Consider the following 126,333-nt stretch of genomic DNA (forward strand, 5'->3'; position numbering starts at 1 on the left):
CCCTTTGACTGTAATCTTCCACTACCTACCCAAATTTTATAAAATGGCCCCACCCTTACCTTCCTTTGCTGACTCTCTTTTCGGACTCAGTCCGCCTGCACCCAGGTGAAATAACCTTGTTGCTCACACAAAGCCTGTTTGGTGGTCTCTTCACATGGACACAAGTGAAAGCTAGTTTGATGGTAAAACAGTATTTTATTGTAATTTTATTCACATCTTTTGATTACCAGTTACAATACTACATTTGTTTGTTTTTTCTCTTCTGCCAACAACTTGTTCATGTCCTTTGCTGAGTTTTCCATTTTTCATCCACATTAATGAAATTATTTTGTCTTATGAAGTCTCCATTGAAACAATAAAATATTCATGAGAATTCATTTTATTGGATTTAAATATTTTATTTAAAGAAATATTCTTAAGGCTGCAGTTTATTGATAAGAAAAATATAAAGCATACATGTTTATAGATTATGTATTGACATTATAGTATATAGATTCTCCAAATAACATAATTAATTTTGTAGTGCTACTAGTGGAATGCATTCTGCAGAAACATGGCTTTACCTTCAAATCTGAGCACAATACCCTTACATCAAAAATGAAGGATAATAAAAGCACAACTTTGATTCATTTAAATTTTGGTAGACCACATCTGATTTGTTGAAGAGTAAATTCGTTTATTTACCTCTTCAAGGAAGTCATTATTTTTTGCATCTCTTTCTGTGCCTCTTTATCCTATAAAGAAAATACAAATACATAATGAAATTTCATGCATTCATCTTGATACTCTAGTATGCTGAAACAGACTTACATTGACTTGAGGAGATTCCCCAACATGAGAACTTTAAGGTTCATGAAGGTACGTGCAATCACCAAATACTTTCCCTAATTCAGGACATTGACAGTGTTTTATTATTTTTTAAAATAATTTTCCTTTTTTTCATTGTAACAAGTTGCTTTTCTCTTAGTGAGTGTTTTACACAGCATTAATCCTCACATGTCCTGGAGTGTCGCTCTATGAGTAAAGGGTTTATCAGGTTTATTTCATTGAATTCCTTCTCCAGCATGAAGTATCTAGTATTTTCCCAACAGGTTTCTTCCTCCTGGAAAAAACTCACCACTTTCTTTCCTGTTTTACTCTTAAGTTTTTTCTGCATATCAAGGCTTGAGCTTTGCCTGAAGGGTGTAGGGTTTAGCCCTGTGGGAGCTCTCTGGTATCTAAAAGATGGCATCTTTCAGATAGATGGAAACTTGAGTGACACCACCTATAAAGGTTAGGGCTGAGGTTGAAGGCTGTTCCAAAAGCTGTACATTTATAGGGTTTCTCTCCATGTGCATTGACTCATTATGACTAACATGAGATCATTAAATGAAGGCTTTCCCACATAGATCATATTCATATGGCTTCTCTCCAGTGTTAATTCACGGTGTTGTTTAAAGGATAAATGGTCACTGAAGGCATTTCCACACTGACTACAGACAAAGAGTTCTTTGGTATGAATAAAAGTTAACTCTCTGGATGAGGTGTTTCCTACATTCATTACATTTATGGAGTTTCCCTCCAGTGTGAGCTAACACATGCTGAGTCAATGTCGAGCTGTGACAACTTCCTCATACTCATTATATTCCAAGGGCTCCTCTCCACTGTGACATCTCTGCTACTGAGGACATAACAGGCTGTTAGAGCCTTGCTCAAATACCTTCATTTATTCATTTATTTTCCCACATATGAATCTGATGCCGAGCATTCAGTATAGTCTCTAGTTAACGTCTTCCACGTTGGTTACACTCATATGGTGTGTTACTCTCCTTTGCGTACAGAAGTTTTCTCCTTTGTAGCAGGTCAGCTGCATAGCTATATGATTAATTTTAAGGTTTTCATTATGTTTCAAGCACTTAATATATTGGCTATATTTATGCAATTGCCCTCTTATAAGAACTCAGGTTATGGTTTGGAGCTCAGGTTATTCCTTTTCTCCCAAATTTGAACTATCCACACCTTTGAGCTGAGATAGCATACTTTCTCTAGCCTCAAATTAAAGTCATGTGATTGTGCTGCATTCCTAATTTGGCCCTCCCCAGGCCAATTCTGCCGTGGAGGAACAGAGTTCACCCTTACGAATCTCAGTATTGACATGTTGTTAGAATGCTCCTTCCTGTAGATATTCTACACGGAAGTTCTGTCTTTGTTTTTAAGACTTTCTTGCCTGGATGCTGGTTTTGAGGATTTTCTCCAGAATCACATCTCTGTGCAGCTTCCTCTGAGATGGGTCTAGCAGAGTCTACTCTTTCTGAGTAAAATCCAAAGCCATATCCTTAAAGGTCAACATTTCCTTTTCTTCTTTTTTTTTTTTTGAGACGGAGTCTCGCTCTGTTGCCAGGCTGGAGTGCAGTGGCGCAATCTCCGCCTACTGCAACCTCCGCCTTCCGAGTTCAAGTGATTACCCTGCCTCAGCCTCCCGAGTAGCTGGGGCTACAGGCACGTGCTACCATGCCCAGCTAGTTTTTGTATTTTTAGTAGAGACGGGGTTTCACCATGTTGGCCAGGATGGTCTCGATCTCTTGACCTAATGATCTGCACGCCTCTGCCTCCCAAAGTGCTGGGATTATAGCTGTGAGCCACCACGCCCAGCCGAGGGTCAACAATTCCTATCGTACTGTCAAGAACTCAGTCACCACCTGTCTTTCTCTGTAATCTCATTCAGGGGCCATCTGAGCACTAAGCCAGAAAGGCAGAACCCAGACAGATAGAAACTTGAGACTACGATGATACTGGGGTTGGGGTTACCACATTCGGGAGCTCAGAGCTTCTTTCTAACTTTCTAGAAAAAGCCAGGAGCCTGTATTTTTAATGAGCCCTCTACTGTCCAAGCAAGTCTTAAATATTTAAACAACTGGGTTTAAATTCTAATTTCCTTAGATTATATAGCAAAACCTCAGGATGACCTTTCCTGGCCCATGGCCCAAGTTGCAGTACCAGTTTTATTTTCTCATAAATCTCTGTGCTTTTATTTCCAAAACACTCATCAAATTTTATTGCTATGACTTTTTCAGTGCCTGCCTTTCCCACTGGACCACAGAATTCATGATGGCAGAGGTATCTGTTTTTTTCTCTTTGTATTGCAAGCCTCTAGTAGAGTACACCTCTATAATTGTAAAATGACTGAATAAAGATAATCTCTCTCTTTCACCCAAACACACATATTCAAAAATATAGATTTATTTCATCTGATAGTGTTGGAAAAATATGGTTTAGAAAACTACATCAATGCTCTCTGCTAAAGACTGGATAAATAAGAGAGAGACTTATTTACATTAAATTGTCATTATTCTCCTAGCATTTGGGTAATGATTATCACACACCAACTTCATGAGACTGGGTACTGGTTAAGAACAGCTAGTCCCAAACTGATGCTGTATCATCAATTATTTTAAGAAAATAAATAAATAAAAGGGTTCTAAGAAACTTCTTTAGAGTGTTTTCAAGATCAATTTAAATAATACAACCAAGACCATTACATATATTGCAAAATCTTAAGAAATAATACATTTTAAATGCAAATGACAAGAAGGTAAGAGTCAAAAGAGTAGAAATAGCGGGTTGTAAACAGATTTTCTACAAATCATGAAAATGTCTGTTTAGACAGTGGGTAAAGTCTGTCTATACTATCTATACTGTAATAGCCTTATTAATTTTTTTTTGAGACGGAGTTTCACTCTTGTTGCCCTGGCTGGAGTGCAATGGCACGATCTCAGCTCACCACAACCTCTGCCTCCCAGGTTCAAGAGATTCTCCTGCCTCAGCCTCCCTAGTAGCTGGGATTATAGGCATATGCCACCACGCCCGACTAATTTTGTGTTTTTTTTTTTAGTAAAGATGGGGTTTCTCCATGTTGGTCAGGCTGGTCTCAAACTCCCAACCTCAGGTGATCCGCCCGCCTTTGCCGCCCAAAGTGCTGGGATTACAGGCGTGAGCCACGACGCCCGGCTGGCTTATTAATTTTTTAAAAAGTACTAGGAATAATTCTCCAGGCACGGATAGCACAGATGAGTTAATTTACAAGAAATAAGTTTCAACCAGAAAGAAATGGGCAAACAAGAATTTCTAGCAAATGAGACAACATTACAGGATTTTGACAAGAGACCCATTTATTACCCTGAGCTGTAGCATTTCTATAACAGGAAGGCAGAGTGAATGGATACAAATTCTGTTTTATAACTTATCCAGAAAACCAATGTTTTCAAGATATAATAATCAAATATGATATCTTAATTAAGAAAGAGCATTTAAAGCAGAATTAGGATTTTGTTACTAAGAGCAGTTACCAATGAGAGTTATGCTTCTCAACTCATAAAACAGGTTGGAAATACAGCTCAAAACTTTAATCAACAGGCCATTTCAAAGACAACTATACCACTTGCTAAATATAACGTGCTCTTAACTTTTAGCACTCCCAGAGTACACTTCTTTTTGTGGTTTGTTTCTGGTAACATTGGATTTACTAGTCTATGAGTCTGTTTGTCTCAGAAAGGTGATTAATGCCATTTCAAAATGTTTCAGCAATTTTAAAATATGGGTTTTTCTTTACCAGTTTAGCACCTCTTATCATAAAACATTACATAGTGCTTTTTATATTTGAGCTTTCTCAGTAGGCTCCACGTTGATGAACTTTAATACTGCCTCCAGGCAAACAACTTTCAGGTTGCCAGTGAAGTCATTATTTCATTCAGCAATCATTCTCACACTGTCTTAGACACAGAAATCCCTTTTTTAAAAAAGAAATGTTTCTCAGGATCTGAGATTACTTTCCTAGGGTCAAGAAAAGTCCATATGAATAATAAAAATACTGTAGTTTCAAATTCTGGGAATGTAAAGCTGCTTACACCTTTGAATCTGGGCTCTAGAGACCAAGCGACTGACACTCCCAATATCAAGTAGCAGTGTGATGAGCTGAGAGTTCCCTAATAGGGGACAGAAGACATGTCCACAAATGACTATAATGCAAGGAAGAAGCTATAAATGCCACAAGAAAGAAACAAACATCTTATGAAATTTCACATGAGAGAGTAAACTGATGGCTAGGTTGTCCTCTTGTAACTAGTGGCATTGCTAGACATTTTGGAATAAACTTGGTTAGCAAAATCACTAATGGGGTATATTTCAATCTGAAAAAACTTTATAGAGATAGAGGGGTATTACATATAACTCACTTCATCCTATTTTATCATGGAAAAAGAAATGGAAATATACCTTACATACCTTTACTACTTGGAAAAAAATTGCTAAGAATACAAATGGAGACATCACTGAGGAAAAAAATGCAATGTGAGAAATATTTGCTCATACTATTTTGCTTATTACAGAAATACTTCCAATGTCTAGCCTTCTTACATTCATTACGAGTCCTCTTTATTATTACTATTGACACTATTATTTTTATTTGTACGATATTAATGCCTTGGTTCTTTCTATCAACACTTACTGAGTGCTTATTATATGCTAGGCAGTTACACAGGATTAGGGGTACAGTGATGAATGAGACAAACCTGGTTGTTACTTTCATGGAACAATCACATTAATAATGACATAATAACTGTGTGAAATGATAGCAAGGAAAAGTATAGAGGCTTTCTTGCCAGCAGGCGTCAAGGAAGTCTTTCCTGAAGAAACAGCATCCATGGTGAGGCCTGGAGGATAGGAAGGAATAAAGCTAGTGGAAGGAGCGGAGGGTGGGTAGGAGTGTTTCAGGAAGTGGGAACAGTATGTTCTAAGGGTGAAGGGCAGGCTGGGTGGTGCAGAGGAGAGGGGAGCCGGGAACATAGGAAGCTTGAGAGATTGGTAGGAGCTGGGTCAGAGCCTTGAAAGACATGCTAAAAATTCTGACCCTCATCCTAGCAGCAAAGGGTTTTGAGCAGGGAAGTGACATGTTGACGTTTACATTTAATCTGTTGCTTGGGCTGCTACTGGGAGTCAAGAATGGCCTGGCGGGAGGCAAGGAAGCTGTGAGGAGAATGACTGGGAGGCTGGTACAATCTGTGGTCCGGGGGAAAGTGGGCACATTCCTTTCGCTCCAGGCAAACCGAGCTTTGCTTTCTCACTTTTGTGCCTCTGTTCATGACCTGCAATATACTTGCCCACAACTCCATATTATACAGATCTTTCAAAGTCTACCTCTGATGCCACCTGGCCTCTTCTAGGTAAAAATAATTTCTCCCTTTTGAAAATCTCCATAACTGATGATTTGTACTTCTCTTAGTACCTTATGCTTTCTGCTTCGAGCTATAGTTATTTGGACACACATCATATATTCCCTTCTAGGCTATAGGCTCCTAGAAGGCAACAGGTGTGTCTTATTTGTTTATAGTTCAGATCACAATAAATATTGGAACTTGTATTGCTCCAACACAGAAAAAGAGGAGGGTTTTTTTTACTGAGGCATTTATTTTCTGTTAATGATTTAGAGGATGATGTTTGGTGGTATGAGAAAAGGAGGAAAATATGTACCTATTTTTTTGTTGTTTTTCCCACAACACCAGTCAACAGCTCACAGGAGCAGACTGAGTTGTTAACCCTGTGGAATGCTTGAAACTTAAAGCATACCCAGAATCCTGACTTACTGAATCAAAGGGCAAGAGACAGGGCAATAGTTTATTTTTCATTAATGGCCAGTGTCCAAAAACCAAGAACATGTTATTACATATTTTTCATCTTTGTCATGGCCTTGGATAGCCACACCTGCTGTAAATTGAGGACTGAGGATGGCAACCCATGGTCACTCCCCTTACTCTAGGCTGGGCCACCTGTCTAGCTTGTTTGCTGCCTACATAGTTAATCCCCAGCTCCCCGGAATTATGCTGTGCCCCCTCCTTCCCAGTGAAGGAATTATGCTTGCTTCACTTCCTGCTGTCTTACATCTAACAAGCATCAGGATGTTTTAACTGGTAGGGGCCTCCTGGTGACAGGTTATCTTACAGAGATACAGCAAATATTAAAACTTCATAGTACATGTAAAATCCAAGTCAAAGGTTTTAGTATGAAAGAAAACTCTGGGGTGGAGCCAAGATGGCTGAATAGCAAGAGCTCCAGTCTACAGCTCCCAGCGTGAGTGATGCAGAAGATGGGTGATTTCTGCATTTCCAACTGAGGTACCGGGTGCATCTCACTGGGGAGTGTCAGAAAGCGGGTGCACGACAGTGGCTGCAGTGCACTGAGCATGAGCCGAAGCTGGGCAAGACATCGCCTCACCTGGGAAGTGCAAAGGGTAAGGGAATTCCCTTTCCTAGTCAAAGAAAGGGGTGACAAACGGCACCTGGAAGATCGGGTCACTCCCACCCTAATAATGCGCTTTTCCAATGGTCTTAGCAAGTGGCACACCAGGAGATTATATCCCGCTCCTGGCTCGGAGGGTCCTATGCCCATGGAGCCTTGCTCATTGCTAGCACAGCAGTCTGAGATCAAACTGCAAGGCAGCAGCAAGGCTGGGAGAGGGGAGCGAGCCATTGCCGAGACTTGAGTAGGTAAACAAAGCAGCCAGGAAGCTCCAATTAGGTGGAGCCCACCACAGCTCAAGGAGGCCTGCCTGCCTCTGTAGACTCCACCTCTGGGGACAGGGCTCAGCCAAACAAAAGGCAGCAGAATCCTCTGCAGACTTAAATGTCCCTGTCTGACAGCATTGAAGAGAGTAGTGGTTCTCCCAGCACGCAGCTGGAGATCTGAGAATGGACAGACTGCCTCCTCAAGTGGGTCCCTGACCCCTGAGTAGACTAACTGGGAGGCACCACCCAGCAGGGGCAGACTGACACCTCAGATGCCCGGGTACTCCTCTGAGACAAAACTTCCAGAGGAACGATCAGGCAGCAACATTTGCTGCTCACAAATATCCACTGTTCTGCAGCCTCTGCTGCTGATACCCAGGCAAACAGGGTCTGGAGTGGACCTCCAGCAAACTCCAACAGACCTGCAGCTGAGGGTCCTGACTGTTAGAAGGAAAACTAACAAACAGAAAGGACATCCACACCAAAACCCCATTTGTACGTCACCATCATCAAAGACAAAAGGTAGAAAAAAACCACAAAGATGGGGAAAAAACAGAGCAGAAAAACTGGAAACTCTAAAAATCAGAGCGCCTCTCCTCCTCCAAAGGAATGCAGCTCCTCACCAGCAACGGAACAAAGCTGGACGGAGAATGACTCTGACAAGTTGAGAGAAGAAGGCTTCAGACGATCAAACTACTCTGAGCTAAAGGAGGAAGTTCCAACCCATGGCAAAGAAGTTAAAAACCTTGAAAAAAAATTAGATGAATGGCTAACTAGAATAATCAATGCAGAGAAGTCCTTAAAGGACCTGATGGAGCTGAAAACCAAGGCACGAGAACTACGTGACAAATGCACAAGCCTCAGTAGCCGATTTGATCAACTGGAAGAAAGGGTATCAGTGATGGAAAATCAAATGAATGAAATGAAGTGAGAGGAGAAGTGTAGAGAAAAAAGAATAAAAAGAAACGAACAAAGCCTCCAAGAAATGTGGGACTATGTGAAAAGACCAAATCTACGTCTGATTGGTGTACCTGAAAGTGATGTGACGGGGAGAATGGAACCAAGTTGGAAAACACTCTGCAGGATATCATCCAGGAGAACTTCCCCAATCTAGCAAAGCAGGCCAACATTCAAATTCAGGAAATACAGAGAACACCAAAAAGATACTCCTTGAGAAGACTAACTCCAAGACATGTAATTGTCAGATTCACCAAAGTTGAAATGAAGGAAAAAATGTTAAGGGCAGCCAGAGAGAAAGGACGGGTTACCCATAAAAGGAAGCCCATCAGACTAACAGCTGATCTCTCAGCAGAAACTCTACAAGCCAGAAGAGAGTGGGGGCCAATATTCCACATTCTTAAAGAAAGAATTTTCAACCCAGAATTTCATATCCAGCCAAACTAAGCTTCATAAATGAAGGAGAAATAAAATCCCTTACAGACGAGCAAATGCTGAGAGATTTTGTCACCACCAGGCCTGCCCTAAAAGAGCTCCTGAAGGAAGCACTAAACATGGAAAGGAACAACCGGTACCTGCCACTGCAAAAACATGCCAAATTGTAAAGACCATCGAGGCTAGGAAGAAACTGCATCAGCTAATGAGCGAAATAACCAGCTAACATCATAATGACAGGATCAAATTCACACGTAACAATATTAACTTTAAATGTAAATGGGCTAAATGCTCCAACTAAAAGACACAGACTGGCCAATTGGATAAACAGTCAAGACTCAACAGTGTGCTGTATTCAGGAAACCCATCTCACGTGCAGAGACACACATAGGCTCAAAATAAAGGGATGGAGGAAGATCTACCAAGCAAATGGAAAACAAAAAAAGGCAGGGGTTGCAATCCCAGTCTCTGAGAAAACAGACTTTAAACCAACAAAGATCAAAAGAGACAAAGAAGGCCATTATATAATGGTAAAGGGATCAATTCAACAAGAAGAACTAACTATCCTAAATATATATATACCCAATACAGGAGCACCCAGATTCATAAAGCAAGTCCTTAGTGACCTACAAAGAGACTTAGACTCCCACACAGTAATAATGGGAGACTTTAACACCCCACTGTCAACATTAGACAGATCAACGAGACAGAAAGTTAACAAGGATACCCAGGAATTGAACTCAGCTCTGCACCAAACAGACCTAATAGACATCTACAGAACTCTCCACCCCATATCAACAGAATATACATTCTTCTTAGCACCACACCACACTTATTCCAAAATTGACCACACAGTTGGAAGTAAAGCACTCCTCGGCAAATGTAAAAGAACAGAAATTATAACAAACTGTCTCTCAGACTACAGTGCAATCAAACTAGAACTCAGGATTAAGAAACTCACTCAAAACCCCTCAAATACAAGGAAACTGAACAACCTGCTCCTGAGCGACTACTGGGTACATAATGAAATGAAGGCAGAAATAAAGATGTTCTTTGAAACCAATGAGAACAAAGATACAACATATCAGAATCTCTGGGACACATTTGAAGCAGTGTGTAGAGGGAAATTTATAGCACTAAATGCCCACCAGAGAAAGCAGGAAAGATCTAAGATTGACACCCTAACATCACAATTAAAAGAACTAGAGAAGCAAGAGTAAACACATTCAAAAGCTAGCAGAAGGCAAGAAATAACTAAGATCAGAGCAGAACTGAAGGAAACAGAGACATAAAAAACCCTTCAAAAAATCAATGAATCCAGGAGCTGGTTTTTTGAAAAGATCAACAAAATTGATAGACCGCTAGGAAGACTAATAAAGAAGAAAAGATAGAAGAATCAAATAGACGCAATAAAAAATGATAAAGGGGATATCAACACCGATTCCACAGAAATACAAACTACCATCAGAGAATACTATAAACACCTCTACGCAAATAAACTAGAAAATCTGGAAGACATGGATAAATTCCTCGACACTTACACCCTCCCAAGACTAAACCAGGAAGAAGTTGAATCTCTTAATAGACCAATAACAGGCTCTGAAATCGAGGCAATAATTAATAGCTTACCAACCAAAAAAAGTCCAGGACCAGATGGATTCACAGCCAAATTCTACCAGAGGTACAAGGAGGAGCTGGTACCATTCCTTCTGAAACTATTCCAATCAACAGAAAAAGAGGGAATCCTCCCTAACTCATTTTATGAGGCCAGCATCATCCTCATACCAAAGCCTGGCAGAGATACAACAAAAAAAGAGAATTTTAGACCAATATCCCTCATGAACATCGATGCAAAAATCCTCAATAAAATACTGGCAAACCAAATCCAGCAGCACATCAAAAAGCTTATCCACCACAATCAAGTGGGCTTCATCCCTGGGATGCAAGGCTGGTTCAACATACGTAGATCAATAAATGTAATCCAGCATATAAACAGAACCAAGGACAAAAAACATATGATTATCTCAATAGATGCAGAAAAGGCCTTTGACAAAATTCAACAACACTTCATGCTAAAAACTCTTAATAAATTAGGTATTGATGGGATGTATCTCAAAATAATAAGAGCTATCTATGACAAACCCACAGCCAGTATCGTACGGAATGGGCAAAAACTGGAAGCATTCCCTTTGAAAACTGGCACAAGACAGGGATGCCCTCTCTCACCACTCCTATTCAACATAGTGTTGGAAGTTCTGGCCAGGGCAATCAGGCAGGAGAAGGAAATAAAGGGTATTCAATTAGGAAAAGAGGAAGTCAAATTGTCCCTGTTTGCAGATGACATGATTGTATATCTAGAAAATCCCATCATCTCAGCCCAAAATCTCCTTAAGCTGATAGGCAACTTCAGCAAAGTCTCAGGATACAAAATCAATGTGCAAAAATCACAAGCATTCTTATACACCAATAACAGACAAACAGAGAGCCAAATCATGAGTGAACTCCCATTCACAATTGCTTCAAAGAGAATAAAATACCTAGGAATTCAACTTACAAGGGACGTGAAGGACCTCTTCGAGGAGAACTACAAACCACTGCTCAATGAAATAAAAGAGGATACAAACAAATGGAAGAACATTCCATGCTCATGGGTAGGAAGAATCAATATCGTGAAAATGGCCATACTGCCCAAGGTAATTTATAGATTCAATGCCATCCCCATCAAGCTACCAATGACTTTCTTCACAGAATTGGAAGAAACTACCTTAAAGTTCATATGGAACCAAAAAAGAGCCCACATTGCCAAGTCAATCCTAAGCCAAAAGAACAAAGCTGGAGGCATCATGCTACCAGACTTCAAGCTATACTACAAGGCTACAGTCACCAAAACAGCATGGTACTGGTACCAAAACAGAGATATAGACCAATGGAACAGAACAGAGCCCTCAGAAATAATGCTGCATATCTACAACCCTCTGATCTTTGACAAACCCGACAAAAACAAGAAATGGGGAAACGATCCCCTACTTAATAAATGGTGCTGGGAAAACTGGCTAACCATATGTAGAAAGCTGAAACTGGATCCCTTCCTTACACCTTATAAAAATTAATTCAAGATGGATTAAAGACTTACATGTTAGACCTAAAACCATAAAAACCCTAGGAGAAAACTTAGGCACTACCATTCAGGACATAGGCATGGGCAAGGACTTCATGTCTAAAACACCAAAAGCAATGGCAACAAAAGCCAAAATTGACAAATGGGATCTAATTAAACTAAAGAGCTTCTGCACAGCAAAAGAACCTACCAACAGAGTGAACCGGCAACCTACAGAATGGGAGAAAATTTTTGCAATCTACTCATCTGACAAAGGGCTAATATCCAGAATCTACAATGAACTCAAACAAATTTACAAGAAAAAAACAACCCCATCAAAAAGTGGGCAAAGGATATGAACAGATACTTCTCAAAAGAAGACATTTATGCAGCCAAAAGACACATGAAAAAATGCTCATCATCACTGGCCATCAGAGAAATGCAAATCAAAACCACAATGAGACACCATCTCACACCAGTTAGAATGACGATCATTAAAAAGTCAGGAAACAACAGGTGCTGGAGAGGATGTGGAGAAATAGGAACACTTTTACACTGTTGGTGGGACTGTAAACTAGTTCAACCATTGTGGAAGTCAGTGTGGCGATTCCTCAGGGATCTAGAACTAGAAATACCATTTGACCCAGCCATCCCGTTACTGGGTATATACCCAAAGGATTATAAATCATGCTGCTACAAAGACACATGCACACGGATGTTTACTGTGGCACTATTCACAATAGCAAAGACTTGGAACCAAGCCAAATGTCCAAAAATGATAGACTGGATTAATAAAATGTGGCACATATACACCATGGAATACTATGCAGCCATAAAAAATGATGAGTTCATGTCCTTTGTAGGGACATGGATGAAGCTGGAAACCATCATTCTCAGCAAACTATTGCAAGGACAAAAAACCAAACACCACATGTTGTCACTCATAGGTGGGAATTGAACAATCAGAACACATGGATGCAGGAACGGGAACATCACACACCGGGGCCTGTTGTGGGGTGGGGGGAGTGGGGAGGGATAGCATTAGGAGATATATATACCTAATGTTAAATGACGAGTTAATGGGTGCAGCACACCAACATGGCACATATATACATATGTAACAAGCCTGCATGTTGTGCACATGTACCCTAAAACTTAAAGTATAATAAAAAAAAAAGAAAGAAAACTCCATCATAGAAGGAGAGAGTAGAAGGGTGGCTGTCAGGGGCTGGAAGGGTGGGAGAAATGGGGAGATATTGGTCTAGGGTACACAGTTTCAGTTACGCAGGATGAATAGGTTCTGGAGATTTAAAGGACAGCAATGTGACTGTAGTTAATAATACTGTATTGTATATTTGAAATTTGCTAAGAGAGTGGATCTCAAATGTTCTCAACAATAAAAAAAGTAACTGTGAGGCGATGAATGTGTTAATTAGCTTGATTGTGGTAGTCATTTCATAATGTATATGTCTATCAAAACATCATGCTGTATACATATAGTTTTTGTTTGTCAATTATACTTCAATAAAGGTAGAATAAAAATAAATACATAAAATTGAATAGAGAAAACTACAAATGTATCTAAGCGAGTTATTCCTATTTTGAGCTCGAATAGTACTAACAAGACAACAGCACTCACTGTCACTTTCTGGACTTACCTCTTTGGTAACAGTAGGAAGCAATAATGCCAAATTACAGAACTTCAAAGCATTCTGGTTTTCCTCAAGATCAGTATAACACTGGAAATGAGAAATAACCACTATTAAACATAATCCGTTTTTATGTGATAGGTTCAAAGTGATCTTAAAGCAGAACAGTGGTCTTCATTACCTTTGCTAAGTACATGTAATTGGGATTAGAATAACCAGGGCATAGTTCTTCAGCCTGATTTGAGAGAAAAACATGAGAGAATAACAGGGCAATATTAAAAAAACAGTAACCACAAGTGAAGAGAATATATTTAAATAAATCAAATATTATGAACCAAACTGCCCTAAGAATTTAGGTTGGTTGTTTCACATTGAATCACTTGATCAGTTTAAGTATCTTTTGGGTGGAAACATAGCCTTTGCATTTAGCCATTAAAATAAAATTGATTACCATGGTCATAAAGCTTACAAAGCAATGAGATACTTTATGGTTTTCAGATTTCTTTACATAATCATTTTCCTCAGTCTTCTTTCTCTATCCTTTTCAAGAACAAAAACAACTGGTGATATTCCTAGGACAAGTCCTATATATTTGTCTGTCTGTCTGTCTGTCTGCCTATCTATCTATCTATCTATCTATCTATCTATCTATCTATCTATCTATCTATCTATCTATCTATCAGGTCTTGCTCTGTTGCCCAGGCTGGAGTGCAGTGGCGCGATCTCGGCTCACTGCAACCTCCGCCTCCCAGGTTCAGGCGATTCTCCTGCCTCGGCCTCCAGAGTAGCTGGGATTACAGGTACCTGCCACCATGCCTGGCTAATTTTTGTATTTTTAATAGAGATGGGATTTCACCATATTGTCCAGGCTTGTCTCAAACTCCTGACCTCAGGTGATCCACCCTCCTCGACCTCCCAAAGTGCTGGGATTACAGGCATGAGCCACCACTCCCAGCCTCACTATCTATTTAGAAAATAAGAGTAGAGCATGACTGGTACCCCATGGCAAGCATCTTCCACTAGATTAATATTTGATTTCTTGTGATTTCAACATATTCCACAGGAGTTAAATAATATCTGAAGTCCATCAAATCATGGACTTTTAAAGGAAAGACAGATCCTTGAAACATCCAGTTCAGGCAGTAGACATGAGTAGGTATTATAAAGGTACTTTTCTCCTATCTACTGATCTTTTATGTACTAGTTCCTTTATCTCTGGGAAATAAGAATTCTTTCAGGTATGGTATTGTCACTAGACAGCTCTTCTTAGAACCTAAGTCAGTCTTGCTTCAGAGTCAGCTTTTGCTGTTTTGAAGGCCCAGGCAAGCAAGCTTACAACCTGGAGTCTCCACCCTAGAGGGGGGTAGAACACAAGAGAAGAGGATACTTTTAAAAATTTACAAAAATATCCTTGTTTCACAAGATATGAACAATTCAGACATTTCCAAAATTAAAAAGTGAAAGTTTCTCCTTCCCAGTTTTATTCTCAACTTCAGGCTCATGCCCCAGAGGTAACCACTATCAGCCGTTTGACATGTATCCTACCAGACTCTTTGCCAAGTATAGGCAAATAAAAAAACAGATATTTGGCTTTTGAAAACAAAACAAAATGGAACCATTTTACATATATATAATTTACAGATATATAATTCTTGTCAATTTACCTCAGTAAAGCTAGAAAAACACAAATACATAAAACTGAATAAATGTGCACATTGATAGAAAATCTACATATTGGCCCCAGACTTTTCTTCCCATATTACAAACACATTTTCATGTTAGATAGATATACTTCATCATTTTTAATAGGTGTATTTCATATTCTGCATGAATCATAATGAAAGGAAGCATTCTCCATTGGACATCTTGATTTATTCTCCGTTTTCATTATTACTACTAATAACCAATTAACATACTTTTTCCCATATGCTTGTGTACATGTGTGTTTATGCCTGTAAGGGAGATTCCCAGAAGTTGAATTGCTGAGTCAAAATAATATATATATTTTTAAAGATAGATACTAATGAAGATAAATCCAAATCAGGGTGCTAAGAAGTGGTCCAACACCTTATAAGGGCACATCCCTTGTAAAAGACATTTTATTCTGTACAGAATCCAAAAGATAAGGGTTCTAGAAGAAGGAGGACAAAAATCTCCTACTAGGGTAGGGAGCCAGACTCGGTATAAATCTTTAAGACCAGGTAGGTTAACAGTGTCTGGGCGTGGAATGAAACCTGCTGGAGAGACAGCAAAGCTACCAACAAATTAAAGGAAGTTGTCAATTTCAATCAAGCCAGAGCCTTGACCATCCTACAGTGACATCCATGGATTCTGGTTCTTCTGCTTCTTCTCTCTTAATCAATGGATTCTGGTTTTCCTGCTTCTTCTCTCTTATCCATGGATTCTGGTTCTCCTGTTTCTCTCTTGTCTAATCATTTCCATTTCAAGTCTTCTAGTTTGGTAAGTGCATTTCTTGAGCCATTCTAATAAGAGGGACTTAAGACTGAACTTTATTCAATTATACCTTCTTCTATGCCTGGTAGATGCCTCAGCTCTGTCCGAATCCCATATTGGGGATAACTTGCCCCAATGTATGCATGTAAACAGCTTATTTCTTTAATGCTGGCATTCTAATTCTGCATATATAGCTTAACACCTATGTTTAGTTAACTAAAGTGATTATAAATCAGAACATCTCTTTTTGTTCTCATGGTTTAAAAATCTGAAGCCCAACAGAACACAGACAGGCAACTAACAACACTGAATTCCTAAGGTAAAACAGATTCTGACCTTTCACAAAAGGACTTGGATGAATTACAAGGAGGGTAGCATTACTCAAATGCTAATGTTTCAATGTAATGTTCCAATGATGAGGCAGTTTCTAGAAAGGCCCTTAGAACACTCTTTATCATAACACCTGGCAAAGAATATTATACATATTTAATTTGTCTTGGCTATCCAAGTTCCCTGAAGGTAGGAACTTTGTTGGTCATTTCTGTGTTCCCAGTATTTGATGCCATGTTTGGCACTAGTTATGTGCTTAATAAACACTGTTGAATAAATTAGCTCTTCTTTAAAACATCTTATAAGCTCAAGCAGCAGCCTTATACCATATCAGGACACAGCCAAGAGTTCTGCAGCTGGGGAAGCCACTAGTACAGACTCAGGGATCATATGACTGCAAACAATAAGTGCAATCAGGGTAGCCTGTCTCCCAACATTGCCACACCTGTCATTTACTACACACACCCATCCTCTGATCCAGTGGTTTCCAGCCATGCCAGCAGCTGCCATTGGAATCAATAGTTTTATGATCTTTAAAAACACTGATCAACATTTAAAAGCACATACCATATGATGCAACAATTCCACCCCTAGGTGCTTATCCAAGAGAAATAAAATATGTCAATACCAAACTTGCATTTGAATGTTCACAGAAGCTTTATTCAAAATAGCATCAAACCAGAAACAACTCAAATGTCTATCAGTAAGTTAACACATAAACAAATCATGGTATATCCATATAATGGAATATTACTTAGCAATGAAAAGGAGCTGCTGATACACTCAATCAAATGAATGAATCTCAAAACAGTATGCTGAGTAAAAGCCAGATATACACAAAAGTACATGTTGTATGATTCCATTTATATTAAATTTTAGAATGGGCAAAACTAATTTATAGTGATAGAAAGCAGATCAGTGGTTACTTGGGGCAGGAGATGGGGGAAATTGACAGCAAAGAGGCAAAGGTAACTCTCTAGGATGATGAAAATGCTATCTTGAAATGGTGGTGGTTACAGTGGTGGTTACATAGGTATATAAGTTTGTCAAACTTCACTGAACTGTACACTTAAAATGGGTACAATTTATTGCTTATAAACTATACTTCAAGATACCCAGAGGTTCTGAAACAATGAGTCTGGGTCATGGCCTGGGCTGCCATTTTGTAAGGTGCCTCAGATGACTGCAATGCACAGCCAAGGTTGAGAACCACTGCCCTAGGGAATCATGCCAGAATTTTGGATGAGGTGGGAAGCATGCTATAGTTTGAAAGAATTTCCCCAGGGGATTCACAGATGACTCCTACAGGTGTCTAAACCACCTCCCTAGATGCTTTGAGGCTGTGGACGACCAATTTTCCCCTGCTATAATAGCAAAACAATAGTAGCTAACATTGATTTTTAGTTAGAACATTTAACATGTTAGACCCTGGGCTAAGAATATAAAATATATTATTTTCTGTAACCTTCACAAAAACTGTACAAAGTAGGTATTATTATGGCCATTTCACAGATGAAGAATTTGAGAGTGGGAGAACTAAGGAAATGTGTGTCCAGGTCATTCAGACAGGAAAGGCTCAGGTCTCAACTTCACTTGTCAACTCTAAACTTAGTGTTCTCAACCTCTACGGGATCCAGCTGGATGGCTCTAGAGAAACATTCCTGGCCCCTGTGAACGCTCTTTGGAGGGGTGGATTCGGGGCAGTCTGGGTACCAACAACACGGCCTCCTGTGTTGTAGGACCCGGGGGTTGCAGACTCTCCTGGGTGTGGGAGCCAGGGTCTGTGCTGTTCCCCTTTCATCTCCTCCACTTCCCAGATTTCTTAGTTCCACCACAGCCTTAGTTAGCCTCAGCACTCCAGACCCCTCAGTCCTCTCAGCTGTTCTAGTAAATATGGCAAGAAGCATTCCTGATGCCTCCTCTCTTTTCTTTGACAAACAACATGGAAGGCATTTTGAGACTAAAGTCTAAGTAATGACCTAATGCAGGGCTCCCCAAGATGGTTTGCTGAGGTGTTTAAATTTTAATGAAATTAAAAATCTGTGAGTTTTTGCTGAGGACTTACTGGGTGCTAGGCACACTCTAAGCAATTTACTTGTAAGAATGTAGATAATCCTTACAACACCACTATGAGGTAAGTACTAGTATCTCCATGTTACTGATGAAATTGAGAGAGAGGTTAAGCAATTTGCCTAGTGTTAATCAGCTGGTAAGTGGTAGAGCTGAGATTTAACCAGGTAGTCTGGTTCCGAAATTTGCATTCTTTACCTCAGCATTATTGTGCTACTTACCACTTTTGATTTCATCTGTGTATTATTTCAGGCACATTAGCAACTCAAGAACTTTTCTACAGTGTTCTGAAAACCTGCTCCTCAATTATAACTTTGATATTATGAGGAAATGAGTTTTGAGTACAGATAACATTTTTGCTAGTTAATGTGGCATCTTTTATATAAATATTTTATCTTAAATAGATCATAATCTACATTCTTATACAATTTAAAATGAGGCAACTAATTTTCAGTGGTAGGAAAAGGGTGAAGAAATGGGAGTGATACAGTCTTAGCCTTCACTTATATTTAAATCAAATATTTGATTGTCATTGTGTGAAATGCAACAAATTAAGTTCCTGAGGTATTGACTCCCTTTTTATAAAACAAAAAAAGGGATCACATTACATAAAAAATAAGAAATGTACAGCCCGTTTCTTTTTTATTTTTTGAACTCTTTTCTGCTGGGCTTGTGCTTGATTTCAGGACACTTATTTTTTCACTTGAGGCAGCCACTGGCCATTGGGGGTGAGAGATAGAAAGTGAGAAGAAACCTAGACTACATGATCTACAAATTCCCTCTCAGTTCTACAAAATTGCTCCCTGAAATACAGCACAAATATTAGCATGTACAAGACATTTATTATTATTATTTTTGAGATAAGGTCATGCTCTTTTGGTCAGGCTGGAGTGCAGTGGTGTGATCATGGCTCACTGCAGCCTTGAACTACTGGGCTCAAGTGATTCTCCTGCCTCAGTCTCCTGAGTAGCTGGGACTGTTGTTATGCCACCATGCCCAGCAAATTTTTTTACTTTTTTGTAGAGATGGCATGTTGCTATGTTGCCCAGGCTGGTCTCAAACTCCTGGCCTCAAGCAATCCTCCTACCTCGGCCTTCCAAAGTGTTGGGATTACAGAGGTGAGCCACTGCATGCAGCCTTGTCTGTATTTTTGTAAACTTGAAGTAGGTAGGTTGGGAAGGAAAACACATTTAGTAACTATAAAATTTTGAAACTGGTTCCAGAGAAAGGTAAAGGGATTATTACACCCACAGGAAGTTGATTATATGGGTGGCTATATTATACATTTACATGTGAGCTCACACACACATATATTACTGCTTAGAGTTGTATAGTACAGCGATTATACATTTTAAGACAGGATTGAGAATACTGATTTGGTCTGATACCCCAAGAATCTTCCAGAGAAATGTCTGCAACTTTAGGAGTTAGCTTTTAAAATAACTCTTCCTTTAGCACTTTTATTTCCTTAAGATTAAACTGGTTCTATGTTAGGCTAATCAGGAGTACTGGGACTAAGTTTAACCATCAGGGTGTGACTGTTTCTGCACATGCTCAAGTGACTCAGAGAGCTGTTCTTGGACTTAGCAGTAAGAGCTGTCAAACCTAAATCTTCATTTAGGCTGCTGGGTTATTTTTAAAAAGTAGTTTGTAATTCCTAGAACCTAGGGCATAACTAGCTGTTCTAAGGAGTTTAGACTTAAAACATATTAATAACTTGCATTATGAAGGGCTTAAAACAGAACATGCCAAAACTAGGATTCAAACTGAGGCTCCACATGCAGAAAAGATTTCCTTGACAACGGCAGCAGGGATTGGTGCAGATGGTAATCAGTCTGACACTAAAATAATGGATACACAAAATGTACCTTAAGGAAATTGTGTAAAGCTTCTTGTACAGTTGAAGATGGTATTTTTCCAAACAGAGTAGCAGCCATTTTTTTCTCAATCCAGCTCAGTTTTGAGACCTGCAAATACACAACAACATCACTCTTAGAAAGTTGTTCACCTTTTGAATGGATTATCTCTCCCCAGTTAGACGTGTGTGTGTTATGTGTATATACGTGTGTGTGTATAGATATAACATATACAAATGAAAATATATATCCATAAATAATATATATTAGAGATACCACCCTCATGGTATTCATGTTAATATTTTACCTTCCTTTTTCACAATTCTAAGGAACCATGGGGTCCAGAAGCACTGGTTTCAAAACCAACTTGAAATACTCTGGATAAGAAAATTTGTGTCAAATCAGAGGAAAAAGGGGTGGGGTGGGAAATAATGCTGATCCCGTTTGTTCATCTGATTCTGGATTCTGAGGTGACTACGGTGTATCTCTTCGTACAGCACACAGGGGCTACAAGACTCCACCTTTGCTCTCCTCCTGCCTACTCCATGCTGCCAACTGGTCTCCTGACCCAGAGGTAGCATCTCAGATATGTAAATAGAATAGGGATCCTCAAGCCAGAAGGAGCAGGGAATGGGGACCCACTATACATATTTACAATCCCGAAGATTTTTTAAAAAATCAATAACCACCAAAACTAAATTTCATATTACCACTGATTTTTTTGCTTTCTTCTAAAAAGTTTTCCTCTTTCCCCAAATATAAATATTAGATGTTCATTCTAAAAGATTAAACTGGCTCAAAAATGAACACTTAAAAGGGTATTGACCCAGTTGATGCTTGTCCAACCCCATAAATTATCTTCCTTCTCAGTCCCATCACCTAGATTCCTTGGTAGCCAATATCCTCTTTTTTTTTTTTTTTTTGGCAATGTCTCCCCTTGTTGCTCAGGCTGGATCATACCGCACAGCGGCACGATCATGGCTCACTGCAGCCTCGACCTCCTGGGCTCAACAATCCTCCCACTTCAGACTCCTGAATAGTTGGAACTACAGGTGTGCATCACATGCTCAATTAATTTTGTAAATTTTTTGTAGAGACAGGGTGTTCCTATATTGTCCAGGCTGGTCCTGAACTCCTGGGCTCAAGAGATCCTCCCGCCTCAGACTCTCAAAGTGCTAGGATTACAGGCATAAGCCACCTTGCCCAGTCCATTATCCTCTAATTAAAAAATTATTTCCTTATTTTTTGACATAATTTTTCTTATTGGTATGCTTATTTTTGCTTCGCTTTGAACTTTGTAAAAAATAATATATTGCTTATTTCCTTATATGACTTGCTTTTTCACTTAATGGTATGATTCTAAGATTTCATCCAGGATAATGAGTATGACTGAAGTTCAGTCATTTAAATAACTGAAATATTTCATCATTTCAACAGTGGAGCACATTTGTGAGTCTCTGTAGGGTAGGCACGATCACATGGCAGGCAAACAGTCAAATTTAAAACATACTACTCAATGGTTCCCAAGGCAGTCATGCTGATTTATGTTTCCACAGCAATGTAATAATTCCCGCTGCTCCATACATATCCTTGAAACACCTCATACTGAGATTTTACAATTTTTATAAAAAGAGTAGGAATAAAATGGCATCTACTTGGGGTTTTCATTATCATTTCTATAATTTTGTTTTTTAAATTTTTAGTTTAATTGCATTATGATCAGAAAAACTGCATGACATCAGTTCTTTGAAATGTATTCAGACTTGTTTCACAGCCTCATATATGGTCCATTTTAGCACACATTCTGCATATGCTTGAAAAGATGTCTATTCTCCAATGGTTAGCCACATGGCTTCATATTTATTAGATCAAGCTTATTAAATGTGAGGCTCCAATGTTTTACAAACTAATACTTTTTTGTTTTCTTGTTCCATTAATTACTAAAAGGGGTGGGTGAAAATACCAGTATATGGTTGATCTGTACATTTATCCTTATAATTTGGTCAATTTTTATTTTATAGTTCTGAGGCTGTTATTAGAAGCACACTAGTTTATAAACACTTTCCTTGTGAATTAAACTTACTATATAGTTACCCTCTTTATCTCTAGATATACTTTTGCCTTAAAATTTATGAGTGTGTGTGTGTAGTAGTAGTAGTATTAGTATTAGTAGTAGTAGTATTAGTAGTAGTAGTAGTAGTAGTCATCCCCTCTTCTTCATGGGGTATATTCCAGGACCCCCAACAGATGCCTGAAACCATATATATGTTTTAGCTTGATTATTATTTATTTGGTTACTATTTGATATAACTTTTCCACATGTTTACTTTCTATGTTTCTCGGTCACTAGGTATTTTTTAAATTAGCTTTACTGAGGTATAATCTATATAAAATAAAATTTCCTCCATTAGAAGTGTACAGTTCAGCGAGTTTTGACAAATGCATACAATCCTGTAACTGCCACAACCAATATATAGTACATTTTCATCATCCTAAAAAGTCCTCTCATACCCCTTTGCTGTCAATCTCCTTAACCTGCTCCTAGCCCTACACAAATACTGATCTGACTATAATTTGCCTTTTCTAGAGTTTCATATCAATGCAATTAGGTAGTCTTCTGTGAGTTTTCTCGGCATAATGCTTTGAAGAGTCATGCATGTTCTTATGCTGCTAAGGCTGCTATAAAAATTCATATGCTAGTCTTTGTGTGAGCATATATTTTTATTTCTCTTGGTGAATACTTAGGAATTGATAATATATTTATTATTCACATATTCCCATTGAAACATATGAGTTTCAATTGCTCTATATCCTCGCTGGTACTTGGTATTGTCATCTTTTAAATTTTAGCCCTTTTAAAAAGTGAATATATAGCGGTCTTTCTCTGTGGTTTTAATTTGCATTTTTCTAATGACTACTGATGATCAGTATCTTTTCATATGCTTGCTTACCACTCACAGACTTTCTTTTGTTAAGTAATTGAAATGTGATCTGGAAAACAGTCAAACATATGTGGAAACACTTCTAGTTTTCATCTTTTCAATTTAATTTTATGGCTATAATTGGTGTTGGACAACATGCTGTAATTAGCATAGGTAATGTTATAAAGACTGCCTGACATCATGGAGGAAGAGAAAAGCTCTGTTAAGTCCTTCTGAAATTTCTAGCTTGTCCTGTTACATGGCCATAACAGTTTATTTTCAGAAAGCAGCACTGAATTTTGCTCATGCTGCTCATCTATCTGATGCCAATTCCTCTTATTTTAAAAAACACATTATAGCTACATATTTAATATTCTGTATCCCACATTTCCAAAATCTGAAGTCTTTTTAGGTCCACTGCTGGTTTTTTGTTTTGTTTTCTGCTGACTGTCATTACTGTTGGCTTGTTTCCTTGTATAGTCTATAATTTTTGACTGTGAACTCATCACTGTTGGGGCACTTTCTGTGAAAGTTTGACAAAGCCTATCTAAAGGTACCTTCCTCTACAGAGGATTAGCATGTGCCTTTGCCATTTCTCTATGGCATGAAGATCAGAGTCCATTTTGAATTAAAATTTCTTTCTTGAGTTTTTAAGTCTAGACAGGTAATGTACATTGAAGCTCCAGACACTTGTGAGGTTGGGTAAATGGCTTTTAAATCTTAGGAGCATTTCCTCCTTTCAACTCTATCTTGCCAATTGTTAAGGCTGAAAATGAATTTTCACTGCTATAAGCTTGTGCTGAATAAATTTTATTTAAGTTCATCTCCCCCCCACCCCCCACCAGGCATTGTACTTTTTGAGTCCTAGATATATTGTGGCAGTCTTCAAGCTGCTCTCTGCTCTGCTCAGGTCTGTAGTCCCCCAATCCCAACAAAGGTCTACAGACTAAGCTTTAGGTTACCAGCCTTGGTAAATGCCTCCGACTATCAGGTGGTTTCAAGGCTGGCTTAGCAGTACTTAGAACTGGTATTCTTGCTTTGTTACTGGCCTTTGGCTGTTCCCCTTATTATTATTATTTTTTTTTCTGTAGGTTCTTCCATTGACCTGATTAGAAACAGACATACACACTTCAAACTAACACACACCTTAAGATATTGTGTGGCCAGAAAATTTTGAGTTCTCTAGTCTGCATATGCTGGAAACATTCTTTACACATTTGCTCATACTTGCTTTATTACCTTGGCGGAAGCTGAATCCCCCTGGTGGAAAGAGTTCCGACTTCCTCTTCCACAATTCATATTCATTATCTATACTTATAATTTATAGGCAGTAGAGCTTACTAGTTAAGAGCAAAGATTTTAGAAGTAAACTGCCTGGGCCAGGTGTGGTGGTTCATGCCTGTAATCCCAGCACTTTGGGAGGCCGAGGCAGGTGGATCATTTGAGGCCAGGAGTGTGAGACCAGCCTGGCCAACATGGCGAAACTCCATCTCTACTAAAAATAAAAATAAAATAAAAAAATAGCCGATCGTGGTGGCACACGCATGTAATCCCAGCTACTCGGGAGGCTGAGTCAAGAGAATCACTTGAACCCAGAAGGTGGAGGCTGCAGTGAGCCGAGATCATGCCACTGCACTCCAGCCTGGGTGACAAGAGCGAGACTTGGTCAAAGAAAAGAAAAGAAAAAAAAAAACAAACAAACTGCTTGTGTTTGAATCCTGTTCTCCTGCTTATTAGCTGAGTGATCCTGGGCAAATTATTAACCTTATTAACCTTATAGGGTTTTTGAAAAAGTGAGTGAGCTACAATATATGTTTACAGTCACATAAAACGCTTACAAGAGCCAAGTACACGTTAGCCATTATTACTACTGCTTTTTATTCTTTGTTTTTTTTCTACTTTTTCTCTAGTTTTAGTGAATCAATCATTTAAGAAACAAATACTTGTAGAAGCAGCTTATTTTAAGTGCCAAAAAACTGAGCTAGATGCTGAAAAAAAATTACCAAGAAGTATAAAATGTGCACTTTCCTTGAAGAACTTTCAGATAACTTGGGATCAACAGAAAATAAACAGTAAGTAAAACATGTGAGTTGTTGGGAGGTAATACAAACTTAGCAAATTAACAGTGTACTCAACGTTGCAATATTTCAGAGAATGAAGGCATCATTGTGTATTTTACAACATTAAGTAGGTTATAAAAATTTGAGTGTTGTAATCATTCTATTATTTGACTTTGCCATCTTACAACCAGGAAAAAAAGAGAAAAACAGATGATATACCTTTACTCCTTTTTCCTTAACAAAATGTAAGTTTTCTTCGTACGTAACACAATATAAAGAGCATAAATTTTGGAATTAAATGTGAATTTCAATGCTGCCTCTTTCATTGACTAGTTAAATGGGACTTTGGGAAGGTTCTTAACATCATGAAGACTCAGATTTTTAATCTTTAAAACTGGTATAATAATAACTGCTTCACAGCACTGTTTTAAGGATGAAATGCAGCAAGAAATATAAAGGACAGAATGCATATTTGGCATAGAGTAGGTGTTCAATAAAAGCAAACTTCCTTCTTCACCTCTAATTCTCTTTCAGCTGCAATGAAGAAGTTATCTCTTTGCCTACCCCAATTTTATCATTCAAAAATGGCATTGTCCTTTCACGATAATTTTTTTCACATATTCTTAAGATACATTTTCACATTCTGTAATTTTCTATAAACTAATAGTGTCATTTAAGACACGGACCAGCTGCTTTTATTTGAGCTATATATGTCGCGTATCCCTTCCAAATTAAGTTCCTTACAAGCAAGGAGTGTTTTATTCATCCCTGGCCAGTTAGCACATAATTTGTGCTCAGTATACACTACTGGATGAAAAAAAGCCCTCTCACAGAACCGTGAATAGTGTACCTAGACACAGGGTGTGTGTGGATGGTTGATCCCAAACTGAGACAGCCACAAAGGGAGGGAATGTGACTACTGCAAAAAGAAATGAAAAAGCAGGAAAGAAAAAGATCACATATATATAAAATGTGGCATATAACATACAAATATATATAAATTACAAGTTTATAAATTATAAAATACATAGATTATAGCTTTTAAAATTATAATGTATAAATTATAAATTCAGATACAATTTTAACATATATATTATACATTAAAATAAAATTTTATTGCTATTATAATTCTCCCTAAAGTAGGCACTGGGTAAAAATAAAACAATAAGTCATTGAAAATTTATCCTATAATCATAGTATATTCAAATAAAGTTTATAAAGAAAGGCATTCAACTTACAGTATAGCAGTATCTCCCTTTGAGGTAATATAGAAAGGGTTCCTCTGGTAAAAGTTTGATTGCTATATCTAGATGTTCCTGAAAGAAGCATCCAAAGGAAAATCATCTCCCAAGTTTCAGATATTATTGACTGGAACTACACCAAAGCCTAGTAACTCAAAAGTGGTTTTAAAATATTGTCTCAGTCCTCCCCATCCCTATCATTAATACAATGAAATCTTATCAATAACTAAATTACCAAAAATGATTGCTTACAACCAGAACCAGAACTGTGACTAGGATTTAATAAAGCTATGTGTAATTTAAAGCCAAAATACTGTTATAAAAATTGAAAACACCAAAGTCATATGTTTGCCTACCCATGACTTGACTAGTGAATAGTTACTGATTCTGAGGTGAGCTTACAAATATCAAATGACGTGGAATAGGGGATAATGGCAGAAAAAATAGCAGAGTTAGATGGGGGGAGAAACCTATTCCTTTGGCATTATCAAATGGTTATAGGGGAGCTGGAAAATAGGGAAGAACCGTTTATTCATCTCTGTAATTATTGATGTTGAGGGGTTATGTATTGAGCTATGGATGCAAATAATACATTTTGTGTGTGTGTGTATTACTTACTTTATTTGTCTATCATGGCAAACTTAAATCCTACATTGGATCCTACTTTTCCTCCACCAAATCAATATGCAGAGATTGTTAACTACTTAGTGCTGGTCACACTTAGGATGTTATTGAGCTTATGACCAAAAGGCCTTTTTTTTTTTTGAGATGGAGTCTCATTCTATTGTCCAGGCTGGAGTGCAGTGGCATGATCATGGCTCACTGCAACCTCTACCTCCCTGGTTCAAGCGATTCTCCTGCTTCAGCCTCCCAAGTAGCTGGGATTACAGGCCTGCCACCATGCCTGGCTAATTTTTGTATTTTTAGTAGAGATGGGGTTTCACCATGTTGGCCAGGCTGGTCTCGAACTCCTGGCCTCAAGCAATCTGCCCGCCTCAGCCTCCCAAAGTGCTGCGATTACAGGTGTGAGCCACCACACCCGGCCGGCTAATTCTTAATATTTGAAAAAGTGATACTCATCTACTCCGTGACTTCTTTCAGAATCTGGACTAATAATAATCTTTTTTTCTTTTTTTTTTTTTTTTTGAGACAGAGTCTCACTCTGTCACCCAGGCTGGAGTGCAGTGGCGTGACCGTGGCTCACTGCAAGCTCCGCCCCCCAGGTTCATGCCATTCTCCTGCCTCAGCCTCCTGAGTAGCTGGGACTATAGGCGCCCGCCACCACTAATTTTTTTTGTGTGTATTTTTAGTAGAGATGGGGCTTCACAGTGTTCGCCAGGATGGTCTCAATCTCCTGACCTCATGATCCACCCACCTTGGCCTCCCAAAGTGCTGGGATTACAGGCGTGAGCCACTGTGCCGGCCAACTAATAATAATCTTTAATCACCCAAGTAATTTAATTCTTTTTGTCACAGTACTATTTAAAGAGTATAATTTCATTTTCTAACGTTTAAACAAAAAAGCAAATTCCCAGAGCTTAATCTGTTGAATAATCTGGTTTATACCTGTTGATGGAACATATGGCTACATTAAAACATTTTTATTATTAATAAATACCCTTCCATAAGTCTGGATCTGAAAAGAAATATGAAAAAAAAAAGAAATACCTTGAAGAGGTGCCCATAGTTGATTTTGTTTTGTAAACCCTCAAACTCAGATACATAGCCACACAAAACTGCATACCTGAAAAGGACAAAAACAGACAAAAACAGTGGCCATTGTGTAAATTTTTAACAAAATGCCACCAAAACATAACATTAAAAGAAACTCTAAAGCATTCATTCATATTTAACAAGAGTATTCATATAAATATAAGGGCCCTAACAATAATAAATACTTGACATTAACATGAGGCCAGTTTTCTCATCTATAACTGGGGATACTAACAATATTTACATGTATATTGTGAGGGTAAAATAAGCCAAAACAGGTAGTGTGATTAGAACAGTGCCCAGGACATAAGGACTTTCAATAAATGTTACCTGCCACTATCATCATCATCAATATTAAAGTCATGAAGAAACTCTCAGAAAAAGGCTAATCACATTAAGCATTAAATTAGAAAAAATATTGTCAACAGATTTATAACATTAAAAATACTGTTAAAGTCAACTTAAAAAATTCATTCCCTCTTTTAAAAACTTACAATTTCATGAGCTCCTTTAATATCAATAAATATGCAAATAAATACCACGATTAAAACAAACTCAAAGGTAATTTTAGAGTATGCTTTTTCAAAAAATTTCCCCTTCTCCTTCAACCCTTCCTGGAAACACTTCACTGCTAGAATAGTGCATCCCATGGGTCATTTATTTGTTTCCACTGAGAATACAAAAATTTACACAAATATTTGACTTTAAGTTGCATGCAATATTTGTTCAGCAATTTGCTTATTTACTGGAAAAATTGAAGATATGTTGCTTTTCACATTCAGAGTGTTTCTACCTGTACAAAAATCTTTGAAGTATTTCAGAGTGTTTTTGTCTAAGGTAAAATATCCATTTACTTAAATATTTCGAGTAGGTGTTAATTTTTACTTGCATTGTCATAGTAACTAAGATGAAAAATGTAACTTTGGATGTTATTTATCTCAGCCATTTCTATGAATATCCATAACTTCCAAGTACAAAAAAACAGTGAACAATTTTAATTTGGAACAGTAAGACCATTCCTAGACACAAACGATAACTTAATTCATATCACATATGGACAACCAATAAAATGGCCACTTTTCAGTTATGACCTTTTTGATCTCTGTTTTCAGTTTCTGTATAATCAACAGAATCTGCTATAGTAAAAGCAAGGAGGAGGACCATATCAACCTATTAAAAACAACCTCAGAACTTAACTAGAATAGGATACACTACTACTCACGAGTTCTAAAATCAGACTGAATTTCATGTACCTCTCTAGATCCACAATAAATCTTTCCAGAGATTTCAAATTCAAGAAAAGCAGATTAACAGAAAGTGACTCTCAAACTGCTTTATAAAAACTGTTATTGTTGCCTCAGGCCTATGTTCTTTTATTTAAAAAATTAATAAACTATGTTTTGGAGCACTTTTAGGTTCACAGCAAAACTGAGCAGAAAGTATGGGGGATTCCCATATATCTCCTATCCTAGCCCCTACATTATAGCCCCCACTATTATTTATTTATTTAGAGATGAAGACATGCTCTATCGCCCAGTCTGGAGTGCAGTGGTGCAATCTTGGCTCACTGCAACCTCTGCCTCCCAGGTTCAAGCGATTCTCATGCTTCAGCTTCCTGAGTAGCTGGGACTACAGGCACGTGCCACCATGCCTGGCTAATTTTTGTATTTTTAGTAGAGATGGGATTTCACCATGTTGGCCAGGCTGGTCTCGAACCCCTGACCTCAGGTGATCTGCCCACCTCGACCTCCCAAAGCGCTGGAATTACAGGCAAGAGCCACTGTGCCTGGCCAACTTCCCCCACTATTAACATCCCACTTCACATTGGTACATTTGTTAAAACTGATGAAACTACACTGACACATCAGTATCATCCAAAGTCCGTAGTTTACAATATGGTTTGTACTTGGTGTTTAATATTCTATGGGTTTTGACAAATGTATAATGACATGTGTATACTGTTGTAATATGTTACATAAAAGTTTTACTTCCTATAAAAATCCTCTGTGTTCTGCTTATTCATCCCGCCCTCCCCGCAACCCCTGGCAACCACTGATCCTTTTACTGTCTCCATAGTTTGGTCTTTCCCAGGATGTCATATAGTTGGAACCATATAGTATATTGCCTTTTCAGATTGCCTTCTTTTACTTAGTAATATGTATTTAAGGTTCCTCCACGTCTTTTCATGGCCTTGATAGCTCATTTCTGTTTAGCCCTGAGTAATATTTCATTGAATGGATATACCATAGTTTTATTCATTCGCCTGTTGAATATTTGTTAAGCGTTTCTCATAGAGATCTTGTACATACTTTGTTCATTTTCATCTATATATTTCAATATTTTTGGTGCTAATGTAAATAGTATTATGTTTTTAATTTCAAACTCCACTTCTTCATTGCTGGTATAGAGGAAACTGATTGACTTTTGTACCTTAACCTTGTATCTAGCAACCTGGCTATAATTGCTTAATCCCAAGAGATTTTTTTTTTTAGATTTTTTACAAAGACAATCATATCATTGTCTTTGCAAACAATTTTATTTCTTCCCTCCCAATCTGCATACCTTTTATTTTCTTTTCTTGTTATATGGCATTAGCTAGAACTTTCAGTATAATGTTGAAAAGCCGTGGTAAGAGGGAACATCCTTACCTTGCTCCTGATCTTAGTTTCTCAATGGTGGGAAAGCAAGTTTCTCACCATTAAGTATAATGTTAGCTGTATGTTTCCTGTAAATGTTCTTTATCAAGTTGAGAAAAATTGATAAAATTTTCCTCAACTTGATAAAGTTTGCTGAGAGTTTGCTAGTTTGCTGAGAGTTTCTTTCTTTGCACTATCAATCAGTGTTAGATTTTGTCAAATGCTTTTTCTGTGTCTGTTAATCATGTAATTTTTTTCTGCTTTGGTGTGTTAATGTGGTGGATTATAGTAATTGATTTTCAAATGTTGAACTGGTCTTGCATACCAGGAATAAATCTCACTTGGTTATATAATTCTTTTCACACATTGTCAGATTCAATCTGCTAATATTTTATTGAAGATTTTTGCTTCTATGTTCATGAGAGATACTGGTCTACTACAGTTTCCTTCCAGTGTCTGATGTTGGTATTAGGGTAATGCTACACTCAAACAATGAGTTAGGAAGTGTACCCTCTACTTCTATCTTATGTAATTGGTATAATTTTCTCCTTAAATATTTGGTAGAATTTACCAATGACCCCGTCTGGTCCTGATGCTTTCTGTTTTGGAAAATTATAAATTATTTATTCCATTTCTTCAATAGAAGTAGGCCTATTCAAATTATCTACTCACCATGTTATTTTGAAATGGCCTCTGCCATTCTGTTCAATGATTCCTCTCAACGAGTTCCAGTTTGGGGAACAATTCTAATCTTTCCAAATTCAATATGACTACCTCCCCAAACTCTCTATTTTTGTCATGGGCATTATCATTTTCCAAATTATTTGGACTTAAAACTTTAGGCCACTTTCTATTTAAATATACTTTTAGAACAGCTTTGAATTTACAAAAAAATTCTCATAGTACAGACAATTCCCTTACATGCCACACCTAGTTTTCCCTATTGTTAACATCTTACATTACTACAGTACATTTGTCAAAACTGTACCAATATTGATATACAATATTGATACAAAATTGTCACAATGAACCAATATTAATACACTATTAACTAAAATCTATATTTTATTCAAATATCTATCATATTTCCCTATTATCCTTAGTCATTTTTGACATCTTTCTCTCCATCCTTCCTTTCATATTTATTTCTATTAATTCATAACTTGTTAGGTATCTTTTTCAACATGTTAAAATCTTTTGAGTTACTGTTGTCATCCATCATATACCCTGTTACTTCTAATTTTGTGTTCTCTGTAACTTTTACAAGCATACTTTGTATATCTTCACCCATCAACAAAATTGCTGAACACACTGGGGACCCAGATACAGACCTGGCCCTAGAATCACCCCCAGATTGACAGTGATCTGTTGCATAACTGAGCCTCAAACCATTGAGTCAGCATGGGTTAGCTGACTCAAAGCTTGACCACATTTCTACATCTTGTCCAAAAAATGTTATGAGTGAACTTGCCTCAGTGCTTTACTTCAATCCAGGTATACTGATTTCCCTACTCTACTAGCAAAATAAATAAATAAATAAATAACAGATCATTTCACCTTTTTAGAAAAATCTGTCTTGGTTCTCTTTCAGCATACACACTTATCTAGAGATGCACAAAACAACCCATCTAACTGTGCTGGAATGAAAAGCATAGATGCTATGTTCACTGGTCTATAGTGGTAGAATCTATCTTCTGCTATTTTCTGCAAATCAGAACTACTTATGGATATCTCTAGGCTTTTATTTTGCTCTCTCAACATATTCTCTCCAAGTTACTCTGAGTCAAGGGAAAAAAACCCCATGATTTATAAATACCATTATATGAAATATGTACATTTTCCCTTTTAAATAATCTGCCCCTAGAGTTACATTTTTCTTATTTTTTTGGAATCTGCTTCTTTAAAGTTTAAAATATTATCTATAATTTTATGTATCATAAATTCAAAGGTACCTGGTCACTTTCTCCCAAAGGGTCATTACTTCTTTTCTTTCAATCAATTCTACCTATGTTTGTGTGTGTATCTGATTTTTTAATACTGTTCATTTAAAATACATAATTTTATTTTTTTTTCTCAAATACTCAGGCTGATGGAAATTCTGAAAAAAGTTAATCCACAACATGGTATATTACCTCCATCTAGAGGTCATTCTAACTACATACGTTTTGACAAGAACACTGTATTTTTCTTTGCATTGATAGTGAATATATCCTTAATCACTGACTATCATCCTGTTTCAACAACTACTAAAACAACTCCATTAATTTCCCTGCAGTATTACTCATTCAGCACCAATGCTGTTTATACTATGAAAAAGCAGAGGCAGCATACTGTTAACAGAAAAATGACTAGGCATATAAGAATACAAAACTGGGTTCTAGTTTCTGTTTTTCCACTTGTTGTATTGCTCTGATTACTAATCAACACACACATTCATGCGTGCATGCACACATACACACAGTACCTTGCTTACCCCATCTATAAAGTGAAAACAAGCTGCTCTGTGAATCACATGTTCTAAGACATGTGGATATAATTTGCAAAGGGTAGAGCACAACCAATATGTAAGACATTACTTATAATTAAGGTCTGGCTTATTTGGCCAACAAACTGCAAATCCATTGGTCACTTTATTCTCATTCTCTTGATTCCAGGAGTATTAAATATTTTTTGTCAGTAGAACAAAAACAACTGAATCTTATAGAAAGCATATACAGCCTTAAAGTTACAAAGTCATTTCATTTTAGAAAAGACAGAGATAAAACTAAGTCATTAGAATGATCTGTATTTTTCAATCATTCCCAAATCATACTAACCCTTTTTGAAATTTATTCTTAAAGATTACATCTTTTGTTTCAAACTGAAGGTTTGTAAACTACCATATAATACTGTAAACAATGGGTCTGCAAACTCTTGCAGTAGGGCCAGATAGTAAACATTTTAGACTTTGGGGCCAGTCTTTTGCAACTACTCTGCTGCTGTGCAAAAATGCCTGTGTGTGGCTGTGATCCAATAAAACTTTATTTACAAAAACAGGCAGTCAAATTCATCTGCAGGCTATAGTTTGTCATTCATGCTGAATGAATGAGAATATGTCTTATTATCATACTAATAAATTCAGTCTTAATTCAGTTTTAACATAATTAAAGAGAGTCCAGCAGAATAAGATTTCAACATTTTATTATAATTAATTATAAAATCAGGCCACCTAAATTTCACCCATTGCTTCTCAAGTCAAAGTTGAAATTTCTTTTTTCATCCCCTCAAACATCTACTATTTAATTTAAGGAGGACTTTTGCATTCAGTGGGATATAGTATAAGAATTAAGATTAAATTGACATTTAAATTTCTCAAATCTTAATCAACTGATTAATTTTATTTTTTTAATTCAAAACTGATACTGAATAAGAAATTAGGTGAAACACAATTGAATCACTACTCTGTGTTTTGATAAGATTTAATACTGGGGTTAAATGCTATGATTATAAACAAGACAAGGCATTTAGTTCTCAACAAAAAGTAAAAGAAGATGAACAAAGGAGATGTAACCAGATTAGCGGAAGACAGACTGGGAAACCCAGAGTTCAGCATCATCTATGCTCACAAGATACATTTCAAGGTACTTAATGAAGCCCTCAGAGAAAATTCAAATTCAACATTGCTCCTCTATGAAAATTTGGAAAGCCACACTGATAAATAACCTCAAATTGACGATTTACACCAAATGCACATTTTTAATGTGATTCTTCATGGGTACAGATGCATGTGGGAGAGAAGGAAGAGGACAGAGGATGGGAAAGGAAGAGAGAAAGAAGAGAAGGAAGAGGAGGGGAGGGAACAGAGGAGTGAGAGGTAAGAGACAGGAAGAGTAGGGGAGGAGGAGGAGGAGTTGAGAGTTAAAAGTAGGACTTCGGTTTCTTTCTGCATCCTAATTAGGCTAACCAGTTCCCAAATACCTCCATTATCAAAGGCGATGAAGAGAGAGAGTAGGGCTTGATCACCACAAATTCATTACAGTTACTACTAAACGTAGAAGAACAGAAGTACTTTAACATATATGTTAATTTACTAGTGTTATTATGTAAATTAGATTATCTAGGTAAACCTGGCTAATATAAATAATAGCCAAGACCCTCTGTTCTAGGGAAATGATCTTAAGTCTGTACCAAATTGTTACCTGAAAAATTACCTTTTTCCCTAGAATTTTGGCAGAGGCACCAAGAGTACAAAACAATACTTTATCTATTAGGTACTCCAATCCCTAAAGCAAGATTCTCTACTATCCATCCACGACACACTAAGAAATTATTCACAGGTTCTGCCAGATTTAGCCCTTCACTCTTCAGGCTACGTAAGATAAGGCAAATAATTCACCAGAGGGAGGAAGAGACTGGGAGTGAGGATTTCTACAGGGTTAGGGTGCTGTGGGTTCTGCCTTCCACCCTCTCATGACAGACGGCAGGGGCTAGGCTTGCATCTCATCTAAAGCTATGTGAGGGCAGCATCAAAAAGTCTATTCATATTTTGGCATGTGTCCCTTTGAGTTCGGACAAATAAAATGTTACCGGATTCCTCCCCAGGGAATTTTAAGTGAGAGTTTGTGAGTGGGGCTCCCCCTGCTGGTGGCAGAGTGAAAAAAGAGGTCTACTTTGAGGAAATGGTTTGTACTTCAGATTTTGGTGGGGTAAAAATGAGTCTTCTGTGGGACAAATGTGGACCTGTGGAAAGGGAGTCATTTTAAGAGAGATTTTGCCTAAGAGTGCCCCTACATCATAGGGATGGGAAATAAAGTAACCGCAAAGAAGGGTGGATTTCTGGAAACTTAGGGCTGAAGAAAGGGTCATACATTTATTATTGTATCTTCCCACTATTTGGGGCACCTGTATTGCTGGAGAGAAAAAGAAACCAAGAGAAAAAGAAAACAAATGTAAAAATGCAACTACAAGAAAAAGGAAGAATAATAATTAAAAACAATATATTCCTTATTGTGTTTTATAATTTATAATTTATATTTATAAAATAATGTTTACATAAACATACAAAGGGTCCAAACACAACACAATTAAGAATGATTTTTTGCTCTAAGGATATTTACCTATACCAATCTAACTAATTAAATTCTCTTTGTTTGAACTTTTAATATCATAAATGGCTTTTCCTTGATCTGTGGAATTTGTATATTACGATGCATCAATGCATAAGAAATGGTTGATGTGCTTTTCTACATTTCATTTAGAAACATGCTATCATTTTAGTATTTGTGTTCAAGCAAAATGTTATACTGAACTAGATTTAATTATAACGTATCATCTTCAAAGCCAGTAGACTTGGTAGATTCATTCAATAATTTTTCAATAAAAGTTTCCCTTAAATATATTTCAAGGATGCATAATAAAAATATGTGAATAAACAGAATAAGAACAGTTACTGTGCTACTATATATATTTTTCAGTGAATGTGACTGACAGATTAAACGTATAAGTCAATAGTATTTTGAAAAATCCATTTAATTTATAAAGAGGCAGGTTAGAATTTAAAAGACTGCATAAATCCTATACACTTACCACAGATGACAATGTCCATTCATGGGTGCTCTATTAATAGCTCTTTCACTTAAAGTTTTTCCTGAAAGATAAAAGTACTTACACTTAGTACCTTCATGTGAGTTGGTAGGAGGTGGATTATTGAATAACTCATGGTTCACAAAGTATGGTCCCAAGACCAGAAGCATCAGCATCACATGGCAACTTTGTTTAAGAACTTTTCAGCCACATTGGAGATCTACTCCATCACACACTGTGGGATTGGGGCCCAATAATCTGTGGTTTAATGAGCCTCCAATGATTCTGATGTATGCTAAGGTTTGACACCCACTAGACTAAGCAACTTAACCAAGTGCAAGAAACGTCATTTAATTACTGCTCACAAAGCGTAATAGAAATTTTTTGTATTCCATTCAAACAACATTTACTGAGTACCTACTATGTGCCATACTGTGTGAGTGTCTGGGAATAAAATGTAAAATAAGACAGAGTCCTTGACCTCCAAGAGCTCACCGTTCAGTATGCTGCAGGCATATAAACAAGTAAGTTACATGCAAGAAAAAAAAAAGACCAAGGTGAAAAAGAGGGCACAGCAGAGTGGGTAACTCTAACTCTGCCTGAAGGAGTAAGGGAAGGCTTCCCTGAGAAGTTCTTGCCTAATCATTCACAATAATGAACAGGTTCAGTGACATAAATAATTCCCCCAAATTATTTTACTTAGTTTTAGAGGAATTTTTAACCATGTAATAATTAATTTGGGGCTGGACCTGGTGGCTCACACCTGTAATCCTAGCACTTTGGGAGGCCGAGGCAGGTGGATCACCTGAGGTCAGGAATTCGAGACCAATCTGGCCAACATGGCGAAACCCTGTCTCTACTAAAAACACAAAAATTAGCTGGGCGTGGTGGTGCATGCCTGTAATCCCAGCTACTCAGGAGGCTGAGGCAGGAGAATCACTTGATCCCAGGAGGCGGAGGTTGCAGCGTGCTGAGATTGCGCCATTGCACTCCAGCCTGGGGGACAGAGCGAGACTCTGTCTCAAATAAAAAAAAAACAAAAATAATAATAATTTGGATAGAGGTTTGTTTATGGCTTGGAAAATCTAAATACCTGCAAATAAAACAGAACTGTGTTCTGAGAATCTTTCTCAAAAGGGGCCCTTTTGTTTTATAACTTCTTTTCTCCCTGATCCATTATTATTATCTTGAAGAGACTATCCAAGGATATGCAAAATGCTTTTCTAAATAAGTGGTTGGGATAATCTTTATAAATAAAAATATTTTATTCTAAAACCACAGTTCTATTTGTTAATTTATTAAGGTGGCATTCTACAGTTCTATCCATTAAGATAAATATTCTGTGTAGAAATCGACATAAATTGGAAACAATTAAAAAGTGAAGAATTTTAATAATAAACTGCAGTGTGAACAAATATTAAAGAAATTAGCAATTTTAAATGAATGATTAAAAACATGCTTTTTAATGTAAAAACATTAAAAACTAAATCAATTTTTTAGCTACATTACCAAATGAATAAAACTTTCAGCGTACTACCAGAAGCCTGAAATAGAGGTGATTCCATCACTCCAAGAATATAAAAAGACGCCGGGTAGTACACAAACTAGATTCATAGCCTCACTTATGCAGTCAGAATAAAAGTAAAGCTATTTCCTTTAGAGAACTGTATTTTGTGATCTTTATGATGCATTCATATCGATTACTTAATTAGGTAAGTTAGAAAAATGTTTCTTTAAATAAAGATTCATATCATAATACTTCAGAAACATACTGCAAAATGATATACTCACTTTGAGTTTTATCAAAGAATTTTGTACTCTCCAGTGATCAAATCTGTACTAAGCATAACAACCTTAAACATGCTATTATGAGAAGAAATCGTCTGCACTTCCTCCCTCATGCTGAATCCCAACGTTCTTCCACGGCTGGTCTGAGCCCCTGCCTTGCTCTCAGTTCCAGTATACTTGGTCATTACCATTACTAAGCACTTACTCCTTATACACTGAATATGATTGGCTGTCCCTTTATTATCTTTTCCATAGAATAGGTTCCGTAGTATTGTGCAGCCTTCATCTTATTTATGCCTCTCCTTCTCTCCCTCCTCCCCTTCCCTCCACCCTTCGTGTTCACACTGTTCCTTGACAAAATAATTTTGAATAAATATTTCTTAAATGGATAAATTAAAGGAATTCTTTTACTTTTATTTCAATATCTGAATGAACACATCTGAGGCTTTTTCTACTCCTTTTTCTTTGGCACTATAAACTCTTCTCTTTTGGATATATCCTATTTCAATCCTATGCTTCATTTTAGCCCCTGAATTCCCTTCAACCTATTTCTTTACGAATTTCACCATCTAAGACATTAACTCAGTTAAACTCCCATTCCATTTAAGAATAGAGATCCAGAGCGATTTTACCTATGGCAAACTGTAACTTCCATAAGAAAGACTTCCCTCCATCAACCTCCATCCTCTGCCATCATATTCTCCTTTCTGCTACATATGCTCGCAAACAGCCTGTTCTCTATCTATCTATCTATCTATCTATCTATCTATCTATCTATCTATCTATCTATCTATCTATCTATCTGAGACAGGGTCTTGCTCTGTTACCCACTCTGCAGTGCAGTGGTGAGATCATGGCTCACTGTGGCTTTGATCTCTTGGACTCAAACGATCCTCCCACCTCGGTCGTGTTATTTTTAGTAGAGACAAGGTCTCCCTATGTTGCCCAGGCTGGTCTCGGGCTTCTGAGCTCAAGCTATCTGCCCGCCTTGGCCTCCCAAAGTGCTGGGATTACAGGCATGAGCCACTACATCCAGCCTCTGTACTCTTCTTTAATAAGAGCTTATTTCCATTCGTTTTTGTATATGTATGATTATTTGACTAGTGCTGCCTCCCCTACAAAGCCATAAGCTCCCCTGTAGCCTGAAAACATGTCTATTTTGCTATCCTATTCCTACCTTAGTACATAATACCCAGGGTAGGGCAGGTACTTATGAAAAAAATGTATTTACCTTTCCCTCTCCCTCCCCCTCCCCCTCTTCCCTTTGCACGGTCTCCCTCTGATGCCACGCCCAGGCTAGACTGTACTGCCGCCATCTCGACTCACTGTAACCTCCCTGCCTGATTCTCCTGCCTCAGCCTGCCAAGTGCCTGGGATTGCAGGCACGCACCACCACGCCTGACTGGTTTTCGTATTTTTTGGTGGAGACGGGGTTTCGCCGTGTTGGCCGGGCTGGTCTCCAGCTCCTGATCATGAGTGATCTGCCAGCCTCGGCCTCCCGAAGTGCCGGGATTGTAGATGGAGTCTCACTCACTCAGTGCTCAATGTTGCCCAGGCTGGAATGCAGTGGCGTGATCTCGGCTCACTACAACCTCCACTTCCCAGCCGCCTGCCTTGGCCTCCCAAAGTGCCAAGATTGCAGCCTCTGCCCGGCCGCCACCCCGTCTAGGAAGTGAGGAGCGTCTCTGCCTGGCCACCCATCATCTGGGATGTGAGGAGCCCCTCTGCCCGGCCGCCCAGTCTGGGAAGTGAGGAGCGCCTCTTCCCGGCCGTCATCCCATCTAGGAAGCGAGGAGCGTCTCTGCCCCGCCGCCCATCGTCTGGGATGTGGGGAGCGCCTCTGCCCCGCCGCCCCATCTGAGATGTGAAGAGCGCCTCTGCCCGGCCGCGACCCCATCTGGGAACTGAGGAGCGTCTCTGCCCTGCCGGCACCCCGTCTGGGAGGTGAGGTCTCTGACCGGCCACCCCGTCTGAGAAGTGAGGAGCCCCTCCGCCCAGCAGCCGCCCCGTCTGGGAAGTGAGGAGCGTCTCCGCCCGGCAGCCGCCCCGTCCGGGAGGTGGGGGCAGCCCCCGCCCGGCCAGCCGCCCCATCTGGGAGGTGGGGGGCGCCTCTGCCCGGCCGCCCCGTCTGGGAAGTGAGGAGCCCCTCTGCCCGGCCACCACCCCGTCTGGGAGGTGTACCCAACAGCTCATTGAGAACGGGCCATGATGACGATGGCGGTTTTGTCGAATAGAAAAGGGGGAAATGTGGGGAAAAGAAAGAGAGATCAGATTGTTACTGTGTTTGTGTAGAAAGAAGTAGACATAGGAGACTCCATTTTGTTCTGTACTAAAAAATTCTTCTGCCTTGGGATGCTGTTAATCTATAACCTTACCCCCAACCCTGTGCTCTCTGAAACATATGCTGTGTCCACTAAGGGTTAAATGGATTAAGGGCGGTGCAAGATGTGCTTTGTTAAACAGATGCTTGAAGGCAGCATGCTCGCTAAGAGTCATCACCACTCCCTAATCTGAAGTACCCAGGGACACAAACACTGCAGAAGGCGGCAGGGCCCTCTGCCTAGGAAAACCAGAGACCTCTGTTCACATGTTTATCTGCTGACCTTCCCTCCACTATTGTCCTGTGACCCTGCCAAACCCCCCTCTCCGAGAAACACCCAAGAATGATCAATAAATACTAAAAAAATTTAAAAAAAAAACAAAAAAATGTATTTAATATTGATGAATGTTGGAACAGTTTACATAGATATACTTGGATTTTCTCAGTAGATATGAAAATAAATCCCCTTGTTCTCCTTGGTTAAGTTTTTATTTATGTTGAAATTAATACATCTCTTCTCTAGAATTCTGTTTCGTATATGGTCTGCAAACTGGAATGCTACAGAAAAACTCCACAAAGCTGATGATGAATATGCAAACAAGAGGGGGAAGCCCTCTCATCCTCCTCCCACTGGGGGAAACTAAAGCACAGAGGTCATTCAGCAAATGAATCTCCAAGTGGAAAAATATAATTACAAGGAGTTTGGTAAAACTTTCTACTTGGAAATAAAAATTACAGAGAACTAGACTGGGAAGAAATCTTTCTTGCTGTGTCTTCCTCTTGCTATCTTTTCTAGAAGAAAAGCCTGGAAATGAGAAGCCTTCGGAATAAATGAAGAATTCAAAAGATTTTGATGTCAAAGTACTATGCTGACATTCAGAGAGATGGCAGGTAGGGGCTTTTGCAAGGACACATTTTGACATCCAGTAAGAGTCAAGGTGAGGTATAAAAATAACAATTTGATATTCTATCTATTTAGTTGTTCTTGTTGTGATGAAAAATTTCAAAAACTTATAAAAAAGTATAGATGTCACAATAATGAACCAACATATAATCATCATTCAGCTTAGACAATTATCAAACAGAGTTTTTAACAAGGTTAATCTTGTTTCATCAAGATACATTGGGAAAAAACATTAAAGTCTGCGAGTTTATTCTTTGTAGTCCCTAGAGTTCTACATTACAGGAAGCAAGATGTGTTACTTTAACTGTGGTTGACAACTGCTGAAGACACTTGTCCTCTGCCTGTTATTGTTTCTCAAACACTGCCACTACATTTCTTGTCTAAGTTTTATAAAGTTAAAAGATGAAATTTAAGTTTTTTTCAGTTACCTATTCTAATATATTCAAATATTTCTGAAGAACATATACTTTAGCCCTAAAATGCCTTTCTGTTCTAAGAGTGTACATTTTTTTGTACCATAATATATTAAAATAGATTAAACATACTGGTTTTAGCTAAGATAATTTAGCTTTAGTTAACATTCACTAGTGATTTACTATAGATCTTTTTTTTAATTACACTTTAAGTTCTTGCATACATGTGCAAAACATGCAGGTCATAGGTATACATGTGCCACGGTGGTTTTCTGCACCCATCAACCTGACATCTACATTAGGTATTTCTCCTAATGCTATCCCTCCCCTAGCCTCCCACCCCCAGACAGGCCCTGTTGTGTGATGTTCCCCTCCCTGTGTCCATGGATTCTCATTGTTCAACTCCCACTTATGAGTGAGAACATGCAGTGTTTGGTTTTCTGTTCTTGTGTTAGTTTGCTGAGAATGATGGTTTCCAGCTTCATCCATGTCCCTGCAAAGGACATGAACTCATCCTTTTTTACGGCTGCATGATTTACTATAGATCTTAATTGCTACTTGAGAATAATCTTTACAAAATGCTTACCAATATTAGCATAATGTTTCTTTTCTTGTGTGTTTGTAGATAGTTCATACATGTCTCCATAAGCACGAGCAAATCGCCACATAAACTCTATTTCATCTCTAAACTGAAAAGAAAAGATGGAGTTGCCTGTTAAATTAACTTGGTAACTTGTCTATTCTATTCTTGTTTTCTACTGCAACTTTTTAAAAACTTAGGCAGGTAAACTGGTATTTATAGATTATTGAATCTATGTATATGCATATTTCGTGTGAAACATTTTTAATCCAAATACTCATGGCTAAGAAATATGACCTAATGTAGTGTTACATTTGGATCTTAAAACCAATTAACATTATCCAGACACTAGCTCCATCTATGCAGAGAAGAGATTTGATAGGCACCAAAATCTAGAAATTCTTCCTGAGCTGTGGCATCCTTTTCTTCTTTTCCTTTCCAAGTTATCTATTATCAATATAATGAGCATCTCAGTTAATATCTGTAAATTGAAAATGCATATACTCAAAAGAGCAGTCACTTTTTTTACTCAAATTACCTAAATATAATCCTGGAGAGCTATCAAGTTTTAGACAATGTGTTTAGAGTTGCTAAACCCTCAGACAAATAGAGATTTATTTCTCCATGGGACACTGCAAACTCTTTTAATTTTTAATTTAATTTAATTTAATTTAATTTTTTAGTGGTGGTGGTAAGAGCTCTGGACAGGCTTTTCTTATTCAGACCCAACACTAAACACTGCAAAATTAACAAATGACCATTGGTAGAAATAGCTTTAAATACCCATATCTGTCTCAAAATATTTGTTAAATATATAAATTAGTAAAAAAAAAAATCAAATAAAAGTAAGTCTGCATAATTATAGCTCTGGTTCTCATTTTTATGACCTTAGAGTCTAATAAACTTTTACATTTACTTTTTTAAAATTTTATGCATCTTAAATAAAAAATAAAATAAATTTTAACAAATTTTAGTCATTTTATAGAGAAATTTTACATCAATCATCAAAATGTGGGAACCATGACACAATTATTATAGTTATAACTGAAAGAGATGGCAGATTAAATTAAAAAATGAAACTATACGAAGTGCTATTGTTATGTCTCTTACCTTTTCTTTGTGGTCACGAAGTAGTTCAAAACTCTCCGACTTGCCAGACTCACTCATACGTAAATGATCTACCTTCTGAAGAAGGACATCTAAATTTAATTCCTCTACATGTGTGTTAAATGCCTTAGGGACTGGAAAACTCTGTTCTTCTGTGTCAGTATTAGCTGTAATATACCTAAAATCGCAGAAATAATCATCAACTCCTTTGAAAGTTAAGTATAATAGCCAGAGCATTCCTTTTAAAATGCAAGTCAAATCATGCCCCTCTTATGCTTGAAACTCTGCAGTGGCACGTGCTTTCACTCAGAAAAAGCTCCAGTCCTAACAGAAGTCTACAAGTCCCTGCGCAATTTGCCCCCGATCTCGTTACCTCTTTGATCTCATTTCCTACTACTCTTCTTATTCAAATACACACAGGTCACCTAGCTGCTCCTTCAATATTCTAATCACGTGCCTACCTCGGAACCTCCACTTGTTGTTCCCTTTAATGAAATGCCGTTTCCTTAGACAGCCACATAACTCACGCCCTCACCTCCTTCAAGTCTCTGCTCCAATTTCATTTTCTCAATGTGGCCCATCCAGATCACTCTAATACCTCAATCCCCACATTCCCTTCATCTCTAACCTCCCTCATAATGCTTTTTTCTTTTCCCATAGCATGTATTACCTTCTAACATACTGTATAATTTACTAATCTACTACATGTGCTGTTTGTCAGTATCCTCCCCAGGAGAATGCAAGCTCCCTGATGGTAGGTTCATTAACTGATGTATCAAGTGCCTAGAACAGCACTATTCACTGAATTTGCTGAATGGATGATACAGTTGTAGGAACTCAGCAGGCACTCAAAACTGTGTGTGTAAACTCACACAAACACATATTTATAGTTCAAGATGATCTAAGTTTAAACTTTAACTTGGTTTTTAAAAATTAATACTATTGCCTACATTTCATTTTTGCCAGCAAACAATACAAACAACTTATTTTTATTAATTCAGACTCTGCCTGTTCTAAAAAGGTTTTAAGGAGGTATACAAGGATATATAACATATAAGAGAATAAATTAGAAATAGTGAAAAAAGACAAAGGCCAAATGTGAATGAAGTCAATATAAAAAACACACAAATTTTAGATAGCTATACTTTTGCTACAAAGGACACAAATGTTCTTCATTTGCTAGCAGCCAATGCAATCAGCTTCACAACTTGTAGCTCCCATTAGATAGAAACAAACAAAAATACTAACAAAGCAAGTTCTTAAATTTCTTTCATATGCCTTATAAAGAAGACACTGTACGAACTGATCTCCCACTTCTTCAATAACATTCTTTACTAACGGAAACTCTACTCTTCCAATTGCTCAAACCAAAAAACTTGGAATCATCCTTGATGCTTTTTTCTTTCTCTTAAGCAATACCCAGTCTGTTAGCAAATCCTGTTGGTTCTATCGTCAAAATACATCCAGAATCTAGCCACTTCTCCCCACCTCTCCCCACTACCACCTTGGTCTAAGCCTCCATCATCTCATCTGGATTACTGCAATGACCCCTTATCACACCTCTTTGCTTTAGTCCTTCACCCTTATATTCTATTCTCAACAGAGTAGCAAGAATAACTCAGATCACGTCACTCCTTTGCTCAAAACCCTCCATCAGATGTCCAAGTCAGAGTGAAAACCTAAGTCCTTTCAGGGATCTACAAGGCCTAACATAATCTGGCCAATACCTCTGGTCTTATCTTCTATCACTTTCCTGCTTGCTCACAGCATTCCAGAAACTCTAACTTCCTTGATATTCCTTGAACATATCAGTCATGTTCCTGCTTTAAACCCTTTGTATTTTTTCTTTCTTCTGCCTGGTATGTTCTTCTCCAGATATTCATATAATTTCTTTGCATATTTCATATCTTTGTTCAAATGTAATCTTCTTATTATTGCAGATGTTATGATTATTTACATAAAAACAAAAATTCTACAAATTATGATTAATAGGAGAGTATAGCAAATTGGCTGAATAATATTAACATATGAAAGTCAGTTTAATTTCCACATATCAGCAAAAAACTACAAACATAATTAAATAAAATATTCAATTTGCAGTGACCTCAGAGAATATCAAATGGCTAGGAATAAATCTAACAAAAGATACGTGGAAATTCAATGGAGAAAATTATAAAAGCATATTAAAAGATGTTTATAAAATGACCTAAATTCATGGAGAAATATATCACGTTCATGGTTTAGAAGACCCAATATCATAAATATGTGAATTCTTTCCAGGTTATTCTATAGATTCAATGCAATTCAAACTTTATAAGCCTAATAGGAATTTTCGTAGAATTAAATAAGATGATTCTAAAAGTTATATGAAAAAGCAAAGAGCCCAGGACAGCCAAAGCACTCTTAAAGGGAGCAAGGAGAGAAGACTTACCCCACCAGATATTAGGACCTACTATGAAGCTATAATAATTAAAGACAGTGTGGTATTGGTACAGCAATAGATGAGTGAATGATAGAACAGAGCCTAGAAACAGACCCACATGCATATGAAAATGTGGTACATGGGAGAGTTGGCATGTAAGATCAGTAGGAAATCAGGCATTCAGGTGGGAAAAATTGTTATCTCTATGGAAAAAGATGAAATTGACACTCTACCTTATATTTTTAAAAAACGTAACTGGATAGTTTAAGAAAATGTTATATATTTTAAAAATCTAGTACAAAATACAGACGAATATATTTTAGTCCTTGGGGTAAGACGTATGAAATAGACATTATGGATCATCTATTCAGAATTAAGGGTCCAGAAATAATTTCTTAAAATTATGATCAGTTTATTTTGATAAGAGTGCCAAGACAGTTTAGCGGAGGAAACAATACTCTTCAACAAATAGTCCTAGAACAAATGGATAAGCAAATGCAAAAAATGAACTCTCACTTCCTATCATATATAAAAATTAACTCAAAATGTATCAAACCTAAGTGTAAGAGCTAGAACTATAAAATGTTTGACAACATTTTATATGTATATGTTTTCTTTCTCATAAGAAAACATAGGAGCAAATATTTGTGATCTTGGATTAAGCAATGGTTTCTTAGACATGACATCACAAGCACAAGTGACAAAAGAAAAAAATGAATAAATTAGACTTTATCAAAATGAAAAACCTAGGTGCTTCAAAAGATACCATTAAAAAAGTGAAAAGATAACCCACAGAATAGAAGAAAATACGTTATGAATCATATATCTGACAAGAGACTTGTATACAAAATATATATAAAACTCTAACAATTCGACAATAAAAAGACAAATAATTCAATTTAAAAATGGGCAACTCTGCAAATAAAAACCACCAAATTATGTAATTTAAGAGATAGAGCTTTATGGTAATAAATAATATATAGCTTTTATAAAGGTATAAAGCTATTATCTTTATGTTATTCTTTATAAGAACAAAAACTCAAATGTTGCTATAGCCATTAAATGAATTACATCAGAATTATGTATCTACTGCAACTTGCTCTCTATCTCTTGCTCTCATTCGGTCTCTCCCATGCACACATAGAATAGTTTTATTGTGAAATCTGCCATATATCCAAATAATTAGGCTTATTCAAATTCTTCTAAAGAATTACTAAAGATGGAATGTCCCTCAGGTTTATTTTATAAAACTAATATAACTGACACAAAAACCAAACATGAATATTACAAAAAATAAAAATTATAAGCCAATCTTACACATAAACATAAATGCAAAAATCCTCAATAAAATATCAATCAAGCTATTGCAAGAAATATAAAATTATGTATTACAACCAAATTGAGATTATACTAGAAATTACAAGCACAGTTTGACATTAGACAATTTCTCTGGCGCAACAGATGAGACCTATCTGATCATTTCAGTCATTACCAAAAAAATTTTTTTTTCCAGTAAATTCCAACACCACTTCAGGACAAAAGAAATACCAAAGCCTTAAACAAGAAATAGAAGGGAGCCAGGTGTGGTATATTCCCAGCACTTGAGGAGGCAGGAAGATCACTTGAGCCCAGGAGTCCAAAACTAGCCTGCGCAACATGGCAAAACACTGTCTCTACAAAAAATTAAAAAATTAGCTGGGTTTAGTGGCCCACACCTGTAGTCCCAACTACTCAGGAGGGTGAGATGAGAGGATAGCTTGAGTCTAGAAAGTTGAGGCTGCAGTAAGCTATGATTGTGCCACTGCACTCCAGCCTGGGAGACAGAGTAAGAAACTGTTGAAAAGGGAAAGGGAAAGGAAACGGGAAAGGGAAAGGAAGGAAAGAAAGAGAAAGCAAGGAAGCAAGCAGGAGAGAAAAAAAAGAAAGAAAAAATAGGAAGGAAGGGAGGGAGGGAGGAGCCTTTCAAACCTGAAAAAGGCTATATGCTAAATACAATAATACATTTCACACTTAATTATGAAACATTAGAAGCAGTCTCTTCAAAATCAAGAATAGAAAAATATGTCCAATATTGCTCTTCTATTCAACATTGTACCGGAGGTCTTTTTGGCACAATATTAAAAGAAAAACAAAAATTATAATAATTGGAAAAAAGAAACAATCTTATTTTTTGAAGATTATTCAATAGAGGACCTAACAAAATTTACATATAAGTAATTAGAACTAATTAGGATTTATAATCAATCTTCCAAAATCAATTTTGCTCTTATACTCTATAAAACAAGAAAATATAATTTTATAAAAATATAACATTTATAATAGTAGGAAAAATAAGATACCTATGAAAAAATTTCACAAAAGTTTTAAAATGAGTTTTCTGGAGAAAATTACAAAATAATATCTGAAAACATTAAAGAATACCTAAGTAAATGGAAAACGATATATTCATGGATAGGAAAATTTAATTAAAACAATTTCATAAGGCTCCACATTAATTTATACTTTTAATGCAATTCTAAGAAAAATTCTAATGGAATTTTCTATGGAACAGATCTGACCCTAAAATTAATAAGGAAAGGCAAGTGCAAGAAGAGCCAAGACAATTTTGAAGAACCAATATCAGAACTGCAGTATAAAGGATAAAGCTAAAGAAACTGGGTCAATGTGGTATTGGTATAGCAACAGGTAAACTGGGCAACAAAAGAGAACATGTACGCTAGTCTATTTCCCACATTGAAAAAAAAAAAAAAACCCAGCTGTGGGAGAATTGGTTTCCTACTTTGAACAGGGGTCTTCTATTTAAAACTGGATATTTCTCAGAAACTTATGAGAAAGTTCTGAAAGAGAATTTTAAAAATAGGGCATATCCATGCATTATTCAGAAAATTTAACTGTATTTATTAACTTTGGGTTAGAAATTAGATTTGTACTACCCAGCCCTCCTCCCAAAGGCATTTCATAGATTATCTGATGTCAAACCTAGAATTTTCTAATAGCCTTTCAGCAGGTCTAGAGAAGTTCATCTTAAGATGTCAAATTTGTTTACAAACATTTGTTCTACATGTACTTTTCTGGTCCTTTCTTCTGCTCTAAATTTTCACAAAAACTATGCCATTGTTCCTATCCCTTCAACTCTGCATGATCAACTGTTTATTTCAATAGCAACAACAGCATCTCTGAAAGCATAGTTGCATTATTTAGGGAGAAAAAGACATTATTTACTGTGAAAATAAAAGAGTGTATTTACATAAGTACATCAGGAGTGAGTTACACTGAAATAGGTCCTCATTTCCCCATGAAAACACCATGTAAACAACAACAGACTTTCTTTTTTTTTTTTTTTTTGAGACAGAGTCTCGCTCTGTCACCCAGGCTGGAGGGCAGTGGTGGGATCATGGCTCACTGCTGCCTACGCCTCTGGGTTCAAGCGATTCTCCTGCCTCAGCCCCCCGAGCTGGGATTACAGGTGCCTGCCATGGTGCCCAGCTAATTTTTTTGTATTTTTAGTAGAGACCAGGTTTCACCATGTTGACCAGGCTGGTCTCGAACTCCTGACCTCAAGTGATCTGCCCACCTCGTCCTCCCAAAGTGCTGGGATTACAGGCATGAGCCACCATGCTTGGCCTTGACCCATTGCACCTAGCCTAACAACAGACTTTCTGAAATATCTTTGTGGGAGACCTAGAAACTACCACATACAACATGTCCTGAAATTTTATGTCATCTAGAGCTTCAGTAAGTATGAGGGGACTTCAAAAAGTTCATGGAAAAAAGGAATTAAAAGATAAAAATACAAAACATAAACTTTATTTCTCAGCACATAATTCATCAAGGTCAAGACAATTTTGTAAGTGAAGATACCAGCCATTTAGTCCATCTCTAAAGAACTGAGGGTCCTGGGAATTGAACCATATCAATGTTGTCTTTTGTACATTATTAACTGAAGAAAAATTGGTGCTTTAAAAAAATTTTTTTAAGATTAGGAAACAAAAGTTGAAAAGAGCCAAATCAAATGAGGACTCTAAGGTGGAAGCCTAATGATTTCCCACTGAAAGAAACTCTTGCAAAATTGCCCTTGTTCGATGAGAGGAATGAGCAGGAGTATCGTCATGGTGGAGAAGAATACTCTGATGATGCTTTCCCCAGAATTTTCCTACTAAAGCTTTGACTAACTTTCTCAAAACACTTTCATAATAAGTAGATGTCATCATTCTTTGGTCTTCTAGAAAGTCAACAAGCAAAATACCTTGAGCATCCAAAAGTCTGTTACCATGACATTTCTCTTGACCAGTCTGCTTTTGCTTTGATTGGACCACTTTCACCTCTTGGTAGCCATTGCTTTGACTGTACTTTGTCTTCAGGATTGGACTGCTAAGGCCATATTTCATCTCCTGTTATGATTTCTTAAAGAAATGCTTCAAGATCTTCATCCCACTTGTTAAAAATTTCTCTTCAAAGCTCTGTTCTTCTCTGCAGCTGATCGTGATGCAACAGTTTTAGCACCCATTCAATGGAAAGTTTGCTTAACTTTAATTTTTTAGTCAGAATAGTATAAACAGAACCAACAGAGATGTCTATGGTACTAGCTATTATTTCTGCTATTAATCATTGGTTTTCTTCAATTAGAGGACACAAACAAAATTCATTTTTTTCTTGCAAATTGATGTGGAAGTGTCTCTGTGGGCTTCATCTTTAACATCACCTCATCCCTTCTTAAAATGAGTTCTCCATTTGGCTTATTTCTTTCGGGCACTGTCCCCATAAACTTTTTGTAAAGCATCAATGATTTCACCATTCTTCCACCCAAGCTTCACCATAAATTTGATGTTTCTTCTTGCTTCAATTTTAGTAAAATGCAAGTTGCTCTGATAGGGGCTCTTATCAAACTAATGTCTTATCCTTCTTAGTGTCTCAAACTAGATCTTTTTCAGATATATTATGGTGAATTAGCATAAGCTTATTTTGGTGCAAAAAACTGTGAAACCAGTGCACAGTTTTTTCATAATATTCATTTTCCATGAACTTTTTGAAGACCCTCTCATATGATAACTGAACTAAAAATTTACTGGAAGGGACCAACAGAAGACTCAAACAGGCAAAAAACAAACAAACAAACAGGCAAACTTTAAGACAGGTCATTTGAAAATATTGGTTCTGAGGAACAAAAAGAATAAAAAATGAAAAAAAAGTAAATAGAGCCTAAAGGACCTATGGGGCCTCATGAAGCAGACATATACACATATTGTAGGGGTTCCAGAAGGAGAAGAGAGAGAAAGTGGCAGTAAGCTAATTTGAAGAAAGAACGGCCAAAGCCCAAATCTAGGAAACACAATGAAATACAAATGTAAGAACTTTTTTTTTTTTTTTGAGACAGAGTCTCACTCTGTTGCCCAGGCTGGAGTGCAGTGGCATGATCTCGGCTCACTGTAAGCTCTGCCTCCTGGGTTCATGCCATTCTCCTGCCTCAGCCTCCCAAGTAGCTGGGACTACAGGTGCCCGCCACCACACCCGGCTAATTTTTGTGTTTTTAGTAAAGACAGGGTTTCACCGTGTTAGCCAGGATCGTCTCGATTTGACCTCGTGATCCACCTGCCTCGGCCTCCCAAAGTGCTGGGATTACAGGCGTGAGCCACCACGCCCGGCCACAAATGCAAGAACTTAACAAACTCCAAGTGGGATAAACCCAAAAAGATCCACACCAAGAATATCATACTTAAAGTACTGAATGCTAAAGACAAAAAGAATCTCAAAAGCAGCAAAAGAAAAGCAACTCATTACATTTAAGGATTCCTCAATAAAATCATCAGCAGATTTCTCAGCAGAAACTTGCAAACCAGAAGGCAGTGGGATGATATATTTAAAGTGCTGAAAGAAAAGAGAAACCTGTTACCTGAGATTTCTATAAACAGCAAAACTGTCCTTCAAAAATGAGGGAGAAATTAAAATATTTCTAAATAAAAGCTGAGGAAGTTCATTATCACTAGAATTTCCCTACAATAAATGCTAAAAGGAGTCCCTCAAGTTGAAACAAAAAGGACCTTAGACAGTCACTTGAACCATACAAAAATATAATATTCTCTAGTAAAGGTAAAGACATGGGCAAATATAATAGAATTATTCTAAGTTTGGTTCATAACTCCACCTTTTATTCTTTTACATCATCTAAAGAGAAAAGTAAAAAGTAATTATGAATCTATATTAATGATTCTAGATTAATGATAATACAACATAAAGATGTAATTTGTAATATCAACAAAATACATGGGTGGTGGAGCTGGAAAGGAGTAGAATTTTTGTATGCAATTAAAATTAAGTTGTTTTGAATTTAAAATATGTTGTTATAACTTTAGGATGCTATGAATAATCCCCATGGCAACCACAAAACATATTTATAGAATATATGTAAAAGGAAATCAAAACATATCACTAAAAAAAAAAAAAAACTAAACACAAAGAGAGGTAGCAATGGAGAAAATGAGGGACAAAAAAATCTATGGCATATACAAAACCAATAACAAAATGAAATAATAAGTCCTTTCCTATCTGTAATGACTTCAAATATAAATGGGATTAAATTCCTCAATCAAAAGGTATATTGGCAGAATGGATTTTAAAAATTGGGATTTGACTATATGCTGTCCAAAAGAGACTAATTTTTGATCTAAAAACACACATATGTTGAATGAGGAAGGACAGAAAAACATATTTCATGAAAACAGTAAACAAAAGAGAGTGGGAGTGGCTATACTATTAGACAAAATAGACTTTAAGTCAAAAATTGTACAAGGGACAAAGGCAGGACATAATAAAAGAGCCAATTACCAAGAAGATATAACAATAACACTAAATGCACTCAACATCATCCTTCCTCAATATATGAAACAAACACTGACAGAATTGAAAAAAGAAATAGCAACACAATAATAGTAAAAGTAAAATAATAATACCATAGTAATACCATTACTTTAATAATAAAGTAATAGTAAACGAATTCAATGACCCAATTTTAATAATGGATGAAACAACCAGGCGGATGATTAGTAAGGAAATAGAGGACTTAAACGTCACTATAGACCTATAAACCTGTAGGACCTAAGAACACATATAGACCATGCCACCCAATAATAACAGAATACACATTCGTCTCAAATGCATGTGGAATATTCTCCAAGTAGATAATATATTAGGCCATGAAATAAGTCTTAGTTAATTTACAAACATAGCAATTATATGAAGCATATTTTCTGGATCACAATAAAAATGAAACTAGAAATCAGCAGAAGAAAAACTGGAAAATCCATAAATATGTGAGAATTAAAAAACATACTTTTAAACAACCAATGGGCCAAAGATGCAATCACAAGGCAAATAAGAAAACATCTTGAGTCAAATGAAAGTGAAAACATAAAATACCAAAAACTTACGGGATGTAGCAAAAGAGGTGATAGGAGGAAAATTTATACCTGGAAATGCTTACATTAAAAGAAGGAAGATTTTTGTATGACGGACTCAACCAAAGAAACTCACGTGTATGAAGCCAAATTAATAAATTCAAGGGTATAGTAACAGAAGCACCTGGAGAAGCTCAGGCTTAACTGCCAACTATTAACCACAGATCGACTGTTTTCAAAATGTTTCACAGAGCCCTAGATTTGAAAAAAGATGCTTCTGTGGTTCCAGGCAAGATGGCTGACTAGGAACAGCTCCGGTCTGCAGCTCCCAGCGAGACCAACACAGAAGGCAGGTAATTTCTGCATTTCCATTTGAGGTACCCAGTTCATCTCACTGGGGCTGGTTAGACAGTGGGTGCAGCCCACAGAGGGTGAGCCAAAGAGGGTGGGGTGTTGCCTCACCCAGGAAGTGCAAGGGGTTGGGGAACTCCCTCCCCTAGCCAAGGGAAGCCATGAGGGACTGTGCCATGAGGGACCGTACTATCTAGCCCAGATGCTACGCTTTTCCTATGTTTTTTGCAACCTGCAGACTGGGAGATTCCCTCGGGTGCCTACACCAAAAGGGCCCTGGGTTTCAAGCACAAAACTGGGCAGCCATTTGAGCAGACACTGAGGTAGCTGCAGAAGTTTTTTTTTTTTCGTACCCCAGTCACACCTGGGGTGTGAACTCCAGAAAGACAGAACTGTTCACTCCCTGGGAAAGGAGGCAAAAGCCAGAGAGTCAGGTGTTGTTGCTCAGGGGATCCCATCCCCATGGAGCCCAGCAAGCTAAGATCCATTGGCTGGAAATTCTCGTTGCCAGCACAGCAGTCTGAAGTCTACCTGGGACATTTGAGCTTGGTGGGGGAGGGATGTCCACCATTACTGAGGCTTGAGCAGGCAGTTTTCCCCACACAGTGTAAACAAAGCCACCAGAAGTTCGGACTGGGTGGAGCCCACTGCAGTGCAGCAAAGCCATTGTAGCCAGACTGCCTCTCTAGATTCCTCCTCTCTGGGCAGGAAATCTCTGAAAGAAAGGCAGCAGCCCCAGTCAGGGGCTTATAGATAAAACTCCCATCACCCTGGGACAGAGCACCTGGGGGAAGGGGTGGCTGTGGGCACAGCTTCAGCAGACTTAAACGTTCCTGCCTGCTGGCTCTGAAGAGAGCAGCAAATCTCCCACCACAGCACTTGAGCTCTGCTAAGGGACAGATTGCCTCCTCAAGTGAGTCCCTGACCCTTGTGCCTCCTGACAAGGAGACATCTCCCAGCAGAGGTTGACAGACACCTCATACAGGAGAGCTCCAGTCAGCATCTGGTGGGTGGCCCTCTGGGACAAAGCTTCCAGAGGAAGGAGGAGGCAGCAATCTTTGCTGTTCTGCAGCCTCTGCTGGTGATACCCAGGCAAACAGTGTTTGGAGTGGACTCTCAGCAAACTCCAGCAGACTTGCAGAAGAGGGAGCTGACTGTTAGAAGGAAAACTAACAAACAGAAAGCAAAAACATCAAAATCAACAAAAAGGACGCCCATGCAAAACCCATCCTAAGGTCCTCACCATCAAACATCAAAGGTAGATAAATCTATAAAGATGAGGAAAAACCAGTGCAAAAATGCTGAAAATTCCAAAATCCAGAATGCCTCTTCTCCTCCAAAGGATCACAACTCCTTGCCAGCAAGGGAACAAAGCTGGATGGAGAATGACTTTGACAAATTGACAGAAGTAGGCTTCAGAAGGTGGGTAATAACAAACTTCTCCAAGCTAAAGGAGCATGTCCTAACCCAATGCAAGGAAGCTAAGAACCTTGATAAAAGATTAGAGGAATTGCTAACTAGAATAACCAGTTTAGAGAAGAACATAAATGACCTGATGGAGTTGAAAAACACAGCACAAGAACTTCATGAAGCATACACAAGTATCAATAACCATATCAATCAAGCAGAAGAAAGGATATCAGAGATTGCAGATTAACTTAATGAAATAAATTGTAAAGACAAGATTAGAGAAAAACGAATGCAAAGGAACAAACAAAGCTTCCAAGAAATATGGGACTATGTGAAAAGACCAAACCTACGTTTGATTGGTGTACCTGAAAGTGTTGGGGAGAATGGAACCAAGTTGGAAAACACTCTTCAGGATATTATCCAGGAGAACTTCCCCAACATAGCAAGACAGGCCAACACTCAAATTCAGAAAATACAGAGACCACCACAAAGATACTCCTCGAGAAGAGCAACCCCAAGACACATAATCATCAGATTCACCAAGCTTGAAACAAACAAAAAATGTTAAGGGCAGCCAGAGAGAAAGGTCAGGTTACCAACAAAGGGAAGCCCATCAGACTAACAGGAGATCTATCTGCAGAAACCCTACAAGCCAGAAAAGAGTGGGGGCCAATATTCAATATTCATAAAAAAAGAATTTTCAACCCTGAATTTCATATTGAGCCAAACTAAGCTTCATAAGCGAAGGAGAAATAAAATCCTTTACAGACAAGCAAGTGCTGAGGGATTTGGTAACCACCAGGCCTGCCTTACAAGAGTTCCTGAAGGAAGCATTAAATATGGAAAGGAAAAACCAGTACCAGCCACTGCAAAAACATACCAAAATACACAGACCAATGTCACTATGAAAAAACTGCATCAACTAATGTGCAAAATAACCAGCTGGAATCATGATGACAGGATCAAATTCACATATAACAATATTAACCTTAAATGTAAGTGGGCTAAGTGACCCAATTAAAAGACACATATTAACCTTAAATGTAAATCGACTAAATTCCCCAATTAAAAGACACAGACTGGTAAACTGGATAAAGAGTCAAGACCCATTGGTGTGCTGTATTCAGGAGACCCATATCACGTGCAAAGACACACATAGGCTCAAAATAATGGGATGGAGGAATATTTATCAAGCAAATGGAAAGCAAAAAAAAGCAGGGGTTGCAATCCTAGTCTCTGATAAAACAGACTTTAAACCAACAAAATAAAAAAATGAAGGTCATTACATAATGGTAAGGGGATTAGTGCAACAAGAAGAGCTAACTATTCTAAATATATATGCACCCAATACAGGAGCACCCAGATTCATAAAGCAAGGTCTTAGAGACCTACAAAGAGACTTACACTCCCACACATTAATAATGGGAGACTTTAAAACCCCATTGTCAATGTTAGACAGATCAACGAGACAGAAAATTAACAAGGATATTCAGGACTTGAATTCAGCTCTGGATCAAGAGGACCTAATAGACATCTACAGAACTCTCCACCCCAAATCAACAGAATATACATTCTTCTCAGCACCACATAGCACATATTCAAAAACTGACCACATAATTGGAAGTAAAATACTCCTTAGCAAATGTAAAAGAACAGAAATCATAACAGTCTCTCAGACCACAGTGCAATCAAATTAGAACTCAAGATTAAGAAACTCACTCAAAACTGCACAACTACATGGAAATGGAAAAACATGCTCCTGAATCACTACTGGGTGAATAACAAAATTAAGGCAGAAATAAGTTCTTTGAAACCAATGAGAAAAAAGATACAACATATCAGAATCTCTGGGACACAGCTAACGCAGTGATTAGAGGGAAATTTATAGCACTAAATGCCTACAGGAGAAAGCAGAAAAGATCTAAAATTGACACCCTAACATCACAATTAAAAGAACTAGAGCAGCAAGAGCAAACAAATTCACAACCTAGCAGAAGATGAGAAATAACTAAGATCAGAGCAGAACTGAAGGGGACACAGACACGAAAAACCCTTCAAAAAAATCAATGAATCCAGGAGCTGGTTTTTTGAAAAGATCAACAAAATAGATTGCTAGCCAGATTAATAAAGAAGAAAGGAGAGAAGAATCAAATAGACACAATAAAAAATGATAAAAGGGATATTACCACTGATCCCAGAGAAATACAAACTACCATCAGAGAGTACTATAAACACCTCTATGCAAGTAAACTAGAAAATCTACAAGAAATGGATAAATTCCTGGACACACACCCTCCCAAGACTAAACCAGGAAGAAGTCAAATCCCTGAATAGACCAATAACAAGTTCTGAAATTGAGGCAGTAATTAATAGCCTACCAACCATAAAAAGCCCAGGTCCAGATGGATTCACAGCTGAATTCTACCAGAGGTACAAAGAGGAGCTGGTACCATTCCTTCTGAAACTATTCCAAACAACAGAAAAAGAGGGACTTCTCCCTAACTCATTTTATGAGGCCAGCATCATCCTGATACCAAAACCTGGCAGAGAAACAACAAAAAAAGAAAATTTCGGGCCAATATCCCTGATGAAGATCGATGCAAAAATCCTCAATAAAATACTGGCAAACCAAATCCAGCAGCACATCAAATAGCTATCCACCACAATCAAGTCAGCTTCATCCCAAGATGCGAGGCTGGTTCAACACATGCAAATCAATCCATCACATAAACAGAATCAATGACAAATGAGACCAATGAGATAATCTATTGATTATCTCAATAGATGCAGAAAAGGCCTTCAATAAAATTCAACACGGCTTCATGCTAAAAACACTCAATAAACTAGGTATTGAGGGAACATATCTGAAAATAATAAGAGCTATTTGTGACATACTGAATGGGCAAAAGCTGGAAGCATTCCCTTTGAAACCCAGCACAAGACAAGGATGCCCTCTCTCACTACTCCCATTCAACACGGTATTGGAAGTTCTGGCCAGGGCAACCAGGCAAGATAAATAAATAAAGCATACTCAAATACAAAGAGAGGAAGTCAAATTGTCTCTGTTTGCAGATATCATAATTGTATATTTAGAAAACCCTATCATCTCAGCCCCAAAACTCCTTAAGCTGATAAGCAACTTCAGCAAAATCTCAAGATAAAAAATAAATGTGCAAAAATCACAAGCATTACTATAAACCAATAATAGCTAAATCATGAGTGAACTCCCATTCACAATTGCTACAAATAGAATAAAATACCTAGGAATACAACTTAGAAGGGATGTGAAGGACTTATTCAGGAAGAACTACAAACCACTTCTCAAGGAAATAAGAGAGTATACAAACAAATGGAAAAACATTCCACACTCATGGATATGAAGAATCAGTATTGTGAAAATGGCCATACTGCCCCAAATAATTTATAGATTCAATGCTATTCCCATCAAGCTACCATTGACTTTCTTCACAGAATTAGAAAAAACTACTTTAAATTTCATATGAAACCAAAAAAGAGCCCATATAGTCAAGACAATCCTAAACAAAAAGAACAAAGCTGGAGGCATCACACTACCTGACTTCAAACTACACTACAAGGCTACAGTAACCAAAACAGCATGGTACTGGTACCAAAACAGATATATAGACCAATGGAATAGAACAGAGGCCTCAAAAATAACACCACACATTTACAACCACCTAATCTTTGACAAACCTGACAAAAACAAGCAAGGGGAAAGGATTCCCTATTTAATAAATGGTATTGGGAAAACTGGCTAGCCATATGCAGAAAACTGAAACTGGACCCCTTCCTTATACCTTATACAAAAATCAACTCAAGAAGGATCAAAGACTTAAATGTTTAAACCTAAAGCCATAAAAACCCTAGAAGAAAACCTAGGCAATACCATTCAGGATATAGGCATGGGCAAAAACTTCATGACTAAAACACCAAAAGCAATTGCAACAAAAGTAAAAATAGACAAATTGGATCTAATTAAACTACAGAGCTTCTGCACAGTAAAAGAAACTATCATCAGAGTGAACAGGCAACCTACAGAATGGCAGAAAATTTCTGCAATCTATCCATCTGACAAAGGGCTAATATCAAGAATCTACAAGGAACTTAAATAAATTTACAAGAAAAAACCAAACAACCCTTTCAAAAAGTGGGTGAAGGATATGAACAGACACTTCTTAAAAGCAGCCAACAAACATATGACAAAAAGCTCATCATCACTGGTCATTAGACAAATGCATATCAAAACCACAATGAGATACCATCTCACGCCAGTTAGAATGGCGATAATTAAAAAGTCAGAAACAACAGATGCTGGAGAGGATGTGGAGAAACAGGAAAGCTTTCACACTGTTGGTGGGAGTGTAAATTAGTGCAACCATTGTGAAAGACAGTGTGGCAATTCCTCAAGGATCTAGAACTAGAAATACATTTGACCCAGCAATCCCATTAACGGGATATATACCCAAAGGATTATAAATCATTCTACTATAAAAATAACATGCACCTGTATGTTTATTACAGCACTATTCACAACAGCAAAGACTTGAAGCCAACTCAAATGCCCATGAGTGATAGACTGGATAAAGAAAATGTGGCACATAGACACCATGGAATACTATGCAACCATAAAAAAGAATGAGTTCATGTCCTTTGCAGGGACATGGATGAAGCTGGAAACCACCATTCTCAGCAAACTAGCACAGGAACAGAAAACCAAACACTGCATGTTCTCACTCATAAGTGGGAGTTGAACAATGAGAATCCATGGACATAGGGAGGGGAACATCACACACTGGGGGCTGTCGGGGGTGGGGAGCAAGGGGAGGGGTAGCATTAGGACAAATACCTAACATAGATGATGGGTTGATGGGTGCAGCAAACCACCATGGCACAAGTCTACCTATGTAACAAACCTGCACTTCTGCACATGTATCCCAGAACTTAAAAGTAAAATAAAAAATAAAAAAGAAGAAAAAAAAAGAAGGTAATGTCCCAAATCAACAACCTAAATCGAAATATTAAGAAACTAGACAAAGAACTAACCCCAAAGCTAGCAGAAGAGAGGAATAAGAGAGATTAAATCAGAAATAAACATATTAGAGAACAGAAAAACAATAGAGGAAATCAATGAAACTAAGTTTGTCCTTCAGAATGATCAACAAAATTGATAAACCTTTAGCTGGAATACAAAAAAAGGAGACTAAATAAATACAATCAGAAATGAAAGAGGGGACATTACTGATTTTATAGAAATAAAAAGGATTATAAGAGTAATATGAAGAATTGTATGCCAGCAAATTGATTAACCTAGATGAAATGAAAAAATTCCTGGAAACACACAAACTACTAAGTCTGAATCAGGAATAAATAGAAAATCTGAATAGATCTATAACTAGTAAAAAGTAATTAAAAACCTCCCAAAAAGTGAAAGCCCAAATATTTGGTGACATTTGACAGTGATGTCATATAACTTGAAGAACATCTGAAGAACAATTAACAGCAGTCTTCCTCAAACTCTTCCAAAACACTGAAGAGGAAGAAACACTCCCAAGCTCATTCTGTGAGGTCAGCATTACCCTGATATCAAAGCTAGACAAAGACACTACCAGTAAAGAAAACTAAAGACCTGATCCCTGATGAATACTGACAAAAAAATTCTCAATGAAATACCAGCAAACAGAATTCAACAACCCATTAGAAGGATTATACATCACAACCAGATGGAATTTATTCCAGGAATGCAAGGAAGTTCAATGTAAAAATCAGCCAATGTATTAGTCTGTTTTTATGCCGCTGACAAAGACATACCTGAGACTGGGAAGAAAAAAGAGGTTTAATTGGACTTACAGTTCCACATAGCTGGGGAGGCCTCAGAATCACGACAGGAGGTGAAAGACACTTCTTATATGGTGGCGTCAAGAGAAAATGAGGAAGAAGCAAAAGTGGAAACTCCTGATAACTCCATCAGATCTCTTGAGACTTACTCATTATCACAAGAATTGCACAGGAAAGATCGGCCCCCATGATTCAATTACCTCCCCCTGGGTCCCTCCCACAACATGTGGGAATTCTGGGAGATACAATTCAAGTTGAGATTTGGGTGGGGACACAGCCAAACCATATCAATACCACATAAACAAAATGAAGGGAAAAACAACCCATGATCATCTCCATTGATGCAGAAAAAGCATTTGACAAAATTTATCACCTTTTTATGATAAAAACACTCAACAAACTAGGAATAAAAATTAACTGCTTCGACATATTAAAGGCCATATATGAAAAGTCCACAGCTAACATCATATTCAATGGTGAAAGGCTGAAAGCTCTCTTACTAAGATTAGGAACAAGACAAGGGTGCTCTTTATCACTTCTATTCGACATAGTACTAAAAGTCCTAGCCAGTGCAACTAGGCAAGATGATGAAATAAAGGCATCCAAATTAGAAAGGAAGAAGCAAAAGTATCCTCTGATCACAGACAACACAACCTTTAGGTAGGAAAAAAACCCTAAATATTTCACACACATACACAAAAAAGAATTAATAAAATTCAGCAAAGTTGCAGGACAGAAAATCAACATACAAAAATCAGGTGTATTTCTATGCATTAACAATGAGCTATCTGGAAAGAATTATAAAAAAATAATTTCACTTATAATTGCATCAAAAGTGTAAAATACTTAGAAATAAACTTAACTAAGGAGATGAAAAACCTACACTGAAAACTACAAAACATTGTTGAAAGAATTTAAATAAGATACAAATAGAAAGACATCCCATGTTTGTGGATTTGAAAGTTTATAATGTTAAGATGTCAATCCTACCCAAAATAATCAACAGATGCAATGCAATCCCTCTGAAAATCCCAATGATATTTTTTGTAGAAATAGAAAAATCTATCCTGAAATTCATTTGGAATTCCAAGACACCCCAAATGGCCAAAATAATCTTGAAAAATAAAAACAAAGTTGGAGGTCTCACACCTCCTGATTTTCAAACCTACTACAAAGCTACAGTAACCAAAACAGTATGGTACAGTGTGGTGTAAAGACAGATGTATAGGCTGGTGAAAGAAAATGGAAAGCCCAGAAGTCAACCACACATATACGATGACATGACTTTTGACAAAGGTTCCAAGACCATTCAATGGAGAAAGGGTAATCTCTTCAACAAATGGTGTTGAGAAAACTGGATATCCACATATAAAAGAATGAAGTAAGACCATTACTTAACATCACACACAAAAATTAACTCAAAATGCATCAAAGACCTAAATATAAAACCTAAAGCTATAAAACTTTTAAAAGAAAACATAATGCAAAAGCTTCACAACAGTGGATTTGGCAATGATTTATTGGACATGGCACTAAAAGCATAGGCAATAAAAGAAAAAATTGATAAACTAGACTACCTCAAAACCTAAAACTTCTATGGATCAAAGGATATAATCAACAGAGTAAAAAGGCAACCCACACATTGGGAGAAAATATTTGCAAATTATATCTTTTTTAAAGGGTTAATATCCAAAATATATAAAGAACTCCTACAAATCAACAAAAAAACAAACAACCTGATTTAAAAAAAAGGGTCAAGGGACTTGAACTGGCATTTCTCCAAAGAAGATATACAAATGGGCAGCAGTCACACGAAAAGATGTTCAATGTCACTAATAATTAGGGATATTCAAATAAAAACCACAATGAGATACCACCTCATACCCGTTAGGATGGCTACTATAACATAAAACAAAACAAAATAATAAGTGTTGGCAAGGTAGTGGAGAAACTGGAATCCTTCTACACTCCTGGTGCAAATGTAAAATGGTGCAGCCACTATGGAAAACAATATGGTAGTTCCTCAAAAAATTAAAATATAATTACCATATGATCCAATAATTCCACTTCTGGATATATACTCAAAAGAACTGAAAGGAAGGTTTCGAACAGACAGTTGCATGCACGTGTTCACAGATAGTGCATTATTCACAATAGTTAAACATGGAAGTGACCCAAATTGTCCACTGGTGGATAAAGGATATGCAAAATGTGATATATACATACAGTGGAATATTATTCAGCCTTAAAAAGGAAGGACATTCTGACATATGCTGTAACACGGATGAAGCTTGAGGACATTATACACTATGCTAAGTAAAATAAGCTGGTCACAAAATACCATACGATTCCACTTATATGAGGTACTTGGAGTAGCCAAAATCATAGACATAAAAGTAGAGTGATGGTTGACAAGGGCTAGGGAGAGAGAATACAGAGTTCTTATTTAATGGGTGGAGACTTTCAGTTTTGCAAGATGAAAAGAGTTGTGGAAACAGATGGTAGTGATGGCTGTACAACAATGCGAATGTACTTAATGTCGCTGAAACACACATTTTAAAATGGTTAAGATAGTAAATTTTATGTTATATTTATCACAATTTTTAAAAATTAAAATCAAAAGGCCATTTTTTTTAAGACACATGCTAAAAAGAAGAGAAAACCACAAAAGTAAAAATAACATCTTAGCCCCATGAAATAAATTTGGGGGACATTTTATTAGGATAATTAGAAATAATGCAAATTCCTTTCCTCTACAAAATCTAATTGTATTCTAACTTAAATGTTTTCACTTGCTTACATGCATTTTTATTCATTAGCTACTTTGATAAATACTTTATAATAGTCTTTGTTAATACAATGGGAAAAAAATGAAAAATATTCATTTTTAAAAATAAAATTTTGGGAGACTAATATACATACTTTTTCCTGATTTCAGAATTCCTTGAATGCCCAGATTTGCACATACATGAATGTGTATTAAAATTACTTAGTTAAAATATCTGGTTTCTAAATATTCTACATATTCCGCTATAATAGTTTTAACTTCTAATTTGATTCTTGTGTTAATAAAAACATTATCTGTCAGTGGAACATCAGGCATGAGAAATATAGCTAGCAAGGCTGATATATATGAAAATGTGTGAATTGATGAATATAGCTCCAGAGATTATGTAAGAATACTATTTCTAATGATTAGAGTATGATAAAAGGGGATACTAAACTCTCAAAGAATGTATTACTTTTAGAAAGTCCATACATCAAGGCTTGATGTTATTTTCAGACCACAAAAGTATTATAATAGTCACTCAGAAATCTGAGATTAGCCCATCTTTAAGCAGTAAATCTGAAAAAAGCTTGAAACAAAATCATCTTTGACTTCCATACTCCAATAACATCAGTAAACTAACTTTCAAAACTACAGCAATTAAATTTACACTGCAATGTAGGAATCTTTTTCAGAAAATGCAGTGAAGCTTGGTGAGGAAAGGGGAGTTATGAGAAATGAATTCTACAGACTATGAAAGTGACTGGTGGAAAAACTATTTGAGGTGCCCTTCTAAGAGAGGGTAAAGTCTGAGGTGACCTTATTTTAGGAATTTCAATAGGTGAAGATCTGTCTTCATCTTGAAACAAGACAGCAAAGTCTTCATCTTCAAACGGGCCTGAAGTTAATTCGCTTTGAGGTGGGATAAAGCAACCAGAATTTTTATAAGATGAAGAAAATCCAGCTTTATGGAGGAATGGGAAAGTTCCACTTTGAGAGGGATGCTGTGGAATCATGATTGGAGAATGATCTGTGCTGTAACTTTCAGGACCAGGATGAAGGAAATCTTTTAAATCTTTACATAATTGGCCCCTTTGTTGAATATCAGTGGCAATTCCATTTTGTTGATCCGGAGAGGAAATATCACTTGCAAGAGAAAAGACTGATGTGCTTTGTTGATAGGAGGCTGTATCAATAGTGTTCCCAAAGGCTGGAGAAGTAGTGTTTGTTTCAAAATTCTTAAAATTTTTAGTGTTATATTCAGGAGCAGAGATGGTTATATGTTTTTTAGCATCAGTATTACTTGAAGTTTTAGAAAAGATTTTGATTTCATTTAGATTAAACACATTCTGGCCACTTGCTTGAGGATCAAAAAAAATGGCACTCTTGTAATAGGAAACTATACTTAGTTTATGGGATGAGAAACGTCTTCTGCGGGACATAAAGCTACCACAATGGTCTGAGGAAGATTTTAAATCAGTGAAGCTTGTGTCTTCTTCAGAATCAAAGTTAGCTCTACTTTGTTGCCAGTAAGGGGAAGCATTTCTTTTTTGAAATCCAACAAATAAAGAACATCTTCTTTCAGAGAAAGATGGACTTGATACAGATAATAACCTTCTACTTGCTTTGGCTGAATTGACTTTATGTGTTACAGGGGAATAAGATGTTTTATGACCAAGAGATATACTTGGTTGGGAAACAGAAGAGGCTCCATGATGCTGGGCGTCTGTACTAACTTGATCTTCTGGAGAACATCGTTGGAAGCTCTGGTCCTCTTTGCAGCAGCTAAGAGTGAGAAAAGGGTCAAATGAGGAAAAAAAATAGGGAGCAGAGTGGAGACCTGCCAAGCCTCCTGAAGAATAATATCCACCTTTTGGTGTCCACCAATTGGTATTGTTTCCATACTAATATGAAAACAGCAGGGAATGAGAATAATAGGGGAGCTTACGTTAATGGTCACACAGATGTACCCAAAAGAATGCGGGAGTCTAAGAGGTTATCTCTACCTACACAGTACCTACCCACTCTATTAAACCTTGGGAAGAGAAGTTGAAAAAATCAGGGAAGCAGGTAGGAAGAAAGATCAGGGGAAACATATGCAAGGATACCAGAACAAAAAGATTCCCAAAGGAAAAGATAGAACTGGTTTTAAAGGTAATAAACCACAATATCTGTTGGAGATTACTAACTACTGTATTTAAAGGAGTTAAGGAGAATAAACTTATATTCTGTTGACTAATTGTATTTTAAAATATTAACCATGGATGAAGCACAATCTCTCTGGGGAGAATGTTTCAAGTGAATATCTGGACAGTCCAGGATATCCAGTTATTATGGGAAAGAAAGGACAGCACTAAAGCTTGGTTTATGAATATTTTCAATGTTCTTTCAGCACATGTTGAAATTTTTTTCTAAGGCTTACCTTAAGCACTTTCCCATTGTAAATTTAATCCAAAGTAAATCTCTCCCTTCCCTTCTAGGCCGTCATCCTTAAGCCATAAAATGCCCTGTATAGGTGGAACAGGTCAGAAGACTGAATGCTCAAGCTGCATGTGGAGTTAACATGGCAATAACACAGAATGTGATGACAGCAGACTCTAGAATCTCATGACATCAGTTTATATTAGAACTGTTCTGTAGCTCACCTTTCTCCGAAGTTGGAATTCACATGGCTGTGGAATGTGTTTCTACCTTCACTGTTGGAGGAGTCATCCAACAAATCCAGGGGTGGGAAAACAGCTGGATAAGGACAATAACATATATGACAGCTGTACAATCCTTTACCTTGGACCATCTCTCTCACCTTGGACCATCTCTCTCACCAGCTGCCTTCCACACCCCTGCCCTACTAACTCCTTCTTCTTTCACTTGAACATTCTTTACCCCAGATTTTTGCATCCTTCAGTGATACGGAAAAGCAAATGTTAGAGACTTTGGCCTAAAGATACATTGAGAAGGGAAAAAAAGTTTAATAAGTAGCAAATGTCATTGCCACCACAAAGGAAACAAGCATCGTCCACCTTGGCAGTAAAGTATGCCATCTGACTGCTTGGGCCATTTGCACAGATTACGGGGATATGCTGTGGCACTATTTATCACTCCTCAGAACAACTGATACTCACCTAAATGCAAGGTTAATAGAGTTATTAGAAAGGAAACACTGTCCTTTCTTATCTAAACCAATTTGGGCTACTGTCCCCATAACAGGTATACGTGTATGTGTATACTTACCTATGACATGAAACACCCCCTCAAATACTTTTATTTACTGTGCAATTTCCTGATCCTAAATACTACTACCGCCTCTAGCCTTTGCTCCCTTCCTAACACCCTACTGCAGGAAACCCTTGAACAAATTCCTTCTAAGAGACCCAAAGCTCTCTAACGTTCACCATACAATCGTCGGATTTGTAATTTGATTTTAGTTTACATACAAACTAATAAAGTAATCTCTTACTGTATCATGGATGCTGGCAGAAGACATGAGATTCCTGGGTTAGAGACAGAAGACTTATGTTACTTACAGCATAGCAAAGCAGCATAATCACCAGGACATTTACAGCAGTTCTCCTTTGTCCCACATTGCCACAGGGGCAATGCAGAGGGCCCAAGGACACTTGCATTCACAGTGGATTGTGTTACAGGAAAGAACGCTGAGCTTAGATGATCTACCACTTCTATAGCAAGTAGTAAGCAAATCTGCTAAACCTGCTCTTGGTCCTGAAGGGAAACAGTAACTCATTCTTCAAGGTTGCTCACCAGAACCCTGAAAAATGGCCCACATAAAGAATGATCAGGGCCTTACACGTGTGGCTCATGTAGCAAGATGTCTGGGAGCACAAGACGCCCAAGGAGGACTGTCTGTCTCTGTAGCAATCTATTACATTTTCCCTCTCTTGTGAGACTACTGTCTTTTGTTCCTAAGCCACACTAAGGTCTGATTGTCATTTTCCAAAAGGATCTCTTTTGCACATTGCAAGAACATAATACGTAATGCTTATAAAGTTTCTATAAAAAATTTTTCTTTGAAAAATTGGGCCAGCTTGTTGTTTAACACCCCCACCAATGGCCTCTAAAAGAAGCATCTGCTCACTGAGCTATCCCAAAAGAAAAAATTATTTGTAACTAAATCTCAACACTGTCAATCATTGCTGCTCACTCGAGGTAATAAAGAGGTCAGATCACTCCCCTGACCCTATTCAAGCAAATCTATGATTATGCAGACACAAAAAACGGTGTTTAGGTGTGTGTGCATTTGGGGGATGAGGAAGAAGATCCAGATCTGCTCAGACAGCAGCAAAGAAATCTCATACCAGTACAGGAAATATCTAGAAGCTGTTTAATATTGTTCTAGGTGAAGAACTTACCTAACCCTCTAAATGTCTGCAAATTGCCTCCTTTTGGCTTTTTAAGAGAACCAAAATTAGACTTAGCCCAAAAGCAAATAGTAACCCCTTATCTAAGCATCTAAAACAACAAGCATCTAAAACATGTTCGTCCTTCAATTCATTCCCAATTCTCTTTATTTTCAATTCCATGACCCCAGGTACCTTCTGCTTTTATCATGCCCTATGGCCACCCAACCCTCCTCCTTTTCTACAACAGCCACTCTATTCTCACCTAGGTCAATATTCCATCATTATACTCACTGTGCCCAATGAACCTTTTGTTTATCTGTAACCATAATTACCACTCATTCAAACAAAAATTTCATCATGATTGCTCATGTGGATGTTAGAAAATCTTCTAGAACAAAGCTTCTCAAATGTTAGGGTGTATAAGAGTCACCCACAGAGCTTCTTAAAATGCAGATTCCTGAGCATGCTCCCAGACATTCTGATTCGCTAGGTCCGGGGTACGTCCTAAGAACATGCATTTCCCACACTCTCACAGGCAAGATTGGATGCTGATGTTGCTGGTCCACAGACCACAGTTTGAGTAGCTCTGTTCCAGAACATACGGGTCATGACGACCCCCAGAGTCAAGGCAGAAGCGTCTTCTGAGGTACCTCACAGCAGCTGCCTATCTAAGCTGGAGTCTAGAAAAGACAGTGAACAATACTAGGACTGAATGTCCCCCTCCTGGTACCTAGATGACAAGTCTCTTCAGAGAATCTATATTACACACGGGGAGAAGTAGGAGGCACAAGGGGAGAACCCTGACTGGGACTGAATCCTTAACACAAAGGACATGCCCCAAACTAAAAATTGACTGAGTTAACTTGAATTGACAAATTTAAGTTTTTCCACATTATTCAAAACAAATATCGTGAAGTACTCTGAATTCAGCTACTGAAAAATGCACATCTTTAGCAGATCTGAGTGTAGTATTATTCTTCAATAATAATACAAACTATTCAATTCATTACATTAATTTAGTTGTTTTTATAGTTTATCAAATGTGCCTGATTGTGGACAGTAACAGCAATATTCATTTTTAAATTAGCACCAGGTTAACTGTTGTATTTCCTTTCATTACAACATTAAACTTTCCACATAAGTTCCCTGTTTGTAGTTTGTTACTCAGATGACACGGCTGTCTGCATGTGACTTGCGAGGCAGAAAAAGTATGGCTTTTTTAATGAATTTAGCACAAATGTTGGTTATTTTATACATATTAAATTTCTATTTTATAGAAATTCTACTTTCAGAATTTTCTCATCCATATATTATGAGAGAAAGAAGTTTATTAAAATTAATTCACTGAATAACTCAGAAACAGAAAGTCAAATACTACATATTCTCATTCATGAGTGGGAACTAAATAATGTGTACACATGGACATTGAGCATGCAATAATAGACAGTGGAGACTTCTCAGGAGGGTGGGAGGAGGTGAGGGATGAGAAACTACCTAACAGGTACAATGTACACTATTTGGGTGATAGCTACACTAAAAGCTCATACTTCGCAAAATAACCATGTAACAGAACTGCATTTTTACCCTCTAAATCTACAAAAATCAAAATTAAAAAAATAATTTCAAAAAATAAAATAAATTCACTAGACAGCAGTTATTAAAGGCATTCTAGTCAAGAATATAGAACAGGACACAGTCAAGGGTTTGAAATGACGCAAAAACAAGTTTTGAAACAATGAAAACTATAAGTATATATTCTAGGTCAACAAGTACATATGCATTCTAGCAACACTAGATAATTTGTTTTCTTCTCTATACTCTCTACATCCTCAGCCTTTTGCCTCTCTATGAAGCTCACCCTAAAAATCCCCAAATCTGGATCAATTCAATCACCAGGGTTCTTACTCTCATATATGAAATGGCAGTAACTATTGAAAAAAAGAATCATCCAACAGTGAAGACTGGTATACAGTCTTGAATCTCAAATGGGGCAACCACCTCCTGAGTAATCCTTATTAATGTTTCTAGTTAATTCCCTCTTCTACTCTCCACACCTGCTCTTCCAAACTTTCTTCCTTCACATGTTCATTCATCATTAATGCAAATACTTCATGATAATGTATCATGTGCTAAACGATAAAGTGTGCAAAGCACTGGGAACACCACAGTAAACACATTAGTGCAGATTCTTAAGGAGGTCAAAGTCCTAAGACACATAAATTGATAGAGGACAGGAGAGGGGTAGTATAGGGAAGAGAAAAATAAAGCATCTTACCCTTCTTCCTCAAATGTGTCTGTCCATTCACCTCCACCCTAAAAGATGGCCTACAGTCCACCCACCCTGAAAAAAACTAAAGTTATAAGGCAGGAACTCTTTCAACTTCCAACCCCCTACACCCCCAACCCCTACACCCACAAAGGTATCTACTTTCTATTTCACAGAGTCAGAAACACCATCAATTGTAAGAAAGAAAAAATTGTTGCCAATAAAATTATGATTCAGTTCTATAAGACTATTAACTGATGGTAAGATATGTCTTGATTTCTGAGACTTAAAATGTTAAAAATGTTCATCTTAGAATTAACAAAATACAGTATGTTGAACCCACCTGCGCCTTCTTAGTTAGGTTAGGCTTAAAAAGGTATTCAAATGGAATTGAGGTGAGTTTTATACATGAGTATTCACCTTGAGAGGTCAAGTCTGAATTCAGCAGGTATTTCATATACACCTTCACCTTATTCCCCCTAGGATACTGTTTTAGAGCATTCTGACACCGTGTACTTTCTTAAGTGGGGATGAGTAAGGCGAGAGGCAGTGCAGCAGAGTGGTAAAGTGTATAGACTCTATCCCGTACCAGTAAGTTGCCTAATCTTTCCCAGACTCCACTGCCTTGTGTCTAAAACCTCAGAGTTAATGTGTATATTAAATGAGATAATAAATATAAAACATTTAGGACAGGATCTGGAAAAAATTATTGATGGAGATGACTTCCATTTTCTTCTGTAATACCTGTGTAGTCACAGAACTGGGGTCTTTTTCTTTCCTTTATCTGTAATTTTGATTTTGTATATATTGTATCTATTTGTACTAGGCATTAGAGACTTGTAGAAATCTAAGTATTACTCTTGGTGCCAAGGTATCGGGGTACCCAGATTCATTTGTAGATGTGCTGGTAGAGTGAATGGATGTTGGACACTTCAAGTTTTGAAGAAGGCACAGGAAGATCACTAGATGAGACTTCCGAAGACAAATGTGTCCAAATTGGAATCCATGACCAATAGCATGTAAGCTCTAAGAGTGCAAGGGCTTTGTTAGCACTGTACTCATCTACAAGAGTATAGTTCATAGTGGCTGCTCAGAAAACATTTGTTTTAGAAATGAATGAATCTGCAATGTGTTCTTTCTGTCTTTCTTAAGAATCTATTGGTTATTATATTTACAGATTTAATGGTAACAGGGACACTGATTAGGAAAATAACAAAATGTAGAGAAGAGTTTAACCTTTTCAAGCTAGTACTTACTCCTTTATTAGGGGCAGCAATGCTACTTTATATTGTCAGTTTCCATGTTACCAGATACTATCTTGAGCTTAATAAAGTTTCCCAAGAGTCTGCAAGTGATACTATTCTTTCTTCGACGTTATCCCAATACCTAAGGTGTACTGCTGCTAAAAAGGTCAGGTGACACCTTGTTTCATAGGTTATTTCCTTTGTTTTGTTTTTGATATTTTTTAAAAAGGCCCTTTTCCTGTATCTTTACTCTTGCCCTCTGTATTGGCTTCTTCCTTGTGGCCCATAAATATGCTCAAGTATCTCTCAGGTGAAAACAAAAACAAAAAGTGAAACATAAAATATATGTTCTCTGAACCTGATACCCCTTCTTATTTACACATCCTCCTTCCATCTAAAGTCAAGTTCCTTGAAATAAGCGTCTACTCTTCTGGTGTCCAAATCTTTACCTCTCTTTCATTTGTCCAGGCCTAGATCAGGTTTCTGTACTTATCACTACCCAGCAACTTCTCCTGCAAAGCTTCTCAATAAGTGACCTCCTAAGTCTCAAATCCGGTAAACACAGTTTAGTCCCTATTTTACTTGACCAAACACATTAGAAGTGAAAGGCTACTGTTAAATGTATTTTTCTAGTTCAGAGGCTGGCAAACTACACCCTGTGGGCCTATCTACCAACCACCTGTTTTTGTAAATAAAGTTTTATTGGAATGAAGCCATACTCATACTGCCCAAGGCTGCTTTCACACTACAATGGCAGAGTTTTGAGACGGAGACTGTATGGTCCTCAGAGCCTAAAATTTTTTTTTTTTTTTTTTGAGATTGGCTGTTTTTTAAAATTGTGTTTTCAATGAGAAATACATCACCTGTTTATAAAATAACTCTTGAAAAATCCAAGGAGTACAGATACTATAAAACTAAAGCAAACTCCAGTTATGAGACACTACATACATCATGCAAAAACAACGGCCTTATCTCCAGGTTATGAAAACTAAAACTAAAAAGTTACTACATAGAAAAGGTCCAAGTTTTCAGCTTGGCAAAACTTGGGTGGTACAGTTACACAAAACGTTTAATAAATGGAATTGTTTTCCCCTATGTGTAAACAAAATGACAAGCCTAAATCTGTGCCTGGTAATTTCAATCTAACTCTGAAGTTACACAAAATATGCAGACACCTTATACACTTCACCTGTTGGCATGACCATATGACCATCTTTTTTTCTTAGGTGGTGGGGGAGGGGCAAGGTGACTGTGCAGAGCAAAGATATGGGGAGTAGCAATATTGTGTACTAAAAACTATAAAGTCAGGGTGAAAAAAAAGCCTCAATTAACACATAGCCTAAGGGGGAAAAGACTACACTCCAACTTCGCAAAGTTAATTTAGAAGGATAGGGGAAGAGTTTAACTGCAGTTTAACATGAAAAATGCATATATAATAGAATGGAGTGCAATGAAGGATTCATGAAATATACAACCTAAAATTCTTACAGAAAAAGTTTGCCAATTCCTGTTCTAGTACATTTAATACATCTGATCATTTCCTTCTAATTTATAAAACAATTCATTTTTTAAAAGAATTTATTTTAGACATAACGCAAAGCAACTTTATTATCTCAACTTTCATGAGCATCTAAAACAACATGAGACATGCGTTATTAACCACATTTTAAGATAAATAAATTGAGGTTTGGAGAAGTGAAGTTACATGGTTAGTTAAAGGCTGAACCGGGATTCCTGCTTGGGTCAGAATGATTCTAAAACCTATGGCTTTTTACCACTATTCTGGAAATCTTGTCCTCTCTTGGTTTCTGTGACACCTTTGTCCTCTGGTTCCCTGCTCATTGCTTTGACCAGTCATCTGTCTTCTTTTTCAGGCTTATCCACCTTTGTCCACTCCTTCAGTACTGGTTCCAGAGAGCTCTGTACTCCACTCTCTTCTCTCTTCCCATGCTACACATTGTGCTTGAGCAATGGCATCCGTTCCCACAGCAACCAGCTTCATAAACATACTAGTGGGATGCCCAGAACGCGAACAACTTTCCAGGGAGAAATGCTTCTCTCAGCCTTTAGCAGTTCCTTTCATGGGTGGCATGTGGATGGCTGCTCATGCTGGCAGTGGCTTCAATCTCTTAGCAAGTCCTGCCCAGGAAGGTCTAGCATCTGGCTGCAGGATGGAAAGGTGCTTGGCACTTATTGCTTTTTTCTTGGCTGTTAGGGTTCTAGTTAATAGAACCCTAAAAGGCCAAAAGCATCTCTCTTTACCATCTTGCTAGATTTTCTTTTAAAAAATCTGTTTTACTTGTGAGACTTTGCTTTGTTCCCTGCTAGATCTCCAGAGTTCAGACAGTGCCTGCCACACAGTAGACACTCACACTGAATGAATAAGGGGATTTCAGATGTTAATGTCACTTTTCTTTTTTTAAAGGAAATTCATAGGAGAGGACTAAATGGCAAATGAATGATGAAAAGTTCGATCTTATTGGTTTTCAGGGAAATACAAATTGAAAAATAATTAGTTACGATTTCATCTTCATCAGGTTGGCTAAAATTAAAAAGTCTGACAATATAAAAATTTGTATGGGAAGATAAGAATTCTCATATACTGCTCATAGGATGGTAACTTGGTACACTTTAAGGAATAATTTAGTAATATATAATAATAATATAGTTAGTCTATAACTCAGGACTTCAAATGTATACTTTCAAGAAATTCTTCCACATATGCCTAAGGAATTATGAAGGAAAGTGTTCAATAAAGCATTGTTTATAAGAGCAAAACATGAGGATTCCCAGGCAAGATGGTCGAATAGAAACAGCTCCAGTCTGCAGCATCCAGCAAGACCAACGCAGAAGGGTGATTTCTGCATTTCCAACTGAGGTACCTGGTGCATCTCATTGGGACAGGTTAGACAGTGGGTGCAGCCTATGGAGGGTGAGGTGAAGCCGGGTGGGATTTCGCCTCACCCAGGAAGTGCAAGGGGTCGGAGAACTTCCTCCCCTAGCCAAGAGGAGCTGTGAGGGACTTGCCATGAGGGACAGAGATATCTGGCCCAGATACTACACTTTTCCCACGGTCTTCACAACCCACAGACCAGGAGATTTCCTTGGGTGCCTACACCACAAGGGCCCAGGATTTCAAGCACAAAACTGGGCGGCTGTTTGGGCAGATACCGAGCTAGCTGCAGGAATTTTTTTTTTTTTTGGTACCCCAGTGGCACCTGGAACACCAGCGAGACAGAACCATTCACTCCCCTGGAAAGGAGGCTGAAGCCAGGGAACCAAGTGGCCTAGCTCAGTGGATCCCACCCCTACAGAGCCCAGCAAACTAAGATCCACTGGCTGGAAATTCTCACTGACAGCACAGCAGTCTGAAGTCAACCTGGGATGCTCCAGCATGGTGGGGAAGGGGCGTCCACCATTACTGAGGCGTGAGTAGGCAGTTTTCCCCACATGGTGTAAACAAAGCCACCAGGAAGTTCAGACTGAGTGGAGCCCACCGCAGCACTGCAAAGCAGCTATAGCCAGATTGCCTCTCTAGATTCCTCCTCTCTGGGCAGGGCATCTCTGAAAGACAGGCGGTAGTCTCAGTCTGGTGCTTACACATAAAACTCCAATTTCCCTGGGACAGAGCACCTGGGGGAAGGGGCGGCTGTGGGCGCAGCTTCAGCAGACTTAAATATTCCTGCCTGCCAGCTCTGAAGAGAACAGCGGATCTCCCAGCACAGTGCTCAAACTCTGCTAAGGGCCAGACTGCCTCCTCAAGTGGGTCCCTGACCCCTGTGCCTCCTGACAGGGAGACACCTCCCAGCAGGGGTCAACAGACATCTCGCACAGGAGAGCTCCAGTCGACATCTGGTGGATGCCCCTCTGGGATGAAGCTTCCAGAGGAAGGAGCAGGCAGCAATCTTTGCTGTTCTGCAGCCTTCACTGGTGATACCCAGGCAAACAGGGTCTAGAGTGGACTCCCAGCAAACCTGCAGAAGAGGGGCCTGACTGTTAGAAGGAAAACTAACAAACAGAAAGCAACAGCATCAACATCAACAAAAAGGAAGACCACACAAAAACTCCATCAGAAGGTCACCACCAACAAAGACCAAAGGTAAATAAATACACGAAGATGAGGAAAAACCAGTGCCAATAGGCTGAAAATTCCAAAAACCAGAACGACTCTTCTCCTCCAAAGGATCGCAACTCCTCGCCAGCAAGGGAACAAAACTGGACAGAGAATGAGTTTGATGAATTGACAGAAGTAGGCTTCAGAAGGTGTGTAATAACAAACTCCTTCGAGCTAAAGGAGCAAGCTTTAACCCAATGCAAGGAAACTAAGAACCTTGATAAAAGGTTAGAGAAATTGCTAATGAGAATAACAAGTTTAGAGAAGAACATAAATGACCATGACCTGATGGAGCTGAAAAACACAGCACAAGAACTTCGGGAAGCATACACAAGTATCAATAGCCAAATTGATCAAGTGGAAGAAAGGATATGAGAGGTTGAAGATCAACTTAATGAAATAAAGCATGAAGACAAGATTAGAGAAAAAAAGAATGAAAAGGAATGAACAAAGCCTCCAAGAAACATGGGACTATCTGAAAAGACCAAACCTGCGTTTGTTTGGTGTACCTGAAAGTGACAGCGAGAATGGAACCAAGTTGGAAAACACACTTCAGGATACTATCCAGGAGAACTTCCCCAACATAGCAAGACAGGCCAACATTTAAATTCGGGAAATACGGAGAACACCACAAAGCTACTCCTCAAGAAGAGAAACCCCAAAACACATAATTGACAGATTCACCATGGTGGAAGTGAAGAAAAAAATATTAAGGACAGCCAGAGAGAAAGGTCGAGTTACCCACAAAGGGAAGCCCAGCAGACTAACAGGAAATCCCTCTGCACAAACTCTACAAGCCAGAAGAGAGTGGGGGTAAATATTTAACATTCGTAAAGAAAAGAATTTTCAACCCAGAACTTCATATAGAGCCAAACTAAGCTTCATAAGTGAAGGAGAAATAAAATCCTTTACAGACAAGCAAATGCTGAGGGATTTTGTCACCACCAGGCCTGCCTTACAAGAGCTCCTGAAGGAAGCACTAAATATGGAAAGGAAAAACCAGTACCAGACACGGCAAAAACACACTAAAATGTAAAGACCATCCACACTATGAAGAAACTGCATCAACTAATGGGCAAAATAACCAGCTAGCATCATAAGGACAGGATCAAATTCACACATAACAATATTAACCTTAAATGTAAATGGGCTAAATGCCCCAATCAAAAGACTGGAAATTGGATAAAGAGTCAAGACCCATTGGTGTGCTGTATTTAGGGGACCCATCTCACATGCAAAGACACCCATATGCTCAAAATAAAGGGATGGAAGAAGATTTATAAAGCAAATGGAAAGCTAAAAAAAGCAGGGTTTGCAACACTAGTCTCTGATAAAACAGACTTTAAACCAACATACATCAAAAAAGACAAAGGGCATTACATAATGGTAAAGGGATCAATGCAACAAGAAGAGCTCACTATCCTAAATATATATGCACCCAATACAAGAGCACCCAGATTCATAAAGCAATTTCTTAGAGACATACAAAGAGACTTAGACTCCCACACAATAAGAGTGGGAGAATTTAACACCCCACTGTCAATATTAGACAAATCAACGAGACAGAAAATTAACAAGGATATTCAGGACTTGAACTCAGCTCTGAACCAAGCGGACCTAATAGACATCTATAGAACTCTCCACCCCAAATCAACAGAATATACATTTTTCTCAGCACCACACCGCACTTATTCCAAAATGAACCACCTAATTGGAAGTAAAAGACTCCTCAGCAAATGTAAAAGAATGGAAATCATAACAGTCTCTCAGACCACAGAGGAATCAAACTAGAACTCGGGATTAAGAAACTCACTCAAAACTGCACAATTACATGGAAACTGAACAACCTGCTCCTGAATGACTACTGGGTAAATAACAAAATTAAGGCAGAATAAATAAGTTATTTGAAACTGATGAGAACAAAAATGCAACGTACCAGAATCTCTGGGACACAGCTAAAGCAGTGACTAGAGGGAAATTTATAGCACTAAATGCTCACAGGAGAAAGCAGGAAAGATCTAAAATTGACACCCTAACATCACAATTAAAAGAACTAGTGCAGCAAGAGCAAACAAATTCACAACCTAGCAGAAGATGAGAAATAACTAAGATCAGAGCAGAATTGAAGGAGATAGAGATAAAAAAAACTCTTCAAAAAAATCAGTGAATCCAGGAGCTGGTGTTTTGAAAAGATTACAAAATAGATAGACCGCTAGCCAGATTAATAAAGAAGAAAGGAGAGAAGACTCAAATAGACACTAAATAAAAAAATGATAAAGGGGAGATCACCACTGATTCCACAAAAATACAAACTACCATCAGAGAATACTATAAACACCTCTACACAAATAAACTAGAAAATCTACAAGAAATGGATAAATTCCTGGACACATACACCCTCCCAAGACTAAACCAGGAAGATGTCAAATCCCTGAATAGACCAATAACAAGTTCTGAAATTGAGGCAGTACTTAATAGCCTACCAACCATAAAAAGCTCAGGTCCAGACAGATTCACAGCCAAATTCTACCAGAGGTACAAAGTGGAGCGGTACCATTGCTTCTGAAACTATTCCAAACAACAGAAAAAGAGGGACTCCTCCCTAACTCATTTTATGAGGCCAGCATCATCCTGATACCAAAACCTGGCAGAGACACAACAAAAAAAGAAAATTTCAGGCCAATATCCCTGATGAAGATTGAGGCAAAAATCCTCAATAAAATACTGGCAAACCAAATCCAGCAGCACATCAAAAAGCTTATCCACCATGATCAAGTTGCCTTCATCCCTGGGATGCAAGGCTGGTTCAACATACACAAATCAGTAAACATAATCCATCACATAAACAGAACCAACAACAAAAAACACACGATTATCTCAATAGATGCAGAAAAGGCCTTCAATAAAGGCCTTCAAAACACGCCTTCATGCTAAAAACACTCAATAAACTAGGTATTGATGGAACACATCTGAAAATAATAAAAGCTATTTATGACAAAACCACAGCCAATATCATATTGAATGGGCAAAAGCTGTAAGCATTTCCTTTAAAAACCGGCACAAGACAAGGATGCCCTCTCTCACCACTCCTATTCAACATAGCACTGGAAGTTCTGGCCAGAGCAATCAGGAAAGAGAAAGAAATAAAGGGTATTCAAATACGAAGAGAAGAAGTCAAATTATCTCTGTTTGCAGATGACATGACTGTATATTTAGAAAACCTCATCGTCTCAGCCCCAAATCTCCTTAAGCTGATAAGCAACTTCAGCAAAGTCTCAGGATACAAAATCATTGTGCAAAAATTCCAAGCATTCCTACAAACCAATAATAGAGTGTCAAATCATGAGCAAACTCCCATTCATAATTGCTACAGATAGAATAAAATACCTAGGAATACAACTTAGAAGGGATGTGAAGGACCTCTTCAAGGAGAATTACAAACCACTGCTCAAAGAAACAAGAGAGGACACAAACAAATGGAAAAACATTCCATGCTCATGGATAGGAAGAATCAATATTGTGAAAATGGCCATAGTCCTCAAAGTAATTTACATATTCAATGCTATTCCCATGAAGCTACCATTGACTTTCTTCACAGAATTAGAAAAAAGCTACTTTAAATTTCATATGGAACCAAAAAGAAACCTGTATAGCCAAGACAATCCTAAGCAAAAAGAACCAAGCTGAAGGCATCATGCTACCTGACTTCAAACTATACTACAGTAACCAAAACAGCATGGTACTGGTACCAAAACAGATATATAGACCAATGGAACAGAACAGAGGCTTCAGAAATAACACCACACATCTACAACCATCTGATCTTTGACAAACCTGACAAAAACAGCAATAGGGAAAAGATTCCCTGTTTAATAAATGGTGTTGGGAAAACTGGCTAGCCATATGCAAAAAAAAACTGAAACTGGACCCCTTCCTTACACCTGATACAAAAAATTAACTCAAGACGGATTGGATTAAAGACTTAAGTGTAAGACCTAAAAACCATAAAAACCCTAGAAGAAAACCTAGGCAATATCATTCAGGACATAGGCATGGGCAAAGACTTCATGACTAAAACACCAAAAGCAATTGCAACAAAAGCCAAAATTGACAAATGGGATCTAATTAAACTAGAGAGCTCCTGCACAGCAAAAGAAAGTATCATCAGAGTGAACAGGCACCCTACAGAATGGGAGAAAATTTTTGCAATCTATTCGTCTGACAAAGGGCTAATATTAAGTATCTACAAGGAACTTAAACAAATTTACAAGAAAAAAGCAAACAACCCCATCAAAAAGTGGGCAAAGGATATAAACAGACACTTTTCAAAAGAAGACATTTATGTGGCCAACAAATATATGAAAAAAAGCTCATCATCACTGTTCATTGGAGAAGTGCAAATCAAAACCACAATGAGATATCATCTTACACCAGTTAGAATGGTGATCATTAACATGTCAGGAAACAACAGATGTTGGAGGGGATGTGGAGAAACAGGAACGCTTTTACACTGTTGGTGGGAGTGTAAATTAGTTTAACCATTTTGGAAGACAGTGTGGCAAGTCCTCAAGGATCTAGAACTAGAAATACCATTTGACCCAGCAATCCCATTACTGGGTATATACCCAAAGGATCATAAAGCATTCTACTGTAAAGACACATGCACACGTATGTTTATTGCAGCACTATTCACAATAGCAAAGACTTGGAACCAACCAAAATGACCATCAATTATAGACTGGATAAAGAAAATGTGTCACATACACACTATGGAATACTATGCAGCCATAAAAAAGAATGAGTTCATGTCCTTTGCAGGGACACGGATGAAGCTGGAAACCATCATTCTCAGCAAACTAACACAGGAACAGAAAACCAAACACTGCATGTTCTCACTATAAGTGGGAGTTGAACAATGAGAACACATGGACACAGGGAGGGGAACATCACACACCAGGGACTGTCAGCAGGTGGGGAGTATGGGGAGGGGTAGCATTAGGACAATTACCTAACATAGATGATGGGTTGATAGGTGCAGCAAACCACCATGGCACATGTCTACCTATGTTAACAAACCTGCACGTTCTGCACATGTATCCCAGAACTTAAAGTTAATAAAAGAAAAAAGGAGCAAAAACATGATAACCTAAACATCCATCAATAGGGAAATAAATTAAGGTATATTCATTCAAAGGAATGCAGCATAGCACCTAAAAAGAATGAAATAATTTTATATATATACATATCAATATGGAAAAAAAACTCAAAAAAATTTATTGCAAAGCATGTTACAAAATGTGTGTGCCATATAATGATATGTATGTAAATTTTAAGAACAAAAGACCATTTATGTCTTGTTTATATAAAAGTGCACATGTAGGAGAAACATTAACACTTTCAAAGGAAGAATGCACACCAACTTCAAGATAATAGTTTCCCTGACAGAAAGGAGTAGAGAGGGTACTTCAATTATATACGTGATGTTTCATTTTTTAAAAGATCAGAAGTAGAAAACAACTTTGTTTTGCAAATTTAGACAACTATAACAGCAAGGCATATAAATCACCACACAATGAGCTTCTGAATCTCTGTTTATCTCCACGCTTTGAACAACTGAAGTTCCACATTAAAATGGACCTGACAGGAGCAAGTAATGGTAAGAGTAAAAACACAAATGAACAAAAAGCACTGTCTATAATTTTGGCTCATGAAAGTGAAAGTTAAGAGTTTCAAATAAAACCTCAAAAATCTGTATCTGTCTGTGGTCTTACTTTCATCATCATTCTCTATTATCTACGAAGTAATATTATCTAAGGCAATATACACTATGCCTGACATTATGCTGGTATTCTGGGAGTGGATTCGTGGGGTTTTGTGTTATTTTCGAATAATCAGTACTGTTTTTGTTGATACTATATGAGAGTATCATATGAACCTAACAGTAAATGAAAATATCTAGGGCAAGAAGAAAAGAAAAAAGACCCATATGGTCACTATACAACCCTGAGTCTAATTTTGAAACTCATCTATTCTTCCTAAAGCCCACAGTGAACTGAAAGAATAATGAATTTGTTACTTTCAACTGGAATCAAAGTTAACGTTTTAAAAAGATGTTTCTAAAGCTTCATATAATATTGTAATTCAAATAATAGTTTTAGACCCATAGAGTGATAGAGCAACATAAGTCAAATATGACAAAGGGAGGTAGGAAGCTTAAAAAAATAAAAGGAACTGAAAAGTTTTCAGAAATAACTTAAAATTGAAACTGAAAACATCAATGTGAACTAGTGACCTTAAGAGTATATTTTTTACCGTGTCCGCAAAGGGACCCAACCAGCCTCTGATATCATCCTCCCTAAAAATAGTACTCCCCCATATACCCAGCTTTTGGGGTCGAATACTATTCTTACTGAAAGAAACTGATGCTGCCACAGCATAGCTGATTCTGCCTTGGAGTGACAAAAAAATAAAAAATAAAAAATAAATCAGTAAAAACATGTGATTACCAAGAAGCAAAGATGCTTTCCAAAATGTTAACACTAGTGCTAAAAAGGACACAGACACAAACCCCTCTGAGGGCCACCTTATGAGAATTTGAGCATTGTTCATCACCACCATACCCAGCAGAAAATCAGCTGAGCCCCAGAAAAGGCATAAGTGCATAGGTCCATAATACTTGTGTACTAAGAGACAGAATACAAGAGATTCTAATAATGGTTACAGAAAATATGTTCCACTGATCTACCCAAATTCCATGAGTCCTCCACTCAAGTTTTTGTCAACAACTAAGGATATAGTTAGATATTTTTCCTTTCCTGTGTGAAACAAGTAGTATTAGAAAATTGTGGCTGATATCCATTTTTTGAAAAGAAGTAAAAATCTTCAGGTACCTATTGCAAAAGAGAAATGTTACATATGGAACATGTAACTGTCACTTAATATTTTAATTTTTGCTATCAAGGACACTAGTGTATGAAGAGCACATCCCACCTTAAAAATGGGAAAGAGGGGATGACTCTTCCTCCCCATGGCCAGTCTTCAGTCCCACAGGAGATTATAAAAGGACAGGCAGTCCAAAATTTACACAAATGTACTTTACAAAAACCTTGTTTTTGAAAAATATTTTATTTATTTAAAAAGTTAGTTTCTACATACTTATTTAGAAAGATTTCACATCTAAATTTTTTTGTATCTTATTCCTTTCTCAAAAAAATCCAAACTGTTTGTCTGCTTTTGTTTGTTTTTCTAAAGGAGAGCTAAACAGGAAAAAGCTTCTCCCCTTCTTTACTGAGTGCCATTTGCTGTAGTCCAAGGCATTGGGGATGTATTGCATCTACTCTAGTATTTTATTGCTAACAAAGGCACCCAGGATCAAGCAAGAGGAGGGAATGTCTCTCCTGACATCAATCTTGAAGTTTTGACGTGTCTAGTTTTTCCAACTAGCTGTATGTTACTGTCATTCATAAATTTCACAAATCCTTCTTGAACCCACATAAAAAATCTGTGCCTACACCATTACTTGAAATTCATTAAGTCCCATAATTATCTTCTTTTTACTTGTCCTAAATGAATCCTAAACTTATCAAAGTTTGCCACTTTTTCTAGAATTTTAGAACTTCTTGAATAAGCCTATGCTCAACTTAACCAGTGTCCTTTTAGATTGAAGGCCATTCACCCTTTTGGTCTATACTCCTTTAGCAGAACTGCCATTTTTCCTCTCAGTCTAGCAGACTTCTCTGGTTAGTCCCTAGTTCCATTAGGTCTTTTCTAAGATGCAACTGCCAAAACTGCACACAGGACACACAATGAAGAAATACCACAGATTTACATACAGGTAGGATAACCACCTGGTTTGTCTTCGATAACTCTCAATAATGCTCAATGCTATACTGGGGTTTTTGTCATTATTAGAGTACTAATCTGCTGTTTTCTACATCCATAATAAATAACTACTAGGTCTCTTTTCTGAGTCACACAAATTTTTTAGATCTTCCTACATTTGTAAATGAACTAGAACAACGACTCTCAATAATTTTCAAATAGGGCAGAGCCACAAATGATAGCTCTAGGAAGATCTAAAAAGTTTGTGTTCTTGAACAACAACAAAAAGTTGTTGACTGGTTTTAAAATAGGGAAGGAAAATATTCAGAAGGAATCTAAAATAATCTTAAATCATTTGAAACTGTGACTCAGAAAAGAGACCTAGTCGGCGGGTGGGTGGTTAGCAGCGCTGGGCCTGTGTCTTGAGCCTGGAGGGAGTCTGCTCCTGCCGCCTTCTGCCCTGCCAGAGACAGACCCATGCGCTGCCTGCCCACTGTGCCCCTTTGTCCTCATGTCAGGCGGAGGCAGAAGGCCCACCGTGCCAGAGGCTGGGCACCAGCCTTAACCCTCACTCTGCTAGCACCTCCTCCCTTTCCCTGAGGCAGCACATCTGGCTCACTCTCCCCTCCGTCTCTGGAGTCCACCAGGGAAGGCCCTCATCCCCTGCTGCTACTTCTTTGGGGAATGTGGGTTCCATCCAGGGTTGGGGGCCTCTCTGCTCACCCACTCTGCACCCAGGATCCTGGTCCCCTGCCCTCTGGCACAGCTGCTTCCTGCAAGAAAGTAAGTCTTTGGTCTCCCTGAGAAGCCATGTCCCTCGTGCTGTCTCTTGCCTGTCCCACCTGTGCCCTGCCCTCCAGCTTGTATTTAAGTCCCTGGGCTGCCCCTTGGGGTGCCCCTCGCTCCCAGGTTCCCCTCTGGTGTCATGTCAGGCATTTTGCAAGGAAAAGCCACTTGGGGAAGGATGGAAAAGGACAAAAAAATTAATAAATTTCCATTGGCCCTCGGGTGAGCTGAGGGTTTCTGCAAGGAAAAAAAAAAAAAGAAAAGAGACCTAGTCACTGGATTAACCCATGCAAAGATGAGACATAGTCACCTATATACTCTCAAGTCTTTTTTGACCTGCACTAAAATTCAGTAGCCAGTAGCCCAAGTGGCTATTTAAATTTAATTACAATTAAATAAAATTACAACTTCAATGACATAAAAGGAAAATTCAGTTCCTCAGTTGCATTAGCCACATTTCATGTGCTTTGTGGCCAGAGGGGGCTAGTGGCTACCACATTGGGCAGCACAGACTTGGACCATTTCCATCACTGCGAAAGTTCTTTTGAACAGGAGTGGTCTAGAGAATTCTCATAGAAGGAGTCACAGAGTGGCTACATTAAAACAGTAGGTTATACACTTTGGCAAGTAATTACTGCCTTCCTCAATATTCACATAATACCACCTGCTACTAATAAGTTTTTTATATTCCTTTGGTCAATATGGTCTAAACTAGCTTAAATACTGACTACTGAATATGACTTTAATTATAATCTAAGTCAAAATATCACTCCTTTTCATTTTATGTGAGCAGCAGAATATATGACTGGAACCCATAATGAAAATACCTAAATAATAGTAATAATGATAATAATCAATTCAACATAGGAAATATCTTAAAGAAACTTACCCTCCTTCACTTTCTGCTTCCTCTGAACTATTACTTGTTGCTGAACTTTGAATTGTGGGGAGTCTTCTTTTTCTCGCTCTGTGCTGAGGGCTTATCTTATGAACAGTTATTTTCCCTCCAAGTTCATCTTGTATATATTCCTCCAGCTTTGGAATAGCTTCTTTAAGAAATCTGATTTCCTCTTTGAGTTCTTCCATATTTGTGAGTAATTCGTTTAACTTCTCCAGTATCTGAAGTTGCCTTTCTTGAAAGATTACTGTAGTTCCTTGGTCATCATATATTTCATCTTGCAAAGTTATTGAATTAAATGTATTACCCAGAGAAAGAAATTCAGGTAACTTCATTGCTATCCCTGGTTTACGGACCTTGTGGTACCACAAGAGCAGCAAGCTGATTCCAGCAGTGCCCACCATGATGCCAAGTATCAGCTCTTTGTTTGTGGAATAAGGCATTTCTTGGTTTTTGTTTCTAAAATTAAAAACATAAATGTAAATGAATGTTGTTTATGTCTTTGTCCAAGACAAAAATATAGGTGCTTTTTCAATCAACAAAAGCCAAGTTTACATCACAGGATTTATAAAAAGTAGGACAATAGCCCAAAGGGTGGGAAAGGACAAATGGAAGTATACTGTTGTAAGAGTCTTAGATTACAATGAAGAATTATCATATTAAGTTAAAGATGCATAGCTGTAAACCCTAGAATAACCACTAAAAAACAAACAAAGAAAAAAAACCCCAGGTAATACATATCAAGACAATAATAGAGATAAAAATGGAACACTAAAGATACTCACTTGGTCCAAAAGAAGGCAGGAAAAGGAGAAAAAAGAACAGATGGGCAAATAGAAAACAAATAGAAGAGAAATTACGCCATTATTAAGTGCGAAAATGGTGCCAAAAATCAAGAAATAACAGTTTTTGTTTGCCAACAGAAGAGTCCATAAAAAGAAAAGAAAAATTGATGAAGTAGACATATAGAAAACTGCATAGCAATAAACTTGAGAAGGCAAAGGAGGTGGGCTCTATCGCACAAGTACAGAAGTTGACCTTTGATGGGAACATAAACCATTCATTCAGTCATAAAAGGCAGATTATGTGAGCAGAGATTTAGATAGGTGGGTAGATGCAGTGGTGGGAGGTTATGCAAGCTCTCTTTGATTGCTTCACTGTTCTAAGATAGGAAGTGAAGATAGGAAGCAAAGTAAATAGCTGGGAGTGTGAATTGGGGAAAAAATATCAGTAAGATGAAAATTCTGAATTAGGTTGTATACCCGAAATTCACCATCCTCTGCTTTATATCCTGTGATTCCACATATTCTACCAAGCATTGTTTCTTACACTTCAAATGGCCAACTAAATGTAATCTTTCAAATGCTTCCTTGGTGGTCTACTGGTTAGGATTTCTGGGCTCGCAAATGCCCTATGGAAGAGGGTCTGAGAGAACAAGCAGCCATAATCTATTTCTGAAAAGCCTGCTTAAAATAAGAACGTCTTTGGATTCCTATTTCACTAGAGTATATGCCTGGAACACAGAAAGTATCCTGTTTGGATGTTCTACACTTCATTACAGGCCTAAGTGTCAAAGAGAAGGACTGACTTTAAAATAATCTTCCAGAAATTACCTCAGGTGTTAGTGAATATTATATCCAAGAGATTTAAGAATTCCTTCTTTTAAACCAAAGATTCCAGAGAAAGCCTTGGTACTTAATCTGGCCTGCTTTACCTCACAGAAATTTGCCTGGAATTAACTTAAAAAAATTTTTTTTCACCTAATTGGTATAACTGGGAATTGTAAGTCTAACCATCTGCCCACTCCCAGCTCATCCAGGAGACATGCCAGCAACAGATTCCAATCAATTTGTAACTTCAGCTGAAATTGTAGCTAATTATTGCTAGATGTGTAAATGTATTCTACAAAAAAATTGTATCACGAAACTAAATTATCTTGAAAGCTTATTGCAGAAAAATAAGTCACTCTATGCCTATTAATTACAACTGCATTCCAGCTAATATTCACACATCAAGTTTAATCATCTTTATTTTTGTCAATAAAATTCTTCAGGCAGGATGTCCATTCGCTGATATAGAGGTCTATTAAAGGAAATCTTCCTATTCTGATTGCTTTCTTTTGCCCATACCTTGGACTTTTACATTAAGAAATATAGCCTAGTTTGAAAATATTTTCATTTAATAAGCAAATAAGTAGAAGTAAAAATCTACCTAGGAAGGAGAACTTATTCTTGAGACAGGACCAGGTTTCAGCAGGTGGGGAAGTCTTATTTTGCTTGGCCCTTTCTTTAGGAACTGCACCAATTCCAAATCATCTCTTCCATGCAGGTCCTATTATTATTTTGCAGATAAGTGAACTGAGGCACACAGGTGTCAAGTCACTTACCCAGTGATCACCCAACTGGGAAGTGAAAACTGTCACCTTTGACAACCTGTTCCTAATTCTTGGATGCACCCACAACATGTGGGAGATTTGGAAAGCATCAACAAGGAGGTGAAGGAGAGTACTGACTGAACAGAGATGCTCAAAGCTGAAATATTATTTCAGAACCACAAAAATTAACTAGAAAAAAATAGAATCAACGGAGCTGATGTTTTAAACAAACACAATTAAAGACTAATAGTTCAAGCTATGTTTGAGTTTTATAACAGCATAAAACAAATGTGCTTCAACACTGATAATTTGAAAAATGACACATTAAAAATAATGTACAAAATACATCAGAATACTTGCTTGCCTTCAGAATAATTTCAAAGGTTGTATGAAGTCATTTACATAGCTTTTTTTTTTTAGAGTCTTGCTCTGTCACCTAGGCTGGAGTGCAGTGGTACAATCACTGTTCACTGTAGCCTCGACCACTTGGGCTCAAGTCATCCTCCTGCCTCAGCCTCCCTAGTAGCTAGGACCACAAGCGTGGGCAACCATGCCCGGCTAATTTTTACATTACTTGTAGAGAGTGAGTCTCCCTATGTTGCTAGGCTGGTCCCGAACTCCTGGGCCCAAGCAATCCTGCCTCCACCTCTCAAAGTGCTGGGATAAGCAGCATGGGCCACCGCCTCCAGCCTTGTTAGCTTTCATACTTCTAATTATGTTAATAGTATACACTTGTAGTATAAAAAAATATAGTAATTAAAAACTTTACCAGATTTTAAAACTCTAATATTTTAATAATCAGATACAAAGTATTATGTTACGTTTCAATTTGTAAGGTGCTAGTAAATAATGGAAAATGACATTTTAATATAGATTATGGCACTTAATGTGTATTATTGTGTAATATTAAAGGTTGAGATGAGAATCAAGTATTCTAAAATGACATCAAAATGTTGACTCTAAAGAAAATAGAATAGGAAATGTTTTCTGAAGAAATGTCTGAAGAAACATTTCATTTCCATGTTCTAGTTTTATTTAAAATTAATTTTTTGATGTAGAAATGCTTTACTAAATTAATTATAATGCTTTCACCATAAATCTAGCATATATATTCATTTACTTCATCAGCAGACCCTTACAGGAGAAAAATATAAAATGCATAACTCTAATAAACTCGGGGAAGGTATGACAAATTTTGCAAGGATAAAGAGACATTACAAAAAAGCCCGAGGTTTAAGTTTCCTAAGAGAATTGCACTGAGACCTTGAACTAGTGATCAGATTTCCTACAGCGTCCTGGAAAACCTGGTACTTTCGAAGTGAATTCTATTGTTCATTTCATCAGGTTTTCATGTTTTTTTGTATTTTATAATTTATTTTAAATTTAGGGCTCCCAAGTGTTTGCCTCATTCCCCTATGTTGGCAGCACTGATAATACGGCCTTCGTTTTTGTGTGAAATAGGCACAGACGGAGTCTGAGAGCAAAAAAACCCCCACACAAACAAAAACAAAATGTTTGCGCAAGGCTGAAAGCCGAGGCGAGAGCCCAGCAAGTGTCTCTGTTGAAATTCCTTGGGGTTTGCAGGGACCAGCCGGGCCGAGGCAGCAAACTGCCTGCTCCCCACGCACCCCAGAAGGGTCCGCGTGCGAGGAAACACCGGCGACCTCCGGGGCTAGGGCTTCCGTGGCGCAGGGTCAGCGAGGGATGAACCCGGGAAGCCACTATGGGCCGCTGCTCCAGCCCCGGGAACGCAGAGCACCACTGACTGGCAGGCTCAAGCTTCGGCAGGGACACACCGACCCGGAAGTGCAGTCGCCCCCACCGCAAGTATTTCCGCCTCCCTCCGCAAGTCCCCGGCCCGGTCCGGCCCCCAGCGGCTGAGCCGCCCCCTCCCAGGCTGCGCACGCACCTGTGTTCACTGCGCCGGCCTTTCAGCTGTTGGAGAGCGGAGACCAGGACCTGCTGGCGGGCAGTGGTGGACGGACAGTAGCCCCGGAGCCCGCGGGTCCTAAGGTCCCGCGCCGCGGCCGTCGCGTCCTGACCCAGATAGCGGAGGCGCCGGGGGAGGAGCCCGCGGCCGCTCGGCCCCCCGCTTCCGCCCCCTCTCCCTCTCGTTGTGGGTTCAACTCTACCGGGACTGGCGTTGGGTGCACCTTTTGCAAAATAAAATTGCACGTCGCGGGGCGCCTGGCTCGCGCCGGACCGTGTGTCTCGGCCGTCACCTCCCTTCGAAGCCGGTCGGCACCTTTTCCCCCGCCTGGGCTCTGGGCCTCCGCGCTAGCCCCAGTGCGTTCCCTCTCGCGTTGCTGCCACTCCGCACGCCCACCCCCAGCTCGCTTCGTTCCGGCTCTCAAACCCACTCCCTCTACCCTAGTTAAACCTTTTTCTGTGCCCTTTCTAGGCACAACCTTGCACTTTACTCCTCACGACTGAGTTAAAGGCAGACGCCTTGCACTAATTACTGATATCTGCAGCCCCGTGTACATAGCTTTATCTCACGTTTTCTTTTAATGAGCAATTTTGACAGCCTCTTCCTTCTCCCCGCCATTCCGAGTTGCCTTTAGATGAAAGCCGCTGTTTTTTCAGATGCCTGACATTTAAGGTTTTACCCAGCTTTCTGTGGTTTGTATAATGAAACTAATTCTGCTAAATACGCTCTTAAAAACTGGGCCGGGCGCGGTGGGTCACGCCTGTAATCCCAGCACTTTGGGAGGCTGAGGCAGGCGGATCACCTGAGGTCAGGAATTCGAGACCAGCATGGCCAACGTGGCGAAACCCCTGTCTCTACTAAAAATACAAAAAATTAGCCGGGCGTGGTGGTGGACGCCTGTAATCCCAGCTACTTGGGAGGATGAGGCAGGAGAATCGTTTGAACCCGGAGGCAGAGGTTGCAGTGAGGCGAGATCGCGCCACCGCACTCCAGCCTGGGTGATAGAGCGTCTCAAAAACAAAAACAAAACAGTACATACACCGCTTCTGTATTGTCCTCACCTTGAGTATTACTGCCTTAAGCTTAGGTTGGCATAACATTAATCTCTAAATTTCCCACCAATATATTGAGCAGAATTAAAAATGGGTACACTCTTTCTTAAAACAGCAACAGCAGACAACACCCATAAAGCCATGAAGAATCCAGAAGACTTGTTTTGCAATCCATATACTACTGTTTACGGATAGAGATTCAGGGATTCTATAGGCTCTTTAAGATGATTTTTTGAGCTTCAGGCAAGCCGCATTGAAGAATAAGTAAGCCTGGCCATGGTCATTTTATTAAAAGTAATTTGTAGCCGGGCGCAGTGGCTCACGACTGTAAGCCCAGCACTTTGAGAGGCTGAGGCGGACGGATCACTTGAGGCCAGGAGTTCGTGACCAGCCTGGCCAATATGATGAAACACCATCTCTACTAAAAATACAAAAATTAGCAGAGTGTGGTGGCGCACTTCTGTAGTCCCAGCTGCTCGGGAGGTTAAGGCATGAGAATTGCTTAAACCTCAGAGGCAGAAGTTGCAGTGAGCCGAGATCGGGCCACTGCTCACCAGTCTGGGACAGAATGAGACTCTGTCTCAAAAAACGAGCAAAAACCTAAGTTGTATTTGGAAAAAGAGCAGATTAATCTTTAACCTCTCAGATTTGGAACTAGTAAAATATTACCTTCTACAAACCCACTTCACTCCTAGTTATTATGGTTTGCAGCAATCTTGCAATATAATACTAGCTTTATTTAACTAGAATACAATATGATATAAACCGATCATGCAAAACAATTTTCTCTTTTAACAAGATTTAGATACCAAAGAAACATGACTGCCTCTTCGCTAATACTTAAAAGGAGCTTTTTAGTATTTAAAACAAAATTTAAGCTTTTCCAGGAGCCCACTGAGTTGTTCACTGCTGCATCCCCAGCACATAGCACAGAAGAGGCTTTCAATAAAAATGTGACGTATGGGCTGTGAACAAGGCCTTACCAGTCTATTCCAAGAGGAAGATGGCAGCTGATACTGACTTGATCTTCAGGTTCAGGACATAGACTATGTCACACTTGCTCCTTTCCAATACCTTTGTTTCTATTCCTTGATGAGTAAAAATTATCTGAAAGGTAGAAACTCAGGGACAGTGACAACCATTGACCTTGGCAAAGCTGTAACTAAATAGCAAAGACAGGCGCTATCTTTGCCAGGTACTGTTGCAGGGGTGACATAAAAAAGAAGAAATGATTCCCCTCACCACTACTAGGAATGTCAGTCTAAAAGGAATATCTGAAGGAAAAACCAGAACATACTAAGAATCTCAGAGTTGCTGTTATTCATCAAACCAGTACAGCATGACAATCATTTGGGAGGAGTGGGTACGGACTCTTCACGATTTGCCCCAACCTACTTTTCCAGCTTTTCTCCACTACTTCCACCAGACATCATTCTACACTTCAGCACTAGCTAAGCTACTGATCGTCTCTCCACAAGCTGTATCCTTTTTATCCTGTTCCTTGTGCCTGGAATATCCTGTTGCTTGCCACCCGTCCAAAACCAATTCAACCACTTCAACCTCTTTCTCTTGAGAAGCTACATACTCTCTCCTTCCCCGTAAGAAGTATTCATCCATGCCCCATCAAAACTTATGGAAGGACCAAGAGTTTCAATGAATACAAAATGCCTCCCTGCTAGCTTACAGCAAACCTCTCTGATGTACACTATATAATTACTGCTTGCCAGTGACTGTGTGTTTGTGAGGCTGTGAACATCTTCAAGGATGGTAGCATTTATCTTTGTATCTTGGGAACCTGGCATGGTGCACACCCTCTATATTAGATAACTATTTGAAAGTAGGATGTACATTTGAGGGAAAAGCATGAGGAAATGTATAGTTCTTCATTATAGTAATGTGAGATGGGAGTGTCAATTTTTTTTTTTTTTTAAGGTTTTGAGTGGTTTTATTTCCAGGAAGCAATTGAATGACAAAGTTAGTTTTAACCCTGTAACAGTTACCAATATGCTATATAGTTAACTATTCAGTTTTCTAGTTCCTTGTTGTTATTTCCAAATCTTATCAAACTTACAAGCTGAATTTCTTAATTTGTAAACTGAAAGCTGAGCTGCAGATATAATTAGTACCACTATGCAATCCCCAACCCCCGCTTCAAAGAGCAGAATCAACCTTCATTTCCAGGCTGGTTTTAAGGAAGTATTTTAAGGAAGGGGTTAAAGAAATATTTTACTGCAAATAGCTGGGAAAAATCTTTTAAATTAAGAACACCCTAACCATTGAGAGAGAGGGATTTAGAGAGGGAGAAGTGCACAGGCAAAGAGCAGGGGCAGAGGAAGAAGTCCGCCAGGTGTAACTGAAGCTCTAAGTTCCCCGAATCATCTGTAAACGAGGAGGAGCAAAGGGCAGCAGCAACAGCTACAGCAGGAACATTTATTGAGTCTTCTACACAGTTTTCAAGCTTCGTTCTTTATATGAATTATCTTATTCCATTTTCCCAACAATCTAATGAAGTAAATAACATACAGGTGAGGAAACCAAGGCTTCAAGAGGTGAAGAAACTTGTCCCAGGCCACATAGTCAGTTTTAGAGACAAAAATCAAACTTAACTTTGTCTGAGAGCCTTTTCTCTTAACCCAGCCCAGCTTGGATCCCCAGACCCTGCCTTTGATAGAACACTTGAAGGGACTCTTCATAGCACCATTTACAAGAACATCATAGCCCTTCGAATGTGATATTACATCATTTGTATCCCCCACTTCAGTTATTTAGGGTTCAGCTTTCACTGCTTCTGTTAGAGGAGAAACTGAATTCTCAAATCTGATCATTTGCCCCATGGGGGGTTTTCTGCAGTTTACCACAACCTCTAATCCACAGAGTATAAAATTACTTTGTGTTTATGATATTCCGGTTAGGCTAGGAATAGAATTTGGGGAAAAGAGGAATATAATACTATGTCTGATGTAGTTTTAAAAAAATTAGGCAGTCTCTAGAACACAGGAAAATTACAAAAAAAATTTCTGAAAAGAAACTAACTTGGACTTTCTAAGGGAAAAATGTTTTATCTGAAAAAAGCATTAGGATAAGCTTATTAAATATTTCCATAGACTAAGTGATTAGTGCAATAAATTATTAATCACTTAAATCCAATAAAATGGTTGGCCTAATACTCCTATACTGAACAAATTAAAAATGGTATTTTAGGAAGATATGTATGAAAGAAAAATTAACGATATTTATGTTATACTACTTAGCAGTTCAATGTTGAATCAATTTATTAAAAGTATACATACCTAATTAAGATATAGAATTCTTATTAGAAAGTTTCTATTTCATTAGAAACATTAAGTTTTTGTTCCATGAAAAAAGTCATTTTCAAAAAGGCATGTACTAACCTTGCTCAGTGGTTTTCCGCAGTATTTCGGTGATGATTCAAGAAAAGAATGACGTTTCTTTAAAAATTGTGGAAGATTTTTTAAGTCACATTCCTCCACTGATTTTCCATGGCCTTTGTAAATAAAGCACAGCCTTGGATACAATCTAAAGTGGAACTTGACAGATTCAGAGGAAAGAGTGGTTTTGCCCCTCCCTCTGCATTCTTTCTTCATCCTGGGAGATGATGTTCAGGGACACTGTTGACAGTATATACATCAACTTCACAAGCTAAGGTCAGTTTCATTGGCGCTAATTAAAAATAAAGGTGAATATTCATCATCATCAGACAAAATGTTGTTAACACGTGTACAAAAAGTTAAAATAACTGGATATGCTTAATTACATATAATAATTGGAAAAAAATTTCATTTTGGACTTGGGTGGTAAGTCGATTTTATACAATATTCTGCTGGGAAAAATTGGGGTTAGCAGTTTTCCAGACTTACTGTCTTCAGACTATACAAAGAAAAGTGATTTTCCCTTTAGGAGCAGACCCTTTTCAAGAAATTGTTCAGTAGACAGAGCCCCTGGGCATACAAATAAATAAATAGAGAGAATCTACTCTCATATATTGCAATAGAGACACATTAATTAACCAACCATTGTTAGAACTTCTTGCATTTTATAAAAATTATACTCCTATCATTATTAAGACACATATTTGGACTCTCAGAGAAGACAGTCTAGAAAAAGATGAAAACTGAAACACTACTGTAATGATTTTAGAAGAAATCCAGACTAAAGAGAGTAACAAACCCATATGGATTGTGATCCAAAATAATTTTAATTTGACTGTTTGGGACATGGGACATATCATGAAAATTATGCTATAAATGGTGGTTAATTTCTGTGAGAAACCCATAAAACCCTTTATACCCTATGTGATAACATACAGTATGGTTTGGCACTGACTTCTAACTTAGACCTGCTGATGTCAGGAAATCAGTTATCTGTTGCTATGGCCTTGGCTGCTTCCACTTACAAAACAAAAAACTGAACTTGTCCCTGCCAACTGCTGCAGCTGATAACAGTCCAATGTCAAATGATCAGCAAATCCCCGCCCTCCAGCTATGACATCCACTTACCAGCTAGAGCAAAAAGAATCCTTCCTACCACCAGCCACAGGCTCTGCCAGGCTTCCAACAAGAAGAGAATGACCCATTCTGCCACAGCACTCTCTGACTTTCTCACATGAGGCAAAGCAACCCTTAAGAAACACCTTCTTAAGGAAACAACAACAAAAAAGACAATTCTGACAGTAATGACTTCACATTTACTTCTCCTAGTATCATAAACCCCCCCTTTCTCAAACAAAAGGGTGCTGAGAGGAACCTTTCTTTGAGACATAATGAGCAGCCAGTCACTCATTGTACAAGAAGCATAACTCAAGGAGTATCTGTATTTAACAAATGAAAGACTGTTAATAAACTAATTTGAATAATTCAGATATTTACCTACAGAAATGCAGTAAGATTACAGAGTGACATTACAAAAGATCAAAAGATTTTCATAAAATATTTAACGGTGAGAATCCAACATTAGACATCAAGGCGCTTTGGGTATTTTCCTTTGCTAAATCTGTGCGATCATGAGATGTGGCCATAAATAGGCAGCATTATTTTCTCCCCTTTTAAAGAAGTAGAAACTGTAAAGATCTTTCGTCAAGATAACACATTGTTAACATGGCTTAGATGAAAGTTTCGAAGGCATCTAACATCCAAATGAAAAATAAAAACTTCAGTTGATTCAAACATTTTAAAATACTTTGGTACCACCAATTATCATTCCTAAAAGAAACTTCCACTAACCCTGGCTCCCCTCTCATGTTAGGACTTCCTTATTTAACAACCTCCACTGGGAAAAACCTGCAGTGTCCTCTCACAGGCTTCACTTCCTGACTTCTATCCCATGTACCAACCTACTGCGAAACCACTAAAACTTCTCTTTCCAAGGAGGGCCAAGGTTTCCTGGTTTCCCTTTTGATCTCTTTGGAACAGGGTTTCTCAACTTCAGTACTATTGATTTTTTGGACAGAGAATTATTTGTTGTAGGGAGAATTCTACATTGTAGGATGTTTAGCAACATCTCTGGCCTCTGCCAACTAACATATGTTAACATGTAATTTCACAGCATCCAAGCCCTTAATTAATACTAAACAGCACAAACACAGGTACATTCTTCTAGAGATTTAAAAGATGCTTCTATAGGCTTGTTAGGCAGTGCCCCAGCATTGAAAGAATATCCTATGAGATCTTAATTTCTAAAATGTGAATAATTTTTCTTAAAAGCACGGGCCATGTCTTACTCATTTTTCTACCCTCAGTATATATTATTCAGTAATGCATATCTTGAATGAATGGATTTACCGATAAATAAAAATATCTAGATATCTGAATTCTTCACTTTCAACCAGAGTTTTGGCAGGTTTTCTGTATGTGATCAGCCTATGTGATTGCTAGTTCTTTTTTTTAAATTGGCTAATGCCAAGTAAGATAGCTTACAGAGGAGAAAGACCTCTGTGAAGTTTGGTTGGGAGCATGGAATCGTAGAGAAACTGAGAAAGGAGAAACGAAGTTTCCAAAAATACTTGGAAACTTTTTACTTTACCTTGGAGACCTAAATTTTGTCTAAAGCTATTTCTGTTTTTCAAATTAGCTTTTCTTGTCAGAATTTACTATCTAATGTTTTGCATTATTTCTAAGTATACGTATGCTTTAAAATGTTTGTATCACCGGTTTTGCTTTGCAAGGCCTATTAAATCTCTTATGCGGTATTCGTAATTAAGATTGCAGAATGAAAGATGGAGGGGTTATGTGCATTATAAACTGACTGAATTATTGTCCATCAGTCTGTCAGAGATGTTTGAACCAGAGAGACTCCATCTTGAATAGGGGCTGGGTAAAATAAGGCTGAGACCTGCTCGGCTGGGTTCCCAGGAGTTTAGGCATTCTTACTCACAGGATGAGATAGGAGGTTGCCACAAGATACAGGTCACAAAGACCTTGCTGATAAAACAAGTTGTGGTAAAGAAGCCAACTAAAACCCACCAAAACCAAGATGGTGACAAGAGTGACCTCTGGTATTCCTCCCTGCTCATTATATGCTAATTATAAAGCAATAGCGTGTTAAAAGACACTCCCACCAGTGCCATGACAGTTTACAAATGCCATGGTAATGTCAGGAAGTTACCCTATATGGTCTAAAAAGGGGAGGAACCCTCAGTTCTGAGAATTGCTCACCTCTTTCCCAGAAAACTCATGAATAATCCACCTCTTGTTTAGCATATCATCAAAAAGTAACTATAAGTATCTTTGGTGGAGCAACCCCATTGCTCTGCCTATGGAGTAGCCATTCTTTATTCCTTTACTTTCCTAATAAACTTGCTTTCACTTTATGGAGTCATCTGGAATTCTTTCTTGTGCAAGATCCAAGAAACTCTCTTGTCTGGATCCAGACCCCTTTCTAGTAACAAATCCATTCATTCAAGATACATAGATTCTCTGCCCACCAAACCTTCGGATTCTTAGTTCTGAGATGGGGCCCAGTAAATTGCAGTTTAAAAGAGTATTCTGAGTTGATGTTGCAAGGACCATCCTTTGGAAAACATTGCATGTAGCGGTATAGGTGATCTTCCGATGAATTTCTAAAGAGCAAATGAGATGAGGCAGCATCATTCTTGAGGAACCACTGTTTAAATCTGTTCTTCATTTATTCATTCAGTTTCGGAGTTTTATGCAAAACAAACTTCAAAGACCATGTTGAAAGGAACCAAATGAAATTGTAGTTTTGGAACTTTACTAGCCATTCTTGCAACTTTTCCTGCCAAAGAGAGGGAGAGCAGTGAGAAAAGAGATTCATTTTAGCATGATAGGAAACTGTCCCTGCTTTTCTCAAACCTCTTTGAGTAAGAGCATTCTTGGCTCTGGGTCCTATTTGGCGTCTCTAACAGCCCACATGTTCTAGCAAGACTTGGCAGCCTGCCTCAGGCCATCATTATGAGCAACTCATACTCTTAAGAACTTGGCCAACAGGTTTATTGTTATAATCCAGATTAATCATTTGTGTCACAATTGTTCTGTGCTTGCCAAATTCCTTTTCCCCCAGGAGTTAATTCTCAGGATGTGTATGTCCACTGGACATAATCAAAGGTTTGATACATGAGGTATGAGAATGCTTTCTGTCTCCTGTATCAGACATAACAATTGCATTCATGGGCACTTGGAGTTCTCACAGTGCTTTCATGTGCTTGTGCTTGTCACCTCAACCTCTGAGGTAGGCAGAGGACATATTTTCATTCCCATTTTGCAAAGGAGGAAAGAGAATCTCAGTGGTTATGTAATGAGTGACTTGTCCAGGTCACACACTGCATAGAAGCTCAGAGCTCTTCGCTTACGATTTTCTCATCTCCCTGGCTCAAGCCTAGTTGCTAGTGTGCATTTCTGGTGCTCAAGATGGCAAGATTAGGCTTACACCGTGAGTGCACAGAAAGGTAAGAAAGTGCTAGTGCGAATTAATTTTTGATGTGCAAAAAAAAAGAAGTTTTAAGTTTCTCCGTGTGCATTATTTACTTTATTTAGTAGGAGAAGAAAATTAAAATATTAATGAATAAAAATGCTACCCTTTATTAATAAATGACTAACAAAACACTAATTGCTTGTAGAGATGCTGAGTTCTTTATGAAATATATTCCAAGTTTTGACCTTAAACAAATACTGATAAAGCACTTTCATTATCTTCATTTGGCATCGATTTCAAGTTTCAGATTATTTCCAGTGGTTTTCTGGAAAACGCAGCGTGTTCACCTCCTTGCGGTCGTGTTCTGTAGTGTGTTTGCAAATTCACAGACTTGGAATTAGAACCTAAGGAGGTCACTTAGATTTTCAAAGACCTTCTTATGACATTTGAAGTATTCCTAGTGTTCTGCAAATAAAGTGAGAGGCCTTGTAGGGTGTGCCTATGCTTGTGACCTTTGTTAGTACAACTTGGAAGAAAACCCACCACACTTGTACCCAGGTAGAACAAGCATTTACACTGTCAAATGACAGCTTAAAATAACTGACAAGGAAAATTTAAGTTTGCAAGTTCAAAGCCCTTGAGCAACTGGAAATTTACTTTTCAAAATATAGTGTCGATTTCAAATAATTATTGTCACAAAAAGTCAGAGCCTCTTGAAGCATATCTCAGACATAAAAGAATAATAAAATTTGGCAGCTTTTGAACTTACCCCATAACCAGTTAAGATAGGTCCACATTAGTTCTAGGAATCACTGAGAAACCATACTCAAGATTTCAACTCAAAGAGAACAGGCTCTTTGTACTTGCTATTTATCCAGAACACTAGGACATGGTTTTAGGCACTTATTAGACTGACTTTCTGAGATCTAGTAGTAGATCATTGAAGTAAATCACATGGGGAATGATTATTAAGAACTGTGGTAGAAAAAAAGAAAAGCATGGAGATTGAAAATCTAGTTGGAGATGGGAGTCGCAAAAAATAATGCAGAGGCTGCCCATCCTTGTTTATATGTATGTTTACAGTATCTAAATAACTGTGATAAGTGAGTCATTTATTTGATCTGCCATCATACTATGCAGAAGCCATCTAAGCTGGGCGCGGTGGCTCACGCCTGTAATCCCAGCAATTTGGGAGGACAAGGCAGGTGGATCACGAGGTCAGGAGTTCAAGACCAGCCTGGTCAAGATGGTGAAACCCCCTCTCTAGTAAAAATACAAAAATTAGCTGGGTATGGTGGCGGGCCCCTGTAATCCTAGCTACTCGGGGGGCTGAGGCAGAGAATTGCTTGAACCTAGGAGGCAGAGGTTGCAGTGAGCCAAGATCACGCCACTGCACTCCAGCCTGGGCCACAGGCAGAGACTCCAACTCAAAAAAAAAAAAAAAAAGCCATCTAAAAACACTGCAAACAGGGTGTCAGAGAAACCTGTATCAGAAGCAGAACTAGAATTGGAGACAAGTCACTGAGGGGATCTTACCAAAAGGATGATACTGAGCAGATAGAGAAGAAGAGTGTAGGGATCCTGAACCCCCAGAAAGAGCAAAGATGCTAAAGGAGTCCATTCTTGTTTTTCCTGGGATTGATTATGCTACCCTTAGCTGAAAACAAGAACTGCTAAATAACCAGCCCGTAAGTTGAAAGAACAACACCTACTTCCCTATGGGCTTGTGGAGACGGGTCATCTCAGCAACTGCCAGCAGACCCCTTCCCCAATAACACACACTCCAACTTGGTTCTCAGGTCTGTGCAGGAAGAAATAACTCCCTAGTAGAGGGCAGTGCTTATAAAAGAGAAGCTAGCTGCCCCCTTCTACCTGTGGGGCTTGTGAAGAGTTGGGTGTTTGCCCAGAGAATTGCTGATAGTGCAAGAAAGAAGGGGATCTGTCCTCTACATCTCCTGTCGGAGGCCTGCGGAGTCAGGGCTCACTCTCCTGCACCCAGGCCTTGTAGTCTAGGAAGCGCCCTGGGGAGAATGGCAAGTAGTGTGACCAAGTGGAGAGAGTAATGTTCCCAAGAAATACTGAAGATAGATCTTATCAGTACCCACACTCACAAGGGTGGTAGATGTGACTGAGGGCTGCAGAAATGCTGGGGGGCCATTACGGGGGGGGGGAAGGGCATGTGTAGTCACAAAAGTGTGGCTTTTTGCCTTCCCCTGGGTGGTGATTGAAAAGGTTTGAAAGAGATTGCCATTGCTTAGGAGTGCTATTTTGGATGTGTCCACACTGTCAGGGCCACTTGTACCCTCCACCTTTCCACACCCAGGGTACAAGGATTCCATGAATTAGATCAGCTGTGCTGACTAAGAGAAAGGATACAGGACCTGAATGCGCCCACTGACCACCTCCATCCCCAACTCTTCAGGTTAAGGGGAGCATCGCAACCAACCAGAAACAGGGCACCCAGCATGCCCTGGGCAGCCACCTGAGGAACCGTCTTTTCTCCTTCTCCTCCTACCTGCACTGATAGCAGAGGAGCAGGAAAGGGAGAAGGTGAAGACAGTGAAGATGGAGAGGAGTGATGGAGAGTATGGCTAACCTGATCTAGAGTGAGGGGAGAGAGCTGCTGAACTGGAGATTGAGATGATTGAGATGCTGACTGGGCTACATTTCCATACATTTCCTGACTGGAGTCAGGCTGACACATGGTCAAGGAAACCCACCATGCAGTAGGAAAAGGGAATTTGATAGAGCATAATTGACAGCAGTTTGGAGAAATAAATTCATTCCATGTGTTTATTAGGATTCTCTAAAGGGACAGAACTAATAGGATATATGTATACATGAAGGGGAGTTTATTAGGAGAATTGACTCACATGATCACAAGGTGAAGTCCCACGATAGGCCATTTGCAAGCTGAAGAGCAAAGAAGCCAGCCCAAGTCCCAAAACCTAAAAAGCAGGGAGGGTGACAGTGCAGCCTTCAGTCTGTGGCCAAAGGCCTGAGAGCCCCTGGCAAATCACTGGTGTTAAGTCCAAGAGTCCAAAAGCTGAAGAACTTGGAGTCTGATATTCGAGGGCAGGAAGCATCCAGCATGGGAGAAAGATGAAGGCCAGAAGACTCAGCAAGTCAAGTCTTTCCACCTTCTTCTGCCTGCTTTATTCTAGCCGTGCTGGTAGCTGATTAGATGGTGCCCACCCAGATTGAGGGTGAGTCTGCCTTTCCCAGTCCACTGACTCAAATGTTAATTTCCTTTGGCAACACCCTTAGAGACACACCCCAGAACAATACTTTGCATCCTTCAATCCAATCAAGTTGATACTCAATATTAACCATCACAGTGTTACATATGTATAAATGAACTGACATTAGAGAACTCTATTTCTGAAATATTTGGAGTTCACCATAAGAACTTGACTCACCTCCCTGTTAAAATCCAGTTGTCTTGGTTTTCATTCCTTAGGACTATTGATATTCATCTGTATAGGAAGAAGGAATGGATTCACTCTCTTCCAAGCTTAATATATAATTCAGTAGCAATTAGTTACCTTAATGACTTTCAGAAACCCCAATGCTAATATTACACCCAAAGGAAAGATGGAAAAAATTATCTCCTTGTCAGCATTCTCTGGGAACTGTTACCTGAATCAAATAGGTCCCCGGAGGAATGGCCAAATTAAATTAATTTATTTTTACAACATAATAGCATTCATGAGCAAGCTTTGGGATTGCTTGCACTTCAAATCAAGAAGAATTCCGTTACTGAAAATTTAAAACCAGCCATATTTGCTTATCATAATTTAAAGACATTTTTATCAATAAAAGAATTCAGCACTTAGATTTTAAAACAAATAGAAGTACATTAATTAAAGAGATAAAGCACCCTGTCCTTTTCACTGGATCCTGCTTTCCAGAGGTAAACATTGTTAAGATTTTGAGTGTACAATATTTTTGCATATGAATGCAAATTTCTATGATGTATAAACACGTGTGTATGTTATATATACTGTTTAAACCATATAATGTTCTGCAATTTTTTTCACTTAATGACTAGTTCATTTTGATAACTATTTCATTGTGAGAATATACCGTAATTTTTAACTAGCCTCTGAATTAATAGACCTCTAATTTATTTCCATCACTGGCTATGAAAAACAATGACTCATTGCAAGTACATTACAAGAAAGAAAAAATAAAATCAGTCCCTGTCATCCAGGAACAGATCTGACGTAGTAGGCCTCAATGTTATTATAAACTAATGTGATGCTCATAGCTAACCCATACTGTTTTCATAGAACATCCAGTTCTGACAAGGATGCTGTGCAATACAAAATGCCAAACACCTGCCTCTCTTAATAAATGAGTGACTGCTAATTCTTTACTAGTTACAGCTTTATCCTAGCTCGTGCCTGCCTTCCCTATAGATAAGATTTACTGAGATACCCAATGACTGAATTGCTTCCTGTCTGACGGTATCAAGAGTGTTCTGTGGAACCTCTCTAAAACTATCCAACTAAAACCCAAATTCTATAATCTGCTCATTCTAATATCATCTTACTGAGACAACCCACAATCAGCTACAGGTGTGTCCCTGGTGGTCTTTATTGGAGGGTATTCACAATTTAGTTCTTTAAATATGTAGGTAACATTTTTAGAACTGGAATTCCTGAGTCAAAGAGATCAGTGTTTAAAATTGTGGTAGTTATTGCCTAATTACCCTCCACATATTGCACAATTTTTAAATGCTCACCAACAATTTTTCTATTGGTTGCTAGCCTTTTCATACAGTTATGTAAAGTTTTCTTTATGATGGTGATAACGATTGCAATGAACTAGACACTTTGCTAAGTGATTTCCATGTAACAGACAACCTATTATTAATGCTCATAACAAACCTATGATATAAGTACTATTGTTCCCGTTTTAGAGATGAGAAAACTGAGGTGGTTAGAGGCTATGCAGTTGCCCAAGGTCACTTGGCCAGGAAATGCTAGAGCTGGAATTTGCCCTGTCTAGCCCCAGAGTCCCTGCTTGTATCCACTGTACCATGGAGCCTCATTACAGTAATAGAAAATGTGCTGGGTCTACATGAAAAAGTTAAAGACGTATTGAGAAACATAAAGGAAGGCTGAAATGAATGAAAAGCCATACTATATTCTTGGACACAAAGATTCACTGTTATAAAGATGCTATGTTTCCTTATATAAATCCACACATTTTCAACCAAAAACATTTCATTTTGGTGCACTTGACAAAATAATTTTAATGTTTAACTGGAAGAAGAAAATATAACAGTAACCAGGAAAAGTCTGAAAATTAATAATGAAATTGGACTAGCTCTCCCAAGTACTAAAATTTACTGGAACCAGTGCAAGTATTAAAATTTACTAGAACCAGTGCAAGGATAGTGTAATTAATGGAAAAGACTAGAGCCCAATAATAGACCCAGATGTAGACGTAGACATTAGAAACCGATGGAAAATGAGGAACTACTTAGGAAATAGCAAAATTATAACTGACTAGCCTCATACAAAAAATTTTAGATGGATGCCTACTCTGCTACACCAAAAGATTTAGCCATAAAATATTAAGCCATACAATTAGACAAAAATTTTTTAAAGCTTTAATCAAAAGCAGGAAGATTTTTCTAATAATGGCATGAAACACATTAGCTATAAAGAAAAATGTGATGGCTGGGTGCGGTGGCTGACGCCTGTAATCCCAACACTTTGGGAGGCCCAGGCGGGTGGATCACCTGAGATCGGGAGTTCAAGACCAGCCTGACCAACATGGAGAAACCCTGTCTCCACTAAAAATACAAAATTAGCCAGGCATGATGGTGCATGCCTGTAATCCCAGCTACTCAGGAGGCTAAGGCAGGAGAATCGCTCGAACCCAGGAGGCAGAGGTTGCGGTGAGCCAAGACTGCGCCATTACACTCCAGCCTGGGCAACAGAGCAAGACTCCTTCTCAAAAAAAAAGAAAAATGTGACACATTTGACTAAAAAAATAAAACAGAAAATAACAGGAACAAAGTGAAAAATGTTTCTAAAACATACTAGAGGAAGTATTTCTCACATTTTCACACTTTGCAATATTTATTATAATTTGTGTGATTGATAAAGGACATGTGGCTCATTGTAAAAATAAACACAATTATTAAGAAGATAAAAATTGCTACCAAAAAGTAAAAATAATTAATATTTGGGTACCCAGCCTTCCAGACATGTCTTTCTGTGCTCACATATGTCATATGAATAAAATGTATAATGTCTACGGGGATAATATTTATAATGTAAATGTCTATATTTTTAATAGCCTCATACAATGAAATCAACCACTTTTTGATTCTTCAACAATATATTGTGACCATTTGTTCTTTTCTTACATATACAAAGATATGGTTCTCAGAGAGCAGTCCCAAGGCCAGCAGCATGAGAAAGTGTGGGTAGCCTGGGCAACATGACAAAACCCCATCTCTACAAAAAGTACAAAAATCAGCCAACTGTAATGGCAAGTGCTTGTGGTCTCAGCTACTGAGGAGGCCGAGGTGGGCAGATGGATTAAGCCCTGGAGGTTGAGGCTGCAGTGAACTAGGACCACACCACTGCACTTGTGCCACTGCACTCCAGCCTGAGTGACAGAATAGGAGTCTAAAAAAAAAAAAAAAAAAGAATAAAAGAAGTTGTGAGAAATGCACCTCCTTAAGGCCCATGGCAGATCTATTGAGTCAAAAATTTCTGAGTTTTCACAAGCACTCCCTGTGATTTTGGTGATGCTCACTTATGGCATCTCTTTTCACCATGTAGTATTTATTTGGTTGTATCGCCTTACCGTAATTTATGTAACCAACTCTCATTGTTGATTTTTTTTTGCTGTTATAAACAATGCTGCAACAAACATTGTTTTTTCGTAAAGTCTTTCTTCAGTTGTAATTTATATGCCATATAATCCACCCATTTAAAGTATATAATCCAATGATTTTTAGTATATTCAAAGAATTAGGCAGCTATCACTACAATCTAATTTTACAGCATTTTTAAATCACCCCATAAAGAAACCCTATACTCACTAGCAGTCCCTCTCCATTCCTCTCATTCCCAGCACCTAGTAACCACTAAACTGTTTTCTGACTTTCATGGATTTGCCTATTCTGGACATAACATATAAATGGAATCATACAATACATGGTCTTTTGTGTCTGGCTTCTTTCACTTAGTGTAGTATTTCAAGATTCACCCATGTTGTGGTATGTATCAGTACTTTAATTTTAAAAATAATTTTTAGGCTGGGCATGGTGGCTCACACCAGTAATGCCAGCACTTTGGGAGGCAGGCGGATCACTTGAGATTGGGAATTCAAGACCAGCCTGGCCAACATGGTAAAACCCACCCTGTCTCTACTCAAAATACAAAAATTAACTGGTCATGGTGGCTCATGCCTGTAGTCCCAGCTACTTGGGAGGATGAGAGCCCGGGAGGTGGATGTTGCAGTGAGCTGAGATTGAGCCACTGCACTCCAGCCTGGGGGACGGGGTGAGACTCAGTCTGAAAATAATAATAATAATAATAATTATTATTATTATTTTTTATTTTGTGAGTACATAGTAGGTGTATGTATTTATGGGGAACATGAGATCTTTTGATCCAGGCATGCAATGCATAATAATCACATCATGAAAAATGGGCTATGCATCCCCTCAAGCATTTATCTTTTATGTTACAATAATCCAATTATATTTTTAGTTATTTTAAAATGTACAATTAAATTATTATTGACTATAGACACCCTGTTTTGCTATCAAATGATAGGCTTTATTCATTCATTGTAACTAGTTTTTGGACCCATTAACCATCTCCACCTCCTCCCCACCCCCAACAACCCTTCCCAGCCTTTGGTTATGACCCTTCTGTTCTTGATCTCCATTAGATCAATTTAAAAATTTTTAGATCCCACAAATAAGTGAGAATATGCGATGTTTGTCTTTCTGTGCCTGCCTGGATTATTTCACTTAACATAATGTTGGTATTTCATTTTTTTAATTACCAAATAATATTCCATTGTATGAATATACTACATTTTATTTAGCCATTCAGCAGTTCATGAATATTTGGATTGTTTCCACTTTTTGGTTCTCATGAATAATGTCTCTATGAATATTTATTTTTGTGTTGATGAACAAGTTTTTCTGTGCATCTATGTTTTCCTTTCCAAGCACTTTTTGTTTTATTATACTTTAAGTTCTAGGGTACATGTGCACAATGTGCAGGTTTGTTACATAGGTATACATGTGCCATGTTGGTGTGTTGCACCCATTAACTCATCACCAAGCACTCTTTAAAAAAAACAGATATGAGCTATAAATGACATGCCATAAAATTCAGTCACTTTAAGTGTGCGTATTCAATAATTTTTGCTAAATTTACTGAGTTGTGTAACCATCAAGACAATTCTCAACAAGCATTCTTGTCCATGCATTTTTTCATTCTTGAGAAGATATTTTAAATTAAGTTCCACATTATCACTTTCCCCATCAGAACAATCTAAGCCTCAATATTTGCCCTCCCTGAGACTGGAGGTAGTTGAGACCAGAAAACAGAGATTTTGGAAAGGTCATAAAGTAAAGCAAGGATCTAGCTAATTAATTGGGTAATTTTCTGGATTCCAAAATGTAAAACACATCACTCCTGTCTTCTGGGACATTCTCCTTTAATTACTTAACACATTGTCATTTGAAATTCAGCTTTGCTTGTCTGGGCTCAGCTGCTCAGCTGTCAGAGGATTAATTATGCTTTTTTGTTGTTGTTCATTGAACTGTAGAGGGAAAAAGAAAGTATGGCAATTTTAGTGAGAAAAAAACCTAACATGGAGCTGAAATTAGTCATTATCAATGTATTATAGTCCAAACCGTTTTTTTTTTTTTTTGAGACTGTCGCCCAAGCTGGGGTGCAGTGGAGTGATCTCGGCTCACTGCAACCTCCACCTCCCGAGTTCAAGTGATTCTCCTGCCTCAGCCTCCCAAGTAGCTGGGACTACAGGCGTGTGCCACCATGCCTGGCTAATTTTTTGTATTTCTAGTAGAGACGGGGTTTCGCTCTATTGGCCAGGATGGTCTTGATCTCCTGAATTTGTGATCCACCCGCCTTGGTCTCCCAAAGTGCTCAGATTACAGGCATGAGCCAACGTGCCCAGCCATCCAAACCTTTTTTAACTGTTAGTGTCACAATGTAGTCAGTGTTGCCATCTCGAAATTGTCAACCCCCCTTCCTGCTACCTCTAGAGATGACCAAGGAAATCTTGCCTCCAGGACATTCCAAGCAAATCACACCTGGAATGCTATGAACCCTGGCCCCCAATATCTGTGTGTTCCTGTTTGAGGGCTGGAACAGACTACATGTAAGCTGCATGGACTCCTTTTGCCCTGAGAAGTACACTGAAAAACTCTCTGACTTTGGTTTCCTCCTGGTCTTCTAAGGATGGTTGCATTATTTATTTATTTATTGAGACAGAGTTTTGCTCTTCTTGCTCAGGCTGGAGTGCAATGGCACGATCTCAGCTCACTGCAAGTTCCGCCTCCTGGGTACCAGCGATTCTCCTGCCTCAGCTTCCTGAGTGTCTAGGATTACAGGCATCTGCCACCATGCCTGGCTATTTTTTTTGGATTTTTAGTGGAGATAAGGTTTCACCATGTTGGCCAGGCTGGTCTTGAACTCCTGACCTCAGGTGATCTTCCCACCTCATCCTCCCAAAGTGCTGGGATTACAGGCGTGATGAGCCACCACGCCTGGCTGGATGCTTTTATTTATTATTGTCTTTTACAACATTTAATTTTGAATTGTTAAATAAATACAAAGATTGTATACCAAAGAAAGACATCACACATTTGATATTTTGGGACTATTAAAGATCCACCTTATAAAAACACCACCAAATTGTTCCCAGCTTGCCAAGTAAGCTAGATTTGTTTTTAGTTTACTAGTCTCCGTTTCCATATCCTTCTCCCTACTCCAGTACTCCCAACCCATTGAAAGCCCTCCAGAAAAGATATGACAGATCCTCTCTAGCCATCCTCTCTGGCCGTCCTTTTGCCTTAATCTGCCCCTTGCACTTCCTCCATCACTGCCCTGGCCTTCCATTTGGCACTTGTCTACTTCTCCATTTGCCTCCCCACAATGAGAGAGGCTCCCAAGAATATTCACTATGTCTGTTGTATTCTTAGCTCTTATTTCTGAGTCTGGTGCATGGTATCTACTGAATAATTCACTGTTAAAAAATGAATGAATGATGAAGTAAGAGTAAAATTAGACCATTTCTAGAGGAATTTGCATTTTAATATCTCTGACTGTGGGTTTTTAACTTCAATAAGCCCTAAGCTGTGGATCTTAACCCGGTGACTATTTTTCCCTCCATGGGACATTGGCAATTTCTGGAGACATTTTTGGTTGTCATGACAGGAGAGGAGCTACTAACACCTAGTAGGTAGAGGTCAGGGATGCTGCTAAATATCTTTCAATGCCCAGGACAGCTCCCCACAGCAAAGAATTATCCAGCCCAAAAGGTATATATTGCCAAGTTTGAGAAACTATGTCCTAGAAAAATTTTAGGGACAGGAGGGGTATCATAACCCCTGAAATCATATCATTAAGGGATTTACTTTTAAGTAGTCCTTATGTCTGCAGACAGATATTACCGAACACTGTTCATGGAAATGCCTCCCTGATTTCTTTGTGAAGATTTTATATAAATGTATTCCATAGGTGTGTCTTTTTGGATCTTGGATGAGTAAAAGAAGACAGTGTATGGCTGTGTCCCTTAAAAGATTTTGTGGCAAGTCTGAACTAGGACTATTTTTAACCTAGGCTGTGTCCAAGTATCCATTGAGCACCTACTATGTGCCTGGCATTATTCTGGGGTCTGGAATTACAGCACTGAACAAGACACATGAGGTCTCTGCTTTCAGGGCAATGACACTCTCATGGGGGCAGATGCAATAAACAAACCGGTGACTCTAAAAGAAGTTGGCAAAGCTAAGGGCTATGGTAATATAAAATGGGAGAATATGGTAAAGGGGCAAGTTTAGATTGGATGATCAGAGAAAACCTCATGCAAAGGAGATCTCTAAGCTGAGATCTGCATGCCTTGGGAAGATCTAAGTGAAGAACAATAGCAAAGGCAACAACCAGGGCAAAGGTGCTGTGGTGGGAGGAGCTTGATGTGCTAGAAGAAGGAGAAGGCCTGTCCGTGTAGCTTCACTATTATGGTGGAGGGCCAGTGGTGAAGGATGGGGCTAGAGGTGTAGTCAGGGCCACATGACAGAGACCAGATAAGCAGTATGGATCTCATTCCAAGTACAATAGGGATCTGGGGAATGCAAGGACCTGATTTTCATTTGTAAAGGATCATCCGGGATGTTCTGTGAGAATGGAGTAGAAGAAAAAAGTAGGGCAGAGTCCTGGCGGAGCCCATGGTATCCACTGGGAGATGTTTTTCATTGGATATGGTCATATTCCATGCTGATGAGGCCCAGCAGGAGAGGGTTCTCTAACAGCAGAAGTGGTCTGTTTGTAAAATCACATAAGACACTTTCCGGTGTTGGGGCACAGAAAATGATACCCCCAAACATGGCACTTTGGCACACTGAGTACTTTGAATTATACAAGAAAATAAAATTTCCGGACCCTCTAAATGTATTATGCCAAGGGAGAAGTTTAGCCCTGGAAACTCAGTCACCATAGCGTGTTTGTTTCTTTCGCTTCTTGAGTGTAGATTAACTCTCTTCCTCATTGCTCTTCTTCTGTAATTGACTAGGAGAGACCAGAGATCAGACCTCCTCTTCCAGTCACTGGTCTTTGTTACAGATTAATTGCCTCCTTTATTGTCCTGTATCTAACTCAGACCAGATGGCACAAAAGACCCTATGACTGTTATATCTTCAGTGTGGAATGTTAAATATACCTTTTTCAAAAGGAAAAGACCACCTCAACTAATCGAATCATTGTAACTAACCATTAACCCTTATATAGAAAGATGTTGAAATTCTGTTATGCTCCTCTAGACTTTGTCTGTATAAATGATCCTAAACTTCTTCACTTCTGAACACTGACTTCCATTGGTGGTCATTTTCAAACTTTTACACTTGAATAAACTCTGTTTTGACTAGATTCTGAACTTTATGATTACTTTAGATTGACAGAATTAAAGAAAATTGCAAGGCCTCAGAACCACAGTCTCTCTCTGACCTTTCCCTACCACCCTTTCTCTCTGATCCTTCTTTTTTTTTTTTTTTTTTGAGACACAGTCTCATTCTGTAGCCCAGGCTGGAGTGCAGTGGCACACTCTCAGCTCACTGCAACCTCTGCCTCCAGGGTTCAAACAATTCTGCTGCCTCAGCCTCCCGAATAGCTGAAACTACAGGTGCCCACCATCATGGCCAGCTAATTTTTGTGTTTTTAGTAGAGAAGGGGTTTCACCATGTTGGCCAGGCTGGTCTTGAACTCCTGACCTCAGGTGATCTGCCCACCTCAGCCTCCCAAAGTGCTGGGATTATAGGCGTGGGCCACTGCCTCTCTGATCCTCTTTCTTTCCTAAAACCCTAGGAGGGACTGTCTCTGGAATTTCCTTATCTGAATATGAAAGCTTCTTTCCAAAAGAAATGCAGTTGTCTTAAGACCCCCTCCCTAGGGATCTCATCAAATAACCAGGAAAGATCAATCACTGTAGGCCCAGCACAGTGGCTCACACCTGTAATCCCAGCACTTTGGGAGGCCAAGGCAGGCAGATTACTTGAAGTCAGGAGTTCGAGACCAGCCTGGCCAACATGACAAAACCCTGTCTCTACTAAAAATACAAAAATTAGCTTGGTGTGGTGGCGGGCACCTGTAGTCCCAGCTACTTGGGAGGCTGAGGCATGAGGATCACTTGAACCTGGAAGGCAGAGGTTGGAGTGAACTGAGATCACACCAATGCACTCCAGCCTGGGTGACACAGTGAGACTTCTATCAGGAGAAAACAAAACAAAACAAACAAAACCCATATATACATATGGGTTTTTTTTAGTATATATATGGTTTTATGTGTGTGTGTGTGTGTGTATATATATATATATATATGTATATACAACTGGAGAAGTGAAGAGACTGGGGGTCTTCACCACACCCAGACTTCTCATCTGTTCTCCTGAGGGCAATTCTGAGAGATTACCTGGAGGACTTTATCTGCATAATAAGACAACCTTTGTTCACCATAAAGTTCTACCCCTCACCTGCCTGTCTCCTCCCCCAGAGCTCAGGGGAACTTTGTCCCAGGCCATTGTTCTTTGGGATCATTTATTTTCCCTGAAAATAATTTACTCCTGCAACCCCTATCTCCCCATCTCCTATGAAGAAGGGTATATAAGTATCTGGACCTCACTGGGTTATTGGGTAATCACACTCCTGTGATTTTCCCTCATGCACATTAAATATATTTGTATCCCTTTTTATCTTGTTAATCTGCCTTTTGTCAGTTCATTTTCAGCAAAACTGCAGTGAGCAGACGGGAAGCTTTCCTTCTGCTCGTACACTGGGGACTTACAGAAATGCTTGGGGTATCCTAATTTTGGGGGGATTGAGATCCTGTATTAGCAACTGAAGATAAGAAACCATCAAATGAGTATATTAACGCAATGTTATTGCTACCCACAATTTAGGGAGTCTTGGTAAAATGTGGGTTATATATAAGCTAATATTTTGAGGCAACAGACCTTCTCCATTGCCCATATGGACTTTCTAGTTCTGCCAGAGTCTTAAAATTCAGATAGTAATGTGATGTGTTTTCCCTAGCCTATGGAACTTGCTGCTTTCTAAGTTCAGTAGTTAGAATACTTCTTATTCCACCTCTGAATTCTATACATGCAGAACATTTCATTGGTAAAAGTTACATGCTCACCATTAGCAGTTGTAAATCTCTAGGAAAAGGATGATGATATTAGGATGAAGCATTTATCTAACAGGAATTATATATCTAATGTTGATGGTAGAGATTGTATTTGATAATTTTGAGGGTCTGTCTGGCCATGTGCTCTAAATGTAACGAGCCTGACAATTTTTGCCTGAAGGAGAAGGTATAAAAATATTGATGGATCAGTTAAGAACTCTTCCAACTACAAGTAATAACAGCAAGATAGTCTAACAGTCGTTTTTAAAAAGAGGCAAGTGGTTGCTGGCATTGATTCATCAATCAATGATGCCATCAAAAGCCAGACTCTGTCTTTCAGTTGTATTAGTCTCAGCTTTGGCTTTTTGTCCTAGTGCTTTTCTTGCTTAAGGCAGAAAGAAGTGAGAGAAAGACATGGTGCCAATTGTCAGGAAAGAAAAGCTATCTCAGAAACCCCCCATGAAACTTATCCTTTCAACTCATTTGCCAGAAATAGAACACATGGCCTTTCCCAGCTGCAAGAGAAGCTGGAAACCAGGTACCTGGCTTTCTGACCTCAAGAGTAGGAGAATGAAAGAGAGAAGGAGGTTTGGAATGGTTTTGGGTTAATTTGCTAACAGAGTCTGCCACACCAACCAAGGGAGAGTTGGAGGGAATGTGTAGCCAAGACAAGATGTGGAACTCTGAAATACACAACAGTGGATATAAAGCACATGGGAGGTATATATATGGGACAATGTCTTCTTCAATCTCTCTGTAATCTTTCTACATACTGTCTTTAGTGCTTCATGCTATATATACTAAAACACATTAACAGAATTATATTAAGAGATACCTTGCACTGAAGAATTTTAAAGCAATATTATTGTCTATTCAATCACAGTATCCTAATTTTTAGGTTCAAGTTAATACTCAATGTTCATATATTATGGAGTCTAAGAATACCTTAACAGTAACTGCCAATTGCTGGCATATTCAGGCAAGATTTTTTAAAAATATAAATTCTCATGTATTCTGTGGTTTGTATAAAAGCCTGTGGTTTGAGATGCCTTCAGCAGGGTTGGAGGAGTGGAAAGAGAAAGAGAACAGGAGAAAATAACAACCAGGTGGGGAAGCTCTTTTGAAAGAAGAGAGCTCTCTGGAATATTGTCTTGAGGGTGTTACAGAAGGTAGACACAATAAAACCGTAAGGAAAGAAAGTGGGCCTGGGAGAGTATGATTTAAAAAAAAAACAGAGGAAAAATTTTTAAATCTAGAGAGTCAAAGCATTGAGAGTGTAGTGCTTGTATATCCCCTACCTAACTTAATTTGTTGAAATTCTAACTCCCAATGTGATGGGGTTAGGAGGCGAGGCCTTTGGTAATTGATTAGACCGTGAGGGTGGAGCCCTCATGAATGGTATTAGTGCCCTTATAAAAGAGACCTGGAGAGCTCACCTCCCCTTCTGCCATATAAGCTTACAGTAAAAAGACAGCAGTCTGTGAACCAGGAAGTGGGCCCTTACCAGACATCAAATCTGCTGGTGATACAGAATGGCTGGGCTCCCAGCTAAACCCCACCCTCAAGCCTGGAACCTCAGCCCTAACTGAAAACAGCTGACCCCATTTTTCTGCCCAAATGTTGTTGTTTTGGCCTGCCATAACCCTATCCTCTGCCCATAAAAAGACTTCAGCTGGCAGAGCAACACAAGGCGGCTGATGCAAACAGCTGGGGATGCAAGCAGCTGAGCGCTGGGGATACCAGCTGCTGAATGTCAGGGATATAAGTGGCTGGGTGTTGGAGACTATCTGTAGATGGCGGCTAATTTCAGACGGTGTGGATTCAGGGAAAGATCACCTTCTTCCCGCACCATCCCCTTTCTAACTCCCATCCCACTGAGAGCCATCACCCAATAAAATCCTCCGCATACGCTACCCTTCAATCTGTTCGTGTGACCCGATATGTCCTGGATGCCGAACAAGAACCCAGGTGCCCAGAGGGCAGGGGCTTGGATGCTGTTATGGGGCCCACACAGAGCCTGCTCCCGCCAGAGGAGTGACCGGCCTGTTCTAGCGCTCGTTCCCTCCTGTTCCTGCACTCGCTTGCTCGCACGCTCCCACGCTCCCTCTCGCGTGAGGAGCGGCCAGTGATGGGCTGAGTGAAACAAGCCACTCCAGTTCCCGCCCACAAAAGGGGTCAAGGAAACTATCCCATCTCACTGGCACCTTGATTTTGGACTTCCCAGCCTTCAGAACTGTGAGAGATAACTGTTTGTTGTTTAAGGCATCCAGCTATGATAATTTTGTTATGGCAGCCTGTATTAGTCTATTTTTCACACGGCCAGTAAAGACATACCCAAGACTGAGCAATTTACAAAAGAAAGAAGTTTAATGGACTTAGAGTTTCACATGGCTGGGGAGGCCTCACAATCATGGCAGAAGGCAAGGAGGAAAAAGTCACATCTTACTTGGATGGCAGCAGGCAAAGAGAGAGCTTGTGCATGGACACTCTGCCTTGTAAAGCCATCAGATCTCATGAGACATGTTCACTATCACGAGAACTGCACAGGAAAGACCTGACCCCATGATTCAATTACCTCCCACCAGGCCCCTCTCACAACATGTGGGAATTCAAGATGAGATTTGGGTGAGGACACAGCCAAACCATATCACAGCCTCAACAGACTAAGGCAGAGATTATTACAAGTAAACTAAAATTTGTTGAATAATTGTGATGAATGTCTAATCATACTATCTGAATTCTCATTTGCCAGATTCTTCCTGCCCAATATTTCTAAATCCAGTGGAAACATAGAAGGAAGATAACCCAGATTAAAACATTTTTCTTCCAGCTGGGTGTAGGAGCTAGCGTCTGTAATCCCAGCACTTTGGGAGGCTGAGGCAGGTGGATCACTTGAGGTCAGGCATTTGAGACCAGTTTAGCCAACATGGTGAAACCCTATCTCTACTAAAAATGCATAAATTATCCAGGCGTAGCTACTTAGGAGGCTGAGGCAGGGGAATTGCTTGAACCCAGGAGGCAGAGGCTGCAGTAAGCCAAGACCATGCCACTGTACCCCAGCCTGGGCGATAGATCGAGACTCTGTCTCAAAAAAACAAACAACAAAAAAACAGTTTTTTTCCATTTTAACAAGTTTGGGGAATTAGTGATCCTTTACTGTGAGTTGTTAATGTATTGGTTGGATGCTTCTGTCTCCAAGTAACAGAAAATCAATTGGAAGTGGCCTAAACACTTTATAGTGTTTATTATCTCAAATCACAAAAAGTCTAAAGGCTGGATTGATCCAGCATCACAACACTGTCATTAGGAACTCAGACTCTTTCTATATTCCATGTTCCTACCCACAGCTGGTTGGCTTTCATCCTAGGCCTATATCCTCATGTTTGCAAAGTGGCTACCAAAGCTTCAGAAATCATGCCCTCACACTTTCTTCTAAAGGCAGAAGGGAAGAAGGAAACTCTCCTCATACATCTCTTTCTTTTTATTAATGAGGAAAGTTTTCTCCACACTTTCCTTATGTCTTGGTGGCTGTAACTGGTCATACCTGTGCTGTAGCGGAAAGGGAACTGTTTCAGGAAAGAAATAACTGTCATTTCCAATTCTGTTGTGGGACACAACTTTTGTCAAACAGCCATAAAGGGAGAGAAATGACTATTGTGCAGGGAAACTTGTGGGAGAGAAAACAAAATTTCTTCATTAAGATTTGGTAGCTTCCCTTAGATATTTCAATAAAAGTGAGTCAGATTTCTAAACCCAATTTCATATCAGAATGGTTTAGGCCCAGATATTTCCTGTCTATCTCCTGAGAGTAATTCTAGCCTCATAATGGATTCCAGGGCATAGGATACCCATCATGAGCCTGAACTAGCTCTCCTGCTAGCATGCGTTTCCACTTTAAGGAGGAATGTCTGTATTAAAAAGAAGAATGTGTTTCAGTAACATATTATATCACCAGAAACTTCATTAATAGGGGCTTAAGTAATATAGGAGGTTAAGAAAGGCAGTTGATGAATGCTGGCTCCAAGAATTTGTTGAATTAGCCAAAAAACACTCCTGAGATTCTTGTGATAGAGGAGAGGGTTTATGTGGTACATTGAGGAGGTGACTCCATCAGTACTTTGGCAGGAAAGAAATCAGTGGGTAGAAAGTTGGGATGGACAGAACATATAGACTCACTGAATTGCCCTCTGCCTGGAGGACATGGCTGACTCCAGGTGTCAGGTATCATTGATGGGTTCCTCTCAGTTTCTAAATACTTCTGGGAATAAACCTCCAATACCCAACTAGACCAGCTCCATCTCTCATGAGATAGATTTGAAATGAACGCTTCTGGATTTAAACATGCCATAAGGACTATGTCAGATCTACTTTTAGGGCTATTTTGGGTTATAGTTTAAGTTTTCTCCTTTTCAATTCACTCTTTCCCCACAACCATCAGGAAATATTACTGGTACTTAAAATGTCTTGACATAGGACTTTCCAATCTATACCTACAAATAAATGGGTTAAACTGAATTTCCAAGAGAAATAATAAGTTAACATATTTATTCATGCTAGGTTGCAAACACTCAGGTAATAAGTATACACTAATAGATGAATGCAACAGCTCTTTTCTTTTAATAAATTATATAAACATAGCTCCAAAGCTGAGTTGCACCAAGCATGCATTTTTATTCACTTTCCATTGAAAGGCCTGTGGCTGACCTCAGCAAGGATGGGGTAGGTCTAATAATGGGATGAGACACAGCACAAATTTCCTTATATGGCAAAAGGGTAGAACCTTGAGTGGTGATGGGGCCCTCCTCCAGTTTAATGATAAAAAGCTAGTGACTCTGAACTTCTAACTCCTTGAACCTAGAGGGAAGTGTCCCTTAATTCATGCAGATTAAGCTACAGTGACCCTTGGACTTTGTATTTACTTTTTGTGCCTTAGGAAAATAAAGAAACAGAGCAGAAGCGTCGGGTGTTCCCAGGGCATGTAGTAGGATAAACATACTGAACAGACAAGAAACTGCACTGAAGTGTCAGTCATCCTTGGAATTGCAATTTACCTTCAGCAAAACAGCATCAAGTATCATTCAATTAATGCTGTTAACTTGGATTATATTGGCAGTGTTTATATTTAATTTATATTTTTTCATGTATAATTATAAAGGGACATTAAACATAAGAATTTTATACCAAGTTTATGTTTAAGAAACATAATAGAAATAAGTCAACATAAGGATTCTGTTTATTTTTCTTTAAAACATGTCCATGTTTGACTTAAATGTGAGAATGTCTGACCTCTGACTAGAGCATTACATATTAGGAATATTGGTCCATTCTACTATATGCTCTATTGTAGAGCAGGGCTCCCCAACCCTCGGGCCATGGAGCCAGTAGTGGTCCATGGACTATTAGGAATGGGGCCACAGCTAGTGATCTATTACCACGTAAGCTCTGCCTCCTTTCAGATCAGCAGTGGCATTCAATTCTCTTAGAAGCACGAACCCTGTGAACTGTGCATTGTGAACTGTGCATTTGAGGGATCTAGGTTGCGTGCTCCGTACCACAATCTAATCCTTGATGATCTGAGGTGGAACAATTTCATCCCGAAACCATTCCCCCATCCCTGGTAGTAGAAAAATTGCCTTCCATGAAACTGATCCCTGGTGCCAAAAAGGTTGGGGACTGCTGCTGTAGAGGAAGAAAAATAATTTTTTCCTCAATTTTTGTAAGTTCTTAGTTAGAACAAACTCCTATGACAAAAGACAGATAAATAAGAGAAAAACAGAAGTATATTAACATGTATGTTTCACCGGTATATGGGAGATGCCTAGGGAATGAGTAATCTCAAAGAGGTGGCTCTGAATTTCAGCTTACATGGCACCTTCCACAAAGAAAAATAAAATTTTAAAGAAGTGACAAGAAAAAAAAAAAAGGACTGTGAGTCTCTAGGGGCAGCAAATTGGGAGAAAGCAAATAAATGGCAGAGAAAGGCAACTTAGTAAGGCTTGTTAATGCACCTTCCTCTGGTGCCATCTCCAGGCCAGTAACGGTTCAAAGTTGTCTTCAGCGGTTAACTCTTGTCTTCCCTGGTAGAGAGGGTGGGGCAGGCTACATCTATCTTTCTAAATCTATGTCCTGCTTTTAGGCAAATAGATGGAGGGCAGAGAGCTTTCTTGCATCTGCTTCTTTGTAATTGCCTTCAGCACAAAACAATCTGGAGGCCAAAGAGGCATGTTTCTGGGTGGCGTAGTCTGGTCTCTCACAATCCTAAGAAAAAAAAATCCCTCGTTTTGTCAAAGCTAAATTATTCTAGTATGCTTCTGGATTAGATTTGCTGTAAGAGATGCTGACAACTGCCTTAGCTTTGTTGGTGGGGGGCAATAAATATTTTATAGACATTTCCTAACATCTTTCAATAAAACAAAACATGGCTAGTATAGCAGGTAAGCCTTTCACAGTCACAAAATTAAAATATGCAGAAAAGTCACTTTCTTTATTCATCCATAACTGTATTTAGTGGTAGAACCCTTAATTCTGGCCAGCAATACAGAGGAGGAAGTTAAAATGGCCAATTCAAAGTAACTCAGTTACTTGCAGATTTTTTTTTTTTTTTTTTTTTTTTTTGAGGCAGAGTCTTGCTCTGTCACCCAGGCTGGAGCGCAGTGGTGCCATTTTGGCTCACTGCAGCCTCCGCCTTGTGGGTTCCAGGGATTCTTGTGCCTTAGCCTCCCCATAGCTGGGACTACAGGCACACACTACCATGCCCAGCTAATTTTTGTAATTCTAGTAGAGATGGGGTTTCATGATTTTGGCCAGGCTGGTCTTGAACTCTTGGCCTCAAATGATCCACCTGCCTCTGCCTCCCAAAGTGCTGGGATTGCAGGCATTAGCCACCACACCCGGCCTACTTGCAGATTTTAAAATCTCTGTTGGGTAAGGGCTCAGTCAAATCTGGGACTCTTCCCCTGCCTGCTCACTTTCTCTGCTGTTCCTGGGGGTGTGCTAAGGTATTAAGCTCTTGGGGAGGCTCATCCACCATGTGGCCATGCTCTGTTCCCCTTTACTTCCCATGATAGGAGTTTGTTTCTGCTTCCAGCCCTCACCTTCGCCTCTGTCTTTGGGTTCATGCTCTGGCTTTTGCTACAGATGTCTGTGGTCATTTCCATGGCCTTTAGTTTCAAGGTCTAGCATTTTGTTCCTTTTTTGGCCCAACCACAAGCTTTCTCTGGTCTCTGGCCCTCTTAGCACTTCTGCTTCCCTAGCTCCCAACTCCATCCCGGAGGGTTTCAGGAGCTCTTGCTTGCTTTTCTACCTAGGCGAGTACTGAGAACCATCTGAGATGAATAAGCCTATTTGTAAAAATAATGGTGACACAGTTAGGCATAAATATCTAACAAGAAACTACCTGCCCACTGGCTCTTGCAAAATCCCTAATTTACTTTGACAAAGTTGCGTGAAAGTTGTGATCTTGACAGAACAAAATAAGAAACAAGTATTGCTTCTAACAGTTCAAATACTGCTCTGGGAAAGCAGGAAGAATTGGATTATCTTTTCTTAGACAAGGGAACAGAATGTCAAAGAAAATATAGTGTTGCCTTGGGAAAAAATGTTGGCTTTCAGGGTTTTTCCCTTCTGGGAGTCTGAGTGGCCTTTGAGGATTTGATACTAGGGGCTGAGCCAGTGTTGATTCCTGTACCAGCGAGCTTTGTGTATAACACATGCAGCTTCTAAAATGAAGAGCTGCCAATTACTAACCACCCCACACTGAATCAGTGCCATCAGGGCCTGCTCGGTGTGTGGGCTGTGTATCTAAACTGCAGTTTCTAGTTTTGTTTTTTTTTTTTTTTGTCTTGTTTTTCATTTTTTAAATGGAAATAAAAAGCTGACAGATACAGTTTCATTACAATTTTCAAATGCTCTTTCGTACCAGTTAAAGGAGAGTTTTGAATGGTGATGGGCTACATGTTTACATACACAGAATTTTGAAAGTTAAAATGTCAGTTAAAAGGAGTTTTGCGTGGATACAAACTTATCCAATATGGGGGTGGCATTGAGGGTTGTTTTCTCCTTGGGCTGTCTTGATGGAAGAAAGCTGGTTGGAAAAGCTGAGTTGCTGTTTTGGCCTCTGACATTGATTTACTTTGTGACCTCAAGTAAGTCATCCTCTGGTATCTGAGTTTTAGATAAGTCAAGAACCTACCCTTGAAGTGGTATTGAGGGATAAATCAGACTGTCTGAATGACTGGACTGGAGCTTCTCAGAAGGGCAGTGCAAATCTGAGTTTCTAGTGTGCGGGCGAACCTGATGTTGAAACATCGGAGCTGGAAGGGGGCTCTTACCCCATCCAGCCCAGCTTTCGCATTTGGCAGATGAGGAACCCAGGGAGGGGAAAATGACTTACAAAGATCACGTAGCCAATGAGTGTGGAGCTGGGGCCATAATCCAGTCCTTATGTGATTACTGTGAAGTTATCCTTTTCCCCCAACATCTACTTATGAATAAAGAGTTTATTAAGTGGTTAACTGCAAGGCAAGATTGCTCACAGTACTCTCAATGACACTCCAGGCTCAATGGCCTAGAGGACACAGAACAGAAGGAGGATTTAAGGAAACTTCTCCAATAAATCAGGCAAAATTTTCTTTGAGTGTGAATTCTAATCAATGCCGTCATTTGTAGGAATGGGCCATGTCAGCAGCCCAGGGGTTGCTAACTTCAAGTAGGAGGTAGCCTTACGCAGATACCTGACTTGGGAGGACAGGAGGAAGAAAGTATTGAATAAACAAAGCAGGACTGAGGGTAGGAGTAGAGGCCTTCTAGGGATGCTGAACTTGTGCACAGAGAACTTCCTAACAGAGCGCTATCTGCCTCTTCCTCCTACCCACCCCTGGGTTGCTTTTATAGGGGAGGAAAGCAAATCTTGTCCCTCTAGCCATCTCAGGTTCTCCCACTGAGGCCCTGTATATTAGACTAACAAAAGCACCTTCACCAGAGAAACACAAACAAGTTTATTAGCATGTGTCACACATACACATGGAGGTACCTAGAGATGAGTAACTCAAAGGGATGGTTAGAACTTGGGCTTATATAACATCTTAACAAAAAAACCCAATACTTTTGTAGAGAATTAGCAAGAGAAAGGAAAAGCACTCTGGACTTCATGGGGTAGCAAGTTGTGGGAAGATAAATGGGAAACTCATGGACGGTAAGGGCTGGTTGGTCAAGTTTGTTCCTCTGGTCTAGTGTGTGGGATATAGGATCTACGGTTGTCTCAGGGGACTAAGAACTGTCCTGCCCTTCCTGGTAGAAAAAAGGAGAGCAGAGTTTTTCTTCTGTCCACTTCTTAATTATCATCAGCTCAGAATAATCCTTACGTCTGTTAAAGCAAACTAAATATGGCCTGAGAAGGACTCTGTACTTCTATATTTGAGTCCTTGTGGATGAACTGCAACCTAGCTTAACTGGTAGACGAGACTGAAAACCTAACTAGGAGTATGCACCTGTAACAGTCACTGAGTCTTGGCCAATCCCAGCAGCCATACTTCAACCACTCATACACTGCTGAGTGTTCAAATTGTGTTCAAATAAGGCAAACGCCAAGCTGTAACTAGTCAAGCTGTTTCTCACTTCCTATTTCTATATGTCACTTTACTTTTTTTTGTCTACAAATTTGTTCTGACCACAAGGCACTCCTGGAGTCTCTCTGAGTTGGCTGCCCAATTTGCGAATTGTTCATTACTCAATTAAACTCCCTTAAATTTAATTCTGCTGAAGTGTTTTTTTTTTTTAACACGTCGAAGTGGCATATTTTGGGGTGGCATAATCTGCCACACCCTTCCTTCCTCCTGAAGAGTTTCTTTGAGGAATTCAACCACTACATTTGAAGCATGCAACTATGGGAAACCTAATTAGAAAAAGTTGTGCTGATTCAGGAAGCCCCAGTCCCCGACTGAGTGACAGTAGATAGATGTGGGTAAAACAGTATCTTATTCTTGGCAGCTGAAAGTAAGTGAGAGGAAAGGGGTGGTGGAGGAGAGGAAGCCAGCAGGAGAATAGAAGAGAAAGTGGGGTGCACGCTCCTGACTGAGCAGGTCCTGTAGTCGACTTGATTGACAGGATGAGACTGAGGAGAGGCAGTGTGATCTCTGGGCGGGAGGTCAGAGCCTCTAGGCCAGAATCATGGTGGAGTTCGAAGAAGAAGAATGAAGTTTGAATGAAGTCTAACTTCATTCCCTAGAGAATTCCCAGGGACCTGGCTGTTCAGAAAGGAGCATTGGGCAACTGATGGTGCCAGGGCTCCAGATGATTCCACCCCTGAGATAGAGTCCTTTGAGTCCTACAAAGTCTGGACTTCATAACGAATAATGACAGTGTCTGTTAAGTGCTTCCTAGTTGTGAAATGTGATAAGCATTTTAAAAATTCAGTGTCTCATTTGATAATCAAAACAATCTGTGAGTTAAATATCATTAGCCCATTTTACAGATGAGGGAGTTGAGGTTTAGAGATGTAAAAATAAGTGGCCCAAGCCCACCCAACATATAAGCAAACAGAGATTCCAATGAAATTATCATTCCACATTCATATTTTTAATCATTATACTGCACTGCCTTCCCTTGGGTGGGTTATGACTTTCTGGGGAGGAGCCTTTCTGGAGGTCAGTAGCCACATGTTATAGCAGGGTCTAAATTTAGGACTCACACGGCGTCTGAGCTGCGGACAGAGGTAAGGCGAGTGAGTGGCGACTCTACATACTTGGAATCTGCCCCTGAGACCTGCTCTAGGCTCTTCTTTGAGTGATACCAATTGCCTGTTTTGTTTTTTTTTTCTCTGAGTAAACCTGACCATTTCAAGCTCATTGTCAGGATTAGAAACCCTGACAGATCGAGGAAGAGAAAGCGAAATGGAATAGAAAGGAGAATGGGGGTGAGAAAGCAGTAGGTACTGAGTGTGTCCAACTGGGTCCTGGTCTTAAGCGTTCATCTGTCTCACAACAGCCCTGGTGTTGTGGAATCGAAGGACAGAATAAGATCGTCCAGCAGAGACCAGGACCAGAGATCTGGTTAGACCATAGATATTTGTTTAGGCAGAAATGAAGACCAGATAATGTAGGGAAGGTGTGTGTGCATGACAGGTGTGGGTGGGAAGGCGAACCCAGAGAAAGGGGATCCCTGTGGGTGGGGGGGACCAAGCACACGAGGGTTTGGAGCAGCCAGGAGGGGTCTATGGATCCATAGGACTTCAACAAAAATAACAGACAAGCTAGTGGGTTCTAGGTGTCATGTTTTGGCATCTAGCTCAACTATGCAGGTCCTCGGAGCCACCACAAAATCCAGACAGACCCCTGATCCCAGAACACATTCTGTCTACTCCCTGGCACTTGGCTGTCAGACTCTGCCCAGTTTGGGTAGAAAAACAGGCCACAAGAGGGCAGTAGGAAGCCACCGACGCTGGCGGATCTGCAGAGGGCTGGGTGCTCTGGGATGGACCAATAGGTTCAGATAGAAAATGACCTGGGAAAAAATGACCACAGCACCCCTGAGTGCCCCTGGACACTGCTGCCTCAGCCCCACGCTGGACATTCTGATTCTGTAGCCTGGGTAGGGGCTGGCAGTCTGAATTTTTAACACACAGCCCATGTGATATGGGAACTGCTCCCCCAAAGTATGCAGAATCTTCCATTGCACTTCCTTAAACCAAGATGACAAATAGGATTATTAGGAGAATATTATCTGTTAAAATGTTTTATTGGGAACATAGATAATATGACAGTGCATATATAAAATATATGCACATTTCAAAGAAGAATAAACACTGTGAATAGCTGTGCAAACACCTCTTAGGTTAAAAAACAGAATGTCACCAGCATCCCTGTGCACCCCTCCCATCTCATATCCCTTCCTCTCCCCATAGGTAACCTTGAGACTCTCCCATGTGGATTCACGTGTGTGAAGGTAAGTGCCTTGTATGAACAACTTACATACTCTTATCTCTTATATTGATGGACATTTAGGTTTTTCGGTTTTTTGTTTGTTTCTTTTTTCCTGTTAGGGACAATGTTGCTATGGACAGTCTTGCACCTGGAGAATTTTTCAAGAGATTTTCTAGGGTATATACGTAGGAGTAGAATTGCTGGGGTTTTGTGTATGCATGGTAAGCATTTGATCACATCAATATTAGGGAGATTTTGTTTGTTTATTTGTTTGTTTTTGAGACAAGGTCTCACTTTGTTGCCCAGGCTGGAGTGCAGTGGCATGATCATAGCTCACTGCAGCCTCCACCTCCCAGGCTCAATCAATCCTGTCACCTCAGCTTCCCGCATAGCTGGGACTACAGACATGTGCCACCACACCCGGCTAATTTTTGCTTTTTTTTTTTTTTTTTTTTTTTTTTTTTAGAGATGGGGTTTCCCTATGTTGCCTAGGCTGGCCTTGAACTCCTGGACTCAAGTGATCCTCCAGTCTCAGCCTCCCAAAATGCTGGAATTATAGGCATGAGCCACTGCACCTGGCTGGGACTTTTTAAAGAGAGTGAAAAGGCAAGCCACACACTGGGATAAGATCTTTGCAATATGTATAATTGATAAAGGACTAATATCCAGAGTATATAAAGAACTATAAACCAATTTTTTAAAAGACAGATAGCCCAGAAGGAAAATGGGCCAAAGTTGCAAGCACTTCACAAACAAGAAAATCCAGAAGGTCACTAAAAGTATTAAAAGATGCCCAACTTCACTGGTTATCAGGGAAATGCAAATTAAAGCCACAAGGAGATATCAACACATAACTTACAGATTGGTCAAAATTAAGAATTAGTCAATATCAAGTATTGTTGAGGCTATGGAATAATAGAAACTCTCAGTCATTGCAAAATAAATTGATATAATCACTTTGAGAAACACTGATATCATCTAGCTAATCCTCTGTGGGAACACAGGTTGGAGAATGCAATTGAATCTGGGAAGCCAAATGTTAAGTGCTGATGTGGCTCTGTGAAGGGAGTTTGCCCAGAGGTCTAAGGAAAGCTGTTGCCTTGGTGTGGCCATGGTCTCTGTGGGTTCACAGCCAAGCACCTGCAGGGAGGCCTGGGGTGCTGTGGGTCAGCAGGACCAGCAGTCTGGAAGCAGAGCGAGGCACAGAGGCGGACAGTGAAGTCGGCCTGGACCCTGTGGGGCATCTTATCTCATCACAAAGCGCTCCAGAGAGGAATGGCTCCTGCTTCACTCTCACTTCCCCAGTCTCATCTAAATTCTTCTTCTGGCCAACTCTAACAGAACATACAGGAAAGAGGGTTCTGGGCGATATAGTTTCCATCTGTATAAGTTTTCTATTATTGCTGTAACAAAACACAGACTTAGTGGCTTAAAAATGCAAATGTATCACTTTGGGAGGCTGAGGCGGGCAGATCACGAGGTCAGAAGTTCGAGACCAGTCTGGCCAACATAGTGAAACCCTGTCTCTGCTAAAAATACAAAAATACAAAAAAAAAAAAAAAAAAACTTAGCCAGGTGTGGTGGTGTGCGCCTATAATCCCAGCTTCTTGGGAGGCTGAGGCAGGACAATCGTGTGAACCCGGGAGGCGGAGGTTGCAGTGAGCCGAGAACACACCATGGCACTCCAGCCCGGGAGAGGCAGTGTGAGACTCTGTTTCAAAAAAAAAAAAAAAAAAAAGCAAATGTATTAGCTTTTACAGTTCTGGAAATCAGAAGTCCAAAATAAGCTTCACTGGGCCAAAATCAAGGTATTGGCAGGATTGGCCTCCATCTGGAGACTCTAGGGGAGAATCTATTTCCTTGTTTTTTCCATGTTCTAGAGACTGACTACATTCTTGGTTCAAGCCCCCTTCCTCCACCTGCAAAGTGCATTGGCTTCTGTTTCTGTG

General features: G+C 38.8%; 1 protein-coding gene across 2 annotated transcripts; it reads right to left on the reverse strand.

The window, feature by feature from the left end:
- Positions 1 to 377: 377 nt before the first annotated feature.
- Positions 378 to 90,254, reverse strand: RMDN2 (regulator of microtubule dynamics 2). 2 transcript variants are annotated; one of them, XM_003817642.8, is made up of 11 exons: positions 89,596 to 90,254; positions 85,304 to 85,771; positions 43,632 to 43,806; positions 42,528 to 42,630; positions 36,520 to 36,580; positions 28,274 to 28,349; positions 26,603 to 26,680; positions 20,396 to 20,494; positions 13,855 to 13,908; positions 13,683 to 13,763; positions 378 to 734 (listed from the first exon to the last, which is right to left on the reverse strand). In XM_003817642.8, exons 2-11 carry the CDS (start codon positions 85,753 to 85,755, stop codon positions 681 to 683), a joined length of 1,233 nt encoding a protein of 410 aa, XP_003817690.3. In that variant the 5' UTR covers positions 85,756 to 85,771; positions 89,596 to 90,254; the 3' UTR covers positions 378 to 680. The 2 variants fall into 2 exon arrangements, with proteins under 2 accessions (XP_003817690.3, XP_054964023.1); XM_055108048.2 differs by lacking the exons at positions 85,304 to 85,771; positions 89,596 to 90,254 and adding exons at positions 64,645 to 65,610; positions 66,248 to 66,264.
- Between the last annotated feature and the right edge of the window lie 36,079 nt (positions 90,255 to 126,333).

Source organism: Pan paniscus, chromosome 12, assembly GCF_029289425.2.
Source record: "Pan paniscus chromosome 12, NHGRI_mPanPan1-v2.0_pri, whole genome shotgun sequence".
Taxonomy (NCBI): Eukaryota; Metazoa; Chordata; class Mammalia; order Primates; family Hominidae; genus Pan; species Pan paniscus.

Coding starts and splice junctions, on each gene's coding strand:
- RMDN2 (XM_055108048.2), bottom strand. Junction 36,581..42,527: donor GAAACATTATGCTAATATTG/GTAAGCATTTTG, acceptor TTTATCTTTCAG/GAAAAACTTTAAGTGAAAGA. Junction 26,681..28,273: donor ACTATGGGCACCTCTTCAAG/GTATTTCTTTTT, acceptor TGCTTCTTTCAG/GAACATCTAGATATAGCAAT.